Genomic DNA, 141877 nt, shown 5'->3' with positions numbered 1-141877 from the left:
TGTCCAGAAGGGCCAACAGCTCTATTGGTTACTGCTTGCTTGAAAACATTTCATTTCATAAGACCCCCCAGACAATAAGTTCCTTCCTGAGATAATTTTCAGTTTAGTTGTGATAGCATAGCCCAGGCTAATAGGATACACCTGACAAGAGGGAAAAAAAAAAGTTTCTGCAAAAAAATTTAACATGAAGACAGGGCATTGGGTCTCCATGTGTCCAGGACTCAGAGGAGCACATTGGCTTATTACTAGGAGTTGCTAGCAGAGAGATCACATTGTACTTACATGCCAGCTCCTTCTCAATGCCCAAGCAGCTGGAGCCTGGGAGGGGACAACTCAATGCTTGGAGCATGGATAGTATTCCAGTGTGTTCCTTTTGTCCCTTCCAGCTTACTCAGCACATAGGAACTGCTGAGGCAGCTCAGAGATAAATGAGCTACCTGCACCTCATTTACAGCACTATAATCATTTGTCTGTGTGGCTGGCATATGGGCCATTCACTAGAGCCTTTGATTGGTCTGTTATTCTCTCTTCAGTTTAACACCGTGTTCTGTTAAATTATGGTATTTGTATAGGCCTTTGCTTAAGTAACAAATAAAAAATAAAAAGTTGGACAACTGGAGAAGTGCAGAAAAGAGCCACAAAAATGATTTAAGGGACAGGAAGAACACCTTCCAGGCAGAGACAAGGATTTGAATCTTAAAGGATTCAAGCTGCCTAGCTTTTAAAAAATGAGATTGAGATGTGACTTGATCGACTTGACCACTGTGTCTAAATACTCTCAAGAGGAGAAAATATCAGGCAATAAAGAATCTACAACTTCACAGCGAAAGGCAGAACAAGAGCTGGAAGCTGAAGCCAGAAACATTCAAATTATAAATTAGGCACTTTTTAAGAAGGAAAGCATTTTACTACCAGCAAAAGTGGCCTGAAGAAATCTTTCTGAAAGATATGTTTCAGTCTTGTCCGAGTCACAAGATACGCTGTTGTGAACCTGGTGAAATGTAATGGTTTTTGATATACAGGAAGATAGATGCGATGATCTAATGCGTCTCTTCAGCTTCAAGCCCTAAGAAGCTATTACATAAAATTATTACATAAGCTGCAAGCCAGCTACAAATTCTTTCTTCCTGAAACATACCTAAAAATGGGGAGGTGGCTGGAGCTATCCTGGAGGTACACATACACCACTCTTTGGAAAGTCAGATAATTGCATGCTCTTTTCCTGCAGCCTTAACTCTGCTCTCTGCCAATGTCAGGAAGGGGAGAACGGGGAAAGACTCTGTCTTGAATCAGCCTTGTCCAATTTTAGGCCACAAATACGACTGAGATCAGAGACCTGTGCACAGTAGTTAGGGATTTCACAGCACCTGTGGCACCATGACCCAGGACAGAGAACACAAGAGTCATGGACAACGAACTACTCAGCAATAGCCACAGCCCCACTGGGGAGGCCTTCTTCAGGTGCTTGTGTCAGGGCAGAGATGACTTGGAAGGAGCACTGGTAAGGCACCCAGAGGGCAGTAATAGCGTTTACAAATTGGGCACCCCAGAGTACCCTGCAGAACCTGGCAAGCAGAGGGAAAAGGCCATGGAGAAAACATCAGCGTACAACACAAGCCACCAGGAGAGTCGGAGTCCTGATCCAGAAGGAGAGAAATGAGCTGGGGAGTTACAGTGGGTGATAAGCCCCTGCTTACTGGTAAAGCCAGTCTGTAAGCAGCCAGCCAGGTGTGCTCCACTGGCACATTGCTGGCTTACACGGTGGTCACTCTGGGGACACCCTAGCTTGAAGGCTGATGGACTGCCCTTAATTCCCAAGTTGACTGAGTGCCAGGAGGATTCATTGCATTTTAAAAATACAACTTGAATCAGTGGCTCATTGCCTCCTAGTAAATCAGAAGCAGATCCAGAGTTTGGCAATGGTTCAGTGCTCCCCCCAACTCACACACGTACATACAAATGCACATGCACACACACACACACACACACACACACACACACACACTTCCCTTCTTCTCCCAGCACCCTGGAGTGAAGAGGACTGCGGGACAGGGCAGTGCAGCAGGCTGGCAGAGCAGGCCATTTCCCAGGACAAGTAGCAGAGTACATCCCTATTAACCTGTGCTCTGAAATCCGTGTGTACTTAGTATTCACACCACAGCTCAATTATTTATAATAGAAATTTTTCATTTTGAGTTTCAAGGTATAATAAGATGGTTATAAAACTGATTTAGGGATAGAAAAGTTTGATTATAGAGGAAAATTATTTGAAGGTTTCAAAGAAAGGAATAAGTTGCTAAGGAATAATGGTGCTCTTAAAGGCAAGATACACACTGAGTAAAGAGCCAGTTAACTGTTCCCTTTCTCCCAAGCATGCCTGTCTCCCCAGTCCTTGCATAAGGCATTCTGCAGCAGGAAAGTTGGGATTTCTCTGGTGCAAAGCTCCAAACTCTCATTGTCTCCAAATCTGCTGCAGGGCATGGAGGGCAGGAAGAAATTATTTTGGCTTCAAGCAAGGACAAATCTACACAGTGAGGATGTCGAGTGCAAGTTACTGTGAGGGAGAGAATAATTCTATAAACTTTATGATATAACACTTTGCCTCAGAAACAGATAGCAAAGTGATGGACTAGCCTTTGGAAGCAAACAGCAGATAGAGCGCTTAGCCTCCCAACAGAAGGGATGTGAAGCAGGAGTCTGGGTTGTAGTCTGGCAAACTGTAAGCAAATTTTCAGTGCTGCTGGAACTGCTTACATACTACAGCACAAAGCATGCTGAGGAACCAGCTGTGGTCTCCTCCCAAAGGGCAAGGAGGAGGCCAGAAAGCCATTTCCCCCCTGCTGCTCAACACCAAGGCATCAACAAACGTGTCAGCTGAGGAGAGGACTGCTCAGACACAGCTTGGGGCAGTGGGACTGGTGGCTAGTATCAGGGTTGGCAGGGCCTTTGAGACACTCTGTCTCAAACCCACAAGTAGGTCCCTGCTGTCCCAAACCCAGCTCTCAGCCTACAACCCTCAGTGTCTCACTCCAGCTATTACCACTGCTGTAGGGCCCTTAACATGTGACAGAGTAGGCTTATTTTACACCATAAATCTAGGTTTAAAGACATGGTATTTAGAAGTTTTAAAATCCTTCTTCTAATAAAAAAGTTGATTTTTTTGTTTGCTTGCACCGTGCAATGGATCAACACACTGTTTTGCAGTGTTTTTCATTACTACCTTCCTGACACCAGCAAAGTGCTGGACAAAGGAGATCTCTGCCCTAGTTCTGGGGGAAGCTTTGCAGTAACCAAAACCTTCATCCTTAGCATGTTCACTCTGCAAAACTGTTAAGTGTAGCATGTGGGTTGTACCCCTATCTCTTCATAGCCTGTGGCTTTGCAGGCCCTGTGTGAACATATCCAGGAGGCTGTGGAGGCTGTCCAGGGCTGAACACAGAACCATGGTTGATAGTGAACATGGGGATGTACCACGGTTCAAAATCACACATTCCCAGATCCATGCAGCCTATTCTTAGTCATGGGTATTTTGTGGGAATAGACTTCTGCCAGGAAGAAGGATCTCTCTAGCCCATTGTTCTGTGCAGAGTCTGCAGCTTCAGATCTATCCCGCCTTTACGTAACAGTTTATTCCAGCAGTTTGGTCTCTGGCTAGCAACTTCTGCAGCCATACCAAACATCTATTTTCACATGTATCGTGATGGGACTGAGTAGTAACAAGGGGCAGGAGGATGTGAGGCCACGGGAGTGCAGGAAGCACTGGTAAGCAGGAGGGTGAGAAGGATCAGGAGGTATTCAGTCTATCTATCTGCATCAACTCAGTCGAAGAACACAGCGAGTCAGCTCCACGCCCCTGCCTCCAAGAGCTGAGCAGTGCAGATGTGGGGCTGACCAACACTCTGGAACACATGGCTACCAGGAGGGGTTCCCTAGCTGTCTTAGGGATGCAAATAATCATGGCTAGTGACTTTGCACTGGAAAGGGAGACAGGAAATTCATCAAAGAGCACAAGTCAGCAGGACTGTTATTAGACAGAGATGATAAAATTGCTAATAATGAGGCAGGGAAGACAGGAGCAGAAATATTTATGTGCTGTGTGGGTAGAAGCCTGAGGATGTGCTTGTATAAAATGAGAGAGGTAGAGTGTTTCCCCTCTTTGCTGCAGAGGGTTAAAAAAATCTCTCTCACAGAAGCACTTCTAAACTAATCACACTAGACAAGGTACCCCCAGCTTCCTCTGAGCTAAAAAGGAGATGTCTGGCTTTTATTAATTTTAAGTACATCAAAGACAATAGGGAGTTCCAGAAGGTGTCAAGAACACTGGCATTTTATTGCTCTGCACCCTGATAAGGAATTGGACCTCTAGCCTTAAAACAGTCACACAAAATAATGGGAAAAAACCAAGATTCACCTGACAAAGAAATAAAAAGACTGGGTTAACATCAGTCAATATTATTGTATGGAGATAACTTGTTCATAATGAGCTACATGGGAAAGGATCGGTTACACGGTGATACCTTTGCTTTAAAGATCCACTAGATAAAATATATGAACAGCATTAGGAACCAGAAATAATAGAGTTCTCTGGTTTTAGACAAATACTAAGGTGAGCCTCAGCTGAATGTGATCTGACATGCCCAGCATCAGTGTTCACTGGGGACAATTCACTAAATAGCAAATGGCGTGGATGAACTGTAGCAGCCAGTGCAGCTCATAAACCTGTCCTTGTAGGATTCATTTGATCTAGATAAACAAATACTAACTCTGGCTTTTTATATGAGCTGGAAATTAAGAATATGATAAATGCATCTTTTAAAATAATCAGATCTCCAATTCCCACTATTAGAATCAATTGCAGAGACGATAAGGATTCAGATTAATATGACAGATCGGCCATTTTGTGGAAATGAACATATTTATTTTAGCTGTGTTGTACAGGAAAAATTCACTTTAAATTACATAATATGGCAATTTATCTTCATCACCCATTACCTAGGAATTCATAAGTGAAAATCTGTCTTCAAAAATGCAACCCTCACTTGACTAAAAGTTCAGGACATCTGGTTGGTTTTACTCCATAGGCATAAATGCACTCTGCAAATAAGTCAGGTAATGCTGTGTGTGTGTGGCTCTGTGCAAAGCACTCAGTCAAAGCAGGTGGTGCACCTGCTACCTGCCCCTCACTCACCTTTCAGCCCCCGGTATCTAATACCATCTCTCACACTCACTTGATATACATTCACATGAGATCAAAACAGATATCCTTGTCACAACAGAAGGCAGGATTTATCTGCCCAAATGTGGACATTCACCTTGCAAGCCCATACAGCTGTGACCAAGTTGGTCAGGCTCCCCTCCTGACTGGCAGGACAAAGTCAGTCTGATTCTCCAGTCTGGGAGGCTGAGTGACTAGCGCAGATAAGGATGATTAAGTTTAGAGACATGGATCCCACCCAAACAACCTGTCAGGTTCACTTCATATGGGTTGCCTCCTCTCATGAACCATCCCATGGCTGAATGATACCTCAGGGCAATCTGAGGAAAGACAAGACTATCCACATCGCAGTAGGGGCTCTGGTTTTCCTCAGGACAAGTAACAGAGAGCTAGTAACCTCAGGCATTTTTGCAAATAGTCTTTGCACTCATGAAGTCAAGGAGGTTTTCTTTCACTATGGTTTAATTTAGGGGGATCTGGACTCCCCTTTCTTCCTTCTAGTGACTAAAATCTCCAGTCACAGAGATTTTTTTTTGCTTGGTGAATTGTGACTGTTTTGTCAAGAATTACTTCTGGGTCTCTTGTACATCATTTCTGTTCCCTCTCTCTCTCTCTGTTTCTTCCTCCTCAGATCTCAGTCATAATCTTATCTTTTATCAGAGACTCAGCGAGCCCCCAAATTGCAAGATTGGCTCTTCTGTCTAGATCAATCACAAGTAATCCTATGATTTTGTCTTTTTTGTGTGCCCTCAGTTTAAAATATTGCTCATAGGTTTTATTTTCTATATGGACTGCAGCACTCCCCAATTTTCTGTACTACAGCCGGGTGCACTTAGCCTCTTCCGCTTGACTTGCCTGAAAAATGTGAAACTCTTCAGGTGTTTCAAAATAAGGAATTCTCAAGAAAAGCTGCCTTCCAACTGTCTCTGTTTTTTCCTGGTAGCTGTTTCTTGAAGCAAAATGAGCAAAGAACACTATCTAAATATTCTCCATTTGTTTTGAACTGAGTCACACAGCTTCAGCTCTTGTGGGGCTATTAATTGCTCACCATTTTTACTTTTGCTCCTGATACAACGGGCATTCAAAGATTGCATATTCCTTTGCTGACTGGAAAAAAAAATGCAAGCAATTCCCTCACTACTGCCTGTATCTTCTTGCTGTAGTGCAGAAAAGAACTGGGCCTGAAGTCTGGCAAATGTTAAACAGTAGCTGGCATTAGGAGAAAAACTTCTTATAGTTGAAAGAATAGGGTGCTGGAATAGATGATTGGGGGAAACCTCCTAATCAGAGACTTGGTAATAATCTGTTAGGTGAGCATCTGAGGAGCTGATCCACTTTGGAAGGGAGATGGATAGATGGGCTTACTTCATCATGATCCTATTTTTCTATATCCTATTTCAGCTGGTAACACGGGAAGTTTATAGACTACCTCCCAGATGTATGGACTCAGATTGGGTTCTTCAGCTTTATGTTATCCAGATCTATTTTTACTGAGCAAGATTCAACATCAATAGTACTGAAGCAAGTCCAAGAGGTGCAGTGACTTCCATGTCATGTACTTTCTACTAACTATGGGTATTTCCTTTGAGTCAAAGGTACAGAATAGAATATCACCCTCTATGAGGTAGGAATGGGCTGGATTTATTGTAGAAGATATTAGGAATGAGAACAGTGGTTACTTTCCATGGTGAGGATTGCCTGGCCTTACTGAGTCATTGGTATTCACATACTGTATCCCTGTAAAAGACAGCAGCTCCTTTTGTGCATGCAATTTGCACATGCAGTCTTACTTTTGCATTTTATTTCAGATGAAGTCAGGTAGTTACTGAAGCCATCCTCAGAATGTTCCATGATCTAAACTTCCATTGCAAATTAAAGTTTATAGTGTTTATATTTTGCTGGAGAACCTGCAAGCGTGAATCAAATACAACAGTCTCCTCCCTGTACTTGAAGGCTGCCTGGAATAGTAGCTCCAAAAGAGCTGTGAATTGTTTATTAATTGGACAGGCTATTAATTTCAAAAACAAATTATATTAATCATTTCACAGCTGATTTTTCTGTCATAAACATTCACATAGTGTGTTTATCTCAGAACCTAAAACAATTCTAAGCTCAAATGAGCTATCAGAACCCATATATGTTTCTGCCAGAGTATTCTGGTGTCCTGTGGTAATTTTGTATCACAGCTATGACAAAACATGTGTTTTGCTGGGGACAAAATCCAGTGTGTCCAGTCACCAGTGTTCAAAAAAGTTCTAGTTACATCTTTGTAAAATAATGTATTCCATAGGTATAGATTTGGGAAATAGATCAATAAACACCTATTTTTTACTGGTGAACTTTATAAGCTTCAAAATGAAATGAATTTACATGTTTAATTCAGCTTCATAATATTCATGTATTACAGTTACAGCCTTTAATGAAGTATATAAAATATTACAGACTGATGAAGTCAGACAAAGGCCCATCTACCCTAGATCTTGTCTAATAGAGTCCAACTGTAGTAGGCAGCAGAAGGCAAATAAACAGTTTCTCTTGTTATATCCTCCAGTTTCCAGTGATCTGAAGCTTGGGAGCTCATGAGCCGGGGTTGTATATTAACACCTGATAGTCCTTTATGGATTTTTATGCCACAGTTCTGTCTCATTGCTATGCTCTCCCTGGGCATGCTTCACCTTTCCAGGCTCATAATACATAATACATTCTGACGACATCACCACTTCTCTTCCTATTCTTAGAGATCCCCAAGGTCTGACTTCTCCCTTGCTGGATCACCTCAGTTAACAATATCACCCTCAACAGCAACCAAAGAGCTTGTTAGGTGGCTTCCAGTAGACCAGGAACTTTGTATAAATTAAGAAACGATGTCACCATGAGGAGTGCTCAGGAGACCAGAAATCTTTGGTCTATCCTCACTTGAGCATATTCTCACCTGGCATTTGGTTACCTTCAGGGAAGGCCAGACCTTACTGCTCCCAGAGTGTATGCCTGCACATGATAGTAGTTGCTCTGCACTCACACAAAAGCAGCCAAGTGATGTTGCAGTGAGCTGATGGTGCCAGGACTCTTGGAAAGCGGCAGCACTCAGCCTAGAAAGCACACGGTGCCTACTCTACACAATAAGGAACTGACACTTACAAGCATGTCGTTGCTCAGGATGGCCTCCCCTATTGATGGAAGAGGTCTTCCAAGGAGCTAAAATTTCAGTCTCTTTCTGAAAAGGCTCCATGGAGCCTTTTCAAGACTCCATGTCCAAGAGTGCTTGAAGCTTCCAACCATGTTCCAGAAGCTGAAGGGTCTTTGGTGTTCCAGAGTCAGCCTCAGCCCTAGCAGAAGTCACTTCAACTGACTCCAGATATCCTTTGTGTTCCGCAGATTTCCTGCTACTTTATGTGCCTTTCACAAAAAGTTCAGTCTTCTCCTGTGTGAGGATTTGTCTCACCCATTTATAAGGCAAATGTCCTCATATGCACCGGTCACCCAGCCTCTCTTAGACCTGGAGGAGAAAAATTGGCACCTCTAGACCTCAGCTCAGCTCACCCTGAGGACTATAAACTGGGCAGTGAATCACTGCCTAGACGGGAGCTTGTGCGTCTCCTCTCACTGCAGGGGAAACTGAGAGAGCAGCTAAGGTGGAGCCCTCCACACAGCTGACGTGAGAAGGGCCAGCAGGCATGGAGGGCGATGACTGTAAGGGGGCACAGTCAAGCTCTCAAGCCCCAGAACAGGACCTTTCAGGGATTTTCTAGCTGGTGAGCCCTGGATACTGCAGTCTGTAGGTGGAGGAAGCTGGCAAGAAGGTCCTGGTGTTCATAGCAGTCCTAGCCTAGGGAAAAAGGAGTGACTTTGAGAGCACCTGCAAGCAATGGGCCTGCATATAGAGCAGATAAATTCCAATAAAGTTAATATAACTCTAACTTCAGATTATATTCCTAATCCTGTTGTAAAAGCAGGTGGTGACTACACAGACCATGTGCACAGGCCTCTGCCACAATGGAGAGGGGTCCACAGTCCTTGTTAGGAAGCACTTCACTTGCTGCACATGTGTTAGTGGAACGTCCAAGTGCTCCACTTATGCTAGTATCTGGTAAATGTGAAGTGAGTCTGGTTTTAAGGAAATCATTCTAAATTCAGATGCAAGACACATTAAACTAGGTAAGAAGACTGGTCCTTGGTGGCCAGAAGGTTACCAAAATACTATGACAGAGCCTGGCAATGGTGGATCACAAAAACACCAAATACTTCCTTGTTACCTGGTATTTCCAAAAGAAGATTCCCTGCTGCATCCTCCAAAGTACAAAAAAAATTCCTCCAGAGAGTTGCTTTCCTGCTTCTTTTAATATAATACAGTAAAAATTTCTCATGTCTCTGCCTTTTCAACTATTATTCCATTAATATAGCCTATTAATGATATTTTCCCTGCTTTTTTGAGACTTCGACAATTTTCCTGCTTGCGTAACTTTAAATTGCACACATAAACAGAGGTTTTCACCATCCATCGATAAAAGAAATTATTGTAATTTCATACTGCAAACACTGAATCTTAGCTTTTAAAATTCAGCTTAACTATAGCCCTACTAGAGAAATAATAAAATTTGTTTCAGAGTTCACAACACCCAGCTTCCCATGGCCAGGGAATTGTTGCACATCCTGATGTGTTTGAAATGAAATACAAATACCTATTGAAGCAGAATGCTTTGAGGTGCCAGCAATAAATGCACTGTTATCATGCTGGCTGCAAAATCATACCTGCTAGAAAAGCAAAATCAAAGAATAAAAAGGAAGTGGCTCATTGCCTGCATGAGATTAACTAGTGACCTACTTGAGGAAAGCTAGCCAAATGGAACGTACTGATTTGCTAAAATGCATTGACAGAGCTTTTACAAAATTGATCAGAGTCTCTCTGGATCACACTACAATACCTGTGGCTCCTTTCCTCTTCAAGCTGTAATTGTTTACTGAGTACTTGGGGGGGTGCCAACTCATTTGCTTTATATTTAAATAAAAAGCCTAATCTTTGCTTTCTAGCAACTGAGACTCATTACTACATCCCTGATGCCCAATGGTCATGCACCATCACAATAAATCTCTGGGTCTTTTAAGATCAGTCATTTTGAAGTGCCTTTTTATGTCCACAGCTCTGAAGTCCAGACACTGCTTTGCCTTGGCAGCCTGCGTGCTAGCCCCTGCTTACTTCCACTTTTAACTGTTCTGCTAGTTTGGACCGAGTTCTTCAATAGAAACTGAATCGCATTATTTGGTCTCCCAAGGATGCTCAGCCTTTTCTAAATCTCTACTCATATGATAAACAAAATGGTTTAAAAATAAGAATTTTACCGGGGGTACAGTAAATGTATACCAGGAATGCACCATGAACTGCATGGAGGTAACCTGAGCAGGAAACAGTACACAAGCCAGCTGATGATGAGGTGAGTAGCCCTGTCTCGCATCCCAACAATGCCCTGTTTACGGATCTTACACCACCAGGGACATGCCAAACTGGGGCTTTTCCAGTGACCATAGTGGAACCCTCTAGGTCTGATCTCTCTGGTTTCCCTCCCTAAAGAAAGGTTCAGAAGTTCACAGTGGGAAAAAAAAATGTGAAACATTCCTGCCTGAGATGCTTCAGTCTTACAATACTTTCAGCTTAGTTTAGGGCAGCCACAAAGTGCCACATTTTAGTGTGGGAGCTGCCTCTCTTTTCCAAACAAGCCTGAGTGTGTACAGATGCCTACAGCCACCAACCTCTGTCTCAGCCTCTCCTGAATCCCCATCATGGCAACACAAGGACTGAGAGCTGCACTTGGACATCTCCTATAGCACCCAAACTCAAGTGCTGACAGGCATACTGAGGTGTCCGCTCTCTCTGCCTGACTCGGGTTTTATGCCAGTTTTTCTTCAGCATCCACATCTGCACGTCTGTCTCCCAAAAGTAGATGGTCATTGGCTGCCTCTCAACAACTAGTCTGAAAACAGCCCTGTGGCCTAGCAGATGTTTCCATAGCACCTGTACACCCCCCAGTGGTTCTGTAGCACAGATAACCTCTGGAAAAATAACACTAATGAAGCTAATGCTCATCCTGCCTACCCTTTCTCTCATCATTAGTGAAATTATATCCAGCTCCATGCAGGAGCCTGCCTGGCTGCTCCTTGGCTCTGAAGCTTGCTCCCTGTTTATGGACTGCTGCTCCCTCCCTAGCTGAGTGCACAGCTCTCAGAGCCAAGGATATCTGATGCTTTGCCAGGAAGATTTTGTGAGAATTTCTATCAAATGCTTTATCCAAGTTAAAACATTGTACATTTGCTGCAGTCGCTTTGCCTCCTGACTCCATAATTGTGTCAAGGAAGGAGCTGAGATGCAGGCTAGTTTGGCAAGAGAGTTGAGAACTAGGCTAGGATGCTAGAAGGGCAGTGTTCCCCAGCAGAGTCAGGAGAGTTGCCATTGACTGGAAGAATCAGAGATAGAATAGAAAAGTGAAAGCTCTGGGGAAAACTGCCTATGAAATACACTGCTTATGAATGATCGGCTGGCAGTCTAAAAACTTTTGAAATTCAATATATGTATCACTGTCAGATCTGCTGTGATTATCCAGTAGAGTTATCAAGTCATACTTTGTCCCTTCTTGTTTTCATATTGAGGAAGAGTGGGTGTGTTAGCTAGTAATTGTATTTATATATATGTGTGTGATTTTACGAGCATGTGTTCACATGAAAGGGAGGGTGACTGTAGGAGCCAAAAGGCTTTTGAGTGTACTTTGTGAGCCTGTCAAAACCGGTAATAAAGGAATTGGCTGCATCAGGCAGGCTTTGTTCCATGTGCAGCAGTCTGCTTCCTGCCTTGGGTTTCATTATGATAATGGGATATTGATATGATAATAATACCTAGCTCCATTATGCAGCCATATGTCTGTGTTAAGTTCTGCAAAAAAACAAAGGTGATAATCCTTGCATGAGGCAGTGCAAGACTGAAAGGAGAAAAGTGACAGGAGAGGCGAGGCAAGGTGAGGCAAGGAGGGAAGAGGAGAGCAAGAGCAAGGCCAGCAGGAGAGCCTCTGAGGAAGAACCTCAATGTCTCTCACATAATCTGTGGTTCCTCTGGACACAGCAGGTTGGCTGTGGCCAGAGGGAGGCCAGCACTGAGAAGTCATGAAAAGTTAGCCATAGAGTCCTGAAGGGAGCAATCCAAGGACACCCAGGAACTTGCCATGGCAAGTGCCAAGCTACATCAAACCAGGCTCGAAAGCAGGACAGCCTGGAGGGGGGCCAGCTCTGGGTCTGCACTAGGCCCCAGACATTGGACTGGAGCTGCTAAGATGGACAATAGAACTGTGTAGCAATGGCTATCATGGCAGAGACATTGCCAGTACTGACAAAAACAGCCCCATGGAAGGTTGAGGCTATGTAAGGCTCCCAGCCTGGGAGGGGAGCCTCGCCTTACACACCATCCTGCCAAAAAGGGATGGATACTGGGAACATGTGGGTGCCTCTTCGCTTTCAGAAATATTCAGTCCATTTACAGCTGAATGCACCAGTGTCCCACCTCCAGTTAACACTGAAACACAGCCCTTAAAGGGCTCTCCTGCTCTCTGCTTCAGTACTGCATACTGAACTTCCCTCCTGCCCCTTTACAATGTCATCCATGCTCCTCACTATGTGGAGGGATCAGATCCTGGGGACCCATGTTTAGTGCTCTTGTTGTACATAGCATGACCAGGGACATCCTCAGACTGACGCCTCTCTGCTCTGCTCAGGAAGTGATGGCCCAAGAGAGAGATACTCACCTCCAAACCCTACACCCTGAAAGAGCTGCTGGCTCTCCCTTTGCAGCCACCAAACCTGACTGCTGCTTTTGAGCAGTCTGCCTAACTCATAGGCCCTGCCCCAGTGCCACGCCTAGGTGCTAATAGGAACCAGGAGCACAGGCACAGCCTGTGCTCAAAGGCTGAAATGACACAGGAGCAGGGCTATGTGTTCTGTCACAAGAAGGCTACTTCCTGCTTTGCCAGGCACTTTGGGAAATAACAAAACCACAAAATAACTTAAGCTGCTACAAAGGTCTATGGGATCACCCCAACAATTTATCACACAGCTTAGATGCATGAAGCAAAGCTGAAACCCTTGTCGGGGAAGGCTAAGAAGAGACAGTATCCACAGCAATCACCCATCGGAAAGAAAACACAGGCTCAGCTTCTTCCTGATACTCTAATCCCTCAGGAAGCAGCAATAAATCCCAGGATTTGGCCTGTCATGTAAGATTGCAGCATTTTTTCTTCTTTTTTTCTTAGTTAGCAGAGATGCCAGAGACTTTCCACAAACAACCTTGCCAGGCTCTCTGTTGCAGGATGTCTGTTGTGTCTGATTGAGAGTGTAAATTGGACCATTAAAAACTTAGATATGAGAATGCTGGAGCATGGCAGAGCACTCTAGACTGCTTGCTGGGTGCTCTACATTCGTCTGTCCCCTGGAACTGAGTTCCATGGAGATAAGGTAGGACCGTATCTCCCCACCTCTATCTGCTGGTGACTAGCAAGGCAGGAATTCAGCTACGTGCACTGTACAGGGAACCCAACCTGGGTTTATATCCCAGTAGATCTAGCAAGATTAGATGAAATCCTCCAAGCTAGCTCAATTTATCAAAGAGAACAGGCTGCTTGCAGTGTGCAGCCAGGATATTCTGGGTGGAGCCTGACAATTGGCCCATGGAGGCTTCTAAATGACTGCTGGAGCTGCCTCTTTACACCCTGTATCAAAAGTTTGTGAATCCACCAGCGAGACGTTTTTCCTGAGTCATCTGAAATTCCATGTAGCAGCCGTGACTGAAAAGCAGGAGGGATTATCACAAGAGGATGTGTACATGATAAACCATCTAAGTTTTCTTCACTAGAAGTGACCTTTTCCCATATTTCTTGCAGTGTTTCAGGAATGATTTTGTTAACCTCGGCCCTGTATTACAAGGTCATTCTAATACCACTAAGAAGTAAATGTAAACTCTTTGAAAACTCAGTAACCTTGAGCCGAAGAGCTTCCTTTCTACAACTGAGCAGTGAAAGGGAAGACAGACTCCAAAAATGACCGAGTATCATGTACACTACAAAGACGGGAAGACTTGAGGAGAAATTTTTGATGCAACAGAGAAAATGGAGAGTCTGTTCTGCAAGCCCCAAAGCATGCAGCATCTTTGCAGGCCTCTTACAAGGCCACAGCTGCCTTTATAACTCTGTTTTTTAGTTGCTCTTAACTGCAGCAGTCATTTGAACTGTGCCTTTCAGCCCATGCTCTCTGCCTGGGGTAGATGTATTTTTTAAAGCAATGTAACAATTTTTAAAATAGCCTAGGAGACAAGATTAGGAATAACTTAGCTGCTGTTTTCCCATCTCTTTAACCAACAGTAGTCTCAGATACCCCAAGCAGGTACCTGAATTTTAACACTGTGCTGGATCTTTGTTCATAGAAATGCCATTTGCTGTCTCAGTCAATGTCTAAAGGATTTCCGCTTAAACTATAAATCATGAAATATGCAAAAATGATCAAATCACAAAAAATGAATGCAAAGTGGGGAAAACCACACATGACTGTGGCTGGAGGATATTTCATAATTCAGAAGTACCAGGAAAAGTGAGTTCTCATTCCCTGAGCTGTCTTAACTACAGCATCGCCCAACTTTCAAGTGTTTGACTTTTCAGCCTAACTCCCATCCTTGGAACTCAGTGTTTTATATGGAATACACCACCACAGAGTAACAAATCTCCACGTGATTAAGCAGGTAGAGTGAGCAATTGGGTTTGCACTGCACTCCTCTGGAAGCTGAGTACTCTAAATTATAAGACTCATGAGAGGTACGTGATTTATTTCAAACCCATTTATGGCTCACATAAAGCTTTAAGATAGAATTGGGTTTAGTATTTTGTTTTTATTTCATTTTATCATGTCTGTACACTGTAAATGTAAATATTCAGCCTGAGCTCAGCAAGTGTAAATCAGGGTAGCCCCTTGGAAGCTAGGGATGCCACACTGACTTACACCCACTGAAGATTTAGCCAGTTCTCTCTTAATATATGGCCTGTTACATACATTTTTATTTGTGGTTATATTAACTGGATTTTGCAAGGTTGCCAGATAAAGAAATGCTAACCAAGAGAAAGAAAAAATGCTGTTCTTGGCAAGATTGCTTTAAGCCTACAATCTTAAACCCCTCGGCCTACCAGCTTCTGGGAAGTCAAAGGAACATACAGCCCATCTCAACCCGTTGAGAAGTCTTGATACTAAATATCTCATCTCCTCTTGCTCAGGGCAAAGTTTGGACACAGACTAGGCTGGATTTGTGGGATGGTTTGGAGAGCTCATAGGGAGCACTGAACAGAATTTTCTGCACAAGACGCTTAATCAGCTGTTGGACAAATGGTGCCCTATGGCCTGCAGTTTCAGAAGAGGAAGAAAGCAACAGGTCTCAGATTAGTAGCAGGTACCTGGGAGAATCACCCTGGATGGGATTTTCGGAAATGACAGCTGTACTGACAAATGCAGATATTCTGCAGCCAGCAGCCAAACACTACTGTAGAATGAAAACTGGCAGGTGAACTGGTTGCGCAGCACCACAGACAGCTGAGCTAGTGTACCAGAATAGAGGTTTCTGTCCTTGGCTTTGGCACTGCAGCATGTTAAGCTGCCCGGCTGGATACAAGATGTGATCTTTGAAATAAGAGCTAAAACAGAGGCCCTGATCCATCATGGTCATTAGAAGTATTAGAGTGGGCTTTTTTACAAGAGTAAAACAGCTGTTTTTGGTTACTAACCACATTCTAAATCCATTATTAAATGTTGTCTGTCTAAATTTCCTTTGCATTTTCAGCTGGATGTAGTGTTCTTCATTTCCCCTTCCAGATGAGCAGGTGCAGAATGGCTCTGCATCTTGCCTGGGAATGCTTAGCCACATGACGAATGGTAAGGTAATGTGCATTGCTGTTGAACAAAGAGTATATGCATTTGGCAAATGTGAAAATAAACATTGCTCATAGGATGCTGGAAAATCAATGGCACAATTTCTATTACAAGGATCTCTGTAGGGAAAGCCTGTCTGAGATTACTTGTGCATGCATTTCTGTAAGTGGCTACACGTAGTGTTCACATTCCAGCTCTGTGTCACTATTCCATCATAGAAAAGGAACAGGACCTGGCAAGAAACAAGCTGGGAGCAGTACAAATAGAACTGTAATCTGTCATATGAAGATCAAACAAAAATCTCTACGTTGCATAGGAATGCATGCAAAGCTGTATATCCCATGATCTAAATATGTCCTATCTCAGCCAGTTACAGCAATACTTTTCTTGTTGAGGAAAAGTGGGGTCTTCTGCCTGGGCTGAGCTTTGCAGAGGAGTTCAAAACAACCAGGCACCCAGATCTTACTGTGACATTGTGCAAATATCTCTGCCTGCCTAGGATACAGCCAAAGTCAAGTCATAATGGTGTATCAGCAAGGCTGCTTCATTGAGATCACATAGTGTCTCTGCAAGGTCACTTCTAGCAAGCATGCCAAGAGGGACATAACTAAAAAAAAATTCTACAATGATGGGCAGTTTACACACATCCTGTGAGCATCGTTTGTTTATAGTCTCAGCACAGGCCAAGGTAACCTGGCTTCAAAACCTCTTTAAACTGAATCCATCCTCTAGGTGTCAACGTTCATTTTTGGGATGCAGCAGTTCAGCCACACGTCTTGCTGACACAGGTTTACAATGCTAGACACTGGTCTCCTGGGCTGCCTCCACAGCTCCTGCTGCAGTCAGACTCTAACCCTGCCTCCCCATCTGGAACCTGCTGCCACAGCATGAGCTGCAGGTCACATTCCCAAAGAAACCAGAGTAAAGGATCAACCATCTCTGTGGAATCACTTCCCTCTCTGGGAGGCTCAGCAACACCAATCTTTTTCCAGGCTACAGGTCTATAGCAAAGCAGGTAGGTGTCTTGAATGAGAGTTACAGTTATAGGGCCCCTAATATCCAGCAGGGACCTGCCTGTGTCCTTACTCTCATCCTTGACTATGCAAGGCAGCATCCCTTGGAATACCTCCATTTCCCATGCGGTCAACATGTGCACAAGGTGGCCTGCCAAGTAGAAAACACACAGATGGTGCCTTGTGTGCGTGTACGTGTCCCTAGCCTGTGTCCCTAGCCAAACAGTACAATCTTGGCAGATTAGGCCACCAGTGCCCTTCATCTCGTGCCATTACTGCCTGCACCCTTGTCTGAGTGCACCTAAACAAACCTTTATCTGGGACTGAGTCATCTCTCAGTCTACATTTGTTAACCTAAACAGTCCAGGTCCTGAATTTCATTTTCATCTGCTTCCAGATAATTTCTGTGGCTCTTCCCTCATCATTCTTCTCATTCTTAAGCCTTCCTCTGAGCTAAGGGACCATACAAGACACTGCAGCATTTCTGTGCTGGACCTTGTAGTGCACAGAACTGAACTGAGCTTCCTTCCAGCTTCTCCTTGCTCCCCGTTGATGTGTCCAAGAATCACTCTACCTGCACTGAAACTGCATGGCACCAGGAGCTCATGTGACACTGCCTTGCCGTAAGGAAATCTGCTTCCTTTTTTTCTCTCTTCCTTATTTCCAGGAGACAGTGCTCCATATTGAAGGAATGACTTTTGTTCTTTGTTCTTGGGCTTAAAACTGGCACTAGCCACTTCACATACACCCTGGCTGGCCAGCTTTACAGAGTCCAGATTAGTACATATACCTGCTGTGTCACCTGCAGTATTTACCACGCCATCAATCTTTTTCTACCACAACTGTAATCAGCAGTGATTTTTCTATTTACTCACAGAAAATTGATAAAAAAGTTTTAATCATGGTAATCATTGAAGAAGCTCAGTAGATTACACCACTTCCTAACATTCCCCATGGGCAAGGTCTTAAATAGTTCCACTTTTGCATTACTGGTAGTATGAGAATGCTGGGTTTTACCAGAGTACTAATTTCACCTAGCTACCGTGTATACCATCAAATTGTTATCTTCTTAAAGCATGTTTGTCCACCTTGACTTCTCTTTCAGTTCAGTATCTTTTCTTCTTCTTTTTTCTCTTTTCTTTTCTTTTCTTTTCTTTTCTTTTCTTTTCTTTTCTTTTCTTTTCTTTTTTTCTTTTCTTTTTTCTTTTCTTTTCCACAGAAATCTTGTCTCAACATTTCTATCTTTCCAGCTAGCTATATTTACCACATTGTCTGCCCATGGTGGCTACTTCTGTGATGCCAATGCTCTACCTGTTGTCAGACATATGCACAGTAATCCATTACCAGTGGGCCAGCGACTTTCTTGCTGAAGCCTTCCATGGTTCAGGGATACAAATCCTTGCAGGCAGCATTTAGCACTACCCTCAGCTACTAAGGGCCCAGAAAGTGAGCCCCCTACATCCGAGTGCATCATCTTGCTTCCTTCCAAATTCACGATATGAATATTTGTCAAAGTGTCTTTATTTCCTGCGACATCCACACATCTCACTTTCTCCATCTTGTACTGAGCCCATCCTATTGCTGTTTGTTTTTTTCTTTTCTTTTTGATCTAACATGCTTTTAAAATCTTTTTCTAGTTACTTTCCCTGCAAAACATGGGATTTTACTCATGCTTGTCACTTTCTATAGTTATTTTCTAGGCTTCTTAACTCTGATTTAGTAGCTATCCCCAAACATTACTATATATTGGTTTTCTAATATCAAAATACTGTTTTTTTGAACTACTGAAGCTTTTAAATAGATTTTCTTCTCCTTGGATGACCTCCAGAACAACAAGAAGTGTTCTTGTGCAAGTTCTAGTTTTCATTCATGTTTTTACATCTGTTTTCTCATCCATTCAATTTTGTTTATACTCTTTGCTTCTGTAACTTTCTGTATCAAAGCTCCATGTGCTAGGTATTTCTGACTGAGAGGTCCCCTCCTGGCCCACACTGATTGAAATGAGGTCACAGTCACCAGGTAACAGCTAGTATCTAAACTGGTGATGAAGACAATACATCTTTATTCTCATAAGCTGACCCTGTATAGAATTACATCACACAGGCTGAAATGTGTCTTGTCTCTTGGGTCTCTGGATGATTGCACTGAGGAAAGGAGTGCAGTAGTCTTGTCCAGCTGGGCATCCTGGCCCTCTCCTAGAGTCACTGTTTCCCTGAGACAGTCAGGAGGAGCTCTGTCCTCCCAGCATCCCCGTTCACAGCCCTAGTGTTTGGCATATGCCCTCGTTTAGCAGCATTTCATCTGTCCCATGGCCTTGGAACACTCTCTCCAGGCACCCAAGCAAGGTCTAGTAGTGCTTCACCATTAGCTATGCAGGATTTCCCCACAGCTGAAGTCCCTGTGGAAACACAGGGATTTTCTCTCCACGTATTAAAGGTGGCTAATGGGTTCCAAATCCCCTTCTGTGGTCTGCAATAGACTACATGAATAATACCACTGTGGATGCAACATGGAGCTCCATATCCAAATGGATAAGAAATGCAGAAGACAAATAATCTACAGAAAACACATGCAGAGTAACTGCGTATTGTTGCCACACCAAAACGCAACAAGACAGTTGCCAACAACAGTTCAGCATGTGGCAGAAATGCTGGTGCTGCGGTTCTGGAGGCCAAACTTGGCCTTCCTGATAGGTCTCCTCACGGGGATGGTTTGTTGGTGTCCATGGGGAATTCTCACAAAGCAATTTTTTCATAATGCTAAAAAAAATGTCATGAGAAAGTGTCAAAAGCATTAACGTATAAATTCTAGATAGACGTAAAACTTCCTATGAAAGATGGAGAATTACTGTCTGCATTGTTGCATTTCTGGGATGACATAGTAAGTAACTGAAGATGGCATGCACATTTTTCACTTCATAGTCTCACAATGCTCACTTCTGCTGAGTATGGTGTGTTACCTGGGGTGCTGGGCTGCTGCACGTTGCATGATAGTTGCAAAATGTCATACTCAATTTGGACCCACTCAGTAGGAGATACTGAGAATCCTTTGTTCCTTAAAATTTCCTCACCCTGCTTGCTTTTTCCTACTGGACTGATACATATGCCCAAGTTCAAAGACTTTACATAAGTAGCCCCTATAGCAGTCACCACTGAGCTGCCCAATCCTGGCAAGTCAGACCCTCTGAAGTGTGCCTGGAAAGCCACACTGTCTTGTATAAAAATGGGGATAGTAATTGCTCCCTAACTGTACCTGAGGATCATGAGGCTTCTATGGATAATAACAGTCAGGAAAATAAACTCATCACTGAACAATATAGGCTAATACTCCTCTTCTGACACATGCTGGAGGACCCTAAATGGAAAGTGCAAAGAAACACAAAAGCCCTCAGTTACTCTTGGTACCCAGACAAATTGACTTTTCTTTGGTGAATTTTTTTTTTCTTAACTTCTTCTCCCTCACAGCCCTTGTGAAGGTTTGCATATTCTTCAGACTTTGGACTATAGCATGGCAAAGCAGCACCTGTGCATGAGGTGATGCTAATACTACGCAGCGTGATGCCCAGATCTGCCTTTGGGTCAAGCCAGCATGGAGCCCATCCCAGGGGCATGCTTCATAACTCCTGTTCCTCACATGTCAGCAACACTCCTTTCCAGAGATGTTTAAGGATGGCAGTGTCTGGATAGTCCAAGCTCCCTGGATCTCTCCTCTAGGGCATAAAGATGGTTCAATACACTTGCATGGTAGAAGAATCCATCATGCACAGAGGAGCAGGATCCTCTATGCCAGCACATGGAACTGTGCAGCAGTGCTGGCATGAAGAGCACTTGCAATCTCAGCTGCTCAGCGCTTAGCAGAAGGCATGAGGCCAGCTCAGATTCCAGGGTGACTTTTTATTCTCATTAGCTGAGGTCTTGGCTGCACTTTAATTGTTAATGAGAGTTCAGTAGCTGGATCTTGTTACATATAAATGGAGGGAATGTGTGCCAAATGTCTCACAGCCTCCAGCTGATGTCCAGCAATCCCTGCAGGAAGTCTGGAACACAGGAACTCTTCAGACTCCTCTACTGCAGGGGAGCAGAATAATGGACCAGGGGCTGATGCTTAGTGGAGAAGCTGTACTGTAAAATGTTGAACCAAAGAGCAAAGTGCCTGGCCCCAACAGGAAGAGCAAAGCTGGGGCTATTTGAGTCCCAAGGAGCACCAAGCCCTCAGCGCCCGTGTCCTGCAGCTCTGTGATATGAGAAACATGGCCTTACATTCCTCAGGAAAAAAGAAAAGACAGCATAGGTCTGCTTCGTCAGGCCTTTACAACTGCCCCAGGTGTGCTCTTAGCCTTGGGACCTTGAGTGGTATCTGTGCTCCTTTCCAGGCCTGATGATGATGACTGCTTCTGGGGAAGATGTAGAACGACAGTGTCTACCTGCAGGCTCTAAACTAAAAGAATTCTTCTTAGACCCATGGACTTCTGATCTCACATCTAGGAAGGAGAGAAGAGCAGGATTTGAAACCCAGAATCCCAGATCAATGTTTCAGACTTCAGCCCAGCTGTCAGTCAAACCTCGCTGGGACCGATGAAACAAGGGCAGAGAAACAAGCTACAATCTGAAACAACTGACAGTCTGCAGCAGAGTTAGGACAGCTAACCTAGAAGAGTGTATGTCCATGCCTGACCCACTTACGCTTTCAGCTTCAGACCACCACTGGTACCCTGGCTTTCTGCTGTGTGCCTATCTGTTCTAGAAATGCAAGAAAAGTAACTAACCTTCATAATTTGGATATAGAGACCAGAACCGACTCTTGCTTTCACAATGGAATTCTAATAGACAGACAAGGTGACTTCAACCAGAGGTTCAGGTTATGTTTTGAGTCATTTGCTCTGTATAAGTATGCTGAATACAAACTTGGTGTGGGATGCAGCCAAAAAGTGATGGTAAAGGAAGGGGGAATAGAGCAAAAAGCATCATTCTGCAAATCTGTAAGTCCATGATGTATTTTGAATACTGAGCACAGCTCCAGTCAGATCATCTCCAAAGCTGAACTAGAAAAGGTAGAGAGAAAGGTATCAAGGCAAACTGGGGAAGCAGAATAGACTCTGCTCAAAAGTAGGCTAAACATACCAGGATCTTTAAGCTTGGGAAAGGGTGGCTGGGGCACATTCTGTAAAACTGGGAATGACAAGTAGGGAATGGTTTCCTGATACATTTTACAACAAGGAGTAGGGGACAGCCATGGAGTGCTGATAAAGTAGACTTCAGGAAAAAAAGAACTTTTAGATAAAATGCATCATTAAGGTGCAACACTGCCACAGGATGCTGTGCAAACCACAGATACTTAAGAAATGATCAGACACACACAGAGCGTGGGAATACTGTTTACTATTAAAACCAGAGCCCTACACAGACTTCAAGATAGAAAGTCCCCAAAATGCTTTTGCCAGAAGCTGAGGTCTACCTGGGGGAAGAATTGCTTTCTATCTGCCATGCTGTTTTTGTTCTTTCCCTTGAGGATCCATCACTGCTGCCTGCAGAGTTGGATGGCCTTGCTTTTACCCACCCCACCTCTTCTTATATCCACAGTGATGTACCTGAGTTCCAGCTTGTCTTCTTCTGAGGAACTTAATTTATACAGATGCTTTGACATCCCCTGCACCTGCTTGCACAGGCTACCATTCAGTCTAGGGCTTCCTAGCCCTACTCCAGCAGTACTTGACAGCAAAATATCATGTTAATGCCTCTGCTTATCTGAACTCCTGTACTCTCTGCACCAAGTGCAGTAGCATGCAGGAGCAGTGCACATACCAAAGAAGGAGGGGGAAATGAAAGCCTCAGGCACAGGAAATGAAAGCCCCACACATGGGCACAATGAAGAAATCACAGCTGGCTTGGAGCACCATCCATGGGACTAACAGAGCAAAGAGGCCTGGTTATTCATGGGCACAGAACTGAGACAGGCGGGACCTCCTTAGGGGGTTCCCTCACTAAGACACTCCATTTTCACTAGTACTTTTGAGAAAGTCTCAGCAAATCCCAGGACTCCATGGTCATGGTGCCAGGCCATTTAACCTCCATTTGCCAGTGCTGTGGCCCCAGAGATGGGCCAGTACTCAGAGCCTGCCTGTCTGTGTTGTGACATTCTTAGGAGGGCTAGTAAATTTGCCAGCACTTCCCACTGGCATGAAATTCTCTTTTGAAAAATAGTGACTACGAGAGGCAGCATGTCCTGCCATGGCTGAGATAAGGCCCACATACTTTATAAACCAGGCACTCCGCACACACGAATTGCTCTTCCAGGAGATTTACAGGCAGCTGAATCCCATTACAGCCTCTGAGCCTGGCAGTGTCTGAGGTCTGATTAAGAGATGCCGAGATACCTGTTGGACAATTGCCTCTCACAGAAGGCAACACGTTATTCTGTGTGGGTTGTATAACCTTGTCTCGGGGATGATGAATATATGTGTGCACACGTGTGTGTTTGTATGTGTTCACATGCACATGGATAGTTCAAGTGTGTGTACTGAGTGTGTGTATGCATGTAAATGTCTCAGTATCTATGCATATGCAGACTTCTAGTGTCTATTTGTGCATACAACTATACATGTGTTTTCCTCATGATACAAAGCCATGGGCGGGGGTGGGGGGCTGTACAGGGATCAAGTGAAGGTCTAGTCATTCCTTTAGTTTTAGACTTTTACCTGAATAATCCCACTGACACAGGAATTCTCAGTAGGGATCTCCACAGGGACACAGCAGCACAAACCCTCCTCTAAATAGCCTGGGAGAGGGTGTCAAGGGGTTTCTTTCAAACTAGCAGGACTGCTTCACAGAGGCCTGACACCTCATCTCAGATCGGAGTTTGCTATGTTTGTGTATCATAAGCAGGTTCCGTGCAAAGCTAGCAGTGAGCTGAACATTGTAAATCTTCACACAATTAATGTTTTTCATGATACGTAATTTATAGAGCTCTCCCTTGATATATTAGGAGTGAGTGAGTATAGGAAAGTAGCCCATAACTTAAAGGTAAGAAGGCGCTAATTAAGTGTGCAAAAGGAATGTTAATTAGGAGACAATAAGTGGGAATGGCACAGATATGGTGTAATCCCAAGGAGTGACCCAATGGCAAGTCCTTCTATCCTGCCCTAGAGATATAACTTGTCTGGAGCAGCTACTCTGAGTGGCTTCAAGAGCAGGTTCATAGTGGGGCCGCTCCTGACTAGAGTGCCCCAGTCCTACTCAGGAGCAGTCAGCTCCTGATGGGGTAATGGGACACAATGCACGTACAATGAGTTTGGCAGTCCAGTGCTCTGTTCCCCTCCACTCAGCTCTCCAGCCTGTCCAGATCTCTCTGAATGACAGCACAGCCCCCAGGTGTATCAGACACTCTTCCCAGCTTGGTATTATCATCAAACTTGCTGAGGAGGCTATTAGATTGGTTAAGCAGGATTTTCCGTTGGTGAATCTATGCTGACTACTCCTGATGACGTTCTTCTCCTCCATAGGCTTGGAGACGACATCGAGAATGAGCTGTTCCATCACCTTTCCAGGGATAGAGGTGAGGCTGACCGGCCTATAGTGGCTTGGGTCCTCCTTCTTGCCCTTTGTGAAGACTGGAGTGACATTGGCTTTCTTCCAGTCCTCAGGCACATCTCCAGTTCTCCAGGACCTTTCAAAGATGATGGAGAGTGGCCTGGCAACAACATCCTCCAGTTCCCTCAGTATCCATGGGTGCATCCCATCAGGACCCATGGGTTTGTGGATGTCAGACTTGCCCAGAAAGTCTCTAATCCTATCCTCCTCAACCAAAGGAAAGTCTTCCTTTCTCCAGACTTTCTCCTTTGGCTCCAGGCTCTGTGATTCTTGACGGCTGGTAATTCGCAGGTCCTGCCACGCTGCCGTGGCTGACGCCTGAGGCTGGCACTGTTGAACATCCAGGGTATCTTGTTATTGGAGGAAGCACTGCCCAGTCTGTACGAGAGGGGAGGGGATGGATGGATGAAGGGATTCCATAAGCATTGTGTTCACAGCCAGCCTCCAAGCAGTGTCAGCTGTGGCTGGACAGCAGTGAGTTCCATCCACATCTGTGCTTGGCTGAGGCTGTCACACAGGAAAGGCTGAGAGATGGAGCTGACAAGCTGAGGATGGATAAGACCAACCAAATATGACCAGTACAACCCAAAAAGCCTTCCCAGCCTGGTTTACTTGCTCAGAGTTGGACCTGAATTTCTTTAGGTGAGCTAGGATTTATTCCTTTGCTTGAAAAACGATCCCCAGGGACATTTCCTTTGTTATATGCTGAGAATTTGTCCTGGTGGAGGCCAATTAGTGTTCCTGTCTGCTGATCCCTACACCCATGTGGGGAAGAGGCACCTGCCTTGGGCTCTTCTGAGCCATTTGTATCCACCCAGTCAGAGAGGAGATGTGAGGGCCAGCACACACTTGGAAGAGAGAGTTACAGCAGCTGTCCTCAGGCTTGTCCTGTCTTATTAAAAGATGGAAGCACAGAGCTGTGCAAGTTCCTGAAAACCTGCTGATTGCACCAGGCTCCCTGTTCTCTGACTAATTACCAAATAAAGCTTGCAATTGCAAAGCCTCCACACGCTGAGCTGCAAAAGCTGATTGCAGCCTGGCTCTGTTAACATAAAGGGAATAAATGACAGAGGGAGCTTCAATTTCCCAGGATTTCAGAAGTGCTATTTTTCCTTCTATTACAACGCGTGAACAATGGTCAAGTGTCTCACATCTCCATCCACAGCCCTCCCAAATGAAAGGGATTACAAGTGTATCATTAATATCACAGCGACCCGGCAGCAAGTCGACAGATTTAATTTGGTGACAAGATGAGTGGCACCAGAATTCTCCCATCTCTCCCGAAAATGAAAAATAGATTCTGCCTGCTTCTAGTAAATATTGCTGGTAAGTGAATAAAAATTCAAAGGGGAAAAAGCAATTTTCCTTCTGCTCATATAGTGTTTAGTTCTCAATACACTTCATGCAAGAGGCTCCCCTGGCTGATGGATTCCTCCTAGATTATATCATGCCTTTAAATTTATATGCCCCAGCTCTTTAAAAGACTGTTTGCAGAGGCCTTTGCATTCCGCGTTAGTTTGGTGACTGCTGACATTTGAAAGATGCCATCGAAGACAAATCCAAAATGTTTTTTTAAGTAAGAAAAGGAGACAGACCTAGTAGGTAGAGGGAGATTAAAGATTTAGTCAACATCTGAAATCAAAGTTTTCATGAAGTGGCAATGTCAGAAAAAGTTTACAAGGCCTAATAGAGGGCTTGCGTGTCATGAAAACCCAAATTAAGTTTGCTTTTTTTCCTCCAAGTACTTCACATGAATTTTTAAGGGTTCAGTCTTCTTCTGTGAAACAGGAGAACAGCAGCCTAATATGCAGCCCTGAGAGAGCTGGCAAAGGGAAGCAGCCTTGCCTGCTTTAGACTTAGCAGTTGGGAAGAAGCCTGCTTTGAGCTTGAATCCAAATCCCCACAATGAACAAAGGAAAATTCCATATGTAGCCACTGAATTTACATAAATTATCTGCTTAGGAAGGTTGTTATCTGTCATCCAACACTAGAAAAAGTGCCGCAAATCTCCAGTATTTCTCATGTTTTGATTCAGTGTATTTGTAGCCCAGGCCAGGCAGGCCGGCAAACTTTTTACAGTAATTATCTCCTGCCTGGAGCTCCAACGCTGAACTCCAGTTATACTTCACACTGAGAGTTTTCATATTAAAGGGTGGAGACAGCAAAGTGGGACTCAAGCCACCTCTTGCCACCTCCTCTCAGCTGATCAGACTGAAGTCGTGGACAGCCCTGCCATTGAGGCACGGTGGCCATCCCCCAGCACAGCTCACGTGGCTCTGTGGATGGGGCAATGGCATAAGATTCAGCACATGGGAGAACCACTGGGAGAAGGTATATACTGGTCTCGCTGGGCCCATTTTAGTGAAAATCAAATGGAGCAAAAGGAGTTTGGGGCCTGTACCTCTTTTTTTAATAAAAAATATTAAAAGTGAATTAGGACCTTTTTCACACCTGCGATGTCTAGGCTCAAAATTACCACCAAACGGTATGCTTCTAACCCTTAACTAAAAACCTCATTAGTAACAGTGTATGATTATTGCCTCTGCCCTGCCTTGGCCTAGGCTATCCAAGGGAAAAAGTGAAAGCTTTTTCTTGCTGAGACACTTGAACTTAATCCAATAACTACGATTTAAGGAGCAGTTCCAAATCTGAGTAAAACCTGATCTGGATCTCCATAATGATTTGACCAATTTTAATCAAACTTCACAAGAAACTTCTAATTAGCTTCCAGAATGTACTCATCAGTCTTTAGAGCAACACTGCTAGGGGAAAAGCTAAAAATAGGGCCTCCATGGAAACTTCTTGTAGCCTATCCTGTAGTGAAGGGACGTTACATCAGTGTTCCAGTATGTTTTGCTGCATGGGGTCTGTGGGGCAGGATGGTGGATGTCATGGTAAAAATTAATGTCAAATAATATTGTGAAGGCTGCAGACCGAAGTCACTAGGAGGTGGGGAATAGGAAGTTACCAGAGCCCAGCAGTGGATCTGTCTCTGCCCAGCCAGGAGGGTCTGATCCCACAAAGCCAGGTCCTCTTGAACATCTTGCAAATATCCTATATTTCCCGCTGTGATTACTCTCTAGAGGGAACACCTCTCCTTTGCACTTGATGGTGTTTGTTTTCGGTTTGTGCTAAGCTCAGAAATTGTATTAGGGTTTCATCTGCATACTTAGGCACCTGTGCACTGTGCTCTTATCCCTTTGCACATGCCCCAACCTTCTTTGGCCTTCCCAGCACTATGCAGAGGGTTGGCTTCAGATCTATCCCTGAGCAGGCAGCCAAGGCTGTGAGCTCTGCGAATCGGACAGAAATGCTGATCACACAGCACAACGTGCTACAGAGCCTGCCCATGCTCCCTGCTGGATGGCCCTTCTCCAGATAATGAATTCACACTCAGAGCTGTTATTGCCATCCTGAGTATTTATTTAAAACCAGAAGATCAAGAGAACAGCTCATTTCCAGCATGAGAAGATTACTGCCGTGGTGCTCTAAGCAAAGGCATTCAACATTTTTTACATTCCTACATAGCTGCTGCTGCAAATTGTTTTAATTTCTGCATTCACTTGGTTTAATTTATTTCAGAAGGGAAATAATTGTGTAGCTTGGCTAGAAACTCGCAGGATAGCAAATCCATGTCTGCCATGACCACGAAACAGCCATGGCATTGATGAGCAGCTCCTGATCCTAACAGCTTTTAACAAAGCTATTACTTTTAAAACTCAGCCAGCCTATTCATGTAATTCTCCATTATGCTCAAAGACCTGACACTGTAAACACTTTCAGGCTTGGATGATGTCCATTGAGGGCTGCTGACTATTCAGCTGTTGCCTTCTGCAATTATTAGGAGGACTGGAAATTTTTGGTGTCAACTGATGGTGAGCAACTTGCCTTTCCAACTTGCCCCAAGCTCACCAAGCTTCCACTCCTAGGGGATTCAGTGCAGAGATTTATCACATGCTATGGAAGTTTATCACCTGCCTTACAGTCCTTTGAATCACTCAGTTCCTGGTTGGTAACTTTCCTGCTCTCAGTCTGTGGTATTTAAGCCACTGACAAAATTAATTGCAATCCCAGAGATCCAGATATGTGGCTTCAGTGGTCTTTGTCCCATACACCTCTTTTAGTCTGTGCCCTCCACAGATTCAAGCTGCAAGTGAGCCCTCCTCTGTGGTTTCTCCTTGAACATCTCCTCTGTGTGACAGCTCGCAGTGTCCCCTAGAAAGGGTTGCTGCCTCCTTAGCACCAGAGAATGGCAAGGAACAAGGATGAGCCCACCCAGTTCCATTAGCAGCTCCTTGACTACAGCCCACAAGTGAGCCCTAGGGCCACGGAATCACTGTTGTTGAGATGCAAGGAATCAGTCTAGGCCCCAAATCCACACCATGTCACAGCCTTGAGATACAAGGAATCAGTCTAGCCCCCAAATCCATACCATGTCACAGTCTTGAACAGTGCTGGGTTGATCTCTAAGCTATATCAACCAGGTGGGAGGCCCTCTTTTTGAAAGAAAGAAGTGGAGACCCTAAACTGTGCATGCTTTAGGGTCAGGGAAGCCTAGCCCTGCAGATCAAGGCTTGGAAAACATGAAGAATATCCCTGACAGAGAGACAGAGGCAGAGCCCAAATTAGAAAACCTGTGGCACAGCTAAGGGCAACAGAAGTAACTCTGTGACTTGTCCACACACTCAAGCCAGCACGCCCTTGCTACAGCACCTTGTCTGCAGGACCTTGCAGGATGGGTGCTCTTGGCCAAACACATAGCCAAGAAATTTATTTGAAATTGGTTCCCTTCCCAGGGGGCTGCAGAGCAAAGTTTTCTGCTGCACAAGTCTTCATGCCCACACAGGTGTAGTGGGGCACAATTGCCTGTTCCCTCTCAGACAGGATGGGCCTACGACTGTTTCTGCTTTGTAAGTCCTTTCCTGGCAACATATTCCTTTCTTGGAGAGCCCACGTGGCAGAGCCCAAAGGGTTTACCTGGCCCCATTCTACCTTTGGTAGAATGCCTTGCAAGGTCCCTGTGCCTGTCAAGCCAGGACTCCACAAGCAGGGCAGGAGCAGGGAGATGTTAGCAAGGTGCATGCTGCTCCCAGCAGAATCACTGATGTGTGCATTTCACAAAGGGCTGGAGACCCCAGTGAAGGCCCAGTATAGGGGTGAGAGCCGCAGAAAGTGTGTTTATTTCACCTGTCTGAAGAGTCACCTGATCCCTTCTCAGTGAGAAAATACTGTGCCCAAAAGGCACTTCCCTCCAGCAAAGGCAGAATCAGAGCACATGGCTGAAACCAGCTCCTGCCATATCAGTGTATGAAATAAGAAGCTTTAACAGAGGAACAAAATGCCTCCCAGAGAGCTGAGGCTCCAGTCCCAGCTGCATGCTTACCCATTAGCTAATCTGGAAAGGAGGTGGTATGTCAGTCTCACACGCAATCTGGCGACCTCTCACTCCCACCCCCAGAGCCTGAATCTTTTCCTCCTGCACTATAAGGCAGATCATGTCGTCTCTGCCACACAGAAGTCAGTGCAACAAAGCTGAGCTTTGCTGGGGCTGCACTAGGTGAGTTTTCTACAAGTAATTTCTGGTACTGCCTAATTGCTTCTGTGCCAATGACCTCCCCTTCCTTCTCCTCCTAGTTCTTTTCAGGATGGTGAAATATTTGCCCCACTGCTGTTTCTTTCTTTCTGAATCTGAGTAATTGCCAACGACACTTTTTAAATCACATCAGGGAGGTTCGATGAAACAAACTAGATGGAAATCAAATTTCAAGTAACTGGTAGGAAATTGAAAAGAAAAATGTTTATGGAACAATTTTCTTTGCTTCTTTGAATGGTGGAAATTGTTACTGTCGTTCATAAATTATTAATTTCAATCTACCTTGTTTCCTTTTCAAGGTTGCAAATGCTGGAGGAGTAATGGCTCTCCACAGAGGCATGCCCCAGAACAAGTGCTCTAGCTTGCCAGAGAAGGGCAACAGTTCTCCCCAGCACCAGAACAGGACATGCCTGCCTTTTGGAAGGGTCAGTCCTTCTACATCTGTCCAGATTGGGAGTTCTATCTGTCTACTCTTCTATAGGAAGCAGTGTGAAAAATAAACAAGATATATTGATGGGAAAAACATATCCAAGGTGGAAGCTGTCTGGTCTTGGAATCTGAAGTGATGAGTGCCTGGTATTTCAGAAGGGAGACATCTCCAACACAGAAGTAGATTACAAGCAGAGTAGAGCAGAAAGGAAAAAAATGACAGAAAAAAATGGAAGTGAAGATAGAGAAAATTTCTTAGAGGGCAAAGAGTCATAATTCTATAATCAAGTAAAAGGATGTCTTTGGCCAGATGCCCATCATCTTCAATGTGAAGTGGAGGCAGCTATTAGAAATAGAAAAGCAATATATAACAAAATGGAGCGTGTTTGTGTATGGGGAGGGGAGGGAATAAATAACCATTGATTTTGAATTAAAAGTTATGAAGTACAGAAAATTGATAGGAGAAGCTACACTCATCAGTTAAAAATGCATGACTTAGTGGATGAAGGACAGTGAGAAGGTATTTGAAATGCTCTTTAAAGTAAAAAATGCCCTAGAAGTGATGAAAAAGTTTTCTGTATAGAGATGACCAAACTCTTGATAGGGCAGAAATGCAAAAAATGTTTCTATGCTGTATTTGTGTCTGTGCCACAAGAGAATGCTGAACTCACCAGCATTTTTATGACCAATGACAACACTAAACAGGACCTACTAGAGATGATGTTACACAATGGGAAGGTCTGGCAGACATGTTCTCCTCTGGGAGAGCTCCCTCAGGAGCATCCCCGGAAAAGCTGGGGAAGTTGCAGCAGACCATCCCAAAGGGGGAAACAGGCTGGGTGAATCTGCATCTGAACATCAGTCATAGGCAAATCCAAGAGAAATGATACAGGAGTTAGTTGAAAGGAAGCTAGAGAATTAGCGGTGATCAATATGATTTTATGGAAACCAGGTTTTGTCAGTCTTCATTTCATTCATAGAGGAGATTACATGTTTGTTTGATAAAGGTAACTGAATAGATATGATATACTTCAGCTTAGGGAATGCACTTGACCTAGTACCGCATGACTGAGTAAAAATTAGCACACTGCAGTGTCAAGAAGAAACACATGAAACAGAATGAGGCTTGGTAAGAGCTCAAAAAGCAGTCATTGACGGGGAATTGTCATTAAATTTATGTTTCTTGTGATGTTCTGCAATAGGAGTCTCAAGAGTAGTCAATACTTTCATCAATGATTTGGACACACGTATTAAAAACTCATTCATAAAATTTGTGACTGATGCAAAGAATGGAGGGATTGATAAATTATGTTGATCGTGAGGCAGGGTTAGAGAGAGACTGGGATCACCCAGCCAACTGGGTTGTTTCCCATAGATGTTTTATTACAGTCAAATGCATCATTAACAAGTCCTACAGTCCTGCACATGGGTCTCTGCAAAACATCTAAGGGTCCTTGTGAGTGAGTGCAGGACTCCCCATGCAGTTCTTGCATGAGTCAGGGGACAGAGAGAGGAGAGCAGTAATTTCTGAGGATATTATCGGTAAAAGTAATGTGTATACTGCTCCAGTCTGCCTGTGCAGAATGGAGGCCAGTCAGTCCATCTAATGATGGATGAAGAAATGAGGGACTTGAATGAGCTCAATCTGTTTATCCTGACAAATAAAAATACTGAAAGCTGACTTAATCATCTCACATAAGCACCTTCCTGTAGAGAAAATATTGTGTGCTGGAAAGAGCAGAAAAGCACACTAGCTGGGTCTGCAGAGGAAGCAGGAGCACAGACCTCCAAGAGGAACACTGGCCTCCTCAGATGTCTGTATCTTCTGGACCAGGCTGCTTTCTCAGAGATGTTTTAACTGAATACAAGTGACATGTTCTCATATAAGGGTTGAGTGTGACACATGCAATTGGCTGCGATGTGCATGAGACTGGAGAGCAGACAGCCACAAGGATCCTTGCTTGAACTACTGTATCCCCTGCTCAGAGCACCTTGCCTACAAAATGTCCTCATCTAGGAAAGTCTCAACTTTCCTCCAGGAAAAAGTTCTTGGGGAAACTCTGATATCCTGTAAAGAAAGGATGGGAGCCAAACATTCTTCATTCCTCATCACATCTTTCTCACAGAAATCAAGACATCCTGTGCAGGCACACACATCCATGCAGAATTACCAGCAAGTAGATCTGAAGTCTCCTTGTTCCCAACTCACTGGGGGCAGCGTCAGCTGAGGAAAGAACCATTCTTGCTACAACAAAACAGCTGGCTTGTCGCCTTGAACTCTCTGCCTGCCTGGTAATGGGCTGCCCCCACACTGAAAACGTCTGCAGGCGGGAATATGCCTCCAGATCCTACTGTAGCCTGCACACTGCAACCCTCATTAGAAAACTTGATCTATTAAATGCATTCACCAGAGCACAGCAGAACTTAATGTTCCTATCATTGTATGTAATACCACTGAGAAATCACCTCTGGACCAAGGCTGCATGCCAGAATGACAAGTTTGGTCAGGGATTAATTACATCAGAAGGAATAGCTGGACAGAACTTCCTCGGGAGCTCATGAGCAACAAGAGGTGTCCTGGACCATCACAGCTCTCCACAGGCCACTCCAATTGCTGCAGTTCTGGCACATGAGACACTAGTTTGCCTGATGAGGTTCAGGTCTAAGGCAAGTTACAGGTGATCATCATACCATGGGGGGGGTAGGGGGGGACACCCACGCTAACCCCTTCCAGGCTTCTTTGAGCCGGTTGTGTGCAAGATGCTCAGTACAACAGATTCAACAGGTCTGTGCCCAGCATATAGTGACTCTGACTGCAGGAGGCAAAAGGACTTGCATCATCCTTGCCATGCGGCAGTGACAAACTAAGTACAGAACAACAGCAGTGCTGCAGCCTTTATATTCACAGGCAGCAAGGACAAGTGAACAAATGGAGCACAGCAGACTTGGAGCTGAAGGCAGGGGGACGTGCACAGTCCCTCAATAATGGTTGAGGAAGGCAGATGGAACAGCTGTGAGCATACAGGCGGACAGGAGAAACAGCCTGAAACAGGCCAGGTGAGCATCAGACAGACCACCCGGAGTAGTGTATCATGCAACTCTCAGGACAGCTGCATCCCAGCTCCTGCCAGTGCTCTTGGCTCGGTACAGCCAAGGAGGGTACAATACTAGAGGATAAAGATCTCCCTCTCTTGTGACTGGCATTTCCCATCTGCCTTGCCTATCCCAACCTGGGGCAAGACCAAAATGCACATGGATGAGAACACAAGCTTGCTATTGAAAACAGATTCAGATGGAGACAACAAACAGAATTTCCCTGGCAACCTGGAAAATAGGCTTTTCATTATGAACAGGGCATACCGGTGGTCTTTGTTCAGAGAGAATCAAATGCACTCACCAAATATTTGCAGAAAGTATTGCTATTAGAGCATTTTCCATTTTTTTAATTCCCAGTGGCTTCATGTCCACAGCAAACAATGGAGCATTCAGAAAAATAATTCTGTTGCAACCTCCCTCAAATATCAGTTGTGACCTTCAACAAGTCCACCCACCCTTCACAGGCCTGTTTTTGCCCCAGAACAGATGGGAGCACAGCACAGGCAACTGGTCTCCTCTTCTAAGTGGAGCAGCACCTCCAGGAGAAGCCACATTGGAGGTCTGCCTGGGGATGACCCCAGATTTTGCTAATAGATCTCCTTGCAGCTCCTTTCAGTAGTATCACACCTCCCAGTAATTTAAACCTATTACTGCTTATGCACAAACCCTATCCAGAAGTCCCACCCTGGCTGAGGAGGTTTCCATGTTCCCTTGGTACCCTGGGGATGCTCCAGACATGTAAGCCAAGAAGCCTTTTCATATTCCCAGTACCTTCCCTGAAGCATTTATCAAAGCGGTAAACCAAACAGTGTGGAAGTTCATAGTCAAAGAGTTCTGCCATGAGGGTTCACCAAGAAAATGCCTGTTCCACTGCCCTTTCAAATTGTCTGAATGTTTCAGTGAAGTCCGGGCTGTGGAGGACCAGCTGACTGAAGGTAGGCTCCAGGTGGACTTAGACACAATCACAGAGAAGCAATGCAACACACTAAGGCATATTTGGTGCTTGTATCAATTTTGTGGTGGCACACTGATGAGTAGGAAGCTCCTTTGGCATGGACGAAGTGCTTGGCTTTTTAACAAACATACTAAGTAAGCAGCCTGCCCTGTGACAAAGGCACCTGACTGTCACAGAGGAAACTGCATGTGGTGCACCTGTATTGTCAAATAGCAAAAGTCATAGAAGATGCCTGAAAATTGTGAGTTTGTGCTCAAGTCATAGTTTAAACCAGGTAAAAGGGCCACCAGAAGAAGTCACATAGAACTAAGCCCCTCCTCCTGCAGAATATCAAGCTGGGACAGGATCCCAGAGCCTGAAACAGTTCAGCTGTGAAGAGAGATTGGACAGCTTGGGGATGCTTCTTTGGAAGAGACAGACAAGAAGGGCATGATAATACGATGAATGATCTAGAGAATAGAGATTGGCAGCATCTGTTCTCTCTGCCTTTAACTCAAGGACACCCAGTAAAACTAGAAAGCATCAAACTCCCACAGGGGAGAGGCACCTTCTTGCACAAGAGGCCTGTAGGACTCCCCAATACTTTGGCCCTAGAAATAAGTAAAACAGAAGAAGGTCTTATACATTTACCTAGCTAATGAGATTCACATGCTGCTAAGCACAGTAATAGTTCTAGCAGAGACATTTTGCCTGCTGCCTTGGGAGGAGGCCGGTCTTTAGCTCTTAGAAGCTAGAATTATCTTACATGCTACCACCAGTGCCTGCACTTCCTATTGCAGCGTCTGGTACTGCCCCCACCAGTCCCAGAGCTAGTAAGGTCTGGCAGGTCCATTCTCTGACACATCTGGTGACCTGCAGCCAGCATGTTAACCAGCAATATATAGAATCTGCAGAGTGATTGGGGTGAGAGTGGTCCCACATGCTATGGAGAACACCATGCTTGCTTCTGGATCTGAGTTTCCCTGGAGTTTAGGTCAAAGGTTCCATCCAGCTGGAGGGTTTGAAGGCAGAAACTCTAGACTGAATGAAGAGCCTTCCTCCTTTGTACGTGAGAAAGCTCTGTGGGACCAGATATAAGCCACTCAGTAGGAAGCATCTGTCTAATGTATTTACAGCCATGCACAGAGCTCCTAGGAAGGTTCCTTCATCTCCACAGCAGGAACACATGCCTCCCAGCTCCCTCACTGAGTGTCCTCATCCCACATCTTTTTGTGTAAGCGTTTTCTGCCATCTAGCAGGAGGGGTCCATCCCTCTGACAGCAAGACCTCTCCTGCTCTGGTAAGGTATTCAACTGACCCTTCTCTATCCTAGTGCTTCACACTGCTCCCTCCATCACCTTAAAAGTGCTATTAAGATGAGACAGGACTTCTAGATATCACGACTCTGCAGAAAGCTGCCAACAAGCACTGCTTATTAATTAATTGTCTGCAAACCTGCCTTCCTGACAGGTATGCAGAAAAGAGGCACTATTGATCCGATCCCTCCCAAAGACACACCCTGGTGTCACAGGTGATGTGGGTGATGAGCCTCCTGGATCTGCTCACATCTCATCCAAACAGTCTGTGCATCTAGGTTTTGCTCCTGACAGGATGTGGGCAGCTGCAGTCAACAGAGCTGGCTGGCCAGGGGGAGCAGAAGGAGCACTTAACTTTGTTAGCAGCATTTCCCAAGCGTTGGATCCAGAGCACCGCAGTGATTGCTCCAAGACTGTGACAAACAAGTCAATAAACTCAAATTAAATTACAAAGCCATAACAAACCGCAAGGTCAATGCCTTCTCTCAGGGGCACAGGGCAGGTTAATAGAGGTTCTACTCCCTGAGCTCTGCAGTGAGGAGACACGTCGTCAATTGGTTTTACCTATCACAAAGAACTGGGAGAGCCAAATTCAGCTTACCATGGCTGGAACAGTCTGTGCAGAGCTTCCTCCAAACAACAACTCTTGTTACGGTGGGCTGGGAACATAGAAATGCCTTTCAGCCTTCTCAAGAGCAGAGATAGCATTTGCAAAAAGAGGATATCCTAAGCTTTGTCACATAGCAAGCTGGAGCTGGAGAGCATCTAGAGCCTGTGCCAGATCTGGCCACAGGGAGGGCAGTGCAAAAGGCTCAGGACTTCTCAGAAGAGGGGATAGAAACTGATCACCCTCCTTCTGCTCCCCTCCCATCTCATGGAGACAGCAGAGACGGTTGGATGAAAAACTTCTTTTATGAAAAAATAGTACTTTGCTGCTTCACTTGAATGATCTTGGACTTAAAGATTGTATTCCTGGCCAGGAATTCTTGCTGTTGGTCCTAACTGATCTCATTTTTCCCTGCTCACATTAATCCCCCCAGCAGATGTAGCGAGAGGGCTGCTGGTGATGTGAGTTCCCTGGATTTGCTAGTATATGAAATTTATATTTGTGCCTACTGGCATCCCGTTTGAAGACACCTCCCTAGTCCAGCAAGACTTTTGGGAAACAGCTAGCATGTCTCTGTATAGCCCCTGCTCCAGGATAAATTTTCCAGACCGACTGGACCGTGACAATCCAGAGCTCTCCAGCTCTGGGGGTGATCTCTTAGTGGGATGGCCTGGATCATTGCTATGACTAGTCCAGATGTCGTACTCAGAGTACAAAACTTCCATTTCTTCAGTGTGCCTATGTCTGTGGCTAGGGTTCCCAGGAGCAGCTTTATTTAATACTTCAGGATCTATGGTCCCTCCACGTCCCATGTGAGTTCCTTTCATTCCTTTCTCACCTCCATTCCCAGCTCCACCATGATCTTAATCTTCTCAGTCTAGTGTCAGTTCCATTTACACACTCCTGCACTTTCCCCTTTCTCATTTTCTTCTGCTCCTTCTCTCTCATATAGTTCTAGAGCTCTGTTTAGTCAGTTCAGTGTCAGTAATTGTCCTGGCCTGACAGGCCATATGTACAACAACAAAGCTAAATCCAGAGCTACCAAAAATCTGTTGAGACTGAGGCACACTCAGATATCCTGGTAGATTTTATTTCCCAGTTAAGTAGCATCTAATGTACACATCTAGCTATAGTCCAGGGGGTAATTTTATTGCCAGCTGCACAGTAATATCCATTCTAATGCATAGGAACACATACAGGTACCTCACTGTCCGAGATTTGTCTTTGATGCACAGGCATTTTACTTGCTTCTTCCTATCTCAAGATCAAGGAGAGTAATTTGCCCCCACACCTGAAATGGGTTCAGGCTATGCCCTGTTTGAGGCTATAAAGTCCAAGATAAGCAAACTTCACACTCCCACCCCATGGGCCTCATCCACTCCCCCCCAGCACTGTGTGAATAATTCATCACATGCACCAGTCCTCCTCTCTTCTGTTTCTTGAATTAGCCACGAGCAGATTGCAGCTTTCTCAAATGAGTTTGTTACTTGGAGTCATTCCTGTGAACAATTCTTAGGCTGTGGCTTTTTTACAAGTAATAAATAGCTATAAGCATGAATGCCACTCAGTATACCCCACCACACTCACTCCTTCTCTGCAGCTGCAGTGGATGGTGATCGTGTCTTGCCATCCATGGGATGCTGCCCCAGGAGATGATGCTCCTACACGTGCTTCCTGGACTCAGAGCTGTACTGGGGCTCATAGCATGCAGCATCCTCTGTAGTTACACTGAGCCTTCAATCAAAGGATCTCAGACAGCACAAAACCACTAATGAGCCTCCGCAGAATCATGCCTGTTTCACAAGCCTTCTCAGCCTACTCCCAGACAGGCACATTCAGACAGAGAGCATTTAAGGATAAGGAATAAGGTGCCAATGAATCCTGCTGGATCTAGGGTTGTGGGAAAGGGTGTTGAGGGGCACTACTCAGTGGTGTTTTGTGCGGAAAGTGCCTATACCTAGCATATATCTATGTTTTGGATCTGGAGGTTGGGGCACCTGAAGTCAGCCTAAGCCAATGCTCCAGGTGTGCCTAACCCATCCTGCCTGTGCTGAGCTCAGCACAAAGCACAGTACAGTGGGTATTTCCCAGCTGTGTTGTGGGGGAGAAATTGCCTGCCCTCATGTTAGTCTCCTAATACCATTCACAGGGGAAATGAAATCCCACTTTGGAGCTCAGTCTTCCAGAAGGGAACTAAAGCTCCCAGGAGGCACCTAGTGCCATATGCACTCCAATGCAGCCACAGCACTTTATGCAAAAGTCAGCCCAGTCTGTGACTGAGTTAGCCCAGTCTGACCGGAGAGTTGCATGTCAGTCTCTCTTCCCTTTTCTGAGGAAATAACCTCACTGCTGAGAAAAGGGGAGAAGACACTTCCTCAGCCAGCTTTGCCCCACAATCCTCCCAGCAAGGCTGCCTATACTCCCATGCTCATCAAGTTATTCACTGCCCTGCTTCCCTGCCCAGCTTTGAGGCTTTGAGATGGAGCCGGCACAGCTCTGCAGGTGAATTTGAGTTGCCATGGAACCTGGACACCTCAGAAAAATCATCTCTAGAGCAAAGGCAGGAATAAGCTCTCTATGGCTGTGCTGGAGGGTAGACTCATTGCCAACGTAGCAGTGTCCTAAATGAGGTGAATCAGTGTGGTGGGGGATCTCATCTGCTTCTGCCCCAGATCAAGGGCTCCATCACTGAACACGGCAGGGAAAACTCAACATCATGCCTCCACCAGAAAAGTCCCCCTGGGAGCAAAGAGACTGCTCAAGCCCAGGTCCTATTCAGCAGACAGCTCTTGGATTCTACTCTTTTGCCTTGCTTTGCTTCTGTCAGCCCAGGAATTTCCCAAAAAGTGGATGTTCTCTCACTGGGCCTTGTAGAGAACCAGAAAGCCACTTTTCCTGATACTTCTCACAGTGCAATGAGTCGGCTGAAACAGGCAGCCAAAAAGCTACAGCAAGAGCATCCAGCCCTTCTCTGGACTGTCCCCTGTGTCACAGAGCTCCCGCTAGCTCACAAGGTGATACTTTCTGACAGCTCTAGTGGACAAATATCATCAGCTCTGTTTTTACATGAAAGCTTAGGCTCAGCAAAGCCATGTGGCTTCAGCATAGCCACAAAGCAAGTAAGTTCAAACAGCCTGAGGATGCTCTCACCACCACCTCCCTTTGTCTTTCATGTCTGCCTAGTCTGATGCCTTGTGGCATATTTGTTCACACACGTGTGCACACTGTAAAGATTCATTTTTCCAAGTGTCCGCAGGGATGTGTGGACCACTTTGGCGGAGGATGGTCTCCAGAGAGATGCCTGCACTCAGCACAGCTGAAATAACTCACATCTACTCCGAACTCCAGACCAAACCCTTGCCTACATGTTTGATATGTGTCATGTCAGATCATGTGTCTCCCCTGTCAAGAACTGGGAGATTTATCTTTGGGATAACCTGCACATACTACAGGAGCTGCAAAATGGAGACCATCTCCTACCTGGTAGTTCTCATAGCAATGTTCCCTGGGACCACTTCCAACTTCCCTTGCTTCTCTTACTTCCCTCCCAGCCCAGTACAACCCAGCTCAGCACCTTTCCTCATCTCCCTACCAAGTTTGCCGTGGCACTGGGACAGGTCCTTGCTGAAGGACCAGGATCTCATACATGAGACTGAGAATCAGAGGGCTGCCACATCCCCACTCCTTCTCCTGACCTGCCAAGAAACTCCAGCAATTTGCTCATACTTGGCATGAGCATCAGGAGCAGCATAGGGAGATTCTCCAAAGAATGCCTGGAAAGCTCTCTAGAGATCAAAACAGTAAGTTTGGGTTGACTACAGAGGGTGAAGGCGCGGACCAGGCATCTGAAATTAAACTGGGAGCTGCAGAGCAAGTAGATGGGCATTAGTAGAGTGGTCAGGGATGGCTGAAGGGGGTGGAGGGAGAGGGTAGTGCAGAAAGGAGTTGGAAAGGAGCCAGCCCAGCTCTGATCTGCAGCTAGCCAGCTTGCTGTGCTCTGTAGTTTCATGAGCCCTGACACCACTCCTGGATAGCTTTTATTAAGATGTAAATAAAACCATATCTGCAGCCTAGAGACATAATTATTTTGATACTACATCTGAACCTCTCTTAGTGGCACAGCCCGGTAGTCCCTGTTTCTACGAGGGAGAGATAGTTTGGATTGGACTCTGTTCCAAGCATTGTAATTGCCCAATAAAACCATATTTCTTCACCATCCAGCTGAATTAGTGTCTGCAATATGTTTGAAAGCTTTATAGCCCAGTTAATTGTAAGGCAGTAACAGGAAGGGGCATTATGGCTTTAGAAAACACAAGCTGCACCTGTATTTAAAGATATTATGCCATAAGCAGCCTCCATTCAAATAAAATGAGGACTACTATAACGCCCATAAAAGCGAGGCTCTCTGTGTTAAGCAGAGAAGACACCGAGCCAGGGTGTGGTAGGAGCAGGAACATCAGTACTTGGGACAAGGACATCATATAGGTTCTATAGCCATTCCCAGCGTGTTCAGATGACAGCACATGTTTCTGCGTATTCATCCCAAACACCTACAGGCCAACACCGTACCATGTGCCTGCTCTGCCAGTCTGTTTCGCCCACAGGCTCTTTTTCTGCATTCTCCCAGCTGAATGTGCCCCACATCCACTTGAAGAGGAGCTCCACCACCTCCATCCCAGCTACTGCATAGTTTCCATCCTCTCTGCAGGCTCTTGTCATCATCCTGTCCACCCAGGGAGATGGCCTGGCTCTTTCTTACTGCTTGAAACTAGCAGGGTCCAGACATCCTTTTGTGGCCTTTTGTGACTGAAATAACCGCCTTAGAAGTGGGACAGACATGAACACAGCCATGAGTACTCATGAGCAGTATGTGTCCTCTTTGTTTTTGTCTTCAGCAGGAGGATGGGATGGTGAGGCTGGGGAGGATCCAGGATAACAGTGTACTTCAAACAGCCCTTGCTGTTTCTCGTCAGTTCAGCCAAGTCCTTGTTCAGTGCCTGCAGACAGTGGTTTTCTCAGAATGTCTCCTTCCTCCAGTCACACTTCAGTCAAATGCTGGAGGAGATGGGGTATCCCCTGGGCAGGCTCCAGCATTTGAGGATGAAGCAGCATCTTCTTCTGGAGAAATCCTGGGCTTGTCCTCCTGCTAACAGGAGGAGATTTCAGCTGTGTCAGCATGCATCCTTGCAGACACCTTACAGATTCCTGCCTCAGGGAGTTTTGTACACCGAGATCTTTAGCAAATAGCAGTCGGACTGTGCGCCCAAGCCCAAATCGTTTGCAGTGACATATCGGCACAAGGGCAGCCCTAGCCAAGGACAGATGGAGCAGTAGGACCTATAAAGCAGCATAGCAGTAGCTGTGGTGCAGAGGAACTGTCGTCTCTTCAGTGGGTCTGAACAGTCCATCTCACTTCACTGTACATCCCTGAGAGTGTGCATCCTCATCTAGCAGCTGTAGCCTTCAGAGCCTGGACAAACAAGGAGTACAACAAGAACAAGAGGGCCAGAAAGCTGCCTCAGGATCAGTCATGTTCATAGGAAGAGAGCTGAGGCTGGAGGAGTTCATTCCTCTGACACACTCACTCGTACAACCCCATAGCAAAGCACAGAGGAGAAATCCAGGGGTACAAAGTAGGTCCAGGTCCGAGCAAACTTTTCCTTCCAAGCAAAAGCATAGCAATCCTGTTACCTTCCAGCACGAAGGACAGCCATTCCCAAAGCAAATAGGACACCACAGATAGCAGTGAATTGTTGTCCTCACAGGTATCAGCTCCCAAAGTCCCACAACTGCTGACAATGACCATTTCTAATGATCTGCACTGATCTGCAAAAATGCATCAATAAGAAGAGGATTCATGGCTGCACTGACATTGACAGAATGGAAACCTATAAAAACAACAATCCGTGTAGAGCAAATGGCCTCTTTCTTCGGACATAAAGGTGAGTATTCAGCACCTGTATAACTGGGTGACATGCAGATGACAAGCCCTTAACTCTGTTAGCTTTTGTGTTTGCAAGCATGTTAACTGTTGAGATTAATTCAGTTTACAGGGAGGAAAGTGAGGTGCAAGTTAGTTCATTTAGAATTATATATGCAATCAATGGAAAACTAATACAATTACATTTCAAATCATTATTTAATAAACATCTTTTTGCAAGTGAAATGTTAAATGAATATAAATGCTGAAAATCTGAATGTGCTGTCCTCACTGGCAGAGGAAGTGCCAGTGAAGTATGCACACACTCCCATCCCTTCACCAGTGTAATTTATCAGAGAGACTCTAGTTATATATTTATAGTTTACACAAGTTTCAGCTAATTATATAATGCCTCTCACAAGCTTGTTTCATGGCCTTGCTTGCTGTTAATGGGGCATTGGTTATTACTGAATTACCCATAGCTGTGTACTAGAGTACATTTAGTGGGTCTTCTGAGAAGCACAAGCCTCAGATTTCCTTGTTTGACACATTAACTAGATGCAGGGACTTTTCCATATATAATACAGACAGAAAATGGAATGGAAAAGACCCTGACTGCTTTTTATGGAGACTAGTGTGATCCTCTGAAGTGACCTGCACAAAAAGACAGGCCAGAGAGTGAATCTGAATCCTGAACCCTTGGGCACAAGAGGACAGAGATGAGAGGCCATTAGCCCTTTACTATGAATGTTCTCAAACTGCTGTGATTCACTTACAAGGTTTCTTGGGCTGTAGAGCAAGCACCTTCATGCAGAGAGCCACCGCCAGCTCCACTTCAACATGGAAAAGGCCTGGGTGCAGAAACAGATCAAAGTAGGAGGGTAGGCTGAGGTAGGAAGTGAAGGCTGGTGCTTAAGGGGAGTAGAGGACCAGAGGCCAGTTCAGGCAAGGGTACAAGTCTGGGGCCTCACTCAGGAGTACAGAGGACGTGTAGGAGGACACAAGATGGATGGGGTGTACAGCAGATATGGGAGCAGGTGATGGATGGAAAGATGAAAGAAGGATCACAAGAACCAGTGATCCTACCTCAGATTAAACAAATAATCATCTTTCCACCTACTTTCCCCACTGACTTCATAACACTGATGTGACAGAGACCCAGGACTCACTGACAGCTCCCAAGTAAGAGTGTTAGTGATACCACATTCGCCAGCTCCTTAACTAAGTTGTTTGTATTCTTTTTCATTTCCAGTCTTACTCTTTCTAAGGTCTATTTCCACCACTGGCTCTTCTTTATACGTTTTCTTGATCATATGAATACCCGTCATTTATCAGAACTGATGTCTCAATGTAAGGACTCACAAACTGCAGGCAAGTAACCTTGTAACCTTCTCTTTAAGCTGAGCAGATGGACCTTCTTTTGTTTCCCAGGGTGAGACAGGTTTTTCAGCCCTCTGTCCTTCCTGTAGCTCTTTTCTGAACTTCTTCCAGTTTGTCAACATCCTTATTTAATTGGCAATGCAGTACTTGGTTGGAGGATCCAGTCATGAGCTCGTTAGAGTGGAGTACTGCTGCACAGAAATGAGATAATGTGCTTTGCATGAAGTTGGACAGTTGCACAGTGAGGAAGTGAAGTTAATGAACAGTAATTGCTTGCTTGCTTGAAAAATGCAATATTGAATATCGCTTGTATAGTCTCTGCATAGTCCTGAAGTGGCAGGAAGGTACCTCAGAATATGTGAGTAAGAGAAAACCCACGCATCTCCTGGCGAAGGGGAATCAGTATCATAACGCATTCAGCATCTCTGAGATAAGGGATTTGGAGGCCTGTCCTGCAGCCTGTCTGTGCATCACACTCCCCTTGGCCTCAGTGTGCACTGTGGGACTGAACGGCTGCAGCACTTGGGCCCGCAACAGCTTCTAGAAGAGTGATAAAAACAGAAAGTGAGATGCAGGGAAGCTTCCGTTACAGCAAACTTCTCCTATAACCACTGCTATGGGCTTAGGTACAGATCCCTAGAAGAGTAGCAGATAAACGTGTTATTAGGTTAAATAAAAATAAAATGAATTCTAAAAAGTGTTCTGAATTTTATGGCATAATTAAGCTATTAATTTAATAGTCTTTATTATTTGGGTTAGAAATTCACATGGGTTCTCATTTCATTCACTTTATTGAACAACGAGCTCATCATGCACAGTCATTATGCATTTTCATAGACATTTGATGAACAATAACTGTGAGAAACATAAAATATTGTTTTTGTCCTTCAACTGTAATGACCATATGGAGACGCGTTTTGCATTGGAGTCAGCAGTTACGGCACATACTAGTTAATAACAGTTCTTGCTATTTTTACTGTTTACAGCACAAATTCAGCCCTTTATGGATGGGGGGGGGGAGGATTTAATCTGCAGGGTCTTTGGAATGATTTGTAAGAGAGGCACTGTGCCTACATTCCTCTGTGATGCAGTATGAGCTATAATTACTCAGTATTCTGGACAGCTCTCACAAGATGTCAATTTATGTGTAATAGGAGTGAAGGCTGTAGCTAGGGACATTGCAGGCCTCTCCCCCCACACACAGATGTAGTTTACTTAGGTTTATAAAGAAAATATTTTACAATGCACTGGAGTGAGGTCTTGCACTTGAAATTGGTCTGTCAGAGGGCAGGTATCTGAGTGAGAATGTGGCCTCATTCACTTCCAGAGGCCACATGACTCAAATTGCTGGCTTCTGTGGGCACCTTGTTTTGCTTGTGCTCACTAGGATGGGGATCGAGGCATTTAACCTGCTGGGTTAGCACACCAGTTCCCCTCACTTCCCCCCCCCCAGCTGCCTTGTGTTTATTCTTGTTCTTTTACTGGCACAGAGCGGACCCCAGTACCACACTGGTGAGGACTGGAGGCCCATGTCCCCATGCGTAATAGCCATTATGCATCAAGGCTAGGCAGACTGTACAGTGCTCCTGGAAGGCTGTCAACAGTGAGGCTCAACCTGGAGATGATCAGGGCTGCAAAGCATATTTCTGCTAGCACCAGGCTCAGCCTGGGACAGTACCAGGCTGCATGGACCCATGCGGCCTGGCTGTTGCCAGTCACTCGGGCACTCCTCTCAGCAGAACATGGGACTGGCTGGGGACATGTGCTGTGGCCTTACATCCATGGATGAGGTAGAGGACACCAGTGGTCCCAAGGGGCTAAGCAACACTGTTAGGTCTTGCGGTCATAGCACAGCTCCCATGATTTGGCAGCAGTTTGGATCAGTTCAAGTTGTCAATCACACTGGCACACTGATTTCCCTGTAAGTGGTCACTGTCTCTCAGTGCTGTCAAAAGAAGCAGAAGCAGGAAGGCAGCTGCCCCATCCCCAGATTGGGGCTATGCTTGCAGCTGCCTCCCAACCCTGGGGCAAGGACACTGGCATCTCAGCTGGCCTTACTTTTTCTGGAGCATTTGTGGGTCTGCCTCAGGCAAAGAGCAGTCTGCTGCAGCCCCATGCTGCCCACAAGCCAAGCAAGACAAGGAGCATGCATCCACCAAGAGCACCCTGCACCCTTGGTCCCCTTCCCTGGCCTCCTGTCACTGTGCAGCAAACACCATGGCTCCTGGCCTCACTAGTCTCTCCCTCCCAGGCCCTCTGTTCTTATGCTGCATTTCAGTTTCCATGGGCCCTGAGAGGTCCCAACTTCTATCAAAGACCAGAGCAAAGACACTGTTTTGCTCCCTATAATAATCCCCACCTCAGGCTGAACTTTAATGCAAGCCTGGAGGTACTAAATGCAGAGCTGGAAGCATTCCTGACTGGTTGGTATGGCAAAAGAGCCTGGCCCTGTTGTCAGCAGAAGTACTTGTGAAATGAGAAGACATCACCTTATATCACAGCCATCCCTCTAAAAGTGCCTTACCCCACAACCCAGGGAGGCCCATGGTTTGGAGCAGACCAGTTTTGCCTAGGGGTCAATGCATTTTGCAGAGGGTGCCAGTTTCGACCATATATCCCCCCTTCCTTAGTCAACTGAGTCCATGCAAGAGCTCAGAGGAGGAGAGACATGATTTGTGACAGGACTTCTCAGAAAACCTCACCATCACTGTCAGAAATGCTCCACCACAGTGGAAAGGCAGGAAGTTAACAGAAATCACAACAGAAGGTGCCCCTCCCTGCCTTTCCTCAGAATAAAACAGCCAGCTCTTCTGTCCAATGGAGACACAATGGGGCTCAGCACTGGCTGAGCAGAACATCAGCCAAAAAGGAACGTCAAGCTTAGGCCGAAACAGGCTTGGCTGTGTCTAGCTCACCATATGAAGCATTAATAAAGTTTTTCCCAGGGCAAGACATGGAGTCAGACACACCACTTCCCCTTCAGCACAGAGTCCTGGGCCGGTGACGGCCCGACATGGATTTATGGCTCCCTGTGCTCGTAAATGTTGGCACTGCAGGTGATGGATGAGGGAGTAGGGAAATGCTCCCCCTCAACTTTGAAAGATTTCTTTATTTTTTCTGATCTTTTTCAACAGCCATAAACCAGCTGCTGATTAGTGACAGGTCTTAAAACTTTAGGGAAAAGCTGTTGAAATCAGCTTTAAGTGCTAAGCTTCTCCAAAAGCAGAGCAGCTTAGCGGTTTCCTTTTGAGGTCACATCTGTGACGTATGGCCCTCCAAGCCACAGCCTTTGCAACTGAAGGTTTGGGCAGCCCGTGCAGCCCTCCACTCCCAGGGATGATGAACCAGTCCTGACCTGTGTTGCCCTTTTTCAAGGATGCAAGCACAGGGCTGTGCTAGTGCCGTTCAGTGGGCTGGGGTGGCAGACATGGATATGCGACTCCTTTGAAAAATGTTTGAGGACTACTAAGTGGCTCAGCTCACACAGGCACCCCAAGCTGCATCCACTCAGCTCTGCTGCAGTCTGGAGTCAGTTATGGGGCCCATTCCTTGGCATCACTGTGGATTTTCACCCAGAGTCTCCTAGAAGGAGGAAAGTGATATTGGTCAGTTTTGGTGTTTGTGGAGAAATGGGGCACGAGTACCCAAGCAGGTATCCCAAAAGAGCACCATGCCTAGCCCTGCTTGTGAGCTGGATCTCCCACTTTCCTCTCAGACCCAGAGAGAGAAGAGGGGAGACAGGGCTACATGTGATGACTGGCATCACTGACTCTTACAGAAGAGCGTAGGGTGCCATTCCAAGGCATTGCTTGGGTCCAGTGTGAACCCCACAATGATTAGCAGTTGCTCCCCACTGCTCAGCCCTGCTTCGGGGTCCCAAATGTTGGCCAGCACCAGCAAGAATATGGAGTGAGAAATGCAATGTTGGAAGGATCTTCTCACCACTTCTCCCCCCCCCCCCCCCCCCCCCCCCCCGCCGGCTTGGTTGATGCAGAACTTTGAAGATTTAAATTTGGAGGACAAAATTGTCCTGCGATGCCTCTGACCCTTGAGTCCTCACAGTCACTGGGTTCCTCCCATTTTCTGAGTGGGAGGAACTGATGAGTTCTTGTCCTCAGTCCAATCTGCTTTTCGTGATTGTTGAACTTGCCTTGGCCAGGCTGCTAGCAAAGGTCCACATCACATAGCCATGGGCAGGCTGTCACTGCATCCTGCCTTGTTTTGTACGCCTCTGTCTTCTTGGTTCAAAAGACTTCACAGAATATGTGCTTTCCTTTACTCATATTACATCATTAAAGGTAGCATTTGGATGTATGGATGTGAGATGGAGGTGTGGATGGATAGATAGGTAAACAGACTGGCTCCAGGTATTCTCCTCTAGCTAGAGATGAGCCATTCTGGGTGCATTACAACATGGGTAATAACTGGTCATTGAGCTACTTACCTTGCATTCCCACCCTCCCCTTTCCCATTACAGTTACACACTGTGCATAGCTAGTATCAGCCCATAGGAAAAGGATGCCTGTGCACCAAGAGGGGCTGAGAGACCTCACAGCTGGAAGGTCTTAAACTTGCACTCAGGATTAATTAGTCACCAGGTTGAAGCTCAGGAAAGAATCTCCCCCAATCAAACTGGTGAGGACTGCTGGGATGTTTTTGTCTTCTCTAAGATGCATGCAGCATTTGTGAGCTTCACTGAGGCATTTGCTCCTACCAGGTCCCTGCTTGTTCCCTCAGTGGGGAGTAGGGAGAGCTCTTTATATATGATTGCTACATGGACCATCTGTCCCAAACCAGGGCTGGGCAAGTTCTATCCCTTTTCTGCTGCTTCTCTCATGAACAGAAGTTAGTGAAGATTTATCATAGCACTAAACCTCAAATTGAGCACATTTGAAAGAAGAACAATTTATTCACCAAAAATATAGCTTCATTTTAACTGCAATTATTCTCAAGTTAAGGTCTCATTCAGCAAGCAATTGGCTGAATAAAAAGCAACTTTTTATATTTAAACCATTTCATTTTGACATGCTATTGGAAAAATAAATACAGGAGGACATAGACTATCCAAACAACTTTTGGAAACTTCCCTTGCCTTTTTTTTCTCCCATAAATTGGTGGAATTGGGAATTTAGGTTGGAGGCAGGTACTCTAGTCTTGATTCCAACCAATATGAGAGAACTGATTGGGCATCTAGAGAAGCAGTATCGTGTGGGTGATAGTGAACACAAACAATGTGGTTGATTTGTTTTGACATTAAAAAGAAAGAGAGTATCAAAAAAAGAAAAAAGAAAAGAAAGTTGGCTGTACAAACACAAGCTTAACAAACTTGTGGGGATGGTTCACCACCACCAAGAGCCCTTTGGAAAATGTCCTAAGGAAGAAAAAAAAAATATGGGCATGCAGGAAGTTACTAAAAGCAAATATGTTAGGTGCACAACAGCTACACATCCAGATGCAGAGGAAGAATAGGACCACAGTAAAAGACCAATATTGCTGCATCAGGAGCACTTTAGTGTCCTGAAAATCAAAAAGGAGTCCTGTAAAAAGTGGAAATGAGGGTATAAAGATGAGTGTAAAGGGATGGTTTAAGCACGTAAGAGTAAAATGGACAAGACTAAAGAGCTACATGAATTGTAATTCACCAGCAAGGAGCATAAAAACAACAAAAGAAGTTCTAGAAATACATTAAAAGTATAATGGAGAGAAAAGTCTACACTGATTACCTGTAATGGAGAGAGGAAGCAAAGAGATTACACAGAAAGGACTGAAGCATCCAGGGCTTTCCTCACCATGGTTTTCATACTATAAGGTTGTGATCAGTACCTAGGACATTTATCTTCAGTTAGAGGATAGGAGATTAGGCCAACATAAGAAAGCAAGTGTTATAGGGTACTGAGATAAGCTAGGTGTATTTTAACAATGAGGGATCAAGAAAAATGGCTTTGGAAAATCTAAGCCATATCTGAAGTATTAAAACTAGTTTCTTATAATTTATGAAGGCTCAAGAGGTCCCAGGGAAGTGTAGAAGTCAAATACAGCATCTCACTGTAAAAAAGGGGCTAGAGAAGTTGGGGAGTTACATACAAGCCAGCCTGGTTTCAGTTCCTGGAAAATTTTTGGAACTGTACAACAATCCACTTATAAACATCTAGAGGACAATAATGTGATATAGGAAAAAAAGAATAGTCAGCACATTTTTATCAAGAACGATTCATGTCAAGGCAATCTAATTTCCCTCTTTGCCAGGGTAATTGGTCTAGTGGAGGAAGAGGAAGCAGTGGATGTGATACATCTTAAGCAAAGCCTCTGGTGTTGCCCTGTGTGACATTCTCATAAACAAGACAGGGAAATACAATCTGAGTGAAAACCCTGGGAGGCAGGTAAAACTGCCTGCAAATTGGTGCTTGAAGCAAAGTCAGCTGTACTTCCCTGGCAGGCTGAGAGCAGGCTGCAAAGGGTTTTGCAGAGGTCTGACCTGGGTCAGGTTTGATTCCTTTTCCCTTCAGCAGCTCAGCTTTTGGGATTGACAGGACAGCCAAAATGTGTGGGTGATTCACAGGTGGGGAGAGTTGTAGCATGTGGGAGGACACGATGAGTTCAAAACAGCTGGGCAACCCAAATACCCTGGCAGAAATTCAGCAGTGATAACTGACAAGTCATCCTTTGGAAAGGAGGACAGGGATCAAGCAGGCAACAGTACTACAGGAAAGGCAAAACCTCCCAGGATGCATTTGACAGAGCACTTCTTTAAACCCAGTTGGTGAAACAGCCCCACTGCTCACAGCTGGCAAGATCCTGCCTCCAGGGAGTGTTGGGTTTTGAGCACTGAATCTTCTGAAAGATGCAGCAAATGGCTGCTTGTGGAGAAGAGTCCCAGGACTGCTACGGCTGGCAGGGCAGGCCCTGCTCCCGCCCACTCAGCTCTGCACACTTCTCACTTCTCCCAGAGCCAAACTCCATTCGAAGGGTAGATTGTCCACTGATTCTCCTGCCTCTTCAATATGTCTCAGAAGCAAGGCAATTCTTCTGAGTTGAACAGAACATTTCAGGTGATGAGAAATGCATGGTTTTGATCAAAGGACTATTAAGGTAATGGGTATGTGTGTGTGTGTGTGTGTGTATATATATATATTATATTCCTATAAAAAGAACCCACTCTTGTTTCTCACTTCTAGCTCACTAAAAGCACTAAATTACAAATTCAATTCTTCCTCCAGGCCCACTCCTGAGCAACCTCCCTTTAAGCAATTATCACCAACAGCTTCAGCTCAGCCTGCCAGCTTAGCCCACTGGGGCAATGTGGAAGGCAGATGTGCAAGGAACACCAGCTGAGTGAGAATTTCTTCACTACGTTCTTTTGGCTCTTGCAAAGGCCTGACGAGTTACCACTTCCTGCAAAATGCGTATATTCTCAATTCTGCGCACACCTGAAGTCCGGACATGTTTCAGGGCAAGCCAAGGCCTTTTACCTCTGCACACAGCACTGGCTATCCCTCTGCTCACTGCAGAACCTCACCCCATTCTCAGAAGAGACAGGGACTGGTCAAGGCCTTAATGATAGTGTCAGGTAGGCAGAACAGCTGAGTAGGAAAAAAAACTCTAATAGGTGCTCTGCTCCAAAAGAGAGGGGATGCTGCACAACAAAGTTCCCAGTTTGAACCAGTAGAGTACAGCTCCTAAGACAGGAACCATCCACATCCTCAGGGAGCTGAGGGGTGAGCACCATCCCTCTACACCTTGCCGTCCTCTTCTGGATAAGCACTTTCCAGAGTGGCCCTTCAAAAAGCTCATCACTGGGTAGCTGTGCTACTTCCAAAACGTTGACTAATGTTTGAATACATCCTGCAACATTTGCTTCCTTTTTCCTCAGCCACTACCAAAATCTGAAAACTATATTTTCTTTTTTTTTTTTGACAGTCTGAACCAGGAGGAAGGTATGATTCTGCAATGTTTCATTGTGGGGGGAGAGAGACAGCTTTTATTTTTAGAATTCTTAGCAGCCAAACTGTTATCAGGCCGTCTGTGCTCTGCTGAGCAAGACTACAGCATTGGGCATAGCCAAGAGGAGTTTACTCGTAGAGCAAAATGTCATGATAAAATTGAGTTTAATCAGAAACCTAGCATCCTTCCCAGAAAAAAAAAAAAAAAAAAAAAAAAAAAAAAAAAGAAAGAAAGAAAGAAAGAAAATTTACATACTGTTTATAATAATTGTTGTTATTATGATCCAGCAATGGGAAGGGAAATGTGGCTTTGGGCCTGAACTGCTGTCGTCTTTGGGAATAAGCCAAGTTCCCCATTGATGCCCTGTGTGACATTGAATAGCTAAAGGGAGATCTGGGGGATTATTTCTCCGGTTTCATACCCACCACCACCCAGTTTTCCCCTTCATCTCTGTCAGTTCTCTGCAGGTGGAGATGCTTCAAAAAGCAGCAAGGTTGAAAAGGAAAACATGGAAAAAAGACAAGGAAAAGGTCAGACCATTGTTTTATTTCTGTTTTCTGGTCAGCATTCAGCAACCTCATTATAGAATTATTGAATCTCTGAGGTTGGAGGCACCTTTGGGGATCACCTAGCTCAACCCCTCTGCTCAGATCAGGGTCACCTACAGCAGGTTGCTCAGAACCAGTGTCCAGCTGGGTTCTGAGTATCTCTGAGGATGGAGACTCCACAACCTCTCTGGACAATTTGTTCCAGTGTTAGATCACACTCTCAGTAAAAAGTTTTTTTCTTATGTTTAGGTGGAATTTCCTGTTTCAGTTTGTGTCCATTGCCTCTTGTCCTGTCACTGGGCACCACTGAGAAGAGTCTGGCTCCATCCTCTTGACATTCTCCCATCAGATATCTACACATATTGATAAGATCCCCCTGCAGATTTCTCTTCTCCAAACCTAACAGTCCCAGCTCTCTCAGCCTCTTCTCATACATGAGACATCCCACTCCCTTAAACATCTTCATGGCCCTTTGCTGGACTCGTGCCTGTAAGTCCATGTCTCCCTTGTGCTGGGAAGCCCAGAACTGGACACAGCACTCCAGATGTGGTCTCACTTATCTTTACAGTAAAGCTATGGTTCTCCAGTAATCATTTTGACCAGGCTGTGGGAAGGGTTCTTGAGAGACACTCATAAGCCCTGACAGTTACTATCTCTGCCTAGCAGGCCAGCATGTTCCAGCAGGGCCAAGGGGATACTCTGCAACCTATGCCAGTTGGGATGGTGCTGCCTGGGACAGGGTATTGCTCTAAGGCCGGTGCCAGTCTGAGGGGGTCACCCTGCAGATGCTGGGAGGGAACAGGCAAGCACAGACTGTGCGGTGCCTGCTGAGAGCTGCAATTCTGGCACATGACACCTGGAGAGGCTTTGCAGTCAGTCTTTGACACAGACTTGCAGGCACGTCCCAGGCAGAATTTATTGCTTCCGATCCCTCATAAATGCCAAGGCTGTGTATGATGGATGGGCTGGGAGGTCCTCCCAGGATACTGTCTGTAACAGCTCCAGCGACTTTCCTGGGTGGGGCAATAAACTGCCGTGGCTGTTCTGATCAGGACCAGACATGCAGAGCTGGACCTAAGAAGGAGCATTTTGGGAGGGAGATCTGTAGCAGTCAGGCCGTCCCAGGGCCAGTGCAGCATGTTCCCAGGGGCAGGGCTGCTAAACCTGCCTTAGTATTGCTGGGCACAGCTACACACACACACACACATACCTCTATATCCTCCAGCCCTCTGATAACTCACCTCAATAAACACCCCTCACTGTGCCCCTGTATGAATATTTCTTATACAAACACTCCTAGCACACAGTCCCATGTATTTCGACACACACACCCTCCTGCACAGTCTTGTATGTACACACAGACACTTACTCACATGTACAAGCCTTCCTGCACACAGTACATGTGCACACACATATACTCCCCTCACATACCATCCTCATGCCCACACATTCATCCCACACATGCATACATACATCCACATATCCAATATATCCCTGCAAACCCCCCACACAAGCACACATACACACCTGCTCATATATTGTACACACACCTATGCTCATACATGAACACACACAGCCCCACAGTCACCCACACATACATTGCTTAGACTTACCCACATATGCACATACAATACACTGTCTGCATGGGTTCAGACTCCCCCATGCTACTAGTATACACACACACACACACTCACGCACATATGCACACTCTGTAACACCACTCATGAGGCCCCTGAAGGCCCATCTCTCTCAGTAAATACCCTGGTAGAGTAGAAAGACAACATGCTTTGGAGGACAGCTTCTTCAGAAACACTTGGCCCAAACTGCTACCATTCTCTCTTTCCATGAATGGGGCTAAACCCAGGTGTCCCCAACTCACCTCTCCTCTCCCAGCATGCTGCCGAGAGCCCTTTCCTGCTGCTCAACAGGGAAGGCACCCTAGTAAGCAGAAGCAGCCGTTGATCCTTCCCAAGGGCACCCTGGGATCTCAGTGCCTCTGGTGCATCTACACCAGGGCTCCAGGAGCACTTGCCAGATCTCTGCAGTCTTGTGATTGCAGGTTGGAGTGAAAGAAGAATTTTGTCCACAGGACAATTGAATGCATCTTCCCACATGCACCACAGCCCCTGCCAGCTGCAAACACCAGGATGCAGGGGACATGCAGTGCTCCAGAGGGTTCCCCTCCTTCAGGCTGGAGGATAGGGGGCCAGGACATGATGGCCATAGCACATCAAGTTCAGAGTCATCTTAAGTTTTTAGAGGGATGGAATGACCCAGTCGTGCCCACAATGCTTTGCTGAGGGTGGCCAGATGCCAGGTCAAGTCACTGTAGCAGCCTGAGGACCTGCAAGCAGGACAGCTTCAAGTAAGCAACTGTTCCAACAGAGGCCCACACCCTGGAGAAGAAGATTGCTAAAAGTAACCAGAAAGGAGATCAAGGAAAGCCCCTTTGTGGTAGCTTGGCCGTAAGACTTCAGTAAATTTAAACTTACAAGTGTTTTAAGCAGTCTTGCAATTTGCATGGTGTAGACAAGTGCACAGCCTTTTTGTTAAAACATTCAATGCATTCAAAGCAAGGCTAAATCGAGACCTTGCCATGCCTTTGAAAACCTGGAGCAGCAAACTGTCTCTGTCCAGTCAGGGGTTGCACAGCAAAACCGGAGACAAGAGCTTGGAAAAAACCTGCACTGTCCCTCCAAGGAATATCGGAGGCCACCGAGGCGCCACAAGGCACCTGTGTGCCGGGAGAGGCTGTGCCTCTGCCCTCCCGCCGGGCCCGACAGCAGCGCTGCACTTCTGGGGAGAGGCCGGGCTCGGTCCCCGGGCGCTGCGCTGCGCTGCGCGGCGGGCGGAGCCGCAGCGCCACCTCGCGGCGCCCCGCTGCTGCGCGCCTCCGCTGCTGCGCGGCCCTGCTGCTGCGCGGCCCTGCTGCTGCACGCCTCCGCTGCTGCGCGGCCCTGCTGCTGCGCGGCCCTGCTGCTGCACGCCTCCGCTGCTGCGCGGCCCTGCTGCTGCGCGGCCCTGCTGCTGCGCGCCTCCGCTGCTGCGCGACCCTGCTGCTGCGCGGCCCTGCTGCTGCGCGCCTCCGCTGCTGCGCGGCCCTGCTGCTGCGCGACCCTGCTGCTGCGCGACCCTGCTGCTGCGCGGTCCCACTGCTGCACGCCTCCGCTGCTGCGCGACCCTGCTGCTGCGCGACCCTGCTGCTGCGCGGTCCCACTGCTGCATGGCCCTGCTACTGCGCGACCCTGCTGCTGCGCGACCCTGCTGCTGCGCGGTCCCACTGCTGCATGGCCCTGCTACTGCGCGACCCTGCTGCTGCGCGCCTCCACTGCTGCGCGGCCCCGCTGCTGCGCGGCCCCGCTGCTGCGCGCCTCTGCTGCTGCACAGCCCTATGGCTTCATCCCCCCACTGCTGTGCGCCTCCGCTGCTGCGCGTCTCCTGCTGCTGCACGACCACTGGCACGGCGCACGTTTGCTGCCGTTTGAGCGTCCTGCTGCTCCTCCTGCCGCATTTCACAGCAGCCATCGTTAAAGGGTAGCAGGAACCATACCAGCAAGCTCATCTGGAGCACTGCCGCAGCCCTTCGCCAGGGCCAAAATGGCAGTGTTCTCTCTCACAGAGCTGCTTTCACCTCCTGCCCTCCCCTCCATCTTGGGCAGCAGGCCAGGGGACATTCCCCCACGCTTCCCTGGCCCCACAGGTCACCAGGCAGCTCAGATGCCAGGAGCAAAAATCTGTAGCTCAGACTTAGGGACCAAACAGATTTCTTCATCATAAGACTGCACAGCAGCCAGTGCTGCCTGTCCATTATCAAATCCTCTTACCTTGCAATACACATCCCGTATCCCAAATCACAGTCTTTCCTGGCTGCTGTGTACCCAGCACCTTATTCCTGCAAGTCTGTATCCTTCCTCCCAATCCTGTCAGTACCTACCACACTATGCCCAGAACTCTGGCACTGGCAACCCGACCTCACAGGCACCCCATCTTTCCTCCCTCTCAGACTGCGCAGCTAGTCCTCCTCCCCACAACCCTCCCTGCACAGCTCAATTCTACAGCTTGGAGTTCACCCTATTTCACAGAACCCAGACTCTTTGCTTGGCCTCTGGCCTGGCTGCTCTGTGCTGGTGCCTCAGCATTGCATGCATGTAAGGGTTAGCACAGCTGCTCATCTGCTCTCTTGCCAGCCAGGAATGCCTACAATTTCTGTGTTGCCCCCCAAGACCATCGTATGCTGCGTCACATTGGTGGTGTGCCCAAGGTCCAGCAGGAGCATCTACTAAAGACCATATATGCATCATGGGGATTTGGACATGCTCCATGACACAGGCCAGCTGCATTCACTTCCCAAGAGATAAATAGCCCTGACCAGGCCTTCCCTAGCCTTTTGTGGGTTCCAGTGCTGCTTTGGCTTCTGATAATCTTTTGACAATATCTAAGTAGCTGCTTCCAGGAACATGGCCAGTGGAGGGAAGAACAAGAGACCTCCACACTCACTGTGTTTGCTGGTGGCAGAAAAGGAGATTAGGCATCATATTGCCATCTAGAAAAAACATGGTAAACTCTGCAGAAGGATAGGCATTAGGCCTCCCAAAAGGTACAGGTCATGTTGTTCATTGCTTCTCCTGTTCTCCAATAAATACCAGCAAATGAGCAGAGGAAAAGAAAGGTCCTTCAGCTTCTCCACTGCCATTCTGTTTGGATTGCTCTTTCCCTTCATGTGAACACAACAGAATTTCCTTGACCTTCCCAACTATTCCCAGAAGAAGAGATCCCACCAGTTTCCATGGAATGGGCTGGTTTCAGCTGGCCTCATGGATGCAGCTGATGTCTCTACACTGCACAACAGATGGTCTCAGCCCAGCAGAAGCTCTTATCAGGTCTGGCTCCACCCTATTAGGGGCAGAGCTAGTAATCAGTCAGGTCTCTCCATACCATTATCCAAAAAGAGAATGAGAAGAGAATTGTCATCTGCTGAGTTTACAATCAGCTGCTTTCATAGCAAAATGCAGCAGTGGAACTGGTTCAGAATGGCCTGTAGGTGCTCCACTACTGGGCAAGTTGGGGCCAGTTGGGATGAGGGGCAGGCTCTCTCGCTCCAAGACACCTCACACAGGCTTTGTTGGAGCTACATTTCTGATTTTAGGTTAGCAACATGCATCAATTCTCCCAGGAGGAAAACACAGGTAACAGGTGCCAGTTTTCCCAGGAGACAAGGAGCTGAGAGCAATCTCACATGAGCTGTACTGATGGCAGCCTTGAAATTCCCTCAGAGAGGGTTAAAGCACCTCATCCTCGTTGGCTTTTTCTCACCTTGAACTAGGTGCCCTACGATAAAAAAAGAAATAAAAAAAAAAAAAGGACACCAAAAAAGTTTGTATACTCAGAATGACTCAGATCCAATTTCCTTTCACAGTTATTCCTCTGGGGCTGGGTTTGTTCTATCTTTGGCCTCAGCTCCAAGGGGACTTCCTGGAGAGGTGATTCAATAGCCTTTGAGTGTTGCACAGTCCCTCCTGCAGCAGAAAGGAGCACAATACTCAGCATAGCCTGTGAAGACAAAGAGAGTCCTTCTGGAAAACTCATCAAACCTTGCAGAAACAGGCTGGCTTGTCTTCCAGGCAAAATCAGAGTGCAAGAAGTCACAGGAGGGAAAAGGAGCTGCATCATGTTTCCACCATGTTCCATGATGAAAGCAACACTAAGAGCCGTCTTCTAAAGTACAGACATGCTGAATAGCAGCTTGTTTTGGAAACAATTGCCTGTGACTAGAGCCAGCAAAAAGATTCCAGCATCTAATTTTCACCAACCAGTTGTGCAGTGTTAGGATTGTTCTAATGCAGCGGTGGATGGACAGTATCTGCTGTGCACAACCAGCCAGCTGTCAAAGCACTCCAGATACTTCTCAGATGGTGAGGGAGTGAGATGAGACTGATTGGACATCTATTCCCACAGGATGTGAAGCCACTATGATGTGCAATTCTGGAATATTCACAACTCCAGAGACAAGAAAAACTTAAGTACTAAAAAATCTGAGATTCTGTCATAGAGGATGGTGCAGCACAACTGGGAGGAGTGGTCCAGTGTCTATGCTGGCCATTGAGGGAGGGAAAGCCTAGAGAAGGTCATTTGTCTTGATGACAAAGTCATTTCTTATGCCAGCAAAGCATGAACTGACCTGAGCAGAGCCATCCAGAGTAATGAAAGAAGGAGGGTTGGGAAGCAGGGAAGGGCTCACAGGAATGATACAGGGGCAGAAGAAACTGAGGATGGAGGATCTCTAAAGCACAAAAATAAAAATGTCAGGCAAGAAGAACCATCTTTATTAAGTCTGTCTGCCAAGTCCTGTGATAAACTCTGCTACCATTTGCATATATTTCACGCTGAGTTGAAATTTTCCATCCCTGGGTCTTTTCCTTTCAAAGAAAACAGTTGTTGTTTCTGAGCACAGCTATGAAGGCAAGTACTGAAGCTGAGGCCAAACACTCAAAGTTTGTTGGGAGAAATGATCCCTTTCATCACAGCATATTAACTGAAAATGGATAAGAAGTTTTCAGAGAGCAAGCTCACTTTTTCCAGCTGTATCAGCAACTCTAATGAGAGAAAATGACTTTGTTTGGCCTCTGTTAAAAAGAAAGAAAGAAAGAGAGAGAGAGAGAGAGAGAGAGAGAGAGAGAGAGAGAGAGAGAGAAATCAGTCACTCTAGGGGAAAGCTGTCACACCTCCAGCTTGTAGAATGGGGATTTGGAATTTTGCCTTCTACTGTCCCCAAGAAAATCTGCAGAAATTTGGCCAACAATGCTGAAAAAAATATTTTAGTTCTCATATATTCAGGGTAATTTTTGCTGGCAGCTGACAGCTCTGCTGCCCCAGGCCTGGTGTCCTCCCACAGCTCCTCAGCAGGACTGTCTTCCAGAACACTTGCATAAGCTCTGTCTTGGACTCTCCCTCACATTGCAGTTCTTGGGGTGGCTGCCACAAATGCAATGAGCAGCTGGGAACAGGGGTCACAGGAACACAGAACCATAGGCCTCTGGCATCTCTAGTTCAGCCTCCTGCTTGAAGAAGGCCTGTCGTCAGCCAAATGACTATGGGTCAGTTGTGACTTTTTCCAGCCAAGTATGGAATCTCTGCTATAAGAGATGTTCCATCTCCTCCCTTGGCTCTCTGGATGGCAGGAGCAAGGCATGGCAGCAGTAAGAGAACTGGGAAAGAGACAAGCACAGTTATAGGACACATTTCTCTCCAGAAGCTGGAGCAGTGGCCTGGATTTTTTTGCCTTCTGATGTCTGTTTTAGGCAGAGAAGACCAGGTCATTTTGTTATGTCATCTAGCTCTCAGTGCCACAAGTGGAAACAGGGAATCTTGGGTCCCAAATGCCTCCATACAGTGAAATTTCTTTCACACTTCCTGTGATAAAAATTTACAAATTACATTTAAAAAGTCCATTAGAAGTAATTTCAAACATGCAAAAGGAAGCACCCCAAGCACTAGACTGAAAGATTGGATTCAGCCTCAAAAAAACATTTCCATGCAGCATTATCCTTGCAGTAAAATACAGCTTGAACTGAGACCGACCACATAATCTGTTTTTCACAGGCCAGATTCATTATACAGGATGTCCAGAGCTGTAGGGGGATGTCAGGGTACGGAGAAATGAAGACAGTAGTGTGTATACCCTTCCTTGGTGCCAAAATCAAAAAATGAGCAGCAAATGCTGCAATACGGAAAAGAGCTCAGGGATTAGGGGAGTGCTGTTTCAGCAGGGACCTGCAGCCCTTGATATCAGTGAGGATATACATTTTTGGGTGCATGTAGTTCACCATTCTCTCCTAATGACTATGAAAGTTATGGATGTAAAAGCAAATGAACCTTCTTTCTTCTAGTGTCCCTTGACCCTTAAGTGCTTGTCTTCCTTAACCCAGGAAGAGGGGCTCAGCTGGGATCATACAATACAGCAAAGTATGTGGAGCATAGACAGAGGCAGATGGGGATGGAGAGCTCTGTCCAGTTCCTCTGTCAGATGATGGATGGCTTGCACACTGTCACTGGATACACTTGCTAGGGAGAAAGTCAGGCACAGTCAGCACTGGCAGCCAGAGGTTTCCAGCAGTCTCAGACACTTCTCACTGAAGCAATTCCTGCTTTTTATCCTTAGTTTGTCCCAGAATGTCCCTGTCTTCCCCTTTACAGGCTGTTCCTGTGTGTCAGAGAGGCCCTGATGCTGATGGGTGCTGCCCTCACTCTGGGGATGACAGCTCCATGTTGCAATGGGACATAAGAATAAGATGCTAAGTTTTCTGCAAAACATCTGCCTTCTAGGAAATTGAACATACCATTTTCAGTGTGGAATGACTGTGTGTTTGTACAGGGCCAGGAGGCACTCTGGATCCTCCCATCCAGGATAAACTCGAAGTTCCCCGCATTACAGCATGTTCTGTTATGGTGGAGAAAAGCCAGCCTTCTCCTGCTTTTAAGGTTTTTGTTTGTTTATTTGTTTTTATCATTTTATCCCTTTCCTCCTATGCAAAGGGGGACAGCAGGAGAACCACAAAAGAGAGATGAATAGTTTTTTCCCATTTCTCCGTAGACATCTCAAGGGTGAATGGGGAAAGGGAGCATCTTTCTTTTTACTTTTTTCTACTTCAAGAGAAGCCCAAGTGTCACTTTGTGCTGCCCACTCTGAATTAAATGCAGAGAAAGTGAAGAAGCAAAATAAGTGACACTTGGACAAAAGATAGTGTCAATCATCTGCTACAAGTGGGGACTTGATCCATCCCATGAATCAGACAGGAATCTGCCTGCTGAAAGGAGCCATCTCTGTGTAGTGGACATCAAGGCTCTGTGACCAAAGGGGCTTTGCTGTGTCTGTAGCAACCCTCAGATCAATGAGGTTTTGCTGAGAGACATCTCTTCCTGAGGCACAGTAATTAAGAGTGTATTTTTAGAAGAATGAGACACCACATTAATCAATAAGGAACAGCCAAGTTCTCAAGTGTAAAGGTTGCTTGAGTGAATCTGCTTCAGCCTTGAAATTGTACTTACCCCAAGTCCACAGATTTCTGGCTGCTCTTAAATTACTGCAGATAGTCCTGCCCTGAGCCCCAGCATCCTAGGCTCTCATACCCAGGCCAAGGAGGTCTTCAAATTGTCTTTTCAGCTAGTCCGGCTCAGTGCAAGGAACCCAGCTCTGCAGGCCTGGAGAGGGGATGCTCTTTCCAGGCATTGGGCTGCAGAATGGGATAGAAGGAGCTCTTCGTGCCTGCACTACAAAAGTCACCTGCGAGGAGGCTTACTGCTTTGGAAAGAGGCTCCCAGGCTCAGAAGGTGAGCTGTCCTCAGAGACAAGCTGGCACTGGGCTACTGCCTGTCAGGGTTAAATTCTGCCTCTCTCTGTGCATAGTCCTACCTAAGTTCATTTCTCGTCAGCAGCTCTCAATGCTAGTGAGGGGCAGAAGAAGCCGAGTCAACGGACAGACAACCTCCATCAAACAGTTCTGCCTTTCCTACCCAGGACTGGTCACTTCTGCTCTCAGTCCTGGGTACCCCCCAGGGACCTCCCCCTTTGCAGGGGAAGCAGACCCAAGAAACCCCTTCCTTCAGTCCACCACTGCCTCTGACATCACTACCACTGGCTGCCGCATGCCAGAGCACTTTTATTCTTCATCTTCTCCTCCCCACTGCTTTCCTGGGAATGCTTTCTAGCACAAGGTGTTTAAATCATTTATGAAGGTCTAAAATAGAGCTGGCTCCCTTCCAGGTATTCTGGCATCCAGATTCCATAAACAACCCACCAGCCAAGGGAGTCAGCTTGGAAAAAGACTTTTTATGTCTATTCCCTAGACCTCACTTCCACAGAAATCTTTAAACATGTTCATTTCTAATCTGTAAGTGTGGCAAATTTGTTTCAGGTATTTACTGACCTTCCTTCTTCCCCAGACAATTTCAGTCATCTCACACAACCCACCTTTTATGCAGCTTGAGTGCTCTGCCTGACAGGATCTGAGGGCTGTCAAGAAAATAGAGGGACCCTCTGCAAAATAACAACCCAGGAAAGTCTGATGTGCACTTCTCTGCCCTCAAATATTTCCCAGGTGCCCTTTAGAAGGCAACCTCTTCTTTTTGTACAGCTTTGACCTTTCTGGAGATGGGAATTCACCAAGGTATTTTCCCTTGGCTGCTCAGCCACATTAGAGCTTCGGGAACTGAGAGGGAGAATCAGGAGTCTGACATTTATTTTTTATGCTGCAAGTGATTCACTGAAAATCATTTGGATGCAAGTAGAAAATGCCAGGGAATGGGGAGCACTTTCTCGGTCCAGTCCAGGTTCTGATCTCATCAGCACTGTGGGAGCAAGGAACTGGAAGATATTGAAGTTAGGTGGACTGGGTGGACTGCTGTGAGATGTGAGGGAGGGTCGCCACAACATCACATTCTCTCAGCAGTAACAGCAGTAGCTCTGCAGGCATCTCTCAACAGCTCTCCTATGTATCCGAACAATAGAAATATCCCAAACACTGGAGATCTTCTCCTGGAACTCCTTGGGTGACTTCCAATAAATCCCCTAAACTCCTTGCAGCTCACTAGTAAAATGGGATATATATTTAGTCATTTGTCATGTAGAGGTAGGACATGAGTGTTCCACAACTCAGTATGTTACCCTTCCAATGCAGCACTGGGATGCTGGGCCCCTTCCTGTAGCAGTTAAACATCCAGTGACTTCTTTAATACCAGAAAGCACTGGAAGGATGTGTTTTCTCAGTTCCTGAAGATGATGAGCTGGGTTCTCTGCCAAACTGCCTGTGCAGGGCTGGCCTGACTGCTCCTCTGCTGCAAAGCACAGTTGAGTAGTGCCTGCAGCTGTCTATACCGCACCTCTAGTTACTTGCACATGAGCCGTGGCAAGAGCCAGAGCTGCCCAGAGGGAGGCACCAGGGAGACAGTGGCATTGCTTGGAGAAGTTAGAAAGAATGAACTTACCATCTAAAAACACACCCTATTGTTGTGGGGTAACGGTCTCAATCCTGTCCTAGCACTGAAAGCTTCTCTGTATCCCATGTGCAATTCATGTTCCCATGAATTCCTCAGTGCAGGTATTACAGGACATCTGAGTCTTCCTTGAGAGTGTCAAGGGAGAAGAAGACAAAGTGTTTCATGAAGAAAAATAACTCCCTCATCAGACTGAGAGACATATATGTTTCCAAACCGAGAACAGCCGTTACCAGCTCTGCCCACAGCCCAGACCATTTGCCTGGCAGCTGGCCCAATTTCCTTACGGGTGTTGTTGGTGAGTCTACTGCTACCCTGACCCATGCCAAGGGAGGATTGGTGTTCCTGGCCATCCTATCAGTCTAGCAAGTCCCACTCCAGAGAGCGTATCTGCCCTCAGCAGTGAAGCTAGATGTCAGCTCAAGGTCTGTGCCACTCCCTATGTCCCTGTCTGCCTCTTGGCAGAAGGGCTTTGACCCTTGCTGCCAGCATGGGGTGGGTGAGGGACAAAATGTCACAACATCTCCTGAGAACATGCTTTTGACAGCACAGTATGGAGTGTCACTGTGACTATATCCCAGGCACCAGCTGGGCAGGGACAGGGAGCCTGGGCCGGGGCTGACAAGGCATCAGGACACATCTCCTGTTACCCTGACCTCTGAGTGGAAGTGGCTTCACAGCGCTGATGTTGGACATGAGACAGGCATATGATCAGCTTGAGAAACACCAGACCAATGAGGATCTGAATCAGCACTCTCTAGAGAAGACAGATTCTGTGAATGCAGGGTGCACATCTCTCAGCGAGCAGGCAGGGCTCACAAGGGCTGGCAAAGCTCCCAGAGCTAGAGGGGAGGGAGGATCTGTCCTCAGAGACCCCAGGATAAGGCAGGACTACCCCTCACTCCAGAGCTGAGGGTGACTGCTGGAGGAAGCTGATACAGAGAGGAGGAACGCTAAAGGCCTCTGTGAGGAGAGGAAGGGAAACAGACTGCTGACCTGCTGCCACTACTCTCTGTTCCCTGGCCCTGGAGAAACTGCAGCCTGCCTCCCTGTAGTCCCAGGGCCAGATCGAAGCACCTCAGCTCAGCAAATCCCCCGGGGGAGCATTAGGTGCAGCTGCAGCAGAAAGCAGTTCGCCCCTTGGCCCAGCCAGGTTCCTGCCTGGGCAGACTCAGCCCATCAGCACATACAGCACCAAGGCCATTAGCACAACAGAGGCTGCCAAGGCAGCCCCACATTCCTGCTGAAACACAGACAGAGCAATTTTCACCTCACCAGTTTCCCTCCCAGGTGCCATGAGTGCCTGCTGTAACTTGTTGCCATCTGTTATTTTTGCTGTGTTAAAATGCCTCTCCACTGCGCACCGGCCCATGAAATATGCATGCAGTGTCTTCTCCCTTTCCAAACTGTCATCTCCTCTCACACTAAATCCCTTTCTTGCCTGTTTGTCCTGCACTGATATTTGTTTTTTTTGCATCTTATGCATTTTCAGGCTATCTAATAGACTCTCCCCTGGCTTAGCATCATTGCTAGTGCAGCTGAGGACACCCACTGAAGGCCTCAGACTCAGTTTTCTCTGAGGAAGCTGTGCTCTTGTTCCTGGGGCACATTCCCCAGATTAGATACAGCAGATTGGCTACATTCACGTCATGCCTGGTACTTGTGCCTCAGACCAGACTGGATTTCACAGGTCAAGTATTGAGACTAGATGCAGCCACCACGCTGGCAAGAGCCGACCTTGCGTGTGCACTGACCTGCCATTCACACCCAACTCACACCAGGATGTGGCACCAGTGGCCTGCAATAAAGTCATGGCCAAGGGGTCCCAGGAACTGCTCTGCAAGATCATGGTGGCAGCTGGGGGCCTTTGAGAAAGGTGAACTGAATGGGCCGTGCTGATGTGACAGGGCAGAAAGGCTCAGGGTCAAACCTCTCAGGGTTTCTAGTGCAGCCCGTCAGGAAACCCCTACGGCTGAGGACTCCGAGGCATTCCCAGGGGACTCCACACACCAGCCAATTTGCACCATGCTGGACCAGGTACAGCAGGAATGAGGAGGAGAAAGAGAGAAGTCTGAGAGCTGGCAGGGTGGGATGCTGGACACCAGGCAGTCCACGCGGTGACGGCCAGAGGCTTGGCACAGCAAGCAGGAGCTGCCTGTGAGCCCCCCTCAGTGGTTTCCCAGCCATCAGCAGGGCAGCCCCAGGCAGCACCGCCTGTTCAGGGAGCCCCTTTGGCTCTGGGAACAACATGCTGCAGATTTTGCTTCCATCAAAACGTGGCTTGTTTTTACATTTTGCCTCTGCATCCCAGCTTCGAGACTAAGGTTCTTCTGAAAACACAGACCTGCTCATGGAACATAGATTAGCTTTCATAGCCCTGGAGACCTCTCAGACCCTGTGGGGCTGGCAGCATGCTCCTGCTCTGTATGGCCAACTAGCAACACCCTGAACATCAGGCAAATATTTCTCAGGGATGACTCAGGTGAGCTGATCCCATTAGATCCTTTCAAGGGAACTTTCTCCGTGATGCCTTGATGATAAACAAGCTCCCTTCCAGCAACAGCAAGGTCTGGTTGTGGCTGCTGTTCTTTCTAATAGAAACAGGGAGATATGGCTATACCTACCAGAAGCAGCACTGAAGCCTAGAAAAGGAGCAAAAGTTCAGATTGAATACATGTCATAATTTTAAAACGACTACAGCTGTAACATCAGCTCTTTAAGCTTTAATGTGACTATGCATAATTTTAACTTTTTTTTTCCTCCTTTTACAGGAGTTCAAACTGCTGCCTGAGACTCCACGCACTCAACCTCATTGCGATAATAAATTAGTTCACTATGAATAACATGAAAGGGTTAATGCGGTGTAGGTAATATTTTTAAATAGATGGATGCTTTTCAATAACTGAATTTTTACTAAGGTCTTTTATGGGTGGCAATGCCATTATCTGTTTCTCAGCCTTTTCTCTGGCTGACTCAAGGGAAGGATGGGAGATACCAAAAAGAAACCTTGCAAATACTCTCAAGGAACCTCCCTGAGTTCACCTTTAATTACAGTTGGGGGAACTGCATGAATGTCACTGCTAGGCTGTGGAGGAAACACTGTTTACTGGAATTGTTCCTGTACTACTAGCCCTACGGTAACTATACCTCATCCATACTAGGCAAGACTTTTAAAATGTGGAGCTCTTGGCAGGCTGGGGGATGATTTGGAAAAAGAACCGCTTTGCATCAAAACTCAAGGAGTCCTCTCCAAAGCAAGTCCTTCAGAGGCTCTCTCTTGCTGCTCCAGCCCAGCCCAGTGAAAGCGTGGTTTCCAAACGAAGCACGCACTTGCCGGTCTGCTGCGCTGTTTGCTCTCGTCCCGCCTTGCAAACGCTGGCTGCGATGAGTATTGCTAGGCACAAGATGTCACTGAGGAGCCAGAATGGGGAGAGTCTGTGCAGCCCTGCATCTGCCGAAATTCATCTTCCAGGAAAGACGGCGGAGCTGGGGCTGCAGAAGCAGGAACTGAGAAGGGGGCACGGATGCAGCAGTCACAGCTATAAAAAGGACCTGAAAAAAGGGAGGGAGGCGTCTGCTCCCCGCGCCGAGAGTCGCGGGCGCAGCCGGCAGCAGAGGCGCCGGCGGCTCGCGAGGATTTCCGCGTGGGCACGGGCCGGAGGAGGGCGCGCGGGGAGCGGCACGGGCGGAGCCGGTGCCGCGGGGGGCGGCGGCGGCCGCCGCGGAGGGCGGGGGCGCGGCGGGTACTTAAGGCGGCGGCGCGGGCGGGCGGCCCTGCCGTGCCCGATGGCGTCGCGGAGCGGGGTCCGGGCGCTGTGCGCCGCCCCGCGCCGCCAGCGCTCCTCGCCCGCCGCCGCCGCAGCCCGCCGGCCGCAGCCCGCCGACGGGGCGGCCGCGCCGGCCCCGCCGCGGGGCGCCGCCCGCCAGCCGCCGCCGCCCGCCGTGGACTTCGGGGACCCCCGCGAGGCGTTCCGCAGCAAGAGCAGCGCCGAGCTGCTGCGCGGGCTGGTGGTGCTGGGGCTGTGCGCCGTGGGGCCGCTGGTGGAGCACAACCGCGAGGTGGGGCCGGGGGCGGCGGGCCGGGCCGGGGGCGGTGGCGGCGGCGGGGCGCTCACCTCCCGCTGTCCCCTAGCTGCTGCTGCTGAGCCGGCGGGTGCTGGGGCAGCCGCTCTTCGAGAGGCTGATGAAGATGACCTTCTACGGGCAGTTCGTGGCCGGGGAGGACCAGGAGGCCATCAAACCCCTCATCAGGAGGAACCAGGCCTTCGGCGTGGGCGCCGTGCTGGACTACAGCGTGGAGGAGGACCTGACCCCCGAGGAGGCCGAGCAGAAGGAGCTGGAGTAAGCGCGAGCGCCGGCGGGCCGCGGCCCCGATGGCGCAGTCTCGGCCGTGGGGCGGGGGCGGGGGGGGGCACCGCGTGCGGGGCCGACGCCCGCACTGGCCGGGCTCCCATTGGCTGCCCGCGCCCAGCCCCCCGCTCCCATTGGCTGCGGCGCCCGGGCCGCCCCGCGTCACGGCCTCGCCTCCCGCAGGCGGTTTCGGCATCGCCCCCCACCCCACGGCCCGAAGTGGGGCGCTGCCCCCCCCCCCATCGCCCACCCCAGACCGCTGCCCCCTCCCCCTTGGAGGTTCTCCCCGTCAGCCCCCGGAGCAGGGTGCTGCCCCCTAACACCCCACAGCTGACACTGCCCCCCCTTCCCGCATCCTCCCTCAGTGGCTGCCCCCCCCCCCCGTCTGGGGTGCTGCCCCCACTGATGCCTGGGCCCCACGTTCCCGTGGCTCCCCTGCCCCTTCCCCAGCCGGTGCTCTGCCCCTTGCTCGTGACCCCTGTGAAGTGCAGGTGCTGGCCCTGGCCACCGGCAACTTTCCACTCAGAGCTGTGGTTCCCACCGGGCCCCTCATTGGAGAGCTCCTGTCAAGGAGATCGATGGGCTGCTGGCATGCGTGCCGCGTGGCCACCCTGGCAGCGAGGTGGCTGGTAGCGGCTGCCGTGCTGGGCACCGGCCACCGGCACTGCAGGGAGCAATGCTGGGGCAGAGTAGGTCTCCATCTGCAAGCAGCTCTGCTCAGCATCCTACATACTGCATGTCCCAAGCCAGTGTTGGGCTGAAAGCAGGAAGGGGGAGCTGGAAAGCTCTGCTTGCCCTGAGGCATGAGCATGCAGCTGGGCTTCTCCCTGCCCTGGGCAGAGCTGGTGCACACCATGCCGAAAGGCTGGAGATGTGGCGTGTCTCAGTGTTGCCTGGCAGCAGGCTGGTGGCAGTGTCCCCCTTGTCTGGCACTGGTACATAGTGCCATGTTACAGTGTCATTGCCTAGTGTTAAAAATAAACTAGGAAAAAGCATCACCCTGATTTGCAAATAACTGGTTTCAGGTTAGGGGAGTGATGCAGGTCATGGTGCTTCTAGTGTTTGCACAGCTGCTGCTGGGACTGCTGCTCTCCCAGACTGCAGCCCGCTCCACAGGTGCACCTGGTGCATCCCCGCTCATGTGATGCCTGTGGTCATGCTCTTCCCAGTGAGACCATTATCTCTTCTTTCCACTTGGTTGCTGTTTATCAGTATCCCCTCGCTTGTCATGAGCTTGCTTGTCACGAGCTTGGAGGTTGCCCAGCCTGCTGCATAAGTCAGCTAGTGTGAAACATTTCTTCTGCAGGGCCTGCCTTACAGTGTTTGAGCTGCAGAGGGGAAAATGTGATCCAAGCCCTTCCTGGAGATAAAGCTGTTAGCTTTTTATGTAAAAACTTCAAAATACACCACTTGTAACCTGGGGGAGAAGGAGGGTGGTTCTCAAGATGCAAAGCAGTGTTTTTGTCAAGAGTAGCTGAATTGTGACTGCTTCCCTGGATGTGCAGCAGCAGAGGCAATGGACACAGTATGTGCAGAAATTGCTGTTCCAGCCCTGCTCAGCATCCAAATGGAATTTGACTCCCCAGCATGGCCCAGGGTGCCAGCTGGCTGGTAACATCGATGCTGTCAGTATGTGGAATGAGGGAGCCTTGTTTGTCCTTGGTGCCTGGCCAGCCTTGCTGCAGTCTCTTGGTCTTGCCATGCTTGTGTTTAGCGTTTTCTGTTGGTGACCACCAAGGGTTTTCACAGGTGCGAATTTAGCCTGCACTTGTGTCTTGGACTATTCCAGAAGGGTGCTGATGAGTGAGCAGTGTATTTGGGCTATGCTGCTCCCCTGGAGCAGATCTGGGATGGGCATGCACTGGGAATATTTGATACTGCATATGGGCTTTGCAGGCCAGCTCTTCCTGCACTGTGGGTGTCTCAGGCTGTGTCCCAAGCAGGAGAGCTCTGTAGAGTCATGCACTGAATCAACAGCTCCTTCTGCACTTTGTGCACACCTCAAGTTCAGCTTCCCTCAGCCCCAGCAGGATTCACTCAAAACAGTATCTCATAAATGGACAGGGAAAAATTCCATCCTAGTGGTCTTCCAGGGAAGTCGTGGGGTGGGGACAAAGCCCAGGGTGAGGTGTTGGTGGCACTGTAACAGCTTTGTTGTACCCTGGCCTTTATCAAGGTCAGCTCTCTGGCCTGCTTAAAGGCAGAAACCCAAACTGCTAATGCTTTAGAGAGTGAAGCTACTGAACTTGGCTGTGTGTGGTTGGGTGTGAGCTGTCCAGGGTTTACAGCTTTTAAACATGAGGATTATGCTTCACCTCTAGTGTGAATGTTTCAGGGCTTTACCTCCACCGACAGTCCGGGATGCAGTATGGCAGAAACAATATACAGTGGGTTTTTGGTCTTCTGGTGCCATCTGCTGTTTCCTGAGGCAGAGCTCATGCAGCCTTGCTGGGCTACCAGTGTCAGCCTGTTCCTAAGCAAGCTGGAGATAACAGTGTGGAAATGCCTTTTCCCTAGTATCAGGCTGTGATTGCTCCTTACAGCAAACCCTCTAGCTGGGAGCATTGACACAAGGCAGGCACTGGCTTATCTGGTGTTGGCTGATTCTGGTGTCCCAATGTACTTCCTACCTGCTGCAGGCTCGTTGCTGCTGCCCTGCCTTGGCTGGCACCCAGCAATCTGACTTGTCCCAGGAGTCCTTGACAACATCCTCAAGGGTGCAAAGGCTAGAGTTGCAGTGAAGTCATGGTGACATGGCTGGGGAAAGGACCCTCCTGCAGGCAGTAGGACCCTGGCAGAGATGGTTGCTTGTCCTCTTGGCACTGTGTGGGCTGTGGGTGTTGGGGGCCTGGCAGCAGCCCCAGATGGCTTCTATGGAGGCAGCACTGCAAGAGTGATGGCAGGGGGTGAGGTTTTGGCTGACCTCCTCTGCCTCTGCTGGGCAGATGGAAAGCTGATAATGTGCTTGCTTGCAGGGGAAGAGGTAGGGCAGCTGGGAAGGGACTTCTGCCTCCATGGAGTGAATGGAAGAAACCCACACAGCAGAGCTGATCGTGCAGCCTCCGAGTTGTCACTGGGGGTCTATGGGTTTCCTGAGTCAGAAACTGCATTCGAATTGTAACAGCTGAAAGATCTCTTTAGGAATCTGTGGTCTTTCAGAGCCTTGAGTCTTGGCCTCTAGCAGCATGTTTCATACTGTAGATACTGTCTTCCCCACGAGCACTCTCTCCCATTTCAAACCTGCTGAACACTGTCATAGATGCTCGGCGAATGGTTCCACCAAGCAGCTCTTGGACTTTGAGCAAGCTTTGCTTCCTCTAGAGACTTCTTGTATGGATACTAGAGACTTCTTATGGTGGAGCAGATACCTGGTATCCATATAAGAATTCCAGTCTGGCTGATCCAGCCTCACAGCAGGCTCTGGGGTTCAGAGCAGCCTCTTCCCCTTCTCTCCACCTGCTCCAGTGCCCTTACCACCTGAAGAGATGGCTGCACAGAGTTGCCCTGCGCTCTGCCTAGGTGTGCTGTGGATCTCTGTGGCAGCAGGATGATTTCTCTTTAGTCTTGGTAGCAGGTTGTGTAAAGAGTTGCTGCAGCACTGGACTGATGTGTGCAAAAAAACTTGCTTGGGGGTGAGGGGGCAGGGTTGAGGGACTGTACCTGCCAAATGATTTGCTTTATTCTTTCCTCCATGGCTTTATCCACTGTCCATAGTTCAGACCTGAGCTTCCTGTGACCATTGTATTTGCCTTGGATGTGATAATTTGGAACAGTCTCTCACTGATGGTTGCTTGTCTCCTCTCTCAAACCCATATGCTGATGGACAAAGCAGACACACTGTTCTTCTGGCACCTTGCTGTAAGCTTCAGTGTGAAATGGATTGTTACCTACTTATTTCTGACAAGAGAACCTTTGTGCTTCTCCTGAAACAACTTCTTTGAGCCTAACCAAAGCTTCCTGAGAGCCCAAGTCTGCTGTGTCAGCTGAATTAGTCTTTCACAGCAGTCCTTGTTTTTCCCTCACTGCTGCTGTGATCCTTCCCCACCAAAGCTGAATTGTGCCAACTTACTTTAACACTTTCTCTGGTTTGGTACTGGAAACTTCTAAAGGTAAATGTCATATCTGCTAGGCTGTGAGACTGAAGCGAGTTACGTGCTGCAGTTTGCAGCTCAGCAAGCCTGCTGTTACATCCTGTTACAGCTTTGTTCATCATCTGCTCAGCAGCTCCTGGACAGCCAGATTTGTGCTATGCTGAACAGCATAGGCTTTTGCATGTAGTGGCACTTGCATGCTCTGCGTGGGTATCAGTTCCCAGGCCCTGCAAGACCTGATTGTGTCTTGCAAATAGTTCCTCAATAACTATAGCCTACTAAAAGTTTTAGGGTAGTGCATGGAGCTGCTTCCTGCTCTGGGACATTTGCTGCATATTGGCAAGAGGGGTGGCCAGGTAGAAGCTAACTTCAGCTGGTCTGGGTTAAGTGGCATTTGGATGCTGTAGGAATGGCTTTGCTAGCCAAGACTAATATTACAAATAAAACAATATCCAGGAAGATCTATTTCTTCAGCTGGAAGGAGTCTCCTTTATTTTGTTTGATGCAGAATAATAAAGTGAACACCATGGCATTGCTTTATATGCCCCCTCAGGGAACAAAGGAGTTGTTACAGTCATGCAGCAGGAATGCTGCTGTAAAGGGTGTGTTTATCTTCAGGAACACACATTGCTTCAAATTCAGGGGTAGTTTTTTTGCTAGTTCAGTTACGTGCATTTACTCTGCACAGGTCTGGGGAAACGTTGCTTCCTGCTGCTTGTCTCTAGCATCTCAAATGCTGGATGCAAGGACTCTGCACTTGATGTGCTCTGTGGCTACAGAGCTGTCCTGCTGTGCTGTGCCTGGGACCTACCTGCTGGGCACATCTCTCCTGACATATCCTCACAGTCCCAGCAGTGTGTCAAGCTGAAGACTTCCACTGTGACATACTGCTTGCTCCAAGAGGACATTCTATGTGTTGTGGCCTCTGCTACTGCATCTTATCCCAGGATATATTATGTCTCCTCTCCTTCTTTTCTTCTTTTTGTATTCAGAGGCAGAAAGTTTCTTGACCTGTCCTGGGGGTAGCAAAATCTTGGAGAAAACACTGCAGAACTTGACAGGTTATGGCACAGTGCTTGCTGCTACTGATGAGCTCTGGCTGCTTCTGCCTTGGTTCATGTGAGGCTTTGCTGTGCTTTAAGCAATGCAGGATTGTTCTTGGCTCTAGGGACCCTCAGCAGGAGGAAGAGCTTGGCTCCGCTTGTTTGTTTCCAGCGGCCCCTAATCCCTGTCACAAGGTTTCAGTGCGGGTGATTTTGTTCTGTGACAGGGTCGCATGCCTCTCTGATCTCCTAAAGAGGCCTGCTGGCTCCTGCTGTATGGGTTTCCTGCTCTGCTCATGCTGTGCTTCCCTTTAAGGCCCTGTTTGGCATGCCCTGAGGGAAGGCCAGTTTTGGCATGCTGACTCAAGAGTTGCACAAGATAGATCTCCTGGGAGGAGACCACTCTACCCCTGCTAGGGGTTGCTTTCTAGGGGATGGCAGTGTTCCTGTGCCTTGCTCTGTGAAATTTGTTATCTGTGGGCTGAATTAAGGTGTCGGTGAGGAGGCTGCTTGAGTTTGAGAAGGAAGTCATGATATGGCCAGCACCAGCCTGCTGGGTTTGTCAGAGCCCTGTTATCTCTGTGGCGCAAGGTTTGGGCTTGAAATGACATGCAAAGTCAGCTACAGTTGAAGCTGGAACCTTGTTTTGTTTGGAAATCGTTGACTAATGTTTAGGTTAAGGGTAGCAGGACAGCTGATCTACTGGCAGGAGATTCTACAGCTTGATAGTCTGGAAAAGCCCTTTTCCTGGTGAATGGCACCTGGTGATCTTCATGGGTACAGAGGCATTGGGCCAGTTGGCATGAACAGTGCCCCACTGTGACAAAGAACACAGGCTTGTCATGGTTGGAGACGGTATCTGGCTCCACCAGGGCTGACCTTGTCCTTGCTTTGGGGTGGACATCCTTAACTGCAACTGGCCTGGGGTTCATCAGAGCTCTGCTGCCAGCACTGTTTTGAGAACAGCTCTCACCTGCAGAATGGAACATCTTCCCTGTGCTATCACAGATCTCTGAGTAAAGAAGCTCACACATTGAAAGCCCTCTGCTTCTGCAGGAGCATCTGGGGCGTCTGACCTGCCAGTGCAGGTTGAACTGACCAGAGTTTAATGTCTTAGCTCTAGGACTGTAAGGGAAGAACAGCCCTGCCATGTGGGCTGGCAGTAGGGCAGCCTGGGGAGCTGCCCTGCTCGCTGGCTGATGTGGCCCTTTGTTTGTTTTATTTCTTAGCTCCTGCACCTCTGCATCTGAGAAGGAGATTGGAGGTGAGTGAACAAGCCTCTCCTGCTCACAGTAAATAATTCCTGGCTGAAAGTTCAGCCATTCTGGATGCCATGGGCTTAGCCTGGGAGAAGGACCCAGTTCCCACAGCCTAAAAACAAGTTGATTGAGAAGCATTGAAGTGCTCAGCTTTTTGTGCCAACACCATTCCTCAGCAACGGCTGAGCCCCTGCCTGGACGACAGGAAGGACTCATTGTATAGTCCTTGGCATCTCTTGTATTGTCAAGCCAGAGCCTCTCTCCACCAATGCCTGCCCTGAGCCTGTGGATGGGAAGCAGGAACTCCTGGAGGAGGCTTGTAAGAGCTCTGAGCTCTTGAGAGGTGCATAGCCATCTCTGGCCTCCTTCTGCAGGAGCAGAGCAGAGGGAGAAGCAGTACCGGGCCCATCGTGGATTTGGAGACCGCCGTGGTGGAGTCATCAGTGCCCGTACGTACTTCTATGCTGATGAGGCCAAGTGTGACCAGCACATGGAGACCTTCCTACGATGCATTGATGCTTCAAGTAAGTGCTTGACATGCCCAGGGCAGCCCCACTGTGCCTTAGCCCTCAAGGGAGGCCCCCCCCCCACAGGCAGCTGTCCTTGTCCCCTTCAGCCCTTGTCCAGCTGGCCTGTCTGCACAGGTCTGTAGCCATATTTCCTGTCTTTTCTCCTGCCTGGAAGCTGCTTTTGTCTAGTCAGCTTTGTTTTGTGTTCTGTCCAGGTGGTAGCTCTGAGGATGGCTTCTCAGCCATCAAGCTGACAGCGCTAGGCAGACCCCAGTTCCTGGTGAGTGCTCAGGGGTACCAGGGCTGTATAGTTGTGAGGTGGGGAGAATGCCAGACCACAGATGACATCTGCAGGGACAGGCGCCCTGGCTTTGCTTGGGCATACTTGCCACAGGTGGTGTCTCTACTGGTGGCAGAGTAGAACCAGCTCCAATAGCCTGTTCCCTCTGTGCCTGAGACCTGGGAGGTTCTGCCTCAATCTTTAGGAGCATGAAATACAACAGTTTAGAAATTTAGAAGTCCCACCATGTGGCTGTGAATGGTCTGTACTAATAGATGGCTTCTCCAGAGATGAGAATCCCCTGACAGAGGCAACATATGGTCAAGGTCTGCTTGTGGGGCTTGCCTCAGGCTGGACAGGGTCCTGCAAATCCCTAGCACCACAACAGGCTCTGAGCTGCCTGTGACTCAGCATGGCAGCTCACACCAAGCTCTGCTCCTGCAGCTGCAGTTCTCAGAAGTTCTGGTGAAGTGGCAGAGGTTTTTCCACCAAATGGCTGCTGAGCAGGGCCAGGCTGGGCAAGCAGCCCTGGAGATGAAGCTGGAGGTGGGAAAGTTGCAGGTGAGCTGGGTGATGTCTGAGGGACAAGGCTATGCTGCCCAAGGGCTTTGGTGGCACCTACCACCAGGCATGAACTGCTGGAGGTGGCTGGTTTTCATAGGGCTCTTGGAACAGCTCTGAATTGTGATGCCTCAGATCTGGACTGGTCATTCATACCTGACTTTGCAGCCCAATGTGGTGCTGTTACCTCCAGACTTGTCCTTGCCCTGCCTTTCCTGTACTGGTTTATTACCATCCTTGGTTGATGGGCTCCCACCCCTGCCATGATCTCACTCCTGTCATGTTCCTCCCTGGATCCATTGCCATGCTGCAATGGGCTGCTCCTTGTGCTGGCATAGCTCCCTACACACTGGCCCTGGGTATCTTCCTACCCCCAGCATTGGTACTGACACTCCTTTTGCTGGCAGGAGGCCCTGGCTAATCTTGGCATTGCGACCAAAGCAGAGAGTCAGCACTGGTTTACAGGCGAGAACCTGGGTGTGAGCGGGTAAGCTCTCTGGGAACCTCAAGGTGATGTGGGATGGGCCCTGGAGGACTTATGTAGCCTGCCCCAGTTCTTGGGATGCAGTCAGTACAGCAAGCAGAACTCCAAAGGCCAGCACTGACTTGGCATGGGGCCAGGCTCTCTAGGCAGAGGAAGCTCTGGTGGAAGTGACAAGATGGGTCAGTGGTTCCGGGTGGCAGATTGTACACTCATGCTTGGGGGCGGGGGGAACTGGCAAAAACCTCCTTCCTCTGCCCTGAGTACCCTGTAGGTACTGACCTGGCATTGTGCTCACAGCACTGTGGACCTGTTGGACTGGAACAGCCTGATTGACAGCCGCACCAAGCTCTCCAAGCTGCTGCTTGTCCCGAACATGCAGGTGGGTAATCTCTTTGGCCAGGCTTGGCCCACTGAACAGTGCTGTGGGCAGAGTAGTGTCAATGCAAGGCAGTTCCTCCCTGCCCCTTTCTGGTCACTGGCTATTGCTCCAAGGTCAGGGTGCTGTGAGGACTCTTCTGCATTAGGAATCTATATTCTTCTCTGCTTTTGACTTGGAGAGGAACACAGGGGAGTAGAGGCTGGACAGAGGGGTGGCAGTGGTATCTGTGCTGGCCAACAACCCTTGAAGTCCTGGAGAGGTAGTTTGAGGGGACAGGTTGTAGGTTTCCTGGCCCTGCCTGGCAGGTTGCTCATAGCTGTGACTGCAGCACTGGCTGGCATTGGTGCTGCTGGAAGCCAGCCATGCTCTAATCTGTGGTGTCCAGGCAGTTCTGGGGCCATGTGAGCCCTTGTTGCCTCCCTATGTAGCTTATGCCAGCTGCCTCTCCTGGATGGCCATGTCAGCTGCCACACCATGCCTGCAGGGTGGCATCTAGCCTAACAGTGCCCCATTGATATGAGTATACATCAGTGTGCTAGGTGCCACTCCCAGCTCTGCTGGGACAGCACCATCATTGGGCCCCCACAGCCCTCTTAGGAGGCCAGACTCAGGTACCTATGCCTAGGTATCTACTTCAGTCTGGGAAGGGTCTGTCCTGGTCTTGCTGTGCCTTGCCAAGCAGCAGCTGCAGCCAGGCCTGTGGGATGGGCATCCCTTGCATGCTGTGCTGATTGCTAGGTGCTGAGGAGTTGAGGTAGGCAGCAGCTCTGAATGAGTGGCAAGTGGCTTCCTGTGGGATTTTTGTTTCCAGACAGACCTGGCCATATGTAGCAGCTTTGTGCAGCACTCTTCCCCAGGCAGAGGAAGTGCCTGTCTTGTGCCTGTCTGTGCCATGGCTGTTCTCATTTCAGACTGGACAGCTTGAGCCTCTCCTCTCACGCTTCACTGAGGAAGAGGATCTGCAGATGAAACGGATGCTGCAGAGGATGGATGTTCTTGCAAAGGTCAGGAGGTGCTGGGCTGAGAAGGCTGGGAGCAGGCCCTGCTGCAGAGGCTGATGCATTGGCAGGCAGTCTCAGCAGCCCAAACCCTATGGTGCTCACCTTCCAGAGGGCTGCAGAGACTGGCGTGAGACTCATGGTGGATGCAGAACAGACTTACTTCCAGCCAGCCATCAGCAGACTCACCTTGGAGATGCAACGTCGCTTCAACAGGGACAGGGCAGTGATCTTCAACACCTATCAGTGCTACTTGAAGGTGAATCCCTGCAGGAGGTGGTGCACAGTCCAGGGTGTATAGTAGGGGAAAGGACCTGCTGGAGCAGCTGGATCCCTTGGAGACCTTGGCTCCTGAAACCATGGCAATGCAATGAGCCATTTGTTGTTACTCCAGGGCTGGTTCCTGGTGGTGCAGGGTAGATGTGGCACTGCTATGATGACAATGCACTGTCTCTTCTACCTGGTGGCAGGAGGCTTATGACAATGTGACTTTGGATGTGGAGCTATCACGCCGGGAGGGCTGGCACTTTGGCACCAAGCTGGTTCGTGGTGCCTACATGGAGCAGGAAAGGAATAGAGCTGCCCAGATTGGCTATGAGGATCCCATCAACCCCACCTATGAGAAGACTAGTGAGATGTACCACAGGTAGAGGATAAACCCAACTATACTTCTCCCCTCCTACTGGGCACAGATTTGGGCAGTCTCCCCACACAGCCCTTTACTGCCCTGCAGGTGCCTGGACTATATCTTGGAAGAGATCAAGCACAGCGGGAAAGCTAATGTGATGGTAGCCTCTCACAATGAGGACACAGTCAAGCTCACCCTGCGCAGGTGGGAGCTGGGGAGGTGGTAGACAGACAGGCATGTGCCAAGCCTTGGCATGAGGATCTGGGGAGGTGGAGCTTGGTGGAGCTATGCTTGCTGCTTTTCAGGCCTATCTTCTGAGCTCAAGAACTGTGATCCTGCCTTGGGTCTGGTGGTCAGAGACTTAGTGTGGGGTTGGAGCTGGGGCACAGTAGCCCACAGAAATTGGAGTGATCCCTGTGGCACAGCCTGGAGGCTCACTGCAGTCTTTCAAACACATAATCTGGCTGGGATGTGGTCAGTGTCTTGCTGTTGTGTTCCGAAGCAGTCCCCTTTTTGTGCATGGGATGCATTACTTCTGCCTGCTGAGTCTCTGCTTTTCCCTAACACTGAGATATGGCTTGCAGGATGGCAGAGCTTGGGATCCATCCCTCAGAGAAGAAAGTGTACTTTGGGCAGCTGCTGGGCATGTGTGACCAGATCACTTTCCCACTAGGTGAGTGTTGCAGCTTCAGTACCTGGAATGGGGGGAGGGGAGGGAGGCTCAGCAGACATGTTCCTAGTCCATTCTCCTCTAAGCTCAGAGACCTCCGAGGCCTTACTGAGCAGCTGCTGAAAACTAGAGCCATTGTGGGGGTGAGCAGGACCTGAAGGGCTGATGGAACAGGGATATGGGTCTACCCTGATGAAAGCAGTGCTACCAGGGAACAGGCAGTGGGACTGCCTGAGGATACTGCCTTGTTGCCTGGACAGAGAAGTGGTGAAGCTCAGGGAGACTGGACCTGCCTCAGGGAGGATGTCTTGTTGGAAAATGCTGGATGCCGTGAGGATTGGTGAAGGGGAGGCTGAACAATAGGTGTTGAAGCTCTTGCATGCAGCTATCAGTAAATAGAAGGGCTGTGATAACTGGAGCTGGATGATCCTGTTCAGTAAGCAGTTCTACTCTTCCTTTCTGCACCTAGGCTAGCTGTTCTTGGCAATTTGGACCCCATTGCCCATTGTTTTGTGCTGTCAGCAGGCCCCAGAGAGGCAGGGAGATGAATCCTGGCAGACAGCAAACACTCTGTACATCACTCCTTTGTCCAGGAGTGTTATTTTACTCCTCTGGAGAAGTCAGTGCAATGCACAGCTGAGCTCTGGGCACTCTGCTCTCTTGTAGCTGGATGGGGACAGGCTGTTGAGTGACCCCAGGCTAGTTCTCTCCTCTCCATTTCTGTTCCAGGCCCAGGCAGTGAATTAGACATACTAGGGGACCAGCCTCAGCCCAGACAGATTGAGGCATGTGCAAAGATCCAAATAGCCCAGCCCAGACACATTCAGGTCACTGACTGATCTCCTTCCCTGCACAGGTCTCCAGAGTTGAGACCCCAAGGCCAGGATAGCAGCATGAGGCAGACTGGGCAATTGTCCAGCATGGATACTGCTCTGTCCTGGAGTTCCCCTAGCAAGCGGGGTTTGGCTGTGTGTCTGCAGTCTCCTCTGGTCATGCTGGAAAAATGTGTTAACTTGATGTTTTTGGTTGAATGCTTCTTGAATTGGCTGGGCCCTGGCTGCTGACATTCCCAGGGCTCCCAGTGACCTTGACCCTCTCCTCTCTGACTTGTTCCCAAGCTTCTAGTGCTGAGCAGGAGGAGGGACTTGCTTTTGCTTCCCTCTACTCTGGGCAGGCTCATCCACCTCTGTCTAGGCTGCTTTCAGACTTTCCTTCTTGATTGCTTGGCCATGTTCTCCAGCCAGTGAAATCAGCTGCTGTCTGCCCTGCCAGGAAAGACTTGCTCCTGATTCCCTGAGCTCTTCAGAGCTGGGGAACTGGTCTCACATGTCACTGTCCCATTACCCACCAGCTTACATCTGTGATCTGTTTGTACATCATAGCAGGCAATATGGAGTAGTCTAGGCCCCTCTATCCAGGAAAGAGTCAAATGGCTCAGTCCTAAGTGCCTAGCTCCTCTTTCCCAGCTCCCTATCCCATTGACTTGTTGCCTTTACTCAGGAAGGAGAGATGTCTAGCCCTGCGCTCCCATTGCAGCAGAGTCCAAGGAAGATGGGAGAGCAGGGAATCAGAGAGGCTCTCTTTGGCTCAGGGCACTTTCATGACCATTCTCTCTCTCTCTAGGTCAGGCGGGCTTCCCTGTCTACAAGTATGTGCCTTATGGCCCAGTGAATGAAGTACTCCCCTACCTGTCTAGGAGGGCCCAGGAGAACAGAGGCTTCATGAAGAGAGTGAACCGAGAGCGAGACCTCCTCTGGAGCGAGTTCAAGAGACGGCTCTTTGCAGGCAGCCTTTTTGGCCCAAACTACTAACTTCTTTGTCTAGTGGGATCTAGGTGTGGCACTTGGCTCAGCTGTGCCCATGGAGAAGGGTTATTGTGCCTTTGTGTATAAGCACCATTGCAGTTCCCTTTTCTAATTTTAGTGTAGTTTTTCACCTAGAGGCCTTTGCCCTGGGCAGAGAAGTGCTCTTGTTGCTGTTTGAACCACATAAGCATTCTGGAGGACACTGGTGTAGGGCTGCCCTGACTACCAGCTAGAAATGCCCAGAGGCATTTTCCTTCTGCCATGTGCCTAGCCTGAGCTGCAGCCCTGGGTTGGGCTGCAGCTGGGGAGTGTAACTCAGATGCTGAAGATCCCCTGCCTTGGTGAAAGTTGTCCTGGTGCTTTGCTATGGTGAGCTTGAGGGTAGAAGAGCAGCCCCCTGCTTTGCAGCATATGCTTGGGTCTAAGGGCCAAGAGCTCAGCTGTCCGCAGCCCTCTCTGAACCAGCAGTATAGGATAACCAGGGCTAGGTCCTCCAGCTGGAACTGGAGCTTTACCTGTCTTCCAGCTACATCTATGCAGATGCAAAAACTGAAGCTGGTGAGATGACCAGTGGAAGGAAGGGGCAGGATATTGGGGGCCTCCTGCCTTTCTGAGGGCAGCTGATTGCTGGATACTCACTAGCTTTGCACAAACCTGAGTTGGGCTTCTGGGAAAGGCCTGACTCTTAGCCCTCTCAGGCCAAAGCTTTCTAGGGCTGCAGGTCTCTGCGTCTTCTACCCACAGCCTGAGCTATGCTATGTTAGCCCTCTGGTATGTAGCAGGGGCAGAGCAGGGAGTGGAGTTGGCTTGCAGTGGTCACCACACTGTTCCTGTCCTGCCAGAGGGAGCAGACCCTGGTTGCAGGTGTCACTGCTCTGATGCAAGGTGAACACAGTGCTGTGCCAAACCTGTATTGTGGGCAGGGGAAGGCTGGGGAAGCTGTGTGCTTCCAAAGGGAGCACTTAAGAGCCAGTCTGCATCTGGCTGGCTCTGCCATACACTGGATTTGTGGAGAGTAGCGATGATTAAATCACAGCTGTTCCCAGCCTGTCTCTTGGATTTACTGGGCAGCCATCCCTGACCACCTGACTTGTCTTGCTCTGAAGAGCCCAGGTGTCTCCTCAGCCCAAACCTTTGAGGACTGCTTTCAGTGGTTGGAGGGGTGAGGGCTGTGCTGGGGTTGCTCAGAGCTGCCTGGGGAGAAGGGAAGGCAACTGTGTGCAGCTGAGAGGAGAGATAGTGGCCACTCTCCCTGCACTTGGCACTTAGGGGCCATGCACCCTGCTCTTTCATATTGCCTGTAGCCCAAGCTACTTGCTGGCTGGCATACAGTTGCATGCTGGTCCCTACAGTGTTTTTTCCCAGCCTGGCCAACCTCCCTCTGTGCCCTTCAACAACTGTTCCCCTGAGGCTTTCCTCCACCACTCCAGTTTCTTCTCATTGCTCCTGGACTTACATTTGGCTTTGTGAAGCCATGAGCACCTCTGGGCTTTCTTCCCTGGCAGCTTATATAGTCTGCTTTTCCCCACAGTCGTTTTCTCCATTTCCCCTTGTGAGCCATGGCCTTGGCAAGGCTTACTGAAAGCTAAAAGGGGGAAGTTTGGGCCTCCCAGCCATAATTCCCTGCTGCCTTTTCTCTAGATGACACTTCTATTTAACTCTCCAGCCTTATAAATGGAGGGGGCAGGAAGCAAGGCTGCAGAGTAGCCAGGACATGGAGCTAATGGTGTTTGTGCTGGTACAGGCAGCAGCAGGACTCCTGGTATTTCTGGGAGGAAAGTAGATGTAGTTCATGCACTATGTTACTTCTATGGCCCCTTCCAACCATTTCTTGTGGAGCATGCCTGTGGCCTGTGTTGTGTGGAGAGATGGCTTGGGATGCCAAGTCCTGTACTTGAAAGCCCCTTGCATCCTCAGTGGCTGGAGACCAGGAATCTGGATACATGGAGGGAGGTTTTGAATTATTAAAGGAAGGTGAGTCTCTGGGTAACTCAAGCTCTGCTTCCTCTCCAGCAGAGAGCTGGGAAGTTGTACCTTCAGCTCTGCAATCCTGGTTCTGTTCCACACGAGCAGCACTTGCTGGGGGAACAGGGGACCCTAATGCACTCCCCAGCCAAGCTTGCAAGGGAGTTGGTTTCTCCTCCCTGAAAGCTGACTGGCTGCCAGGTGCTGCAGCAGCAACCATGGGCACACTGCCCAGGAAGCTGCTGAAGGTGTCCATGTTGTGTGTATACCTGTCCTCAGCAGAAGAGAGGAAGTGGCATGGAGTGTGCTGCTGCCATAAGGCCTGTTTTTGGCCAGCACTGCTGGACCTGGGATGGGTTCAGTGCCTGCGCAGCCTTTGCCTGCTGCAAGCTTGTGTGAGTCTGAAGACAAATGCTCGCCTACCCAGCAGCTATTGTGGGAGTTAACTTGTGCACCTCTAGGCAGCTTTGCAATGTCTCTAACATACTCGTGTTTCCAAGGGTTGGCTGTGGGATGCAGATGGAGGGTGCTGCCTGTTGTGTACCCAGGGTACTGTATGGCCTTGCAAGCTTGGGTGCCAATGTAATACCCTGGTCCCAGTTTTCCCAGCAGCTTTTATTTATGCTCAGTCAGAAGCAGCAGCCATTCCTAGACATGTGGTCCATACCAGGCCCTCCTTACTGCTCAGGCTTTCCCCATTCTGTCTAGTTTTAACTCTTGCTGCTGGAAGCTGTGACCTGCCTGCCTGAAAACGTAGGAAGGTGAGACATGAAATGGCTGGGCTATGCTGTGAGCCATGCTGCAGCATGCTTGCTTGCAAGGATGTTGGTTACAGCAGCAGGGGGAGTTGCAAGGGAAAAGAGCTTGTGTCTTTGCAGAAATGATCTCTGCAGACTTTCGCTCAAATACTGTGAACGCCCCAAGCACACATGAGCTGAGGGTTCTTCCAAGGACCACAGCCTGGCTGAGTCCCGGCAGGATGGTGATGAGCACCTCATATCAAGTGACTCCCCTACTGACCCGCAGTTCTTGGTGAAACAGCTGCAGGGATTTTTGAAACATCTACAGAACAGCGTATTTTTCCTTTTTTTTTTTTTTTTTTTGGAAATGCTTCAGTGTGTTCTCTCTCTCTCTCTCTCTCGCTGAAAGTTTCCAAAACAAAGTTGAATGGGAGGCAGGCACCTGGTAGAGCGGTTTCAGCCCAAACAGCTGAAGTTTAAAGAAGAAACTGCAAGCATTGCTGTAATGGAAAGTGTCAAGAGTTACGGAAAGCTAATGTGATCCCCTCTACCTCTAGCCATGCTTGAAGGCAGAGGTAAAAGCCTTGCTACTAGAGGGAGAAGCAGGATTGGTGGCTAGACCAGAGTCTGCTGTGGCAGGTGGACATTTGCAAGCTCAGGCAGAGCAACCCTGTTCCTGAGCACTTTCCCCACACTGATGGGGTGCTAGCCTTGCCACCCTGCCTCCACATCCCCTACGGTCCTACCAACAAGGCCAGCTCCCTTACCATGCTGCATCCCACTTCAGGCAAGATGTGTGTGTGCACACGTCTCCTCTATAAAGAGCATGGCTGTGCATACAGAAAAGGATGTGCAGATGTAGCAGGCTGTGGTTGTGTTCATACCTGTCTGGGTTGTGTTGTATGTTGGCAGGCATGTGTGGAGATGGATGCATGTGTGTGGGCCTGCAACAGAAGGTGCTGAGCCACAGTAGAAGAGCAGACTGAGGAAGAAGTGTAGCAAGCCAGCCCAGATCAAGCTGTTCTCTAAGACACTAAATCTTCCCTACACCTCCTTTCCACAGCATGCTCAGTAATTTTTTCAGCCAGCCACATCTGCAGAAAGACTGGCTTATCTCCCAGTCACAGGTTGTGCAGAGGCATAGCCAGGTGAGCCACATGCTCACCTAGCTACAGCACAAACCCTGCTCTGGTTTTGGTTAGCCCTGGGAAGATGGAGCAGTGCAGGATCTACTGCCTGCTGCCCTTGAATCATAAGAAAAGAGAAAGCTGCTTATTGAAGCCATGATAACAGCCTAAAGGAAATGCATCCTTGCACAAAACAGCAGTGTGGAAAATGTGTGGAAGTGAGAACTTGCTCTAGAGGAAACAAAACAGCACAGAGAAGTGGGAAGAGAACAAGGCAGAGAAGCACCAGACACGCTCGGCACAGCAGAAAGGTAATGGAGAGAACAGATAGGAAGGGAATCCCGGTCATGGAAACAGGCCAGAGCAAGGCCAGCAACTCCAGGCTGGGCAGGGCTGCCAGGGGAGGCATGGGGATGTGACCGCCAAGCGTGTCACGGGCCTACGAGCCCAGCTTTCTGCTAGAGCAGAGTTGGCAGGGCCGTAAGGCCGGCGATGTTCTTGCTGTAGCAGAGCCTGGCAAGGCCGTGGTTGAGAGTGACTCACAGGCAATCCCTTCCGCCACGAGCTGGAGCCGTGCGGGGTGCTGGGCTCGCAGGGAGCCAGCCTGCCTCGAGAGCTGGCCTGCAGGGAGCCGGCGGTGGGGAGCCTGGCAGCCTTAAGCCCCGCTGCGCTCTTCGGGAAACAAGGCATTTGCCCTGGTACCAGGGCTGCTCACTGAGCTATGAGCCTCCCTCGCTTGCCCCAGAGTTTCACCAGAGGGGGAGAAGAAGAACAGATGCTACAGGCTCTGTACCAGTGGCTTAATGTATCTGTACCCAGCTCCTTTTGACCATCATTTTTTGGAATTAACCCCCTCCCCAGCCCTCTTTCCCAGACAGGAAGTCATGTTAAGCTCAGCTCCAGGCTGAGCAATTTCCTGAGGGAATTCCTCACTCCTTGGCATGGCTCAAGTCAGCATGGTCTCAGCATTCCCGCCTCATATCCTGGGAGCTGAGCAGGGCCACCCTCGTGTTTCTGGGCACATGCCAGACAAGCCCTCTGAGCAGGACAAAAGTGCACAGGGGGAGAGACATGGAGGCAGAAGAAGCCATGCAAGGGCAGCTGCTCCATGGCATGGCAGATACTACTGCCAAGTGTGAGGATGGTGGCCAGGGGCATGCAAAAGGTGCTGGCTGAGGCCTGGTTGGCTTCAGAGAGGGAAAGAGGATGATATCATAGTCACAAGCCAAGAGGAAAGCTAAGTCTGAAAAAGAAAATCAGTGAGTTACATGGGTAAAGACCAGGGAGATAAGAGAGTGTTTCTGGGCAGAATTTTGAAGAGAGCAGAAGAGAGCTGAGTGCAGCTCAGGAATTGTGTTCCCCTGCCCCTTCAGCATTTTAGGACAGGGAGACTTTTCTCTGATGGCCACCATCCACAGGAGCACTGCTCTGTACCAGGGGTTCTGCTAGCAGTTGCTCACATGCAGAACACTGGCCACAATCTAGATATACCCATGGTACAAGAAATAGGAAAAGGGCAACTCTGTCATGTGCGGTCACTACTGTGTCCCCACTGGTGGCTCAATGAAAATATTGCTCAGTGGGAAGGAGCAACATCTTCAGCTTTGCCTTCCTGGATTCACCGTGCTACAGAGGGGTCCTGATTGCTCCCTGCTGCAGCATCACTGATATGCAAAGGCCTCAGGGAGACTGGTCTTACTACACCTTGATACACAAGACATTGGTCCAGAGCATTATAAGCCTGGACCGTAAAAATGGCAGCTTGTCAGTGGCTTCTAGGATGGTCCATGAAAGAGCTAATACAAGGAACGAATTTTCTCAAGGGACAGTTGTTTAGATTCTGAGCCGTTTATGCTCTTTGCACAAGCCACTGTCAATGCTTAGGCATTAGGAGGTAGGCAATGCTCTTGCAGACATGTTTATTGGGATGCAATTGCAAAAGAGAACTCCAGCCAGTAAGTCTACTGGGAGTTCTGTGCTGGGAGCCTCTTTTTTTCTGGGTTTGTGCAGGATAGAAACCTTCCACACACATCAGTCCCATGTACTAGAAACGCTGGAGGAAGCTAGTGATGAGTTCATCAAACTTTTCATTTACTCTTTGTTCAGTGAAGGATTCCCAGAACTGGGAAGGTGCTTGGGGACCACTCAGGACAGCCTAATCCACTCCTGAGGGATGCTATCTAACCCATGCTTAGTATGATGGAGACTCCACTCCCTCCTCAGGAAACCCACAGAGGTGACTGTCACCCTCAGACAAAACTCTATATGAGATACGCACGGTCTGTATGCCATTACACAGCTCTTTGGATAAAGCTAGCTTTCAGCAGAAGTGAAGCAGTGCTTAAAATGGAAATGGGTTCACTTGACTCCCTGAGAAAGCTGAGCCTGTAGAGAGTGATAATGTTCCACTGTGCTCAAAGAACAATGAGCAATAAGGGTTATCTTGCTACTTAGCTTCATGTTTGCTACCACATAGCAGCTGATTAGGTTGTCCTCTATGCATGCTTTAAACCTACAGCTAAAGGATGTCCTTGAAGCTTAGACAAGCTTGGCTTTCTGGTCTGCTCATTGCAGTGACCATCAAAGTTGAAAAGCCAGCTGGTATGTGGGAATGGTGTGGGGAATCTAGGCTTCTTGACCCATATGGTATTGCTGTTGGTTCAGAAGAGCTAGGGGAGGATTGCACTGACTGCCCATTGCATGCTGGGCTCAGTGTGATACAGTACCCTGAGCAGTGGGACACGCTCTTCCCCTTGACCCCCACCCCCCCCCCCGGGGGAAATGTGGCCCGGTCAACCTGGTAGCTGCACCATACTAAGTGTATGTAAGGTCAGTTAGCCAGATTTATGAGAACCTCATCAGCACTAGAAGCTAGCTTGCTCAGTTGCCCTTTTCCCAGTGACAGCTAGCTCAGTCACAGGTTTGTCTTGAGAACATATATTCTCTGTCACAAGCTGGGCTGGAAGGCACTCCTCACTGAATTGTCCCCTCCCAGAAGTGCAGGTACTGGGTCCACAGTCACATTCTACCTTTGGGGGGGGGGCAACATTTGATACTTCAGAGGCTTCAGATTTCCTGCAGAGCTTCTGCCTTCCTGTTGCTTCCACCTCCCTGGGAACCCTGACTACCCAATGGCCCAAACAAGCCCTCTAGCCCTGCCTGCAGAGGCAGCACCACTGGCTGCCCTACTTGCCACTGGGCTGAGGAGGCCTGCTGCCCAGGCTGCCCTGCTGGGCTAGTGGTGTGGGGCTGCTCTGGGTGTCCAGCGTCTCCTCAGTTCGCAGCTATGTCATTAAAGTGGGCTAATGAGTGACTGCCATGGAGGTCTTCTGTCCCTGCTCCAGCTCCTGCTCTCACAGGTCCCTGAGTGGACATGTGCCTCCCAACACGCTGGCTTTGCCAGTTGCCTGAAGCTGTTGGGAAGCTGGGCCTTCTGGCACCTGGAGCTGTCAGACTGCAGGACTGCTGGACCCCTGGGGCTGCTTGGGCTCTGACAGCTCCCCTGGGGTGCTGGGCACCCAGCACTGTCCAATGCCTGGCACCGCCAGACCCCTGGGGACTGCAGGACGCCTGGGGCTCTGCTGGATGCTGGGGTGAGCTTGGGGGCCAGAACTTCGCCGCTTCGTCCCCTCGGAGGACCTGCTGCTGGCTCTGCGGGGCTCACCGCCCACCCGCAGAGGCCCCCTTGCAGCTCCCTCCCGGGCTGCCCTGGTGCCCGCGAGGCCGGGCGCAAAGCGCCTTCCCGCCGGCAGGATCCGGAGCCGGGGCAGCCCGACGCGGGGCCGTCGGGGAGCGGGGCCGCGGCGGGCGGCGGGGGCGCGGCGAGGCGGCGGCCCCGCGGCCCCCGGAGCCTGGCCCGCCGTCAGGGGAACCAATGTGGAATTTCCTGGCTGGCGGCGGGCCCCTCCCGCCGCCGCCGAGAGGGGCGCGGGGGAGGCGGCGGCAGCGGCAGCGCGGCGCTCGCACTGCAGCTTCTGCCCGCCGTGCGGCAGCCAGGGCCGGGCAGAGCAGGGCGGGTACCGGGGAGCCGCGGAGCCGGGGCGCCGCGCCCCGCATGGGATGGGCCGGGCCGGGACAGGCCCCGCGGCGCCGACGGCCATGGCGGCCCGCGGGCTACGGCAGCCCCGCCGCGCCCGAGCCGGAGCCGGAGCCGGAGCCGGAGCCGCGCTGCTGCTGCTGCTGCTGAGCTGCGGAGCCGCACAGGAGCTGAGCCCCCGCGGCAGGAACGTCTGCAGAGCCGCCGGGTAGGAGCGGCGGCGGGGGTGGGGGGAGAGGGGGGAGGACGAGCAGGTGAGCCCGGGCCGGGCCGGGCCGGGCCGGGCCGGGCCGTCGTGGGGCAGCGCGTCCCCGCGGACAGGCGGCGGGGCTCCGCGGCGCGGCGGGCTCGCCGCTCCCCTCCCCCGTGCGAGCCGCGGCCCTGGGCTCCTTCCAAGACAAAGTCCGTCTTGTGCGGGGCTGAGGTGGGGGGAGCTGGGGGCGTCGGGCCGGGTACCGGGGAAAGGGGCGAGGAGCCCAAGCCGAGAGGGAGCGGGGAGCCAGACCTGCTCGTCCTGGGAGGTCAATGCTGCTGCAGGAAACCAATTCTGGGTGCCCTGGAGGGCTGGTCTTGCTCCTCCTGAGGCCAATCTTGCTGTGGAGAGCCTATCCTGCTCCCCACAGGGAGGTCCTGATACAGGGAACTGGTCCTGGGCATCCCAGGAGGGAGCCAGTTGTGCTGCAGGGAGTCTGTCCTGTACCCCCTCAGATCCGTCGTGCTGCAGGATACCAGTCCTGGGTGACCCAGGGGAGCCAGTCATGCTGCAGTCCATCCGTCTTGGGGACCTCAGAGGCCAATGCTGTTGCAGAGAGCTGGTGCGAGGCTGATCATGCTGCAGGGAACTGGTCCTGCTTCTCTCAGAACTGATCCTGCTACAAGAAAAGCCTGGGAGCCTGGGCTGGCAGAGTGTGGGATGCTCTGGGTATCCTGGTGGAGCTGCCCCAGGCTGCTCAGAATGGCAGAGCTGGCAGCTCTGGGACACTTGGGTTTAGTTTCAAAAAGAGAGTGCTGGTGCAGCCTGGCTCCCCGGGGGCAGCGGGAGGGGGGTTTGGGACTGGTGCAGCTGAGGGGTCCCGTCCTGTCTGCTTGACCAGGGGAAGGGCTCTGGGAGCTGGCACAGTCTTGTCGCTGCTTCTTCTACACTCCTTGTGCTGCTGACACTGCTGATCGCTATGCAGAGCATCACCTCAGGCCAAGCCCAACTTCTCCACAGCACTCAGGCTTAGTGCTAGACAAGCTCTCCTGGCCAGGCTGGCTCCTGCAAAGCAGGGAGCACCCAGAGCTCCTCTGTCCCAGCTGGAAAGGCAAGTTCCCCAGGACATTGCTTTTGTGGGGGGCCCAGGCCATAAATGCACCTTTACGTTGTAGCCATGAGGTTGGGCAAGTCCACAAGGAAAACATGTGCTGTGAGCTAGAGGGGCCCACATAATGGCTGCATTCAGTAGGGCCGCAGGGCGCTGGTGCCCCCTCCTCAAATTACAGGCTGAATTTCCTAAGCAGGCATTTCATGAGCCAGAGCAGTCCACAGTTCCCAGCCGTGTGCTAGCTGAGCCGCTGTGCTCACTGCCTTGTGCCGTTACTGGATGGGGGAGGATGCACCGAGAGAGGATGCACCTGGGGAGGATGCACCAGTTCTCTCACCATCTGCCTGGTGACCTACAGGGCTGGTTCCTGGCCTAGCTGCCATCCCCTCCCAGGGAAGACAAAGCAAGTTCAGGTCTGTGAGCAGCCATCCCACTGTTCCCAATGTCCTGGGACTATTCAAGGCACTGGGCAGGCAGGGAGAGGGCACCTGGTTGCTTCTGCCTCTGTACAGGAACCATCTGTCTGTCCAAGAACCCACCCAGCAGAGGTGGTGGGAGATGGGGAGCTCCTACTGGTGTTGGGAGAGTTGGGCACTAAAAACTTGTTCTAGGCCTATAGAAGCAAAAGCAAGCCATGCTTTTTGTCTGCTGCTTTCCCCCAGCTGGTGTGCAGGACACCTCCTCCCTATTCTGCAGGAATAACGTTCTTCTGCCTGGGACTAGGAGCCTGGGAGCCCACGTGCTTGCCCAGCACTTCAAGGCCTTGGGCTCACTTGCGCTCTGTGCCTTGTGCCAAGATTTTGCCCCAAGCACATGGTGTGTGCAAGAGGTGTTAGCTGGCAAGCAGGCAAACGGTGTGTAGGACAGGCAGATGAAGAGCAGTTTTGTCCATCTTCCCATGGCTGTAATAGACCCTGAAGCCAACCTAGCAGCCGAAAGAGATGAGGAGGGGATGGTACCTAGTAAGTAGAGAAGATGGTTGCATCATTTTTTCACTCCTACCTTCCGAAAATCCTTCTTCCCTCCCTTTCCCACCCACGTGATCCTGGCACCCACCCCCTGTGTAGTGGCCACCCCATCTTGTCTGTTCTGCTGCCATTAACACTCTGTATGGCAAGGACACACTATGTTGTACTGCCAAAATGGATTTCAACAGTGAACAAAACCCTGGGAGAGGTACTGAAAGGTCCTGCTGTGGGCACGGAGTCTGGGCGCAGCTGGATTGGATCTCCATAGGAGAGGAGGTGCAGGCGTCCGTCTCACACATGCAAGCCACCAGCCAGTCTTTGGTTTTCCAGTTCCCCCTCCCCCAGTTTTGCAGCTTTCCTAAACATTTGAGCTCATTAAAGCTGCTGGTTTTACTCTTTGCCATATGTTTTGCTAGATGATTGTACAAGTGCTGTGTGTGTCTAGGCGGCCCCTCTGGGTACAAGAGATCCCAGAACGATCTTGCTCCTTTTCCTGCAAGACTAATGCAATTGATTTGGAAATCTCCGTGCTTTTCTGCCTCAGTTGGGGCTGCAAATGTGGGCTTGCTAGCCCATTACTGGAGGAACTGTGTCCTGCTCCTGCAGCTCCCCTTGGCCATGCCATCCAGGTGAGTGTCTGCAGCTCTGTCAGTCACCCTGTCCTCATCGCTGCAGCGTGGCCCCGAATGGCTTCCATGCTTCTAGGGATGATACAAACCCTGAGGCAGGCAAGAGATCCCTGTTTCAGTTTTCAAGAGTCTGAAAGTGGGATTCTCTTTTGCCTGATCATCTTGTTGCAAGCTTCTGAGACCTGGATAGTGGGCAGAATTTCAAACAGACTATTTAAGGGAGGAGAAAGGGACATATTTTGGAGCCACCTGGTGTTATAGTTTTGTGTACTAAATACAACTGCACTTCTTAAATTTGGTGTTCTTTTATAACCAGTTAAAAGTTAACAAGACCCTCTCTAAAGCTGCAATTTGAGAATCAAGGATGTAAGTTGGTGAAAACAAGCCCTACATGCTTAGGAACTGGGAATTGTTTTGTCCTCAGCCTTTTCTCACTAAAACTCTCCTTCAGAAATCTTCTTTTTCTTTCTTTCTTTCTCTGCCTGAAGGTTTTCTTTCAAGTATGCACTTCTATGCTGCACTGAGGAAACTGTCTTTGTCTAGATCCCTAGGCTAGTGGTTTCTAATGGAATTCAGGTTGAGGAATTACAGCTAACTTAGGATGGGGATATGTCCCAGTTTTCAGTTCTGGGTGGGAGAAAGCTGTCTGGAGCCTGGTGGTCCTGAGTGGTCTATGTGTTGAAGGTGTGCAGCATGCTACTAATCACTAAGAGGGAGGGGCATGGCTGGCAGCAAGTGATGGGTGATCAGAAAGAGAGAGAAGGGACTCGGTGTCAGGATAATGCCACTCTCCAGTTGGAGTAGCCCTCTGTGGTACAGGGTTTGCGGAGAGCTGAAAACTGGGATGGATATGTGACTGGGCAAGGTGGCAGTGTTGCACTGGGCTTAGGGGATGCAATGTGCATCCATAGGGTTCCCCTGCAACTCCCTTCTGCAAGGTGGATTAGCAGAAAGCTTTTAACTTGGATCTTCTGGCAGCAACTCCCATCTGAACCATGGGTTTTCCTCTTCTGCAAGAGAAAGCTCTTTAGGTGTGTGCCCTGCTGCTCTTTAATTGTGGAGGATTGTGTTGGTCCAGATAGGGAACAGTCTCTCCTGTGTCAGGAAACCTATCTGTAGCAGTAGCTGAAGTAGAACTGCTTCAAGGAAATCAGAAGTGGGATACACCCTTGTGTCAGAAGCAGTGGGAAGAGTTAGCATTCCTTCCTGCAGGTTGCAGCTACATCTTTGCCCACATCCATGCTCCTTTTCTTCTGGATCCTTAAAATTGCAGAGAGCTGGTCAGATCTCAGAGGCATTTTTTAATCTCCTTTTTTTCCCCTTCACTTCAGAAGAAAAGAAAAATCAAGTGAAGCCTGAAGCCTTTGTTCATAGAGGTCACATCTATGTTAGCATGTTAGTTTGATTTTGGAGAGTGGTTTATAAACAAATCTCCCAGTTGTCCCACTTGCAGTGCTTCAGTGTGTGTTGCCCAGGAGTCACAGGACACACAACCTGAATCCTGTTGGAAGGAAAGACACCAAGAGGTACATTTCACAAATGGACTTGACACTCTCCCACTGCTATAGGGTTCAGCGTCCAGGTTCAATCCCTCTCTGTAGCCAACACTGCTCCTCTGTGAGTCTAACACTACCCCAAAGCCATCTCTGTTCTGGGTCTGGTCCCGGTGCTGCTCTGGGGCAAGGCATGAAGGCACATATGTGCCATTTGGTGCAGAGGCTCTGGCAGGGTGGAAGGCTCTGGGTGGCTGAGCCCTACTGGCAGAGTCCTGTCTGTCCCAGGTTGATCACAGTGGAGTGCTTTCTGGCCAAAGCGACAAGGAGCGCTTGCACTTTGCAATGAGTCGCTGGGAGCAGAGGCCTTTTCTACCTTGCTGGCAGCTCCAGCAGTTGGGTGTCACGGATAGATAAGTTGAGCTTTGAAGTACAAGTGAGTTTATTAGCTGTCAAAGCAGCTGATAAATGAGAGAAGGGCTGACCAAAGAGGTGTTGGACACTATCGCCTGGCATAGTTAAAGAGAGATTAGATATCTTTTAAAAGATATGCCCTAATCCTGCTTCCAGGAAAGGCACTGTGTGGGGGCTGGAGACGTGGCTAGATCATGGTTAGCGTCCTGCTTGGCCTCAGCACCTGTAGACCGTCGGTCTTTTTTATCTTTGGAGCAGCTTGTCTGCATCATCCTGCACATGCCCAAAGTGCCAGGGTCTCTCTCTCGGTGGGTAGGTTCAAAGCACATATGCTTCAGACAGCCAGTGGGCTTGCAAAGCTCGGAAGGGAACTTTCATTCCCTCTCCCTGCCCCCAGAAATTTGTGGTGCAGTCTGAATTCCCCCATTTCAGAGAACAAGGAGGTTGTTAACACTGGGGACTGGGGTGGACAAGGGTTCTGAGATGATGCCCGTGGCATCTCCTAGGCACTCGCTTCTCAGATGCGTGCTTGGGTTTGTCCTTGAGGCGCAGTTAGTTTTCCTTCTTGATGCTTTGTTTTCATGCTATGATGGAGGGCTGTAGTGTGATGGACCTCACAGTTGGCATGTGCTTGGGACTTCTGGACCAGAGACGCCCAGGACTTTTGGTGCATCTAAGATGATCCTGGGCTCTGCAGTTTTGGTGTGCCTGGCAGATGACTGCAGGTATCTGGGAGGTGCCTCCCTGCAAGGAGAGGGAGAAAAAGAGGAGATTTGTGGTTTGCATTGGAAAGGAACAGGTAAGAGATAAGATGAGATTTTTCTAGTGAAGTGTTTCCCATTGCAAGTATGTGACTGTTTCCTTTGGGACATTTGAAAACCTCAGACACTGAATTTCTAACACTAGAAAAAAAAACAGAGGAATGAAAGTAATCCCATGTGAAATAAGGGGTGCTTTTGACCCACTGTAGGCATGTCAGAGAGCCAGAATCCCTATCCTATCTCCTCATCAAGGCTGTGGGAGATGAACTTGCCCCGTCAGTGTCTGAGCATCCCAACAGAAGTAATCCAGGGCTTTCATCTGCTCTGAGTGCCGCTCAGCAGACATGCGTGGCAGAGTCCGTGCAGCTGGGGGAAAACGGCATGGGTAGCCAGGCCTGGACCAGGCACCCACACGGGGCAGGGGCTGCCACGGCATTCAGCAGCCCCAGGGACAGCGTGCTGGGGCAAAAGGCTTTTGTCAAAAAATTCCCAACCAGCTTCCCTCCTGTCTGTCACAGCCCGTTAAACTTCATCCCGATCTCCTGGATGGAGCCCAATAACTTGTGTTGGACTAACGTGTCTTGCAGAGAGGAATCTCGTCCGAGTTTGAAGAGTTTTGGGCCCGCCCCATCCCCAGGGCGTTGGTTTTAATGGTGAATCCCCCTCACTGCTAACAAAGTGCATCTCCTCCTCGTATGCTCAAGCCTTCCGGCTCAGCTCCTGGCCACTGGGTCCTGCAGCGCCTTTTCTGCTGGATTAGAGACCCTGCTCAAACCCTGGGTTCCCTCTGTGGAGGTATTCACATGCTGCAATCACGTTGCCTCATAATCTTCCTTTTGATTGACTGAATAGATTGAGCTATTTTGGTCGCTGACTGTAAGTCCTTTTTTCCAGGCCTTGAATCATTTTTGTGGTTTTTTTCTGCCTCGCTTCCAATTTTTCAACATCCTTTATGAAATGTAGATGCAGCGCTTCAGTGTCAGCCTTGCTGGTGCTGCCTGAGGAAGTGCTGTTCCCTCGGTACTCCCCTGTTTACATGAAAATTGATTTTGGTCTCCTCATTGCCTGTCTTCTGCCTGAGGTTGCTGTCAGGTTTCCCCCCCCCCACCCCGCAAGCCCAGGACAAGTCATTCTGGCAGTCAGACGTGATCCTGTGACTGTGCTTGGTTTAGATCGAATATTTTCTTGCTGTCTCCTCCTCCTTTTTTTGTATGTTTGTTACATTTAAAGAAAAAAAAATGCATTCCAAGCTCTGTCTTTCACCGCTGAACCAGCCTGTACTAAAGTTTTCCTCGACTGCAACATCCTTTTGGCCAGTTAAGCTCCAAAGTAGCTCCCATCTCCAGTGGTGATCACATAGTTCGTGTTGAACGTGTTGTTTCCCTGGGACTGGGACTGTTCTTCTGCTGAAGAGACGTGGGCCCCTGGTGGGATGTGCCACCAGGCTCTGGTGGGGCAAGTTGGATTCCCACTGGCATTGCCTGTTGCATGCGTCTATGGTTTCTCCCTGGGATGGCAGGCCCTGGGCTGCCACTGTGCCTTTCTGCTTTGCTGGAGCACCCCAGGCAAGGCCAGTGTTGGACGGAGGCAGCACCGTGTGCTGTTTCTTTGAGAGAGGTCATACATTTTCCATGCATCTTTCTCAGCACCTGGGTTGCATCAGGACATAGCAGGCACTACCTGGCCAGGCACCCTCTGCTGCACAAAGGGTTGGAAATAGCAACTGGAGCAGCAAAAATCTTCATCAAGGATGGTGATGGACAGCTAAGACGGTGGGGGCTTAGGAGTCTGGGAGGCACCTCCAGTCTTGGGCTGTCATGGAGTCATAGTAGGAGTGATGAACCAGGCTCGGCTCAGAAATGTTGGCAGGGCAGCAAGTGCTGGAGGCCATCGTTGGTCATTGGGTGCTGGAGGCTGGTGGGGGTAGTGGGGCCACATGGAGAGGAGTGCAGGGCATCTGAGTTCTGGAAAACAACATCCCTGTGGCACCTAGTTGTGAGTGAGAGTTGGGGAGGAAAAGGGGGATGGGTCGGAGCCTGATGTAGGAGAAAGGATGCTGGAAGGGGGGTGGCAGAGGGACAACATTGGAGGAAGGGCAAGGGTTGCCTGGGTTTAGGAGGAGAGAGGAGCTCTGGTCGGCAGAAGGACACAGAGATAGTAGGGGAAGGAGGCTCAGCAGGACACTTACCCATGCTGTATGTGTTTGAGGAGAGCAGAGCTGAGGTTACGAGCTGGAGAGAAAAGGAAGCTGGCAGCTGAGATGAGGGAGTTTGGCCGTGCAGAGCTTGGGAGAGGGCAAGCCAAGAGCTAGTTTGGATGGAAGGCCAGAGGCCTAGAGTGCAGCACAAGCTGCATTTGTGGATGCGTGCCCAGAAGAGGAAGGGCAGAGGGCTGAGGGTGGAAGGGAGGAAGGTGCTGGGGGCCAAAATCTGGCCTCCCACAAACAGAGGTGAAGGAGAGCTGATGAGGCTGCAGGGGGACAGAGAAACAGAGCCAACAGGCTGGGAGGCAAAGGAAGATGAGGGTGGAGGGCTGATCCTGGTATTGCTCACAATGGAAACCAGTGAGAATCAGCACTACTGTGCTGCCGGGAGAGGGTTGTCCTTCTCCTTCTGCATGCAGCCAGTGTCCCAGCTCCTTACACAGAAGGCCAGCTGATGCAGCACTGTCCCTGCAACGCTGCCATGAGGGCCCACAAGGCCACTTATTGGTGGGGAAGAGCAATCATAGAATCATAGAATCAGTAAGGTTGGAAGTGACCTCTGGAGATCATCTAGTCCAACCCTCCTGCTCAAGCAGGGTCACCTAGAGCGTGTTAGACAGGGTTGCATCCAGGCGGGCCTTGAATATCTCCAGAGAGGGAGACTCCACAACCTCTCTGGGCAACCTCTTCCAGTGCTCATTAAATGGATGTGTCCCAAGAGTCCTGCTGAGTCCCCATATGCCCTATCTGGGTATGTGAGCAGGGAGCCAGGTATCCCAGCGCTGGCCTGAGGGCTCTGTGCCTCTAAGAGAGCCCTGAAGAAAGCCCTGGATACCTTGTCCCTGTTTTGGCTGGGCAGGTCTGTCTCAGGAGTGGTCTGGCTTATTGCAGATTATCCAGTCTGTGCACAGGGCTCCCAGGACCTGGGGTACGAGGGATCTGACACATGGGCCTGTCTCAGGACCCCCAAAAGGCTCAGGGACCCTGTCCCAACCACCTCCAGTCAGCAGAGCATGTGGAGGGTATTGCCGAGCCCCTTTGTGGGTCTGGGCCAGCAGTATTAGAAGAGATCCGTGAAGAAATCCTTCCTGACATTTCCCTGTGATATAGCAATGCCGGGAGAGTAGTCAGGCTGGGTGAACGCTTTCCTCCCCAGATCTGTCAGGGCAATCCTGAGCTTGGGTGCTCCTGTGATCCCCACAGTCTCCTCCTCTCTGACTCCAGTCCCATGGGCTCTTCTTGTCAAGGTCATAGCTGCCAAGGCATGGTGCAGGCAGGGAAGGATGCTCATGCTGCCTTGCTCTCCTGTTGGCAGGCACTTTGCCTTACACCTAAGGAGGGAGCAGAGGTGCTGCAAGGTTGCCGCCAGCCCAAGGTGGCTTCAGGTGCATCGCTCAGTTGACGCTGAGGCTGCAAGCACAGCAGGTCTCTTCTCCTGACAGCTGCTACTTTCTCCTCATTGCCATCATGGTGTGCTGGGCACCCTGCCGTGACCCAGAGTGTGGGAGAGTCCTTGTTGCTTCCTCTTCTCCGGGTAGTCACTGGTCTCTGCCTCAGCTGTGTTTGGTCCCACAAGGTCCTACTTTCCCTTCCTGAGTGTCACATACAGGGCTGGAGCTGGAGGCAGCTGGGAAATGTTAGAAAAGCCAAAGTAGCCAGAGAAAATCATTTCCCTGTTCTGTGGTGCTCTCCATTTTCCAAGCAGCTCCAGTGGTGACTTGGTCATGGCGTGAGCCTCTTGTCCAAAGGACTTGGGGAGCAGGTTGAGAAAAGCCCAATGTTGCTCCAGTCCTGCTTCTGGCATTCACTCCTGGAGGTGCTTCGGAGAGTGCAAGAAACCCTGCAAATAGCCTCCTGCTTGTGCTGGCTGGGCGGCTGAGTCTAACTGTGTAACGAAACAAGCTGGGGAAGAGAAACTTAGAGGATGTCACTTAGAAAACACACTGTTAGCCATTCTGTGCATTTGGTGGGCTCTCCATGGGGTCCTAGCAAGGATAGTTGTGGATCTATAAGATTGCAAGTGCTGCAAATGTTCCCAGCCTTATGTTGCTATAATATTTCACTGCTATTGTAAAACATTAGTAAACAGGAAAAGCCAGTGGACCGGAAAAGATGCATTAGTTGAAGAATGCAGTAGAAACGTGCATGCAGAATGACCAGAGTGGGTAGAGGGTGTCCCCTTGCCCACGCTGCCACATGGTGTACCTACCCCCCCATTCTGGCTCGTGGGAGTGATTGCAAACAAGGCGCAGGTCAGAAAGGCTAGGATGCTCCGCTGTGAGCTGGAGGAGTTGGCTGTGCAGGGCAGCTGTACAGGGGGCTGGCAGCCTGCTTCCACCTGGGTGGCAAGAGAAGCCCAAGCTCCAGGATGGTTTTGGGGTGGCCAAGCCTGGGCTAGGGAGCAGAGCTGCCATTCCCCAGGGCTGTTGAGACACGGAGGCTGCTGAGCAATGAACTTCTATTTAGCTCTTCATTAAAGTTCCTTGCTTTGTCTGTGCTCTTCTTTTGTAACTTCATTTCTAAATATTATTTTCTGATGCCGCGATCAAGGAATACATTCAGTTTATTCTATCCTTAAACACTGGCTGGCAGTAATATGATCTAAGCCATTTCCTGAGAGCAGGGCAATCTTTTTCTTTGGGAGAGGCAAACTATAATGTGCTGTGAGCTGGTGAACACCACTCATTTCACCTCATGCTAACTGTGAGGTTCCCCATAACCATGCTTCACTTGTGTGGGCCAGTGTGGAAGTCCTCAGTGCCCAGATCCCCTTGCCTACATGACTTGCCTCCTTGTGTTGGCCCTGACCAGTGGGATTTGAGACCTTCCAGCGCTGGTATTTTCCATCTGCATTGAGCCTGGTGGCTGTTTTTTGGATTACATTTATTCTGTTATATCCTATAGCAATGAGTTTCACAGTGAAATGAGGCAGTGCAAGAAGTGCTGCCATTGAACCATGCCGTCCAATGGTCTTAGGGAAAGCCTGTGACAAATGGTGACAAACTGTTCTTGTGCCAACTGGAGGGATACAGGCCATCCCTAAGCTTTGTAGGCCATTCCCTGTCTGATCTGGGGGTGGCATGTGGCCCCCATGGACTTGCAGCTGCATGGGCACTGACATGTAGGGCAGTGGGGTACTTGTGCCCACCTGTGAGAGCCGCAGTAGGCTGCAGAACCCAGGAGGAAGTGTCTCCTCCTGGAAGGGGAGCCGACTGCTATTTTTACCCCAAAGTGCCCAGAATATGCTGAGCAGGAACAAATTTTCCCGGACTGAAGGATGTAGAACAAGGAGACATGCAGAAGCTGCTCCGTTTCCCACTCTCAGCCTTGCTGCCAAATTTGGGTGGGGAAAAAGGAGCAGAATAGCAATGGGAGGATCTATGGGTGTGGGACTGGGCAAAATGCCCTGCTCGCGTATCTGTCTCGGTATAGCTGCTTGCAGCTCCTACTCCTAGCGCTGCTTCTGTAACATCAAGTGGAAGCTGTGAGCGGTGCTGGGGCCATGCTCTGCAGCAGGAGATTCGTCTGGTCTCTGCTTTTTGCCAAAGGCCTGGGTCATCGCGACGCAGTCCAAGGGAAAGTGAGCCAGGCGTCTCGCTGCGCGGAGCCCGAGCCCTTGCTCTGCAGCAGGCCAGCACAGCTCTCGCGCAGCCCCGGCGCCAGTGCGGCCGAGGCGGGCCGGGGCCCCCTGCCACTGCCCACATCCCGATCCCAGCTCGCTTGGGAACAGGATGCTCTGCTGGACCCACAAGCGCAAAGCGTTGTTTCTGCCCTGGGACGTTTTACAGACTTCCTGTGTCTTCAGGTGTTACTTTGTTTTGTTTTAGTTTGGGAGGGTTTTTTTGGGGGGGGGGGGGCGCGGAGGTGACAATAATACTTAAAAACGAAGTTTTCATTTGTTTTGTTGCTCCTACTTTGTTTAGGAAAAGATACAAATATTGAACTGTCCAGGAAGAATTAATAACATAGGAAAACTGACAATCCAGGAGGGTATTTCTCATCACACTACCCCTGAATTTTTCAGAAGAAATATGTAGACAGTTGTGAGGAAATTGTATGTGTTTTCACATGGCAGATTGGTGCTAATTAGTGATTTTGGGAGGAACTCCGATTCTCACTTCGTACCTCCTTCCTGGTACTCCCAGTGCCACCTCAGCTTACTGGTGTGACCTCTCAAGCTGGTGCCTACATGGGTGCACTCATGTGGGCCCACCAGCAACTGACCTCTGGCTTAGGTGCCACATGCAAAGAGGAGAAAGAGTCTGATGTGGAGGAAGAGTTGGCAGCCCCTCATGCCGGGCTTGATGAGCTGGGAGATTTGTGTCTCACCATTGTGGTGCCACACAAGGGCTCTTGGCAGGTTTTCAGGAGGGACCAAGGGTTTCTGAGGATTGTCACCATTTGCGTTTTCTTTGTGCAGCTTTTCAGTACTTGTGTGCTGCCCAGGATGGAGGCAACAAGGAAATGAGTGTTTAATAGGTAAGCATTGGCATTTTCCTTTTTCAGATGTCATTCTTCTGTCCTCTCTTTACTGAGCCCTCTTCACCTTACCAAAGGCTGCTCTTCCCGCTGTCAGAGGCCTCCCTGGCTTGCTCAGTGGTGAAAAGCCATTACCGAGGGATCTCTGTGCACAGCCGGGCTCAGACGCTCCCCTGAGAGTCTAGAGACTTTCCTGCCTTTCTTCCAGTGCTCAGAGCAAGCTTGGCACATGGACAGCAGATGGAGAGGGTGGTTCCCACGGCTGCTACGGCAGCGAATGCTGGGGTCTCACAAGTCCTGGGGCCCCCGTCGCAGAGCCAGGCCCCTGCCCTGCCTTCCTCGTCAATGCTGGCTGCCCCGATGGCCCCCTGCTCCCTGCTCTTTGGGGTCTGCAGGGGTCAGAGCCCTGCTGACAAGCTGGGTAGTTTTCCTCCATGCCAGGGCATCCCCGCCAACTTCTCCAGGTTTAACGAGCAAGGTGGGCTGTTGAGGTGTTGAGGTCTTGAGGACCTTGCTCTTGGACCCGGGGCATGGCGAGGCATCCTCTGGAGCCAGGCAAAGCCAGGGGCATGGATGGGGGTGTAAAGGCGAGGGAGTGGGCAGCTGCAGAGACGGGACCCAGAGGGCTCCTGCAGATGTTGCTCCACCACTTGGAGTTGAGCCCGAGCCTGCCAGCAGCGAGCGGAGGTCAAGAGCACCAGGAGCAGGTGTGTGTGGGCTGTAGCCCATCACGGACCAGCCTGCAGGGAGCCTGGCTGTAAGCCGAGGACTAGCAAGCAGGCCAGTGCAAGAAGCAGCAGCAGGCCAGGGAGCCCATGCTGGCCATCGCGGTGCTCCAGCCAGTGTGGCAGGCTGGGGCCCGCAGAGGGCTGCCTCTCGGCACGGCGAGCGCCGGGACTTGCTGCTGCAGTGCGGGGCAGCCGCGGTCTCGGGGTGCACGGGGCAGGAGAAGAGGCTTGCTGCCTTGGTGCCGGCATGGAGCCTCGCTGCAGTTGCCCCACTAGAGCCGGAGGAACACCACGGCAGCTCCGGTACATTGCAGCCGGAGGCGAGAGCCTGCTTAACAAACTAACTCACTGCGCATGAGCCCCTGTAACTGCTCTTTGCATGCGTTTGTACCCTGAAAATAGGAGGTGGCCCCTTCATCTCTCCATCAGGAAACAGGGAGGACTGGTCTCCCAGGAGTCGGGGGGGTGGGGGAACAGTCCTATCAGGAAGAAATTGCAAGCTGTCTCCACTCTCCCCTTGCCCTGCAACCCTGCTCTAACCATTAGACTCACTGCTCCTAACCTGTTTAATCTGTCTATTTTAGGGTTTTCTATAGTATCCATCACCGTAGGTCTAAGAACTCGCAGGTAAGGTGGATTGTACAAGTCAGCTGCCCTTCCTCTTGCTGCAGCTCTGCCGGGGGAGCCATGGGGACGGCGTGGCCTTGCCGTGGTGGTTTCCGGGGGGGCGGTGACTCCAGCACAGGGGGCTGCACAAGGAGGCCGCTCAGTGTGGCTCCCACCGCCCCTGGAGCTCGCCCTGCCACAGGCTCCCCTCCACAGGAGGTGGGCGGGCTGCTGGCCCATGCCAGCCCGGGGCCCGAGGTGCAGCGGGAGACATGATGTCTGGGGGGGCCGTGAGGCTGCTACGGGCTGCAGTGAGCGTGGGGAGGGGGACGGGGCTTGTGGCTGGCTGCAAGGTCCCTCCCAGTGCCTTCGTCCTGCCCTGTGGCTGGAGACAGCCACTGCCCACAACTGCCTCTGCTGGGGATGAGGAGGTGCCTGGGCAACCAAGGAGAAGCTGTCTCCTTCCTGGAGCAAGAGCTGCTGTCCTGGGCTGCACGCTGGTGATAGGGATGGAGCTGAGCAAGGTGGCAGGAGGCTGATGCAAAGGGTGAGGCTGAGCAAGGTGGCAGGAGGCTGGTGGCAGGGAGAGAGCTGAGCGGGGCAGCTGGTGGCAGCTTTCTGGTGAGGCCTCGATTTAGTCTGCTAGGCTGGGCTGGGTGAGCACCTCTCTGTTTGCAGGGGACAACCACTGTGCCAGGGCTCAGCAGCACCCAGGGCATGCCCACACACCCCTTTCTATGTCCAGGGCCAGCTGCGGCCACCTCAGGCACTCGGAGACCAGCAGAGCTGGTGTCAGTGCTCTACAAGGCGGGGTGGGCTTGGAGGGCAAGGCCAGTGTGGGGCTCATCTCCTTGGGCACTGGGAGATGTGCCCAGTGGTATCTGGTGCTACGAGGCTGGCAGGAAACAGGCTGCACAAGCTGGCCTTGCCCTGCCCATGCTGCACAGTCATGAGTGTCATCTGTCCATCTGTCCAGCTGTGTGCGAGGGGAACTTCACCTGCAAGGAGAACGAGGTGTGCGTGAGACCTGGCGAGTGCCGCTGCCGCCATGGGTACTTTGGCGCCAACTGCGACACCAGTGAGTACCAGTGGGCCCCGTGTGACATGGTGTGGCCCCTCTCCCGTGCCGCCTGCGAGCAGGTACAGCACCCGTACAGTTTGTGCAAATGCGAGCTGCTCTCCAGGGGCACCCTGGGCTGACATGTCCCCACAGAAGCACCAGTCCAGCTCCAGCGCGACACGTTTTGCCCCAGGCCCTGTTATTTTCGCCATATAGACTGTCCTTGTCCCAGCTCAGAAACACCAGTGCCTACTCAGGGCATGCAGCTCCCAGGACGCTGCATGTCCTCAGCACAATTACCTGGGGTGGCTCCAGGGCCAACGCTCTGGATCATCAGGAGATGACATTACAGAGAAAGGTGCCTGCAAACACTGCAGTGCTCCTGCTCTGCCCTGCCCACCTTGCCAGCCCCTGGGTTTATGCCCAGGGCCTCATCTCTTAGGAGGGGTCTGCTTTCTGATCTGGTCCTCTGAGTGTGGGCTGAGAGAAGAGAGGAGAGTACATTGGCTGGTAGGCCAAGAGATCCAGTTTAGGATGAGGGTCTACACGGCGCAGGGGTTGGTTAGTGGCCAGGCTGTGGACGGTCGCGGAGAGGCACCGCGTGCCGTGGCCAGGGTTGCCCACCACTACCCGCTGGTATGTCAATTGTTCCACAGAGTGTCCCCGACAGTTCTGGGGTCCCGACTGCAAGGAGATGTGCAGCTGCCACCCAAATGGACAGTGTGAGGATGTGACAGGCCAGTGCACCTGCAACCCCAACCGCTGGGGGCCCAAATGTGAGAATGGCTGCCTTTGCAAGCATGGCAAGTGTGACCAGAAGACGGGCAAGTGCACCTGCGAGCCCAATTGGTGGGGTCCCCAGTGCTCCAGCTCCTGCTACTGCAGCCACAACTCACAGTGCGACCAGCAGACAGGCAACTGCCTGTGCCAACTGGGCTGGTGGGGCCGCGGCTGCAACAACCAGTGCTCCTGCAACAACTCGCCCTGTGAGCAGTTCACGGGGCGCTGCCAGTGCCGTGAGCGGATGTTCGGGCCGCGCTGTGACCGCTACTGCCAGTGCTACAAGGGCAAGTGCAACCAAGTGGATGGGACCTGCACTTGTGAGCCAGGATACCGGGGCAAATACTGCCGCGAGCCCTGCCCAGCTGGCTTCTATGGCCAGGGTTGCAGGAGACGGTAAGTGTTCAGACCTCGCTGTGGCAGACTGGACCCTGCTCCAGCCTTTGGCATTGCCTGACGCATTCTCTGATAGTCTGCACTTGTCTCATGTACTAGGGAGGACAGATAGGAGGAAAAGGGCCAGCATGGGCGTCCCACCTACCACATCTCTGGGAGGGGACGTGGGGTACCCCATGCCAGAGTGTACAGGGTGGCGTCTGATTTGGTAGATGTGAATGATGGAGCACTAAGCACAGGAGATAGGGCTGGTCAGGGGAAAGGTGGAAGGTAACTTAGGGCCTGTACTCATGCTCCATGTGGCTGGAAATGCAGAGCCACCATGAGGATGCTGCAACATGTGATATTTCCTCCCTTGTCCATCCTAGCTGTGGACAGTGCAAGAGTCTGCAGCCTTGCACTGTCGCTGATGGGCGCTGCCTGACATGCGAGGCTGGCTGGAACGGCACCAAGTGTGACCAACCCTGTTCACCTGGCTTCTACGGAGAGGGCTGCGAGAAAATCTGTCCCCCATGCAAGGACGGTCACACCTGCAACCACATCAATGGCAAGTGCTCACACTGCAACCCTGGCTGGATTGGAGACCGGTGAGTCCGGCCAAGGGCTGAGGCCATATCTGGGACCAGAGGCTACCATCTGGGCCCAGGCCCCTTAACTCTGGTGGGCCCACCATGAGGCAGCATGGCTGGTCACCATCAGACTCTGGCATCTTGGCAGAGTGGTGTCACAGCTTCTCTGCTAATCCATGACCAGAGCCCAGAGGCAGACTTTCAGTTGTGGCCTGTGTCACGGGGGAAGGGCCAGAAGGGGAAGGCAGAGGCGGGTTGAGCCTGTTGGTATGGCTGTGCGACCATAGGAAGCCTGCTAGACCTCTCCCCCATGACCTGGGATGCTTGTTTGTAGATCCCAGGGTAACCTTAGGAGCTCACAACAGGAGCAGTGCTGGTGCCACATAGCCCCATTGCCCTCCCTGGGAGCTCTGCTGAGCAGGCAGGAGGGCCAGGTGCCAACCTGCAGCTCTTGGAGAGTGGCAGCCCGCAGCACGGGGCAGCACGGCTGGTAGGGAAGCTGCTGGGGAGCTGGCGTTATCCACTCCCCACAGCTGCCCTCAGGCCCTTTCATCCCCTTCCCTGGAGAGAAGGAGGGCTTGAGAAATAATGGTATATATCCTCTCTGGAGATATTCAAAGCCCGCCTGAATGCAACCCTGTCTAACATGCCCTAGGTGACCCTGCTTGAGCAGGGTGGTTGGACTAGATGATCTCCAGAGGTCCCTTTCAACCTTATCGATTCTATGATTCTATGATCTTGTTTGCCAAGGAAAGCCCGGTCCCCATGGACTCCCAGGATGCTACAGCTGCCTCTTTTTGCATGCTCCCTAGGTGTGAAACCAAGTGTCGAAATGGGACATACGGCGAGAACTGCGCCTTCGTGTGCAGCGACTGCGTCAATGGCGAGTGCCACTTCGAGACGGGCAGATGCCTCTGCCGGGCAGGCTCCCATGGCACCTAGTAAGTGACCAGCACCCCAGCATGCTTCGGGACAGACCCTGGGCACATGTGTCACGCCAATGAGTTCAGAGCAATCTGCCAGGTGCCAGCCAGGCTGGGAGGAGCAGAGGGTTGCTTCCATGCTGAGGGCCCCACTGAGTTCCCAGGTTGAGTGCAGAGCTGGGGGATGCATTGTGTGTCTGCACTGGATAGAGCCCACCGTGTATCCACAAAGAGTTCACGTTTACTTCTGGTATATCAGGAGAAGAAGCTTTTGAGGCCTATTTGGGCAGGTTTCAGAGCTCAGATCCATTGAGCAGATCTGTTTTTCTAGGGCAATACTTCCTAGCAGAGGGTATGTATTAAAGCAATGGGGCTGCAGCACTCGGTGTCACTTCCAGTACCTACATCAGGGCTTGTGGAGAGGGAGTCTGGCACACTGCTGGCTTGGATCCTATGAAGTTCGTAGAAAACAGGCTGCTTTTATTAAAAGTTCTTGTATGACTATTCCTGAGAAGTTTGTGGAGCACAATGCAAAGTGTTTACTCCCCAATTTGTGGTATCTTTATCCTCAAACATGATAAATCTGCAATTCAGGATGTAAAACGGGGGATGGGCTGGGAATCTGGTCCTATCCCCTGATTGTGGCAGATGGAAACATTCTTACAGTGGTGAGATTGGTGGTGTCTTATGGCATTCAAAGGACCTTTGAGTTCTTTGGAGAGCAGGTGCCATGCAGCATAGACTCCGACTGGGAAGGCAATGCCCTCAGGGCTTTTTGTGAAATACCACTGAGTTGTGGTATAAATCTTAGTCTCCAAGTAATAGCTGGATGGGCAGGAGTCGGTGAGGAATTCTTGACAAAAGGATTTTATTTAGGAAACGTCAGTTTGGCAAAAACAAATGCCTCCATCAAAAAGTGTTTTCAAGTTCAAGATGGAATTTCTAGTCAAAAAGAGAGTGAGGGAAGGCGAGAGAAAACCACATCCCAGAATAGCAAATAGCCTCACAGTTATGGCATTCGCGTTTTGTTCCTACTCTGAACTACAGCTCAAACCTGGACATTCCACATCGCAGGGATGAGCCCTAACCCTGGCCCCTTTCCTTTTCCCCCTCCCCAAAGAAAGGAGAAGATTCCCCTTTACTCACACGCTCACTTCCTTGCTGCGGGTCCATTCCTCCCACTACCTCCGAGCTGGGGAAGGGGCTGGCCAAATGCGGTCTCATTCCTTCTCTCTTTTTTTTTTTCCGATGTGGAACAGAAATGTCCTTTGAAAACGTGAGGAAACTGTTTCCCATCCAGCTCAGGCATGGAAATGAGCTTCCCCAGGGTCCCACCGTGTGTCATTCTGCTTTTCCCGGCAATTAACTGCAAGGCTGATGGTGGTTGAAGAAGCATTTTGGGGGCCTGCCTGGCTGACTTCCAGCCCATGCCAGCAGTTCTCTCAGGGAGGAGAAATAGGGAGCGTTTATATTTGAGAATTTTTCTTACCTTTTTTCTTGGGACTCACTATTGAGAGCCATGATGAAGCAAGGAGCTCCAGCCTCCAAAATAGCACCCTGCTGTACAGGCAGCTACGCTCAGCCAGGCAAATGGTGGTTTGGTGTTAGGTGAGAGTGCCACTTAACCTCCAAATGCAAAGAAAAGCCCATGTTTTGCAGAGGCCTATCATGAGCTCTGAGATCTTTCTATGCTGGCAGGAAGCCAGCAGCCCGTGGAAGGGGATTGCTAAGCCCCTGCCTTAGCTTTCTATTGATTTTTTTTTTTGAATTTGTGCGATATTTGTGCTCTTCTGCACATGGTGAAAGATCTGCCCAGACAATAGTGGAAGAAACAAAACGAACCTAGAAAGCTCATGCTTAGCAGCTGTGGTTTTTTCTGGTGCTTTGTCAGAAAATTTGAAAGTAAGAGATTCCCAGCACAGTGGGAACTTTTTTCGGTGGGGTAGAGGGGGATGTTGCATGGCACCGCTTTTGATGCAGTGATAGAGGGCAGAACTCAAGTATATTCCTAAAACCATCCCTGGCGCATGGGAGCTAAAGGCCCCTCCACAGCACCATGTGATGTAGGGCATGGGGGTGCTCGCAGCGCCGATGTCCTTGTGCTGTTCTCATCCTTGCTGGAACTGACCTCAGGGTGCAGGTGGGGAGAGAAGGGGCAGAAAACAGGCAAGGAGAGAGAGGTGGCCAGAGCCCTGCCCTGGAAGTATCCCAGTGCTGTAATCACAGAGAAAGTTGTGCTAAAACAGGACATGCCTACTGGGCATGGGCACTCGGGGATTTTCTTGGTGGTAAGGCAAATCTCTGTGACCATGTGCAAACTACTGTTTTGGGTTTCTTTTTTTTTTGTTTGTTTTTTTTTTTTTCAGAAGCTTGTAATTTGGCCAAATATAGAAAGGCTTTTGAAAGGATGGCAAAGGGTTGTCTTCACCATGTAGGGGTGTCCTTTCAGTTGTCAGTCACAAGGATGCTAAAGGGAAGGCTGGTAACGTGTGCAAAGCAATTTATTTCCTCAGCATCATTCCCAGAGATGTCTAGACCTGCTTGGAAAAAAAATGTCCCCTTCTTTCTACCCCAAAATTTGTTAGTCTAGGGCAGACATTTGGATTAAACTGATGTGAGAGCTGCAAGGACAAGTTCAGTAACAGCAGTAACAACTGGTGTTTTGAGCTGCCTAGAAAATATCACTGCTTCTATCTGTCTGTTCTGCCACGTGTTTGCTATTCCAGCACAGCTGCTTTGAGCAGCTGGGGCATCAGCATGGGCTCTGCACTGATCTCCCGTCCACAACTGGCACGTGGCGGCGCGTGGGCATGGGGCTGTGCAAGGGTGAAACTTTGAAAGCTGAAGCAGCATGAAATGTCTTCAGTTGGGGCCAGCCCAGCTGTCCATCCCGCAGTGCCTGAGGGCATCTGGAGGTGGCTGGACCGTGTCGGATGAAGCAGATGTGTCTGCCGGTGCTCCCAGGGGAACAGCGTTTGGGCTGGGGCCTGACTGGCTCCTGTGGCATGCAGAGTCTCTCTTTGGGCCAATGCCACCCAGGAGCAGCTGGTAATGGGTTCAGCATCCAGCAGTGCTGCCTGTCCCCTTGCAGGTGGAGCTTGCTGCTGCTGTCTCTGGGCTGCTGCAGAGCTTTGGAGCAGCACCCCTTAAAGCCATCCAAGTGCTCTGTTGCGGTACCTGTCCCCCTGCTAGTGAGGTGAGCTTTATCCGTTGTAGTTTCACACACCTCATTCTGTGCTCACCTCTTCCTGCAATTTGAGCCATTGACAGTGATTTCTGTGCACAGGAGAGCTCCTAGGGCAGTGTTCAGCATGATCTGGCAGAGGCCAGCTGGAGGAGCTGAGCTGAGCTCCAGGCCACTGTGCTCCCCGTTTCTGGCAGCACTGGCTTTGGCTGTGACTCAACTCTGATTCTGCAGCCCTTGGATCGTGACACAGGCTGTTTTTGTTTTGCTTAGTGTTTGATTTGCTTCTTTCAAATTATGTCTGAATTCCTATAATTAAAGCCCTTGTCTACGCCTCCTGTTGTAGACACTTAGTTTCAAAGAAGAAAAAAAATGAAAACATTTCTCTTACAAATCCTGGAGGCTATGGATGTGTGGTTGTGTGTGCAGTCTCTGCTCTGCATGGGCAGCAACCTGCACGTTACTGTTTGTTTCCAAGAGTGTCTTCACCATGAGGTGACAGGTTTGCTCATGAGAAGGCATCCCAGCTCAGTTGTGCTTCGGAATATCAACCCAACCACTCTTGAATAAAACATGTTAGAAAAGAAAGGTGTTTTGTGTCTCTCAAAGCTGTCATTGTCCTCCAGAGCTGTCCCCTGTCCACCAAAACCGTGGGATGGAGGCAGGTGCTGCAGGTTTCCCCTCTGGAAGAAAAATCTGGGAGTCTTCCAAGATCCTGGGCTGCAGGAGAAGGGCTCTGCTCAGCACGTGCTTTGGGAAGAGCGTAGAGCCAGCCCAGCAGGGTACTGAGACCACGTCACCCATGAAATAGCTAAGACAGAAACCATGCATGTGACTCTTGAGACTAAAAGTTGCTGCTCTCTGGGGTATCTTTAGATGTGACTGATGGGCTAATGACCTTTCCTAACTACTGTGCCATGAATCTAATTGTGCAGTCTTGCAAAAAAAGCAGGAATGGAAAAGGAATCTCTAGCCATGTGGAGAACAGACAACATGTATGTAGGAGCCAGACCTGGCCCAAATGCCCCGAGCAGGCAGAGGTCTGGAAAAGCCTCTCGGCAGGCAGCCGAGTCGTGCAGGATCACAATGAGCAGGATCCCAAAGGAGGAAACCCATGTCGGAGGGCAACACGGAGAAGCACGACCCCAGCCCATGCTGCTAGGGAACCTGGGGGGGCAAAACAGGTGGGCAGCGAGGCGATCCCACTCTTTCCAAGAGCACAGAGGTTTTAGGAGAGAGAAGTAGCCAGCCAGAGCGGTGAGGGCAGAGCAGCTTCCCAGCGATGCCACCGCCAAGTGGGGAGCGTGGGTTTGGCGAGAGCTCCAACCGGACCTCTCCAACGTGGCGCCTTCCCTCCCCAGCTGTAACCTGACTTGCCCACCGGGCCACTACGGAGCCAACTGCGCTGAGGCCTGCAGCTGCCACGACGACACCTGCGACCCGCTGACGGGCGCCTGCCACATGGGTGAGTGCCGCCGGGCGCAGATCGAGGCCTGCCCAGCCTCCCGGTGCCAACAGGAACGCAAGGCTCACAGCAGGCTTGCAAGTTGTCCCCCCGTTAAAGCAGGGTTCTCCACACGGTTGCGTTTGCAGCTGCCATTTGCATGCATTCCTTGCCTTTTCCTCCCTCCTTCGCCAGCCCCGGGGTCCCGGCGCGGAGGCTAACAGCACCTGATCTGTCGTGCAGAGGCCAACCAGCGGATGGGGGTGATCGGGGCAGGAGCCCTCCTGGCATTGCTGCTCATCCTGCTGCTCTCATTGCTCTGCTGCTGCTGCATCTGTCGCAAGAAGGATGAAGCCCACGGGTGAGTGCCGGGATCCAGCCACACAGTCCAGCCAGTTTCTGCTGTGGCCCCCAAGGCAACGGGGAGCAGCTAGGTCCTGCAGATGAGGGGGGAACAGGGGACATTGCTGGACTGCAACAGAGTCTACAAGGCTGGGAGATGCAGTCCGGCCAGGCCGTTGGGGGCTTGATGGCACTGTGGGGACCAAGGCGGGCAACCGTGATGTGTTGCAGCGAGGACAGGAGGTGTTGCAGCCGGTGAGCAAAGCCAGCCTGTGGTTGGTGGTTGGTGGGGGGAGGACCACAGCACGGTGCACTGGCACTTGGGACCAGGAGTGCCACGGCAGCTCGCACCCGCTGGGACCATGTGGGCAGTGGGACCCCAAGGCGTGAGCGGCAAGAGGCTCTCCGAGGGTGGCTTTGGGGAAGGCACACAGCCTGTTGTACCCCAAGGACTGCTTGCTCAAGCTCTTTGGAGCAGTTTCTTTTCCCCATGGCATGGGAACATTCGGAGCAGGGGAACGACGAACCTGGACCAGCAAATACGGTCAAGTGAGTGTAACTTAGGAAAAAAAGGGGCAGTTTTACTGCATGCTGTGGAGAGCCAATGCCTGTATCCTGCCATGCAGCCACATGGCTCCTGCTAAACCCACAGAAAAGAAATATTTGCTAAGCTCAGGGAAATTCAGTTGAATGCTCTCTCCCAAACTCACCCAGGAGCACAGAGCATTTCCAATTGTACAGATTTAATCAGAAAGCAAATTGGCCAAAAAACACAGAAATCGGTCAAAGTGAGGCAATCCAGAGGTGCTGCTGGCACAGAGGTTGTTCAAGCAGTCCTTCAAGGCAGAAGTTTTCTAATTGGTGCCTGCAGCAAAGTCAGGATGTCTGTGCTTTTGACAGCACTGCAGAGTGCTCTTTTGCAGGGCGGTCGGACAGGAGTTGTTCAGTCGGTGGGATAAAATGAGCCCCCCTGTCCCCTGCTTCTCTAAAATGCTGCTAGCCCGAGGATGCTTTGGCAGTAGGATACTCAACAGAAATTGCTGTCACCGGAGGCAGCCCGTTAGACACCGAGGAGTTGCGAACACCGAGCAACCTGCTCAGGTGAATTAAGCCTCCTCCGACGGGCAACGCTACAGGGCACCTCCGGCATCTGAGCCGAGGATGGGGATGGGGCCCGGTGGCCCTCGAAGGCTCTCGTGATGCAGCTCTGACGGCGGCAGACCAGGGGCTCGCCAGAGGCAGAGGGCGGCCGTGCTGCTGGGGGAAGCTCGGTGCTGTCCCGCAAGGCAGGAGGGGGCAGGGAGCGCTCCTGCGGCTCAAACAGCGGCAGGAAAAAAAACGCTTCCCGCACTGCGGCTGCGCCTCATGCCGTCGGCCGCTGCACGGGAATTTTCCGGAAGCCTCCATTTGGCAGCTGTGCCAATTAAATTCCAATCCGGTACATCTGGTTTGAAGAGCCTGTGGTCTGCATGTAATTATCCTGCAGATAAAAGAAGCCACTTCACAAACACAGGCGCGCTTTAAGAAGTATTTCGTGGGAAATCGCTCAAAATAGTTTCCTTTGTCCGTGGAGTGCTGGGCTCCCCGGCTCTGCGCGGGGCCCCCGTGCCCGGCGCTCCCGCCCCGGCGCGGGGCTTCAGTGGCGAACGCCCTCCTGCTGCCAAAGCCCCAGAGCAGAAAAACAGAGCCGCTGGCAGAGCACCACGCAGGGGGCGAGACGCCGGGGCAGCACTGCAAAGCCACCGCTGTCCCCCCCACCCCAGAACAATGGCCGTGACCCTCCTCATCTAATCGCATCCATCGGAGCGGAGCCTAGTGCTCCCAGTCTGGCCACGTACGGATATGGTAGGGCAGCCTCGTCCAAGGCTGTTGTGCTTCTGGGAGCTCAGAGGAGATCTGTGCTGGGCAGCCTCAGCTCTGCTCTCTGAGGCTGAACGCCTTCCCTTTTGCATCACCTCACACCTCTCCCCATCTTCTGCCTGCGGCTTCCCGTGTGTCTTGCTGCACGAGAAGCTGCAGCCAAAGAGCTGGAGGTCGCAGCCAGCATCTTGCCTTACACCAGAGGTTAATGCTAAGCCCTGCAGCGTTGTAGGGCAAGGACGTATCAGGGAGGGATTGCCTTCTCCTCCTGCTCCTCCCCATCCCAAAATATCTCCACAGCCACCGGTGCTGCTTGTGCGGCAGGAAGGCATGCGATGGCTCCTGCGCTGCCGGCCAGGCTGCCCAAGCGCCTACGGGGCTATGGCCTCCCCGGCTCTCGAGCAAGCGGCCACTTGGCAACCTGCATGGGCCAGCAATGAGCCGGGCTAGCCGGCTGGCCCACATGAGCAGCTGTGCCTCCTGTGAACGGAGGGGGAAGACGCCTGGCCCCAACCCACACGGCGTGGTGCAGATGAGAGCATTTCAGGTTGAATTTAATAAACACATTAAGCCTGTAGCTCTTGTGGCTGCAGATAATTGCTTGAAAGCTCGACCTCAAGAGCCTTCCAAACCAGAGAGCAAATAAAGAGAAGCCACGTATGTGTTTGTTTTTTTCTTAATCATATGATTCAGGGTCTTGGCTGGGCCCTGTGGATGTTTTGGGGCAGAACTGCTCCCCCATGAGGCACTTGGCTCTTGGGCTGCTTCTGGTCCCAGCAGGACATGCCTGGCACATGCCTGCTGATACTTCAAGCTGGAAGCAATGACCGTGTGTATCCTGGGTGCATTCCTGCCTCGAGCCACCACTATGCTCAGCTGCCCTGGGGAAAAGCAATGTGGACCATGCTCCTGGGGCCCCTTGCTGCAATTTCTGTTCTCTGATCTCTCCATCCCTGTGCTGGCTCTTCTCTGCAACCTCTGAATTTGCAACAGCCCCAAACCTCTGGCACCTGGGCTTGGTATATTATTCCATAAACAATGTTATGGCCTTGCCACCCCAGCAGAGCAGGTAGAGTTGCTCTGGCTTATGTCCTGCCATCTTTCTGATGGAGAAAGACCTGACCTGACCTTCCTGACCACCTTTCTGATGGCCTTGTCTTGCAGTGCAAACCAGGACCCAGCAGCAGCCAAGAAAACACCAAGACGCTTCTGTGGGCGTTTCAGTCGCATCAGCATGAAGCTCCCGCGAATCCCCCTGCGCCGCCAGAAGTTGCCCAAGGTTGTAGGTAAGGTGCTGATGTTTGGGGAGGAATCTAGGCTGAGGGAGAAAGCCAAACCCATATATGATGCGGAGAAAGGCAGAAGGTCTAACCCAGGCAGGAGAGATTATGCAACTTGCAATGTTCATTCCAGTCCCAAGCCCACTGTAGGAATCCTCTTAATGTGACAGCAAGTTGCGCACAGTGCTGTGAGCACAGTCTGTACGTGTGGCCATGGCACGAACCTGCTGTGTTGCTGATGAGCAGGCAGTGTGCACTGTAGTAGGGCTGTGTTTAGTGTGTTGTAGGCTATTCCACTCCTGTGTAGTGCATGGCAGGGCCCCAGCAGTACTGCAGTGCTTGGGGCAGAGGATCACCTCCCTGGCACTGTTGTAGCTTTTGGGGGGGAAGGGGGCGATCAGGTGCTTGGGGAGGTGTAGGTTCCCAGGAGCATTGCAGTGATAGGATGGATGTCTGGGTCCCAAATGATATTGTAGCCTTGTGGGTGGAGGTGTAGAACCCCAGCAATGTGGCAGTGCTAGGCGTGGAAGTGCAGGTTCCTGGCAGCACCTCACTGCTCTTGACAGTGGGGATGCAGGTCCTCAACAGCATTACAGAGTGGTGTTTCCACAGTGTGACTGTTTCCCTTGCAGACTCCTGCTTGCAGGAGCCTTGCTGTGCTCTGCCAGCCGGTGGTACCTGCTGACGTTTGAGCCTTTCCTCCCGCTGCCTGTGGTATCTGAATCTTGATGGGCATAATTTTGCTTTGCAAGTGCTGCAGTGGTTTGCACAGGTGTCTGGAGCTCTGCTGAGCTGTTTTGTGCATGCTGTTTCAATTTCAGTTCCCCACGTAAAAGAATGGTCCCTGTTACAGCATTTTGTGCATTGGTCTTGGCCTTACCCTCCCCCAGATTTGCACACTGGACTCAAAGCCAGGTGCAGAATAACATGCCCTGAACACAGCACCCAGGTCAAGGCTAGAGCTCACCACAGTGCCAGGTACAGCAGGGACGAAGACGGAGAAGCAGACCGAGAGCAGAGAATTCATCATCTTATCTCCCCACGCTGCCCAAGCACAAACCCCACACTGCCAGGTTCACAGTGGTCCCATTGCACTCTAGCATCAGTACCCAGCAAAGACCTTCTGACATGGGCTGTCAGGGGCAAATCCAGGCATCTGGGAAGTCTGCTGGCTCCTGGAAATGCAAGTAGTCTCTTGCTTGCTCCAAAAATCTCCCTGCATTCTCAAAAGAATTTTAGAAGAGGAGGGAGAAGCCCTGCAAAGATCACTGCTCTCCAGTTGGGCCATTGTGAGGAGTAGGGATTAGCCCTGGAGAGCCTGGCAGTATCTGCTTTCTGCTGCCTCTGAGCAGGCTCTTTCCAATAAACTCAGGTTATAAAGCAGTGTTCCCCACCCTGTGCTGGCATGTCAGACCAGCAGTGTATCAGGCCATCACTTCCCTGGAAGAGTGTGTACAGGGCCAGCGTGGATGCCATGGAACACTACCTGGTGGTCCAGCCTGATGTCAGCATTTTCTGTCTGTGAATCCCGTTGTCACATGCTTGGAATTTCATGGCTCTGTGTGAGCTGTTTGCAGAGTAGCTTGTGCTCAAAGCAGGGGGATGTGGCAAAGCAAGAATGACCCTTGTTGGCCTGTGCAATGCTTCTTGCAGCCCCCACCCCCATCTCAGAGGACGTCAGCCCAGCACATGGGACATGCTGGTGGTGCTGCTTGGCACTCCTGGGTGAGCAGTCTCCAGGCATGGAGCAGCAGTGTGTGCACTGCAAGGGGCCTGCGCGTGGCCAGCTCTCTCTGTCCAGGGTGCAGAAGCCCTGAGGACCCATTGGGGCAGGCAGGGAGGTGTCACCAGTCTCTCTGCAAACCATGCGTGAGCTCCAGCAACCTGTGGCAGGAGCTGCTTCAAAGGTGGCCTCTCTGGAGATGGTTTCTTCTCCAACAGGACACAGCAGAGCTCTGCCCCAGAGCAGAGTGCACCGAGGCTGGAGAAACATTCCTGCTGCAATGATAACAGAGTCCGTGTTTATGGAAGCAGCCAGGCAGGGCTTGCGGAGGATAGAGGGTCCCTGTGTGTGGCAGGGCTGGCCGGGGGTAGCGCCGGCCGGGGCTGAATGGGGCTGTGTGCACGCGTTTCCTGGAGCAGCCCGAAGGCAGCTGGCTCCCACCCAGCTGCTCTGTGTAAACAGGGAGACGGGCAACAACGGCCCCCGCGGCCCCGGCCCCATGGAAGGCTGCCCCTCACAGCTAAGCCTCAGCCTCCTCTGGGCTGGGGAGCCCATGCTGGCGCAGTGCAGGGGGGGAAACGCTGAAGATGCTCTCCAAGTCCAACATGGGTGCTTGGCGGGAGGCCCAGCAGAGCTGGGGGTCAGGGTGCCAGTCGGCCGAGGTTCCCAGGGCAGGGGAGGCGTGCTGCGATGTGCACGCTGGGCCAGGCCAGCGGCCCTGCAGCTTCTTTGTGTTGCCGGGGCTGGGGGCTGTTATTTCACTGGAATGCACTACTTTGGTCGCAGGCTGCTTTTGTTTGCCTTGGCCTGTGCAGCACCCTGTGTTCTTTGTGTTATCCAGCACAAGAGGCAGGCTGGAGGCTGGCCCCCACCCTGTGTGGCATTGCCCTGTCCCCAGCAATGCGGGGACGGAGACACAGAACCAGAGCCAGCTTTGGGAGCTCCTTGTCCCTCCAGCAGGCAGACTGGGTGATATATCCACCCACTTCCTCCTGAGAGTGTCTGGGGGTCCTCGGGGCAAGGGAGACATACTGGGATGGTGTCAGCAGCTTCTGTGTCCCTTTGACATCAGGTGACCAAGGTGTCACTGCATGACTCCACCTGAAAGTCCAGTGCAAGATTAGCCATTAGGAAGCCAAAGCAGGTGTTACTCCACGGCAAAGTCCTCATGTTCTTTGTGGGTCCTTGACCCTGAAATGGCAGTAGAGGGAAACACAGGACTGGAAGGTCTGCAGGGCTTCTAGAACGCTTTGTCCTGGGCCCCCTCGTGAGCACTAGGTCAGCACTGGAGGAGCCCAGGATGCTATGGGGAGTCTGGAGTGAAATCAGTGCTGTCTGAAGTCAACGAAGTCTGGAAGGTGGATGCCCCTTGTTCTACTCACATGCTTGGAGAGCACTGTCATTACCTTGCAATCACTAGCACTGAGCCAAACAGGCTTTCCTGTCCTGGGATTTAATGTGACTGCTCTGCTAATTACCATATGCAATCACAAATGCACCTGTGAAAGAACTGCCTCAGCAGCAGTAGAATTTTTTCTAAGCCCCACTGAATCTAGTCCTGTGGCTGTAGGTGACTGACTGGGCAGCAAAGAGACCAGGTTAGGAATACCTCTTAGTCAGTTCACCAGACATTGCTCTTATTATCTCCAATGCATATAATCCACTTCCTGTCATGAAAAGCAGAGCTTACTCTCTTGCTGCAGTAGACAGAAAGCTGCTTCACAACTTCAGCACTACCTTCAGATTTGCAGCAAGTCTCTGGCCAGTTTGTACCATTTGCACTTGTGCCAGCAGCTAGTGTAGCTCTCCACTAGTAGTGTTGACCCAGCAAGCTAATGAAGACTGGACAGATCCGTTTTTGCCTGGGTCTTTTGAACTGACTCCTTGCTAACTGTTGCACGAAAACCCACTTTTGGGTTCTAACTGTTTAGTCAGGTAATTCAGATCAGCATGAACAAATTTCTACCTGTAATAACCAGAGGTGGCTCTGGACTCAGCACAGCCTGGCTTTGCTGAGTTCAGAGCAGGGAAAGCAAAACTTGCTGCAGAAAAAGTTGTTTGTGGTGACTCTCAGGTTCAAGAAGGTGCATGCATGAAGAGTAGGACCAAGACCGGCTGCTCTGTGCTACTAGATAGAGATAGAGGGGGAGACCAGAAGGAACCAGCATCACCATAGGAGCACATTTGCTCTCCAAAGCCTAGTATCAGATAATCTTAGTGCAGTTACATCTTGCTTGCCCATGCACCCACCTCCAGCTGTTCCTAGCTGCCAGCAGAGAAAAGCCTCTTGCCAGCTTGTGGCTGCAGTGCCTGAGGCAAGAGCTTGGGGTCTCCTTGTATGCATGGGTTTCACAGGGCTCACTTGTCAGGCATGTGAGTGGTACTAGCACTAGGATGCCTGTGTGGGTCTCAGCTGCGTGTAGTCCTGCAGATGCCTAAGCTAATCTGTGCTGTGCTCCTCACATGCTCCTGCTCCACACCTCAGTGTCTCTTTTCCAAGCTGCAAAGATCAAACACCTCAAGTTTAGCAACGACTGTTATGAGCTGTCATTTGCTTGGGATGAGCAAGATGGGAATGACCAGAAAGTAAGAGGACCTAACCCCTAACCCCCCCCCCCCCCCCCCGTCTTGGTCAGTGACTTTTCTGTCTCAGTGCTGTGGCCCTGCTGAGGGAGAACGCTCCCTGCCTGAGGAGGAGGAAGTTTTTGAGAAATTCAATTTCTGGGCTGCCAGAAAAATTGGCCTATATCCTTAGATCATCCACTGGGTTTTGTGCACATCAGCCCTCTGGAACAGGACCGTTGAGGACCTCAGAGATGGAGATCTGGGGGAAATAAGGGGGTGATAACAGCAGTGGTTCTTCTGTACCCTCAAGGCATGCTTGGAGCAAAATGGAGCTGTGCTGCCCTGCACTAGGGAAGCAGGCCAAGACCTGTGCACGGCAGTGATCCAAGCCACACAGGGTTGGCCCTCAAGCAACAACCTGGGCCTCCCTTCTAGTCCCAGTGATGGGCTGGCCTCTGCTCAGAGAGCACTGGAGCCCAGGGTCAACAGCCTCTCCTGGCCATAACACTAACCGAGCAGGTCAGGAAATCCAAGCAGGTCAGGAAATCCCAAAACCTCATCTTCCCTGCCAAAATGTCCTACTGTAAATAGCAGCAGCAGCAGGATCTGGTATCAAAGTGTAGGAGAAACCTGCCTCTCTTCAGTGTGCATGCAATGTCCCTCCAGGCATAAGCACTTGCTCACCCAGTGGGGTCCCCCATGCTGCTCTCAGGACTTTGGTGCAACCAGGCCAGCCCTTACCCTGTCCTTCTCATGTTTCTCAGTGCTTTGTCCCGGTCTTGAAACCAAATATCAATGTCCCCAGAGACACTGAAGAAGTATATTTAGAGCTAATATCACCTGCCACTCACATGTGGCCATTTCAGAGGCGTGGAAGGCGATACTGCTGTTCAGCTGATACTGCAGAAGTTGGCAGCGGATCGCCTAGCTGAGTTCTTGGCAGAGATGTTGTGTGGCACCCTGAGGCCGACTGCTCCTTGGACCGACCTCAAACTGGCTGCTGCAAAACCTGTATGTGTTTCTGCGACGTGCAAGCGGAGAGATTTTGTGTACTGGGTGCTGTCAGAGACGGGAGCGTGTAGCAGGACTTGTGCCGCTTTGTCAGATCAGTGCTCTGGACTTGCTGTGAGCAGAGACAGTTAGGTGTCCCATCCTCTGCTTTTTGCCCCATGCATGTGGCATCTGCACTGCAAGTGGGGACGTTTCCACCAACGGGAAAAGAGCGCAGGCGCCTGGGCTCTTTGTTCAGCAAAGGGAGTTCAGCTGGCGTTCGGCAACTCCAGCGGCTGGGAAGAGGCCCACAGGAAGCGGCCAGATTTCTCCCAGCCCCTGTCAGCTTGTGATTTATCTGCCGAGTCCCCCAGAGCCAGATGTTGGAGCTGAACAGGAAACGCCGTCCCTCGGGGCTCTGCTCCACACAGCAGCCTCCTGTTCTCGGAGCTGGCACTGCTCAGCCTGCGCTCCCTCCCAGGGCTCAGCCTCGCTCTCCTCCGTGCTGCGCTCAGCTCAGCCCGCTCCGGACAGGCTCCTGTCTGCCTGCTGGCGGCTCTCGGCCATGATTCTCTCTTCAATCCATCTGGCCTGCCCCAGTGCTCGATGTTCCTTGCATGGGCTGGGGCAACATGACATTTCTGTCCTGTGGCAGCAGCCACGCTCCTGGGGGGTGAGGAGAGCTGGCAGGGCTAAGGTAGAAGTGGCAGAGTAATGCCCTGGCTTCTGCTGGCCCCGAGCCTTGCCCCAAACAGCTTCTGTGCTTTCTTGCTCCAAAGGTATTTTTAACAGCAGCGAGCCCCACTTTCCAACAAGGTCATGTAGGAGTCTGGTTGCACAAAGACAGAACCCCCAAGCCCTGAATCACAGCTCCTGACAGCATAAAAACCAAGCAAAGTGTGCTGCAGCTGGCAGTCCCGTGCTGACCATCTCCTGTCCCCTGCTAGCCCCTTCTCGCCTGCCAGGTCTGCTGGGCTGTACCCCAGAGCAGAAAGACTCGCTCTTTCCTGGGCCCAAGTGGGAACTGTGCTGCTTTCCCCCTTGCTGCTGGTGTTCTGGAGATCCTTTTTCTTCTTAAGCCACATCCATATATTCTTTAGTCTTTTCTGAATCCTGTCATGCCTCACGGCTGTGAGTCCCAAAACCTTTGTCATGGCTTCTCTCAGGAAACATCTTGCTTCATCTGCTTCCAATGGTCTGCTTTTGATTTTCCCTTTTTGGGTTTTATTGCAGGAAAAGTCATGTTGAAGCTGCTGCTTCCCCTACTCTGAGTGCCATTTGCTTTTTAAATATTGGAGCCACTTTTGTTCCAGTGTTTCTCCTCTGAAGTTTATTATCTCCATTATTTTAGATCCTTCTTCCTTCCCTTAGCCATCCATGGTATCCAGCTGAATATCTCATCTGTCCTGCAGTGTCCCTACAGGGCAGGATTCTTGGAGCTAAGCAGGCATTGGCTGATGAAGCTCCCTCATTTCAGGCCATCCCAGTTTCGGTTTTATTCTCTCACACGTTCAGTCATCTCCTTTGCCGTCTTGCTCCCCTTCAGACACACAAGAGTCCCTGTGAGGACAGCAGGTCTCCCTCCTGAGGTAGATGGCTCAGTGAAATGCAAGTGAGGATGTGGGTGGCTTAAATCCTTGTTCTTGCTGTGCATCCCTTGCGTTTAGCCAGTCTGCGTTTATATATCTGGTATTTGAGAAGTATGCTGTTTCTCACTCTTGTCTTCTCTAAGAGCTTTAGCTATGTAGGCCAAGTGTACACCACTCCTGTAGTTTCAGTGATGAACCATTTGCCATCCTATAGTTCTTCTGGTTCTTTACATTTATGAAGTTATATTTTCCAATCAACAATAAATGTTATGATGCCACTGGGGATCCTACCTGGACAACTTGCAGTGTTCGAAGAATTAATTTATTGTAAAACACTAAAATGTTGCAAGAGTTAAGAAGTCCAACCACCTGCTCAGTAAATTACAGCACAACTTACCACATAGTGATAAGCAGTTGCTCTGCCCTGTCTGGAAGAAGTGATAGAGGCTGGTGTCTTACAGATCATCGTTCGGCCAACTCCTGTGCCAGTTGCTAGCTGTAGGCCTTGGCTAGACCGAATAAAGACAGAATTGGGGCCTGCTGGCAGAGATTACAAAAAACTGGAAACACTGACTTAATATAAAGCTGTCTGCCAGCAAAAACCTGCTGGTTGCCTGCTTTCCCACTCGCACACTGTGCAGTGCCCTGCATAGTAAGGGATGGCGCTTTCCTGGTGTCTTTGCTGCAGAACAACACAGTTTTGCATGCACTCAGGGCCACATTTAAGGAGTTACTGAGCCAAGGGAGAAAAATGAGCATGCAGAGGTCCGTACATCAGGAGAGGAACTCGAAAAGCATCTCTGTTTTAGCAGCTGGTAGTGCTGAGCTCTCCAGGAGAAGTCAGTTCAGGTCTGCTTCGCAGCTGACACCAAAGCTTTCTGTCCCCCTCACCCAGCTGTACCACTTGGAAGCACGTATTGGCAGTACCCTGGGGGCCAGTGATCCCGACCAGCAAATTCCTCCTAGCTCGGTCAGCCAGGCAGTGATGCCACTCTCCCAGTGGCCTCTCACACCCTGCATCCCGTGCCCTGCAGGAAGGGGCTTTCATGCCCACACCCTCCCACCGCTACTTGCTGCAGCCCTCCGTGGCTTGGCCTCAGGCCCCAGTGGATGGCACAGGGCATCAGCGCATTGCACTTGCTGCTGGTGTTTCCAAAGCTGTTGGGGTCCCAGTGTGGGGCATGCATAAGGGGGGTTGGCAGCAGCTCTGAGGCAGTGCGAGCTCTCCAGAAAACACTGCAGCTGGGAGTTGTGTTTAGCACTGGCAGAGCAAGATTTCATTGCTGGACATTCTCAGATTTTTTCTGACTTAAACTTTTTTCAGTGAAAATACTTTAAAATGATCAAACAAAAATCCTAGTCTCCCCTACCCCTTGGACCAGACAACTGTCATTATTCAGGCTTTTTTTTTTTTTTTTTTTTTTTTTACTGTTGAAACCAAAAACATATTTTTAACACTACGTTTTCTTCTCTGGTGGTTTTTGTTTGGCTTTTTCTTTTCTGTGTTTTGCCACCAAGTGCAAAGGAAGCAATCCCTTGGCCAGCAGGGATATGTTCCTCCTTAGCTTTGTTTCTGGAGAAGTTGGTGAAGGGACTGAAAAGTGGCAGAACTGGTAAAAGCTGATGCTGAAAGACCTAACCACAGACATTTCTTCCTTTACCTCCTTTTGTGGAAGAAGAAAGAAAAATAAAAATACAGATCATAAAGTTGAAATTAAAATTACTGCAATTAAAACCGGCAGCTCATTTCTCTCTCTGGGGAAAAATAAAAAAACGTGCCTCCAGGCACAGTTCAAACTATGAGACTTCCTTTGCAGGATTGTTGTGCTGGGCTTGTCAACTCGCTGTTGTCTGAGCCTGGGTAAATCCCAGGGCTGTTGCTGTGTCCTTACAGGACCTGGTGATGTCCTCTCTTGCTCAATACCAGACGTGAGACCTGCAGATACAGGCCAGCCGTTGCACCCTGGCTTTCTGATAGCTTGTTTCTCCACAGTGTACATTCTCACTTCAGGCACCTGGAAACCTGCCATGGAGCTCCAGTTTGGGAGGAGAGGGAGGTGGTTGTAAGGCTCACACCAGCTGCGGTGGCCCCTGGCATTTGTCTTCAGGCATGGGGGACTTTGTCATTGCCTGTCTGCCTTTGCTGCAAGCCCATCCCGGTAGTGTGAGCACTTGGCTAATGCTCCTGGAAAGACTTGGAGACTGGGCAGGACTGTGCAGCAAGACTTGCTCCTACATCTGGGAACTTAGCCCCATCCTGCTGGTGTGTTACACCATGCTACATGGGGAAGGACTGTGCAGGGGCTTCCAGAAGGTCCTGGGTTGGATTGGGTGACAAAGTCACCATTTGTCCACCTTGTGCTGCTCCAGTGGGGATGATGCCAGAGTGCCTAGGGCAGCAGTGGCAGGTGGAGTGGTGTCCCCTTCCAGGGGCTTAGCACAGCTTTTCTGTGGACTCAGTCCAGCTTGCATCCAAGGGCTGTGCAGGCTCCTGAAACCCACAGAAAAGATGGTCAGAGTTGTCTGGCACCCACATCCCTTCCAACAGGATGAGGAGGCATGAGTAGAGAGAGCAAAGCAGAGGTGGGAGTCCTGGGAGGGAAGGGGGAGCAGGGGGAGCAGACAGGGCAGGCAGCAGCTTACTGACAGCCAGTTCTCTGCTCTTACAGTGGCTCATCATGACCTGGAGAATACCATGAACTGCAGCTTCATCGAGCCACCCTCTGTGGTGGAGCAGCCTTCCCCATCATGGTCTTCCCGTGGCTCCTTCTCCTCATTTGACACCACAGATGAGGGGCCGGTGTACTGTGTCCCCCATGAGGGTAAGCAGAGGGACAAAGCACTTTCGAAGGTGGCTGTGGGGCTTCTGGAGCATCTTCTGCTCTGTGGAGGGACAGAGAGAGGAGGGGTGTCACCACTTCATTGAGAGGGCCATGCACATGTCAGTCCTGCTCCTCAGGAGAGTGTCTTAGTGCTCTGGCTCCAAGAAGCAGGACTTGAGCCCAGCCTGTCCCCATGCCTGTGCCCCAGGCTCTGCAGTTGCTTCCTATGGTGTTTCAGAGTTTTCTTGTTCCAGAGACACTGGTATTGTTTTAAGGTTTCTTTTCCAGTGGGGTCCTTGAAGAAGCTCCCAGAAGATTAGCTGCAGGGATGGGTGGACCAGCAGGTAAAACAGGCTAAAATGAGCCTCTTGGAAAGGAGAGACAGACTGAGCGGGACAGCCTGCACATCTCCCACTCTGCTATGAGAGCAGTTCAGTCCTTCTCTTCCCCTCCTCTCTTCTCCTTCCCTCTCCTCAGGGACATCCTGTCAAGCCCTCTGTGGTGCCCAGCCTTTTGCCTATGTAACAGCTCCATGCTCTCCTTTTGCAGAGACTGTGGGTGACAGCAAGGACAGGGGAACATCCTGCAGCCTAGGGGAGAAGCTGGTGCCCCCAGTCGGTGCAGAAGAGGCTGGAGAATACACCTTCCTGAAGGAGACGGGCTCCATCAAAGCTTTCCAGGCCGACAGCAGCGAAACGCCCCTGCTTAAGTCCTCCGACAGTGAGCGCTCGTCCTGCGGGTCAGGCTCTGCCAGTGCAGCACTCTACGCCAGGATTGCCCGGCTCTCCAAGCAATCCAAGGATGAGGAAGAAACCACCGCAGATCCCAGGTGCCCTGGGGGGAGTGGGAAGCCACCCTCCCCTGAGAGAACCAAGCCCCGTCCCCCTGACCCATCCACAAAGCCCAAAGTGTCCTGGATCCATGGCAGGTACAACTCCAACCAGTCCAACTCGCTGCCTGCACCCAGCCGGTCCCCGGAGAGAGCCACTGCCCAGCTCAGCAGCCCTGAGCATGGCCAGGGCTTGGCCAAGAGGAAGAGGAGTCCGAGCGAGACTTCGGCTAGTGTACATGGCAAAACAGATGAGAAGTGCAGTGCAAGGAGCAAGGAGAAAGCACAGAAGCATCCAAAGGAGTCAAGCTTCCCTGAGGGCAAAACCTCCCTCCCCACAGAGCCTCAGTCACCATCCAAGCCCAAGCAGAGGAGCAAGGCCAACACAGAACAAATGGAGAACATCAACGGGGCAGTCCAGAATGCCTTCAAAAAGATGGGTGGTTTCCACCCGGAGAGGCGTGCTGGGGACAGCAAGGAGGCTCCCCGCAGCCCCAGCACGAGTAAGCCACGCTCCGAGACCCTCCATCCCCATCTGACCTTGGAGGCAGCCACACTGCTGGCTGCCCAGCTGAAGGAAAAGACTCAGAGCCTCAACAAGGGAGATGGCAGCGCCCGACAGAACGGGGTGAGCACCCTGCAGCCCCAGCGGGAGAAACCCACCCCACCCCAGAAAGCCAAGCGCTCGGTGGCCACCAACAGCCAGAAGGCCAGCAAGCCTATGCTGCCCACCTCTCCCAACCTGCAGAAACTGATCCCCCCCGTGGCAGAGCCCATGGCCGGGGAGCCCAAGCGGGCAGAGAAGCCAAACTCCGGCAGCAGCCAGGAGCAGGCTCCCCAAAGTGACCAAGCCGTAAAGAAAACACCCATTAAAAAGCCTCCCAGAAAGAAAAGTCGAGAAGCCACTCTGGAGCAGCCCAAAGCAGCCGTAGTGCCCTCTCAGACAGTGCAGTAATGAGGACCTGGGGGGCCCGGTCTGGCACAGGCCTGCCACACATCAGACATTTGGGCAGGAGGAAGGAAGTTTGCAGGCATGACCAGTGGAAGTGGAGGCCTGAACTGGGCAGGGGGCACTGGAAAAGCCTCCAAGCCATCTTTTTCCCCTTCTCTCTCTATTATTCCCTTTTTTTTTTTTTTTTTAATTATCTCTCTCTCCCCTCTGCCCTGGGACCTGGTACTCCCCACCCACCAGAGATGCCCTCCCCGTGGCTGTGTCCTGCACCCAGCTTCTCCTCTGCGTGGTTCTGGCAGCTTACCTTCCCTGCAAGGAGAAGGACCTCACAGAGCCATCCCAGTGTGGCCCAGCAGTACCGCCCTGGCCAAAACCTGGGACCACGCGCGGCTCTGACCCACGGGTCACCCCTTTTGTAGCAGTATTATCAATCGCATAAGCAGTGCTTGTTGTGCTAGACGTACCCATGTTATATTCTGCAGTAACGGAGTCACTTGCTTCCTGCATCCTAGTCTGGTCTATCAAGTTTTCATTGCATGGGAAATGGCAGCTGGAAGGCAGGCTCACTGCTCAGCCTGCGAGGGGGCAACTGCGTCCACATCCTCGCCAGCGGCAGGGCCTTGCCCCCATGCCAGCGCAGCGTACGGAGCAGCGTGCCGCAGGGCGGTTGCGCTTTCCCGGTATTGCACCATGCCCTGGCTCCATGCATGTCTCTTGCCCTTTCAGCTTTTCCCCTCCTGGAGATGTAGCCGCCCCAGGCGCCACCGTCCCTCCACAGCCACGCTGCTCCAGTCAGCGTGAGGTCGAGCTGGTTTCGACTGATGGCCCCTCCGCACCTGAGGCTGTTTCTGCCAGGAGTGGCTGGGAGGAAAGCACTATTTATGGCCTGAGACTGGACACTGTTCAGAGAGGCTGTCCCGGCTACGGGGTCCCATCCGGCAGAGTTGGACGGATTAGTTTGGTACGACAGAGCCTGGCATCTCTGCAGAAAGCTTTCCTAATAAAAGTGTATTTCTCTTGTATCTAGGTGGTGTCTCTCCATGTCACAGGCCACATGATGGGCATTGCCTGTCCTTGCTTTGGTATTCAGCAGCATGAACCCCGCTGTGGGCCCAAGTTTTCCCGGAGGCACATGGAGGGCGATGGTAGGGCATCATTTTGGCACAGAGCCTTTCTTTATGCTTCTGGTGTAGGTGAGCATGGATGAGCCCATCCCTAGCATCACTACTGGGGCATTTTGTAACCGCTTCTCCCCAGAAATGATGATGATAATGCTGTAATGCGTCAGCCCTAAAGCCGCTAGGACAGAGATTGCAAAGGCAGCTGTGCTGTCTGGCACTTCAGCGCAGCAGCAGTGATGTATGCGGTCAAGTACATAGGCCTGGGGTGGAGGAGGCAGGTCAAGCACAGCCCTGCTGTGGCTGCTGTTAGTGTTGTCCTTTGCTGGAGATATGAATTTACACCTGGCAGCAGAGACCAGTTGTGGGGGCAGGATTAGGAGCACTACTTCCCCCGGCATACTAGCATCTTCTCCCTGGCGTAGCAGGAGCCCTTGTGGCTCCTCTTCCTTGCTTCAGCAAGGGAGGCTCTGGGTCCTGATGGCCTGGGGTGGCACTTCAGAGGCATGCTATTTCTCATCTGCCCACTGCTCCAAGCCTGTGAGGTTCCTTCAACCTCTTCGGGAGCCTCCTGCAACCTCTCTGGGAGCCTCCTGCAGCATATGGGGGTGCCAGCTCCCACCATACTGGTGCTCTACTGGCTTTCCCTTGAAGACCCTGTGGCCAGAGCCATGAACTGAGTAGACACCCTGATGCCATGAGAAATAAAAGCAGTGCTTTTCACACTTCTGGGGGCAGGGAAACATGGTCCCCACAGGTTCAGCAAAAGAGGCATGTGCATCTCTAGCCTCCTGAGCTCACCTCAGATCTGTGCAAGCAGCTGAACGAGGTGAGCTGAGAAGCAGAGTTTTCTCCTTGAAGCTTCTCAGCTCCGGCACATGGAAGTAAATGCCAAGGCTTTGACATGGCTGTGCCCACTGTGCGTAGGCCTCATCCAGCATCCAGGCATGGGTTTACTCCTGAGCTCTGCCCACGACAGCCTTAAGGCAGGAATGTCACCAGAATCATATCATGGGAGCTGTGGCTTTGTCCAGCCAAGTCTTGTAAACCTCCAAGGGTGGAGATTTCCCCAGCTCCATGGTGCCAGTCCTCTGGAAGCATTACCCTCCTGGAAAAGATGTTTCTCCTGATAACCAACCTAAACCTCCCAAGCTGCAACTTGTGGCTCTCATCATATCATCTGGCACCACTGAGAAGGATTTGATGCTATCATCTCTGTATCTACCCAGTAGCAGCTGTTGGCTGCTATTAGACCCCCCTTCACCTCCTCTTGGCCAGACTAAACCAAGCCAGCTCCCTCCATCTCTCTTTCTGAGACATGTCCTCTACACCCATGACCAGGCTGGTAACCCTCCTCTGGACCTCTCCAGTTTTTTCATACCCTCTTGAACTGGAAGGCCTACATCCAGACATGACTGAGGTACAGCAGTCAGTGGAGGGGACAGCAGCTGCCTTCAGTCTGCTGCCCATGCTCTTCCTAATATAGCCCACTATGTGTTTTGCCGTATTCATGATGAAAGAAACTGCAAACTAATAAAAAGGTTGAAACCTGACATCCCATGTCATCTCCATGTCCTTTACAGCCTGGTCTGCCCAGTGCAGATAGGTCAGGTGCATTTTAGGGAAATCTCCTGTGATGGCACAGGACGTGAAGGCCATTGCCAGTGTAATGAAAGAGGAATTGTCACACAACAGCATCAGGAAGGACTGATCTCTCCTCATAATGTGACTGTGAATCTCTTTTCCAAGTCTGCTGCCAGGGGCCTGCAGGCTTTCCTCCCATAGCTGCACTTTGGTTTTATCTCTAACACGCAATGCCATGTAATAGTGTGTGGACTTAGTTTTATGGTTTTCAGTCTCGATTTGTGGACCCCTAAACAATTTCCCCTACAGTTGTGAACCCCACTAGGAAGGTCATACACAGCATAAATAAACTTGCTTTTCTTCATCACACTGATCTCTTCAGCCAGCTGTGTGAGGTCACAGGAGGAACTCCTAATGTGGACAGGTTTTCTGCTCCCTTGAGACATTTTTCCTGATAGACGAGTCAGCAACTGGTTTCAGCAGCAACACAAAGGCTTGTATAAGTATGCTGCATGGCTTCTCTGTGACTGAAGATTTAGTGGATCAGGCTGCAGAGAATTTCAGTGATGGAGAAGAACCTGCCCAGCTGCCACCAGCTGTCCACTTCCATGCTGTAGCTGACTCACCAGTCTGAGGACCAGCTGCCACTTGTGTCCTGAATGGAGTTGATGGGCCTGGTGCTCAGCAGGCCACACAAGTCCTGGTGCTAGTTAAACAAAGGCAGGGCTAGCTCAACCTGAGACCAAGCAGCTGCAAGCCACATTTCAGACTGGGTGGTCTAAGCATACTACTACCCCCAGTCCAGGAGTTCTTCTCCCCTCCATCAAAACTACAAAATTAATATTCTTCTCATTTCTTCCTAATTTTCAGTACTGAAAAAGAAGTCGGTGGGTTGGAAAGCAGCACATTTGTTTTGGCTTGGCCAGATAGTTGTGATAAAAATGAACCCGTTGCCAAAAATTCGTTTCCTATTTCAGGCCCTACCAAAAATAAACTCTAAAGGGAAATTCAAATAAGAATGAAATATGCATGAGACAATGAGCTCCCAAGATTATATAAGAAAATTCTCTCTAAACACTCTCTGGAAGGGGGAAGAGCAGTACTAGTGGTATTTAGTATTGTGGGGGAGAAGTTAATATTATTTGGGGTTCAGGGAACTCCAGTAAATAAAAAAAAAACAGAGTGAACATATACAGATATATATATATAAGCAGCCTACATTTCATGTAGCAATGCACAGGTCCTTAAACTTCACGTGGCTATACGCCACACATGGGGATATGGCCCTCTTTTCCTTTCCTCCTTTACCCCCCAAAATGGAGGTAATGGCTCAAGCGAGCAAGTCTGGACACACCAGTTCCAAGGGGGGAGTGAGCCAGAGAAGTGTGCATGTCCATCCATCAGCTATTTCCAAATCCGGATCAGCCACAGAAGGGGATGGGGCACACTGAAGATCACTTCTGTGCCCTTGGAGAGTCCGTGCAGCCATTCTGCAATGCCAGAAGAAGAGGCAGTGGTCAGAGGGAAGCGCACAGCCTGGGGAGAGCCTGCCTGAGCTTCAGGAGGCTGAAACCAAGCAGGAGCTGCAGGGTAGCTGCCTGGCTGCCTTCCTCAAAGACACTCAGCTCCTGGGATACCCAGGGCCTAAGGGCTCAGAAATGACCCCTGGCCACGTAAGTGTGCTCCTTGCACAGGCAGTATTTGGTTTGTAAGTGACTCCCCACAGCCAGAGTCAGCAGGTCACCCTGCGGGGAGTCATCGCAAAGAGGATTTGTCACAGCAACGTCACCACTTTTCATTTCACATTCATCACCATAGCAATTGGTGACCTCAGCAAGGTCCCTGGAGGATGCCTGATGCACTTGAGTCTAAATAAACAGCCAGAGAGAAGCCTTTCTTGCAGACCTTTGCCTCATGCATGCGTTTCCATGCTTTGCTCTGCAGAAATACCAGGGTGCTGCCACCAGCACCTGCCAGCTCAGCTCCCCATGAGGGTTTTCAGCAGGCAGCAGCTGAGCTGCCAGCTCCAAGCATGAAGGAGCCCATGCCACTGTGAGCACAAGCAATGTGGTCCCTCAAGTCACCTCGCATCAGCAGAAGCCCCGTCTTCCCCAGAGGAAAGAAGGAAAGTGTGTGCAGTGCTTGGGGGTAGGAGAAGGAACTTGGGGGTCCTGGCATCTTGGGCTGTGGTTCCAGGACCTGCTGCCTTGAGCCGTGGAGCTGCATGAACACCTTTAACCAGCATGTACAGTGTTCTCCTACAAGCTGGCAGAGCCTTTTTCACCCAGTCCTGCATTCTCCCTATGTGGAGAACTGCTGAGGGGTTTATTTTGTCCTTGAAGTCCTTCCCCGCGAGCTGCGTTCAAACAGGAGGTACAGGGAGGGTTCAAGTTTCCCATTTTCCCTTTTCCTGCTCCTCAGCTTTCTGAAGTCAGAGGAGGCTTTTCAGCGCTCCAGGGTAGGAAAAGTAAATGCAAACCCAAACACCAGTGAAGAATCTTTCTGCAGCACTTGGTAGAGAAAAGAAGAAATGAGAAAATGTGCAATTCAAAATCTTGAAATTTGAAACGAGGAGGGGAGGTCCAACTTGAGAAGAAATATCTACCGCTCTCCTCAGCGGGAGGATATTGTCTGCTATGCTCCTTTCCTTAACTCCCAAGCCCTTGTTCTGTTCACTCCCCACTCCAGCTGACAGCTGAAGGGGGCCATTTTTCCACCTCACTTTGCTCTCCGGACTAAAATAGGGGATCTGAGGGTGAGTGTAAGCAGGCCAGGGTGGCCAGAGCACATGCCAGGCTTCCCTGCCATCCGCTGGGGCTGGCCATTGTGGGATGGGGCTGAGCCTGCTCCAAACTCACAGCACCCAGGCTGCTTTTCTGTGCAAACCTGGCCACTGCCTGCCATGCCAGCAGAAATATTCAGCTGATGTGCTCCCAAGCACCACCTGACTCTGTGTCAATGGACTGAATCTTTTTGGCATTTCATTTAACCAACAGAGTGTTGTTTAGCTCCCTGGGAGCTCCACAGGGACTGGAAGCCACAGGTACTGGGAAAGCACAGTGATCCCACCACTATGAAGCCAGCAGGTTCCCATGCCCTCCCAAGCTCCCCGACAGCCCCACACCACTCAGGGGAGACCTGGTAGCAGTCTGAAATTGTTTTGTCCTTGCTGACAGCCATCCAATGCTGGGTAAAGGCTGGGGCCACCCAGGGCAGCCTATTGGTCACACAGATTTGATCCATCCATCCACCTCTTTACTTTAATGCAACATATTAGTGCCATTGGGGATGAGCTGAGGGAAGTTCTTTGAGTCTGAGATGCATGCATGACTTGTCAGGGTCTAGAGGGTGCCATCTGCAGCACCCCGAGCCTCCAGCCTGCTGCTGTGGCAGCCGAAGGACAGGGTGTGTGTGAACGTGGCATTCGTGAGGATGGTACTGACCCCTGAGCAGCAAGGTACCCTCCTGAGGCACTCAGGAGCAACACTGGGGTAACTGCTGCTGGAGCATAGCTGCTCAGCAAAATATGGTCTCATGGGTCCACCTCCCCCAAAGGCCACAGGCAGACAGCCCTCCTACCAAACCCACTTGAGCTTTAAAAATTTCACTCATTCAATGGAGCGCTGGAAGTGTTTCCATGTGATCTAGGTGACCAGTTACTCCCTGGCCACAATGAACAGCAAATAGAAAATGGCCAAAGCACAGCAGCTATAGTGTTTCTGGGCTGAAAATGCATTTTTAGTGAAAACCATGGAGAGCCAAAGCCATCTCTGAATGGATCCAAGTGCCTGAATATAGTTTCTACAAGTTCTGTTCAATGCTATGTAGGAACCCCCTGATTCTGCCTCAGAGAAAGCATGAGTACATTTGCATCCAAGCCCTTGAAGCAGGAAAGGAAAAACAATTAGAAAGAACAAAGGCAGGCAGAGGCATCTGCAGCGCCGCTACCTGATTTATCCTTGTGTCTGTGCTGGCCTGGCTGCAGCACTGCACGTTATAAAGTGCCTGTGCTTGTTTAGTCTGTATGGGAGCACAAATCACAGTGCTATGTCATCACTCTGCCAGGGTCTGGATTTCATTAGGAGCCACATGATCAGCCTCGGCTGCTGCTCACGGCTGGCTGCACTCTCTCCACAGAGCACAAACATGCTGCACAGGATACAGGGGCGACAGGGCCCTGGCAGCAGCACTGAATAGGCTTCTTGTCCACAGGTGAGGACCAGCAGTGGCCCCCAGCTCCAGCTGCTGCTCCGAGCTCCAGCATGGTGGAGTGCCAGGGGAATGCCAAGACAAGAGCCTGAGAACCCTCCCCCAAGATGGGCTCCGTAGGGCTGATCAGTGAGAAGCTGCTGGGACACACCAGGAGGATTTATCCCCCTTTAATTTTTGAAGACCCTGAAAATATCCTTAGGGCAGGGCAGCCTGCACTGCCCACACAAGGCAGAAGCTGAGGACAGAGCAGGATGTGGCCTAAAGCTGTCTCCTGCTAGTATGGCAATTGCTGGGCCCAGACGATCAAATCCACAAGTTAGGCTGACCACCACCTCCCCAGCTATCCCCAGATGTCAGGCTGCATAAAGAGAGAGGCACAGCTAGCAAACAAGCAGTCTCAGGCCAAGGAGTTGGAAGCAGATGACTGTAGAGCCTGCTGCAACCCTTACAGGCCACTGCATGCCTTCTGTTCTGCTGCATCCTTTGTGTCCTGCTGCATCCCTTGAATCCTGCTGCATACACTTCTCTCACACCCCAGTTCCCTCACAGGTATGAAATGCCATGCTGTGATCCAAGAGCATCTGAGCAAGCTGGCTGGGAAAGCAGAACCACTACAGGAGAATGCAAGGGAACTGGTTCCCATTTCTTGTTCAAAACAAGCCCGGGCTCTGCAGGCAGTGCTGTGCAGGCTCTAGGCTCACCTGCGGTGTACACAGTGTCTCCAGCATGTCTGAGGCTGTATAAACCTCTCACCCCGTGTCAAAACATACCTTCTGACAACTTTTCTACACTGTAGGAAGCGGAGACACAAGTTGCTCCTGAACATAGAGCACTATGTTAGACTGCTCAGTCATAGCTAACATGAATTTCATCCTGGCCATGTGTCCTTGTCTCCTCCCTTGGAAGTAAGCATCTGGAGAAAAGTCAGGATGCCTGTGTGCAGAAGGCATCACATCCAAATTCTGATGGTTGCTCAACTCAGAAAACTAAAGCACAAGCATGTTTTCTGACAAGCTTCTGATGATATATTGCTCCTTCCTTCAGGTCAAATCCAGCTTTTCCAGGCCTGATGTTTGGCAGCCCAGACGATCGCTGCAGTGAGGGAGTCCTTGCTCTGCATACTTCATCAGCTTCCTCTTCACCTCCTGCACCAGTCAGGCCTGAGCTGTAGCCTCCAGTTGAGTTCCCAGCGGATCAGGAAGAAAGCACGGAAATTTCACATGGCACAAATCATTCACAGAGCTCATCCTGGGAGAGCTGGATGTCGATTTCTACCATGGAGCCTTTTTGCAGTCTTCCAGTCACACTTAGACACAGGTGCAGGACACAAAGGATGCAGCAGATTCACAGATTAGTGAATTGAACCACCTGAATCCAAATCTTATCTTTGCTACAGCTTATGGGTGAAATTCCTGTTCAGATGCTTAGCTCTTGAGGCCAGAGCAGGGGAACAGATTTAATATGTTTGTTAAGTCTGAATAAATCTGGATGAGCCTGATGAGACAGCTGTGAGACTCCCTCTCCTGCTTGGATACACATTGCTCTTGCCTGGCTTCTTGCATTTCTGTGGTACAGTGTGAACTCATCCAGTGTTTGATTTGGTCATTTCAAATGTCCATCAGGTTTCACTACTGATTCAGTTTGCTGGGAAGCAATCTTCACTTGGTCCAAAACTAATGCTTCCAAATTTACTACATGCCCAGGAACCTTTTCTTGCACAAGATCTCAGATTGTTGCCTCCATGGCAATGCTTGAAAGCAAATGCAGACTAAGGAGAAACTAAGGAGAAAAGGCTTCTTCCTGAGATATACTCAATACTCATATCACATGACTGGAGCTTTGTGCAAAGCAGAGACTCTCCCAGGGCACACTTGCTAGGATTTGGAAGAGAAGGCAGGAGTAAGAAAGGATTTAGCTTGGCTATGTCAGGAGCAAGAAGGCAAGAGTTCATGCAGGCACAAGGAAAGGCTGAGGCTAGACAAAAGGTGAAAGTAAATCCACCAAACTGAGGCTTGTAGCACAGTGCTCTCCAGAGGAAAGAGGCAAAAAGAGGAGGGAAGGAGGCCCTGCGAAGCCACTATGGACAGATGAGCAAGTGAGTGCATCCTTGGAGGAAGAAGCCCCCAGTACAGTGACTGGGAAAGCAGGAAGGCAGCGATCACAGGAGCTGCAGAGGATTGGTACAAAGGGCTGCTGCCAGAGCTGTTTCCGCAGGGCGCAGGGTCTGAGGGTCTAAGGAGAAGCTGGAGGAGAGTGACTCTGTGAAGCCATTACAGATATCAAACCCTTTTTAAAAAGACAAGCCATTGCTTTTTGAAGAAAGTCTCCACTTCTCCACTTCCCATCTGGCACAGCCTTCACTCCGAATCTCTGTGTCCAATTATTCCCATGACTGTCTCTCTTGCTGCAAACCAAAGTGCTCAAGTATGCCTGAACATGAGATGAGCTCCACCAAGACTGTCAAGCCAGGCTGGGAGGGCAGACTCCGAGGAGATGGGCCGCCCTAAGTTGCCACTCCACAGCAGCTCAGACTTCCCAGCCCTGGCCCACTGGGGGTTCCCTGCTCTGACAAGCATCTTGGCTCAGTCCCCAGCATGGGGCAATCGGGATAAACCAAACCACCAAGGATAAAATGAACGTGCAGTGGCAGACGAGCACCTCAGGTGAAGCCAAGTGCCAGATCTGCATCTCTGGCACGGCAGACCAAAAGTGTAGCTGTTCAGCCATGCTGCCAGGACCAGACTCATGGATTCTGCATTGGAGCACTCTCTCGGTTCCTGGTCCAAGCGCCAGCCCGCACCGCGGCTCTGCTCCCCGAGGCACAGCAGGAGGCAAAGCTCGTCGCAGGCTTCCCCCTAGCGGGTAACATACTCCAAGGACACCGGCTCCACGCCAGAGGTGAGGGGCTCCAGGGACAGCTCTGCACAGTGTTACACTGGGCCTCCCTGTTCTCTACCCATTTAATATATTTGATGTTTGGGAAAACATCCCCCTGGCAGTACTTGCCAGTGAAAACCCCCATAAGCGGTCTGCTACACACCAACACGTAGCAGAGCTGATGGCCCCTGTGCCAGCCTGGAGGAGTGCAGCAGCCCAGCTACGGGCCCCATCCAGGTCCTTCGGTGGGATAGAGGTCCGTGGCACTGCACATCAGCCCCTTGTCCTTTAAAGTGCTGTTGGCCAGCAGAGAGGAAATCAGGCTTCTTGCTGACAGCTCTAAAGCCACATTTTGTACAAAACCTGCAATGCATCAGCCTCTTCTGGTGATTTCAGACTGCCTGGTAAAACCGCACACCCTGAGCACTGAGCTGCTGTGCAGAGAGCTCCAGGATCTTGAGCCAGTGATTCAGAGAGCCATGGTGATGTGACCACTCTCCATCAGGGACGCCAGGCTCTGGCAGGAATCTCTTGCGGGATTGTTTGTGCTCAGATTTCTCTGTAGGATTATTTCTAATTGAAATGTGCTCCAGTTACAAGAACAAGCAATTTCTCTGCCTGCATTTGCGCACCCCACTCCCTTTGCCTTGTCCGCTTGAGTCCGCTAGGAGATCAACAAAGTTATAAAAATGCTGATCTCCTCTGGAAGCCTGGGATATTTTGGGATAGCTAAACATACCCTTCGGGGCACAGAGAGAAGGAAACATCTAGGCCACCCTTCCCTAAGAGAGTGCAGTGAATTGTTCATCGCTGGCCATCTTTGGAAGTCAGGCCTGGTGACCTCTCCAGCTTGGGAGGTCTTTCCTGAAGGTGACTGGCCTGCAGATCCCTGCCACCAGGAACATGCTCTTGGCAGTACAGCAGTCTGCATGGGGACCACTTGGCCTGTTCTGCTTCCCACTGGAGCCATTGGATAACTCTGCAAATTCTATTACAGGGCCCATGCTCCAACTTGCTATCTGTGCACTGCTGTGCTTGCTCTCAGCACTTCTCATCGCCTACCTTTGCTTCAGGTTCATGTAGCACAACCTGCCAGCTGTGAGAGGAAGGGCTTGAAGTTTGTTTGGGGGTTTGACAAGAGGCAGCAAGCTAGGATCAGCTCCTGGCCTGCTGCCTCAGCAATCCCCTTTTGTCTGCGCAAGGAGCATATTGCCTTCCCAGTGCAGTGCTTCCTGGTTGTGAGCACACTGCAGGCTTGAACATAGCTCTCCAGTCACACCGTGCAAGGCCTCATCCTGCCTGCCCACTGTGGTCATATTCCTGCACAGCTTTGTGCACATCAGCCAGCTGCAGCCAGAGCAGGATGACAGGATGGATCCAGGGGCAGGTCCCATTTTGCTCTCTCCCAGTCTTCTAATCCAGGTGAACTCTGAAGCAGGGGTGGTAGGGAAGGGGAAGGAGAGTAAGAGCTTTCTTGTTGTGTCCCTCTATAGCTCAATCCAGACAGGTTAAGGCTATTCTTGGACTTTATATTCTCATATTCTTGGACCAACTGTGGGACTGTTTCTGTTGTAACACTACTGGATCCAGCAGCCACGAGCTCCTCTCTGGTGCTAGCAGACTCCAGAGCACGCAGGAAGGGTTACACACACAACCACAGCCTTTCTTCAGGCTCCCTTGCATCACCTGAGTTCCTCAAATCTTGCCCACACAGGATGGTCCATGTGCTGCTTGTGGCATCACTGGCTGACACCACTTCCTCATCAGGGACTCCTCCACCCCAAACTTGAGCCTACATCTCAGAGCCCTCTCTGCCTCATGCACACCCCAGCACATCACCACATGTCCCCTGTGTGGAATGCCCTGGAGCACATGGCACACATGACATCCCCAAGGTCATGAGTGCTCAGGGCTGTCCCTGCAGCTCAGTCCCCAGGTGTGTCACCCACCAGCTACCTCAGTGCTCCTCAGCAAAGCCTGAGGGCAGAGGCATGTAGCCAGGGCAAATTATTTCTGATGGGCGACCCAGCTAGTCTTCAGCTTATTGGTTCATTTTCTCCACGCAGGGTACTGGTGAGCTCACTCCCCAAGTGCAATGCCATCTTCTCCCCCAATTTGGGCAGCTCACAAGAGGAGCCCAGCCCCCTGAAGATGCTGGCCCTTGGTGACCCTGCTGCAGTTCTGCTGCAGCCTGGTTGCACTGACTAGTGAGCAGCTCGTCTCCACCCAGTTTCCCTGCGAGCCCCCTGCATTGCGACAGGCATCATGGCCCAGTACAAAGACAGCATTACCTGGGGCCAGCTACCTGGCAGGCCCTGTTGCATGCAGCCCAGGTTAAATAAGTGTGCTAGTTCCCACAAGAAGCTGTGGCTGCCCAAGACTCAGCCCTCCGAGCCTGGAGAAGGCAGAATCTCGCGCCTGCCAGACTAATGAGAAGCACATGGGACCCACATCTGGTAGCGATTCAGCAAGGAGCAGCGTTGAGAACAGAGGAAGCACATATTTCCTGCAGCACAAAGGAAGCGAGAAGAATGTCCGCGTTGCAGCAGAGGCCTCAGGGCACAGGTCTCTCCCGCACACAGTGATTTCAGCCAGCTTGCAGCCCTCTCCCTCTGCCTGGCTCCAGACACTGACCGCTCTGTCAGGTGACCATGGCACTAGCCTTCCCCCCTACAAGGCTTGTGGGGCAATTAGACTCTCTCCAAGAGCCAGCAGGCAGAGACTGCCACCTCCTGTAGTCACAGAGGCTTCCCTTGGTCTCACTAGCAGTCTGGGGCCTCCACATGCAGAAATGTTGCATGTTCACTGCTGTAGGTCCCCCAATACATCTCATTTAGACTACACTCCTTGGGTAGGCGTATAAAGGTGTAAATGGTACCAGATCCAGTACCCTTTACTGGACAAGAGGCATTGGGCACAAACTGAAACCCAGGAAATAACACTTGAAAACTTTTCTTCACTGTGAGGGTGGTTGAACACTGGAACAGATTGCCCAAAGTGGTTGTAAAGCCTTCATCCTTGGAGATATTGAAAACCCAACTGGACATAGTCCTAGGCAGCCTGCTCCAGTTGACCCTGCTTGAGCAGAGGGTTTGGACCAGATAGTCTCCAGAGCTCCCTGCCAACCTCAACTGCTCTGTGATTCTGTGGTCTGAACAGGGTAGCGCAGGCTGTTTGCTGCTTCTTCGCCAGGACTGATGGAGCTGTGTCCTTGGAAACTTGCCTCCCCCTCCCTGGGCTGAGACCTTCCAGTCCATGGCTGCCTTTCCATTTTCAGGTATGCATGGGCAACTTATAGCTACTGTAAAAGGCAGCTATTTCTCATAGACATGCTGCCCCCCAGCAGGTTCCCACGCCAGGTCTCGTCTCTCCAATTCGGTAATTTATTTGCCGTTCAAAGTTCTGCACGCAACAAAGCACCCTCTAGGAGCCTGACTCAGCATTGCCCAACCCAGACACATACAAGCTTAAGCTCTTGTTACAAATGGCTTTGAGAAGAGAGCAGAAAACCCAGAGACCTGTGGAAGCCTATAATCAGGCTGGAGAGATCAAGCCAAGGTCTGCTCTGTGCTGTGACAATTCTGCAGTGATTCAGAAGGGGACCAGACAAATACACACAGGATTGTCCTTAACAGTGCAGGTAGCCATATGGTACCACTGCAACCCCAGTGCTGTGTAAGGGGGCAGCCAGCTGTCCTGGTCTGGTGCTAGTGACGTGTGAACTCTTGACCCAGATCCCTGAACACCCAAGTCTGTTGAAATGCTTCCAGATTGCATTCCTGAGGGAATAGCCTGACACAGCTGTAGCTATGTACAGTAAAGCAGGACACTGGGACAGCAAAGTATTGTCTGGTTGGGATCCTGTTCACGCATAGGCATAGGCAAAGATCAAGATGTCCTAAGTTGCTGAATTCCAGTTGTGTCTTGTTCCATGAGGAAGTCAATTCAAAAGTTTAAGAAATAGCCTTACACCACGTTCTGGCTGCCAGCAGCAGAAAGAGCTCCAGGCCCTCCAGAGTCAGCACCTAAGGCACACCTCAGCTTGGGAGGAATCTGAAACTAATTCCCAATAGGAATTATTTGTAGTCAACAAGCCTGTGGGACAGGCATATGGCACAGAGCCCAGGTAGCTGTTCTGCCAAAGCGCTACAGAGCTGGAAGCCAGAAGAAATACTACAGAAGTGGTCAGGCAGCTGAAAGCAATGCCAGGCTGCTGCAAAAGGCACGGCCACAGCACGCAGGGGAAGGAGCTACGTAATGGCCATGGGGGAACCAGGAGGCTGTGAGGATTCAGCACATTAGCTCTTATGATAACAGAGCACAGCAGGGCCCCGGCTTCCTAATATGGCCTGCTTCACCTGCTCAAATTCATGTATGTAACAAAAGCTATCACCGAATCTCCTTGCCAAAGGATAGCAAAGGTTTGGGGCTTATATACTTTTAACAGTGCTTTTATGCTAGTCTTCAGTATTCCCCCAGCCAGAACTGGCAACGTCATGGCTAATACCTCTTAATTAAAAGACCTGTTTTCTATTCCCTAGAACCTCACCAGACTGAAACCACCTGGGCTCTGTGCCACGTATCTTCTCTGGCAGCTAAATCGCAGCAAAATGGTTCAGCTGTTTCTGAGAATGGGGTTAGGAAAATGGAGGTTGATTTGCTCATTAAAAATGTACCACAGCCTTTTCATGCAGATACTTCTTCTGGAGAAGCTCCTGCAGTGTGGTTGGGTGTATCTGCAATCAGGACTGAGCCTTTCTGCCACCTCTACCATGGTTACAGGCCAGACCACTGATACAGGTGCTGAGTGGCAGCAGCCGGGATCAAATGCAGTTTCCAGAAGCCTGTGTTCAAAATACTGACACAATACCACAAATCACAGTCTAGGGATATCAACTGATGCTGGTTTGAACACTCAGGGCTCTTTGCCTCCTGCTCTCTGCAGTCAGACACGTCCATTAGCTGTCAGGCTGTTCCTCCTGAGGGTGTTTTTCACCTCTGCTCCCAGTACGAGGCTTCCTGCTGCTTCCTCCCAGCACAGGACCTTCTCTGACACTGCACAGGATTCAAGAGGCCCCACCTACGCCTCCTTCCATCAGGATGACAGCTCATGTGAAGTGCTGGCCACAACAACGCAGCCTGAATTTTTCACAGCACAAATACAAAACATTTCCCCACTTTTACAATCTATTTTCCATATGAGCATCCCCAGCCACTGTAAAATGTGTAGACTCTATCTCCTGGTTGGTACATTCCAGCCAGCTCCTTGTTCTCTACCACAAGTTGACTGTCTCTACAGTAGGTCCCTCCAGAGCTCTCAGGGAGGCACTGCTCTCCCTGAGGCTTCAAGACCCCAGGCATCAAACCCCTGCAAACTGTCCCTCATCCCTTTGCTGGGCTCAGGCTCTTTGCAGAGGTGAGAATGGGAAGCAGGAAGACTGCTCATCTTCCAGCTCTCTCTGGACTCCGACATCAGGAAGGGAGGTGGAATATGGTTGTCTTAAAAATAGGCAGAGTGAGAAGAACAAGGACCGCAGTGAAGGAGGACGAACAGCCACGGGATGAGCAGGACAGAGGCAGACATGGCAGGATTAATAAAAGGCTTTGATCTAAACAACCCAGGGGCAGAAGGCTCTGTAGTCAGCCTATCTAATTCCTCTCCAGGACCTGAGATTTGGGGATCACCTTCCTTGGACAGAAGTATGAGGCCAGCAACTTTAAAAAAGGGACAATTTATATTAAGGGACATTTTAGAGAATCACCATTTCCCTGGGTATGTAAAGTATTCTTCTCTAAAGTGGACAGTCCTACTACACTTAAGTATACCATGAAATTACTGTAAGCTTTGAAGTAATATTAAAAACGATACTTCTTAAGCTTTTTAAAACATTTCAGTGTATCTTTCTTTTTTTTTTAATTCAATTCAGGAATCTTTTTATGTGTATCACTGAAATTAATTTGAAACTTAGCCTTTGCAGAAACCTCCTAAATATTGATCTCATTACCTGTACAAAAGTGCTTCACAAAAAGAAAATATTTTCATTCCAACAATGCATTTGAAGTAGAAATGAATTTAATAAATTCCATGTGTTGTACAAAAATTAAAAGAGCGAGGACTTGAAGACAACGTTTCCTGGTGTTCTCAAATGTTCAGAGTCTCTCCATTCTCAGTACTCCCCAATCAACCTACAAACAGCCTTTTTGCCCACTTTGCTCTGGCCAGCAATGATAAAAATTCCCTTGAAGTCTGTATTTTCTTCAAAGAAGGTGGCTGGATCACATTAAAATATGTTTTGCATGTGCTGAAATCAAAATTTGAGAACTAAAGTATACCTAACTGAAGCAGGAACAGGGCTCGGAGGTGAAAGACTGATAACTGCATTGGGAAGTAAAGTTGACACATGAAAGCATGTATTGTCCTAGTTTGGAGGCTGGCAGAGAAAACAGCACATTTTGAATGGAGGAGTGCTCAGTCACTACCTTCTTACTCCAGACAAAATGCAAAAAAAAAAAAAAAAAAAAAAGTACAGCGGAGTATTCAGTGCAGAGTGTGGGATTCATCTTCACGTTAGACACCTAATAGTTGTCCAAGTCCAAATGAGTTTTCCAGGGTTTAGTTCTCCATTTAAGGGTGAGGAACAGTTACCCTCAGGTGCTAGTTTATCCAGATTTTCTTAGACGTTGTTCTCAGACTGATGAACTGCCCTGCTGAGATGACTATTCCTCTTCATCTATTCTAGGGAAAACCTAACAGCTGTCTAAA

General features: G+C 50.2%; 2 protein-coding genes and 1 long non-coding RNA gene across 5 annotated transcripts; 2 read left to right on the top strand and 1 right to left on the bottom strand.

Moving 5' to 3' along the window:
* Positions 1–66165: 66165 nt before the first annotated feature.
* Positions 66166–67893, bottom strand: LOC134148021 (uncharacterized). The gene is made up of 2 exons (XR_009960123.1): positions 67621–67893; positions 66166–67057 (listed from the first exon to the last, which is right to left on the bottom strand). It is a non-coding gene; the product is annotated as an uncharacterized LOC134148021 (long non-coding RNA).
* On the top strand, positions 67421–81607 carry PRODH (proline dehydrogenase 1). Of its 3 annotated transcripts, XM_062589662.1 has the most exons (14): positions 67421–67564; positions 67638–67846; positions 74219–74253; positions 74623–74772; positions 74973–75037; positions 75482–75598; positions 76006–76085; positions 76380–76461; positions 77373–77465; positions 77572–77718; positions 77930–78105; positions 78193–78291; positions 78672–78760; positions 80381–81607. In XM_062589662.1, exons 2-14 carry the CDS (start codon positions 67689–67691, stop codon positions 80566–80568), a joined length of 1479 nt encoding a protein of 492 aa, XP_062445646.1. In that variant the 5' UTR covers positions 67421–67564; positions 67638–67688; the 3' UTR covers positions 80569–81607. The 3 variants fall into 3 exon arrangements, with proteins under 3 accessions (XP_062445646.1, XP_062445643.1, XP_062445645.1); XM_062589659.1 differs by lacking the exon at positions 76006–76085 and having other exon boundaries at positions 67485–67564; positions 76354–76461; XM_062589661.1 differs by lacking the exon at positions 78193–78291 and having other exon boundaries at positions 67485–67564.
* Positions 81608–87175: 5568 nt separating this feature from the next.
* SCARF2 (scavenger receptor class F member 2) lies at positions 87176–126345 on the top strand. Its single transcript, XM_062590411.1, is given in 13 exon segments — positions 87176–87223; positions 88221–88293; positions 88296–88638; positions 100623–100681; positions 102992–103093; positions 103732–104251; positions 104620–104838; positions 105633–105761; positions 110289–110392; positions 110615–110732; positions 113738–113859; positions 123390–123542; positions 124092–126345. Coding segments are annotated over 13 exon segments (3225 nt in total). The 3' UTR covers positions 125327–126345.
* The last annotated feature ends 15532 nt before the right edge of the window (positions 126346–141877 follow it).

The sequence above is a fragment of the Rhea pennata genome, chromosome 17 (assembly GCF_028389875.1).
Source record: "Rhea pennata isolate bPtePen1 chromosome 17, bPtePen1.pri, whole genome shotgun sequence".
Lineage (NCBI taxonomy): Eukaryota > Metazoa > Chordata > Aves > Rheiformes > Rheidae > Rhea > Rhea pennata.
Note: the sequence above shows the minus strand (reverse complement) of the source record. Positions and strands in the feature narration are given on the sequence as shown.

Coding starts and splice junctions, on each gene's coding strand:
- PRODH (XM_062589662.1), top strand. CDS start 67,689: ATGAAGATGACCTTCTACGGGCAGTTCGTGGCCGGGGAGGACCAGGAG. Junction 74,773..74,972: donor ACGATGCATTGATGCTTCAA/GTAAGTGCTTGA, acceptor TGTTCTGTCCAG/GTGGTAGCTCTGAGGATGGC. Junction 75,599..76,005: donor TGGAGGTGGGAAAGTTGCAG/GTGAGCTGGGTG, acceptor TTTTGCTGGCAG/GAGGCCCTGGCTAATCTTGG.